Raw genomic sequence first — 144,179 nt, 5'->3', positions numbered from 1 at the left:
GGGCAACAGGATAAAATGGATCCTAAAATTTGTTGGACAATTTCTCCTGAGTACACCGATACCTCACATGTGGGGGTAAACCACTGTTTGGGCGCATGGTAAGGCTCGGAAGGGAAGGAGCGCCATTTGACTTTTTGAATGAAAAATTATCTCCATCGCTAGCGGACACCATGTCACGTTTGGCGAGCCCCTGTGTACCTAAACATTGGAGCTCCCCCACAAGTGACCCCATTTTGGAAACTAGACCCCGCAAGGAACTTATCTAGAAGCATAGTCAGCACTTTAAACCCTCAGGTGCTTCACAAATTGATCCGTAAAAATGAAAAAGTACTTTTTTTTCACACAAAATTTCTTTTAGCCTTATTTTTTTCATTTTCACATGGGCAACAGGATAAAATGGATCCTAAAATTTGTTAAGCAATTTCTCCTGAGTACGCCGATACCTCATATGTGGGGGTAAACCACTGTTTGGGTGCACGGCAAGGCTCGGAAGGGAAGGCACGCCATTTGACTTTTTGAATGGAAAATTAGCTCCAATCGTTAGCGGACACCATGTCGCGTTTGGAGAGCCCCTGTGTGCCTAAACATTGGAGCTTCCCTACAAGTGACCCCATTTTGGAAACTAGACCCCCCAAGGAACTTATATAAATGCATAGTGAGCACTTAAAACCCCCAGGTGCTTCACAGAAGTTAATAACGCAGAGCCGTGAAAATAAAAAATTATTTTTCTTTCCTCAAAAAAGATTTTTAGCCTGGAATTTTTTATTTTCCCAAGGGTAATAGGAGAAATTGGACCCCAAATGTTGTTGTCCAGTTTGTCCTGAGTACGATGATACCCCATATGTGGGGGTAAACCACTGTTTGGGTGCACGGCAGGGCTCGGAAGGGAAGGCATGCCATTTGGCTTTTTGAATGGAAAATTAGCTCCAATCATTAGCGGACACCATGTCGCGTTTGGAGAGCCCCTGTGTGCCTAAACATTGGAGCTCCCCAAAAAGTGACCCCATTTTGGAAACTAGACCTCCCAAGGTCTCTCTAGATGTGTGTTGAGCACTTTGAACCCCCAAGTGCTTCACAGAAGTTTATAACGCAGAGCCATGAAAATAAAAAATTATTTTTCTTTTCTCAAAAATGATTTTTTAGCCCACAATTTTTTAGTTTGCCAAGGATAACAGGAGAAATTGGACCCCAAAAGTTGTTGTCTAGTTCCTCCTGAGTACGCTGATACCACATATGTGGGGGTAAACCACTGTTTTGGCACACGTCGGGGTTCGGAAGGGAAGTAGTGATGTTTTGAAATGCGGACTTTGATGGAATGCTCTGCGGGTGTCACGTTGCGTTTGCAGAGCCCCTGATGTGCCTAAACAGTAGGAACTCCCCACAAGTGACCCCATTTTGGAAACTATACCCCCAAGGGAACTTATCTAGATGTGTGTTGAGCACTTTGAACCCCCAAGTGCTTCACAGAAGTTTATAACGCAGAGCCGTGAAAATAATAAATGTGTTTTCTTTCCTCAAAAATATTTTTTTAGCCCAGAATTTTTTAATTTTCCCAAGGGTAACAGGAGAAATTTGACCCCAAAAGTTGTTGTCCAGTTTCTCCTGAGTACGATGGTACCCCATATGTGGGTGTAAACCACTGTTTGGGCACATGCCGGGGCTCGAAAGGGAAGTAGTGACGTTTTGGAATGCAGACTTTGATGGAATGGTCTGCGGGCATCATGTTACGTTTGCAGAGCCCCTGATGTGCCTAAACAGTAGAAACCCCCCAAAAGTGACCCCATTTTGGAAACTAGAACCCCCAAGGAACTTATCTAGATGTGTGGTGAGCACGTTCAACCCCCAAGTGCTTCACAGAAGTTTATAACGCAGAGCCGTGAAAATAAAAAATCATTTTTCTTTCCTCAAAAAAGATGTTTTAGCAAGCAATTTTTTATTTTCACAAGGGTAACAGGAGAAATTGGGCCCCAATATTTGTTGCCCAGTTTGTTGTGAGTACGCTGATACCCCATATGTGGGGGTAAACCACTGTTTGGGCGCACGTCAGGGCTCGGAAGGGAAGTAGTGACATTTGAAATGCAGACTTTGATGGAATGGTCTGAGGGCGTCACGTTGCATTTGCAGAGCCCCTGATGTGCCTAATCAGTAGAAACACCCCACAAGTGACCCCATTTTGGAAACTAGACCCCCCCAAGGAACTTATCTAGATGTGTGGTGAGCACTTTCAACCCCCAAGTGCTTCACAGAAGTTTATAACGCAGAGCCGTGAAAATAAAAAATAATTGTTCTTTCCTCAAAAATTATGTTTTAGCAAGTAATTTTTTATTTTTGCAAGGGTAACAGGAGAAATTGGACCCCAATAGTTGTTGCCCAGTTTGTCCTGAGTACGCTTGTACCCCATACGTGGGGGTAAACCACTGTTTGTGCGCACGTCGGGGCTTGGAAGGGAGGGAGCACCATTTGACTTTTTGAAAGGCAAGATTGGCTGGAATCAATGATGGCGCCATGTTGCGTTTGGAGACCCCTGATGTGCCTAAACAGTGGAAACCCCTCAATTCTAACTTCAACACTAACCCCAACACACCCCTAACCCTAATCCCAACTGTAGCCATAACCCTAATCACAACCCTAACCCCAACACACTCCTAACCACAACCCTAACCCCAACACACCCATAACCCTAGTCCCAACCCTAACCCTAATCCCAACCCTAACCCTAATCCCAACCCTAACCACAACTGTAACCCCAACACACCCCTAACCCTATCCGTAACCCTAACCACAAGCCTAATCTTAACCCTATTTCCAACCCTAGCCCTAATTCCAACCCTAACTCTAATTCCAACCCTAACCCTAAGGCTATGTGCCCACGTTGCGGATTCGTGTGAGATTTTTCCGTACAATTTTTGAAAAATCCGTAGGTAAAAGGCACTGTGTTTTACCTGCGGATTTACAGCGGATTTCCAGTGTTTTTTTGTGTGGATTTCACCTGCGGATTCCTATTGAGGAACAGGTGTAAAACGCTGCGGAATCCGCACAAAATTGACATGCTGCGGAAAATACAACGCAGCGTTTCCGCACGGTATTTTCCGCACCATGGGCACAACGGATTTGCTTTTCCATAGGTGTACATGATACTGTAAACCTGATGGAAAACTGCTACGAATTCGCAGTGGCCAATCCGCTGCGGATCCGCGGCCAATCTGCTGCGGATCCGCGGCCAATCCGCTGCGGATCCGCGGCCAATCCGCTGCGGATCCGCGGCCAATCCGCTGCGGATCCACAGCCAAATCCGCACTGTGTGCACATGCTCTAACCTAACCCTACCCCTAACCCTAACCCTACCCCTAACCCTAGTTCTAACCCTAGTTCTAACCCTAACCCTAGTGGAAAAAGAAAAAAAAATATTTTCTTTTTTTTATGATTGTCCCTACCTATGGGGGTGATAAAGGGGGGGGGGTCATTTACTATTTTTTTTATTTTGATCACTGTGATAGGTTATATCTCAGTGATTAAAATATACCTGGAACGAATCTGCTGGCTGGCAGATTCGGCGGGCGCTCTGCGCATGCGCCCGCCATTTTGGAAGATGGTGGCGCCCATGGAGAAGACGGACGGACACCGGGAGGCCCGGTAAGTATGAGGGGGGGGGATCTGAGCATGGGGGGAATCGGAGGACGGGGGGTGGCATCGGAGCATGGGGGAGCGGGCAGGAGGACGGGGGAGCGGACAGGACGACGGAGGGGAGCGGAGCACCGGACGGAGGAACGGGGAGGAGATCGGTGGTGGTGGGGTACATAAGTGTTTCCAGCCATGGCCGATGATATTGCAGCATCGGCCATGGCTGGATTGTAATATTTCACCAGTTTTTTAGGTGAAATATTACAAATCGCTCTGATTGGCATTTTCACTTTCAACAGCCAATCAGAGTGATCATAGCCATGGGGGTGAAGCCACCCCCCCTGGGCTGAAGTACCACTCCCCCTGTCCCTGCAGATCGGGTGAAATTGGAGTTAACCCTTTCACCCGATCTGCAGGGACGCGATCATTCCATGACGCCACATAGGCGTCATGGGTCGGATTGGCACAGGTTTTCATGACGCCTATGTGGCATCATGGGTCGGGAAGGGGTTAAAGTGAGTGCCTAAAGGTACCTTCACACTAAGCGACGCTGCAGCGATACAGACAACGATGCCGATCGCTGCAGCGTTGCTGTTTAGTCGCTGTGTGGTCGCTGGAGAGCTGTCACACAGACGGCTCTCCCGCGACCAACGATGCCGAAGTCCCCTGGTAACCAGGGTAAACATCGGGTTACTAAGCGCAGGGCCACGCTTAGTAACCCGATGTTTACCCTGGTTACCAGCGTAAATGTAAAAAAACAAACAGTACATACTCACCTTCTGATGTCCGTCAGGTCCCTGGCCGTCTCCTTCCTGCACTGACTGTGAGCGCCGGCCGTAAAGTGAAAGCAGAGCACAGCGGTGACGTCACCGCTGTGCTCTGTACGGCCGGCGCTCACAGTCAGTGCGGGAAGCAGACGGCCAGGGACCTGACGGACATCAGAAGGTGAGTATGTACTGTTTGTTTTTTTACATTTACAATGGAAACCAGGGTAAACATCGGGTTACTAAGCACGGCCCTGCGCTTAGTAACCCGATGTTTACCCTGGTTACCTCTGTAAAACATCGCTGGCATCGTTGCTTTGGCTGTCAAACACGACGATACACGCTGATCTGACGACCAAATAAGGTTCTGAACTTTCAGCAACGACCAGCGATATCACAGCAGGATCCTGATCGCTGCTGCGTGTCAAACACAACCATATCGCTATCCAGGACGCTGCAACGTCACGGATCGCTATCGTTATCGCTGCAAAATCAGTTAGTGTGAAGGTACCTTTACACCAGGAACGCATTTCATGTTTCGTTATGGACAATCTGCCTGCGGGACTGGTATTGGGGCTTCCCTGGTTGCAATTACATAATCCTGTTATTAATGGGAATCTCGGGACATTGTTAAATGGGGTCCCAATTGTTCTAAGAGATTTCTTGCTTCTGTATCTGTGTCATCCGTCAGTCTGGAGGGTATTCCGGAGTACCTGAAGGACTTTGAGGATGTGTTCTCCGAAAAAGAGGCTGAGGTTCTGCCACCACACCGCTCATTTGATTGTTCGGTTGATCTGGTTCCCGGTGCCAAATTGCCCAAAGCCCGTTTGTACAATCTTTCCGCCCCTGAGCGGGCTGCCATGAAGGAGTATATCTCCGAGAGTCTCCGCAAAGGGCACATTCGGCCATCTGTCTCTCCTGTGGCTGCGGGGTTCTTTTTCGTGAAGAAAAAGGATGGTGGTTTACGCCCATGCCTCGATTTTCGAGAACTTAATAAAATCACCATAAGAAATACTTATCCTCTCCCACTGATACCTGATTTGTATAATCAATTGTCGGGGGCCAGGTGGTTCTCTAAGTTGGACCTCAGAGGGGCATACAACCTCATCCGTATGCGGGAAGGGGATGAATGGAAAACTGCATTTCTCACCTCTGAAGGTTTGTTTGAAAATTTGGTTATGCCCTTTGGTCTGACTAAGGCACCAGCTGTATTTCAGAATTTCATGAATCAAGTTTTCTCAGATTTTATTGGGCGCTTCATGGTAATTTATTTGGATGACATCTTCATATATTCTGCCGACAAACAGAGTCACATGGACCACCTCCGTGCAGTTCTTCTGAGGCTTAGGGAGAACTCACTAATTGCTAAACCAGAGAAGTGTTCATTTTTTGCTCAGGAATTGTCCTTTCTGGGGGTCATTTTGTCTGCTAAGGGGTTTCGTATGGACCCTAGGAAGGTACAGGCTATTGTGGATTGGGTGCAACCCAGAGATCTCAAGGGTCTTCAGCGTTTTCTGGCTTTCGCCAATTATTATAGGAAATTTATTAAGGGGTTTTCTCAGGTGGTCAAACCCCTCACAGATTTAGCTCGTAAGGGGGCAGATCTCAAAAACTGGTCAGCTCCAGCTTTGGTGGCGTTTTCTTCTTTGAAGAATTGTTTCATGACTGCTCCTGTGCTGGTTCAACCTGATTTGTCTAAACCATTTATCGTATAGGTGGACGCCTCAGAGGTGGGAGTGGGGGCTGTGTTATCCCAAGGACCCACCACGTTGACTAATTTAAGACCTTGTGCCTTCTTTTCGAGAAAATTTTCCTCTGCTGAGAGGAATTATGATATGGGTAATCGGGAGCTGTTGGCCATTAAATTAGTGTTCGAAGAATGGAGGCATTTTTTGGAGGGGGCTGCCCATCATATTACTGTCATTACGGATCACAAGAATCTGTCTTACATTGAATCTGCCAAACGGTTGACCCCGAGACAAGCTAGGTGGTCACTTTTCTTTTCCCGATTTCAGTTTTCCATTACTTTCAGACCAGGGTCCAAGAATGTGAAGGCTGATGCTTTATCTCATAGCCTGGACCCAGTTTCACCACCTGAACCTCCTTCCTCCATTCTTCAGCGCGGAGTGGTGGTGGCTGCGGTGCCCTCAGCATTGGAGCGAGAGATTCGTGAGGCCCAATCTCTTGCTCCTTCGTCTGTACCCGATGACAAGCTCTTTGTACCTATCCAGTATCGGTTAAGGGTGCTTCGGGAGTACCATGATTCGGCTCTTAGTGGGCATCCTGGAATCTCAGCCACGCGTAAAGCCATCATTAGGCTGTTTTGGTGGCCTTCGTTGGCTTCTGACGTAATTGGATTTGTGTCTTCCTGTGAAACTTGTGCTCGCGCTAAATCCTCCCGTAGCCGGCCGGCCGGGGAATTGGTACCACTGCCAATTCCAGATAGACCGTGGACTCATCTGTCCATGGATTTTATCACTGATCTTCCCCACTCTAATGGCAAAACTGTGATCTGGGTTGTTGTTGATAGGTTCAGTAAGCAAGCGCATTTTGTACCTTTAGCGGGTCTCCCTAATGCTGAGACTCTATCAAAACTATTCATGGAGCATGTGGTCCGATTGCATGGTGTGCCTGTCAGTGTGGTGTCTGATAGAGGAGTGCAATTTGTGGCAAAATTCTGGAGGGCTTTTTGTAAAAGGCTGGGTATCACTCTGTCCTTTTCATCAGCCTACCATCCCGAGACCAATGGTCAGACTGAAAGGACCAATCAGTCCTTGGAGCAGATATTGCGATGTCTTGCTACGTCCAGACAGGATGATTGGTGTTCTGCGGTACCCATGGCGGAATTTGCTTTTAATAATCGTGTCAATCAGTCCACTGGTACATCCCCGTTTTTCTGCAACTATGGGTTTCACCCTCACTTTGGTGAGTTTTCCAGGCTGGATTCGGGGTGTCCAGGGGCTGATTCAGCCTTTCTGCGGTTAGGAGAGATCTGGAGGGAGGTTCAGAGAAACATGGGGGAGGCTCAGGGCAAGTATACATTTTTTGCCGATAAATGACGTTCTGTGGGGCCGACTTACCAGCTGGGGGATAAGGTATGGTTATCCACTAAGAATATTAGATTGAGGATTCCCTCTGCTAAGTTGGGTCCCAAGTTTATTGGCCCTTATGAAATATTGGAGGTGCTTAATCCCGTGTCCTTCTGTCTGTGCTTGCCTCCATCATTGCGGATCCCCAATGTATTCCGCGCTTCTGAAGCCGTCTGTGTCTTCCTCAGATGAGTCTCCCGTGCACCCTCCGCCTGTTGTGGTTGATGGCCAGACTGAGTATGAGGTGGAACGGGTGGTGGATTCTCGTATGCTCCGCCGTTCACTACAGTACTTGGTCCATTGGAGGGGTTACGGTCCTGAGGACCGGTCGTGGGTGCCGGCGCGTTCGGTCCATGCAGATCGGCTGGTCCGGGCCTTTCATGCTCGTTATCCAGGGAAGCCTGGGGGTCCAGTGGCCCCCCATTGAGAGGGGGGTACTGTCATGATCCAGTTCTGTGTTTATGTTCAGCTGTCTTGTCTCTGGACTGGTCATGTGGGAATTAATTCCCTCTGCCTCACTTTAAAGCTGGCTGAGCTATTTAAGTCCTCTGCAGCCTGTGGCCCAGTGTCTGCTATAGTTCATGCTGCACGGCTTGAGCACCTGACCTGTTCACTTGTACCAGTGTTCCTTTTTGCCTCTGACTGCCTGTACCCGTTTATGACTTGTTCTGGCCCTTGGCTTGTATCCCGACTTCGTTTTACGTCTCACATTTTGTTACCACGTTCCCGGTAGGCTCTGACTTCTTGTTTGTCCCCGACCATTCTTCTGACTTCCCCTGTGTACTGCGCTTACCTCTATGTGTATGACCTTTGGCTTGTCTGACTTCTCTTGCATTACCTGTGACACCTGTGTTGTTCAGTATTGCTGTGCTGTGTGTACAACCTCTTTTCCTGAACCAGCTCCCCCTGGTGGAGGTTGCACTATACTACACTGCAGCAGCACATTACATTTACTGAACCTGTTTACTACTACCCAGACCACCATTTTGCATTAGAAGTGGGAAGATCAGTGATAAAATCCATGGACAGATGAGTCCAAGGTCTATCTGGATTGGCAATGGCATCAATTCCCTGGCCGGATGGTTACAAGAGGTTTTAGCACAAGCACATGTTTCACAGGAGAACACAAATACAGCAACATGAGAAGCCAAGGAGGACCACCAAAACAGCCTAGCAATAGCTTTACGCGTGGCTGAGATTCCAGGATTCCCACTAAGAGCCGAGTCATGGAACTCCCGGAGCACCATTAACCGATATTAAACCAGCAAAAAACTTTTTATCCAGCACAGACGGAGGGGCAAGAGATTGGGCCTCCCGAATCTACCGTCCCAATGCAGAGGAAACCCAAGCCACAACCACCCCATGCTTAAGAATGGAGGAAGGAGGTTAGGGAGGTGACATTGGATCCAAGCTGCGAGATAACGCATCGCCTTCACATCCTTGGAACCAGAAAACAGATTGAAAACTGGAACCGTGAAGAAAAAAAAGCGACCACCTCGCCTGTTTCGGTGTCAAACGTTTAGCAGACTCAATGTTAGACAGGTTCTTGTGGTCTGTAATAATTGTGATTCGATGGACAGCCCCCTCCAAAAAATGCCTCCATTCTTCAAAAGCCAATTTAATGGCAAGAAACTCCTGATTACCCACATAATAATTCCACTCGGCAGAGGAAAACTTTTTAGAAATAAAGGCACAGGGTCTTAAATTGGTTATTGGTAATAGGTAGGTCCCTGGGACAACAACGCGCCCACTCCCACCTCCGAGGTGTCCACCACAGCAATAAATGGTTCAGACAGATCAGGTTGAATCAGTACAGGGGCAGACATGAAACATTTTTTTACAGAAGAAAATGCCGCTAAGGCTGGAGCTGACCCATCCTTTGAGATTAAACCCCTTAGAGTTAAATCAGTGAAAATCAGTGAGGGCTTTGAGCACCTGAGAAAACCCCTGGTTTGCACCCAATCCACAATAGCCTGTACCTTTCTATGGTCCATGCAAAACCCCTCCGCCAACAAGATGAACCCCAGAAAGGACAATTCTTGAACAAAAAAATGAACACTTCTCCAGTTTGGCAAAGAGGAAGCTCTCTTTAAGCCTCTGGAGAGCAGCATAGAGATGACCCATGTGGTCCTGTTTATCAGCAGAATATATAAGGATATCATCCAGATAAACTACCATGTAGCGCCCAATTAAATCAGAAAAAACATTGTTAATAAAATTCTGAAATACCGCTGGCGCGTTAGTAAGACCAAATGGCATAACCAAGTTTTCAAACAAACCCTCAGAGATGAGAAATTCCGTTTTCCATTCATCCCCCTCCCGCATACAGATGAGATTGTATGCTCCCCTGAGGTCAAACTTAGAAAGCCACTTGGCCCCAGACAATTGATTGTATAAATCAGGAATAAGTGGGAGAGGGTAAGTATTCCTCACGGGGATTTTATTTAATTCTCAAAAATCGAGGCATGGGCGTAAACCATCATATTTTTTCTTAACAAAAAGAACCCTGCTGCCACAGGAGAAACAGAGGGGCGAATGTGCCCTTTACAAAGGCTTTTTGAGATATACTCCTTCATAGCTGCCTGCTCCGGGCAGGAGAGATTGTACAACAGGGCCTTGGCAACTAGGCACCTGGAACAAGGTTATCAGCACAATCGAATGGGCAGTGTGGTAGGACCTCAGCCTCCTTTTCAGAGAATACATCCTCAAAGTCCTTCAGATACTCCGGAATACCCTCCAGACTGATGGATGACACAGATACATTAACAATTGGAACAATTAGAATCCAAATTAACAATGTCCCGAGATTCCCAGTCAATGCTCGGGTTGTGTAATTATAACCAGGGAAACCCCCAACACCAGTCCTGCAGGAAGATTGTCCAAAAGAAAACATGCAATACGTTCTTGATGACAGGACCCAACCTTGAGGATATGTTGAGGGAGGATCTGAAGTGACCCTTCAAGGTTGATTCAGTGATTTTCAAATTGATCCACAGGGTGTTGCCGGCAACGGAAAATGACCAGACGGAGACGTATGTCTCTGTTTGGGTGGATCGAGCAGATCTCTAAGCCCCGTTTATTGTGTCACACTTTTCATAATCTTAACAAGTTACACTTCAACCAATCAACATAAGAACACGCTCACCGTTCTTAAACTAGAAGAATGCAGGAACAGCCTGTACGTCAAGGTCCCGTAGAACAATACACCCTCAGTGTCATATCTTGATCAGGCTGGAATAATCAAGGTCTCATAACAACTATGAACTTTTACCTAGTAACAAAAATGTATCTAAAAAAAAACAGCAAGATGGAGTCGAAAGACACAAAATGAAGCCTGCTTTAATTTTTCTTAGTTTAACCCTTCACAGATAAACTCCTCCAAGATTAATTTAATCACATTTTTAGTGAGAGGTGTTTTGTCAATGGCAATGATATTAATGGGAGTTCCCAACCTGGCTGCCCCTAACTTACATTTGGCCACCAAATCAGTCAATCAAGTTCAAAGATTACCCACAATCCACAAAAGCTGAAGTGGAAGTACAGCAGTTCTTGACACAAAGTTCCACTTCCAACTGTAACTTAAGAAATAAGGAATAAAGTACCTGAGAGTCTGGGCAACCTCCTCGATAGTTACCCAGACTTAGGCATTTCCCAGCACCTTGGGAATTGGAGGACAGGAGGGGCAGTCTTTTTTCCAATGACAACTACAGTAGATGCAAAGTTTCCCTTCTCGTCATCGTCTCCTCTCTCTTTCCTTGATGGTGGTGGCCCCCATCTCCATGGGCTCAGAATGAGGCATAGTGTCAGGATTACCTGGAAGTAATGTAACCTCCCGCTGCATAACACCCCTCTCCCATAATCTCCAATCCATCCAGATGGCCGGAGTCATAGCCTCCCCCAAGGAACTGGGTGGGGGATGGAGGGCTAGAGCATCTTTCAGATGATCAGATAGACCCCTCTGGACCTGGCACCTGAGCGCAGAGTTATTTCTGGACACCTCCGGGGACCATCATTTAAACTCCGAGCAGTACCACTTGGCTGATAGCTTTCCCTGAACGAGACCCATGATAGTATCCTCGGCCAAGCTCATATGGTTTTGGGACTGCTCAAATGTGGGATCTTACCCTAAAAGGGTGTTGGAAAATGTAACCGTGATAAATGGGGTTGCCTAAGAGCCGGGGGCAGACACCAGGTTTCCACATTTTGCATTAAATGGAGAGCTTCTGTATCGAGTCACTAAGCTGAGAGAGGAAGTAGTAGAGCAGTTGTTAGTACCGTGTCCCTATAGGCATAGGGTCTTAAACCTGGCCCATTCCCATATCTTGGGTGGACATCTGGGAGTAGACCAAACACAAGAATGCTTCCTTAGGAGGTTCTATTGGCCTGGGTGTCACCGGGAGATTGTTAACTATTGCTGGTCCTGCCCTACTTGTCAGCTTACAACCCCCGTGTCCCATTTCGGAAGTTCCCTAGTGCCACTGCCACTGCCCATTATAGAGGTCCCATTTGACAGGATTTCTATGGACCTTGTGGTGCATGGACTAAGATCTGATACGATCGAAACGCGTCGCATATTTTATTGTACCTAAGCATTTGCATAATAGCAAGGAATTATGGAATTGAAGGAATTTTAAAGAAAGAATAAAGAAACATTGTTTTATGGAGCTGGAACGCTTTCCTTTTGTTGCTGGACCTTGTGGTGACCCTGGTTAGTTAAGCCCACCAGAGGGAACCAATACTTTCTAGTGGTGATGGACTATGCAACACGGTACCCGGAGGCGGTACACCCTAGAAACTCCTTTGCCAGGAGCATAGCCCAAAAGTTAGTCTATATTTTTTCTCGGATGGGCCTGCCAAAAGAGATCCTGATGGACCAAGGCACACAGTTTATGTCCAAAGTGATGAGGGAGTTATGTAAGGCTTTCCAGGTTACACAACTGCAGACTTCAGTCTACCATCCGCAGACAGACGGCCTGGTGGACAGATTCAACAAGATGTTGAAATCCATGCTTAAGAAGGTCATGGAGAGGGATGGCAGAGACTGGGATTGCCTACTGCCGTATCTGTTGTTCTCTATCAGGGAAGTTCCTCAGACCTTTACCGGATTCCCACCGTTCAAACTGTTGTATGGATGACACCCCCGGGAACTTCTAGACGTTGCAAAGGAGACCTGAAAGGAAGAATTTACACCCCACGTGGCCCAAATGCAGGACCGGATCACAAGGGTGATGCCGATTGTGAAGGAGAGCCTCCTTCAAGCACAAGAAGCCCAGGTGAGGGTCTACAATGAAGCCGCGAGGCTGAGTCAGTTTAGCTCTGGAGACCGGGTGTTGGTGTTGATTCCCACCTTGAAAAGTAAATTCCTGACCAAGTGGCAAAGGCCATAAGAGGTGGTCGAGAAGTTTTATGACATCAACTACAAGGTCCACCAACCAGTGAGATGGAAGCCTTACCAAGTCTACCACATTTACCTGCTGAAACCATGGTGAGAGGGGGATCCAGTAGAAACACCATACCTAGATGCCAATCCTGAAGCCAAGGTCGAGGATGTCACAGTGGCAGAGACACTGTCACCAGCCCAGAAGCAACAGTGCCGTGAGCTGCTTCAGCAGAACCATGACCTGTTTACGGAGCTACCAGTTTGTATGCAGGTTGTGGAGCACGATATCCTGACTGAACCACATGTGACGGTGAATCAGAAGCTGTATCGGATTCCCGAGGCCCGCAGCAAGGTGATCTCCAAGAAGGAGAGGAGAATGATGAGCCTGGGCATTATTGAGGAGTCAAGGAGTGGTTAGTCCAGCCCTATTGTATTTGTGCCGAAGCCTGATGGAGAGTGGCGCTTCTGTAACGATAACAGGAAGCTGAATGAGGTGACACGTATCCAATGTCCCGGGTGGATAAGCTCATTGAGAGGCTAGGGTTGGCCAGATACGTCACCACCCTGGTCCTAATGAAGGGGAGCTGGCAGATTTCCCTGTCCCCAAGTGCCAAGGAGAAGACGGCCTTCTCTATACCTGATAGATGCTTCCATTATACCAGAATGCTGTTTGGTCTACAAGGAGCCCCAGCTACCTACCAGAGGGCTATGAACTAGTGCTGAAGCATCCCCAGATCAACACCTGGTCGTCTAATGTTTAGACGGAGACCTGTAGAGGAAAACAAGCCACAGTGTCTTACACCCACTGTGAAACTTGGTGGAGGATCGGTGATGATCTGGGGATGCTTCAGCAAGGCTGGAATTGAGCAGGTTAATCTTTGCGAAGGACGTATGACTCAAGCCTCATACAAGGCTCCTGGAAAAACAGTTGATTCCTTCTGCTCAGGCAATGTTCCCCAACTCTGAGAACGGTGCGCCATCCCACACAGCTAGGTCAATCAAGGTGTGGATGAAGGACCACCACACCAAATTCCTGTCATGGGTAGCCCAATCTCCAGACCTGAACCCCTGGAATGTAATCGAGAGGAAGATGGATAGTCACAAGCCATCAAACAAAGAAGAACTGCTTACATTTTTGTACCAGGAGTGGCATAAGGTAACCCAAAAGCAGTGTGAAAGACTGGTGGCAATCATGCCAAGATGCATGAAAGCTGTGATTAAAAATCATGGTTATTACACAAAATATTGATTTCTGAACTCTTCCTCAGTTTAAACATTAGTATTGTTGCTTCTAAATGATTATGAACTTGTTTTTTTTGCATTATTTGAGGTCTGCAAGCAATGCATTTTTTTGGTATTTTGACCATTTCTCATTTTCAGAAAATAAATACAAATGTAACAATGTCGGCCTTACGTTCACTTGTTATCACAAATAAAGGGGACCCCACATCTTTTTGTCTAATACTTGACATGGCTGTGATAGAGCTGGAAGTGCCCACACAGGAAAAGCTTGTTAATTAGCTGTGCTGCAGCCTTTCAACAAGGTTTGTTTGGGCAGCCGATGCTAAACAGTAACACAGAGTTCCGGGAGAAAATCGTGTTTGGGCTCCATGCACTGACCCTAGGTCAAGCCAAATGTCAAGAAAGGGTTACGAGTTATGTCCCAATTAGTGTTGAGCGATACCGTCCGATACTTGAAAGTATCGGTATCGGAAAGTATCGGCCGATACCGGCAAAGTATCGGATCCAATCCGATACCGATACCCGATACCAATACAAGTCAATGGGACTCAAGTATCGGACGGTATTCCTGATGGTTCCCAGGGTCTGAAGGAGAGGAAACTCTCCTTCAGGCCCTGGGAACCATATTAATGTGTAAAAGAAAGAATTAAAATAAAAAATATTGCTATACTCACCTCTCCGAGGGAACCGGCAGCGTTGTTTGCTTAAAATTCGCGCTTTTCTTTCCTTACGTGAAGTCCCGGCTTTGTGATTGGTTGCGTCGCAGTCACATGGGCGACGCAACCAATCACAGCAAGCTGTGACGTAATTTCAGGTCCTTAAGGATTTTAAAATTACGTCCCGGCTTTGTGATTGGTTGCGTCGCAGTCACATGGGCGACGCAACCAATCACAGCAAGCCGTGACGTAATTTCAGGCCCTTAAGGATTTTAAAATTACGTCCCGGCTTTGTGATTGGTTGCGTCGCAGTCACATGGGCGACGCAACCAATCACAAGCCGTGACGTCACGGGAGGCTGGACACGCGCGCATTTTAAAATGCGCGCTTGTCCAGCCTCCCGTGACGTCCCGGCTTGTGATTGGTTGCATCGCGGTCAACCAATCACAAGCCGGGAGGCTGGACACGCGCGCATTTTAAAATGCGCGCTTGTCCAGCCTCCCGTGACGTCCCGGCTTGTGATTGGTTGCGTCGCGGTCAACCAATCACAAGCCGGGAGGCTGGACACGCGCGCATTTTAAAATGCGCGCTTGTCCAGCCTCCCGTGACGTCCCGGCTTGTGATTGATTGCGTCGCGGTCAACCAATCACAAGCCGGGAGGCTGGACACGCGCGCATTTTAAAATTTTAAAATTTTAAAAGAACGCTGCCGCTTCCCTCGGTAAGGTGCAGGCTGCGTCGGAGAGGTGAGTATAGCAATATTTTTTATTTTAATTCTCTCTTTTACACATTTTTACATTAATGTTGTTTCGATACCGATACCCGATACCACAAAAGTATCGGATCTCGGTATCGGAATTCCGATACCCGCAAGTATCGGCCGATACCCGATACTTGCGGTATCGGAATGCTCAACACTAGTCCCAATACTTTTGTCCACATTGAGTATGTTAAGGGTAGTGTTGAGCGATACCTTCTGATATCGGAAAGTATCGGTATCGGATTGGATCGGCCGATACCGGCAAAATATCGGATCTCGCCGATACCGATACCCGATACCAATGCAAGTCAATGGGACGAAAATATCGGAATTAAAATAAACCCTTTCTTTACTTGTAGGTTCATTCTATATCAAGGAAAACAAATAAGAATAATGTAGGATGTATTGGGGGAGGTGGCGGAGACATTAAAGGCATAGAGGTTTAGCCCAATCAAATAGAATAGCAGGAATTTTAATTTTTTTTTAAGACGTTCGGAGTTACAAAGATATTGACTATGTTAAGATTTTTTTTATTTTGTCAGATATTGATGTTTCACTACTTCCACGCCCTTCACCCTCTTTTTTACTTCTCCCACACTTTCTTCTTCATCATCCTCAGCAGCAGCATCTTTGACATCAACTTCTCCTTCACCTTATTCATCTTCTACCTATTATTTTTTTTTGTTACATTGTTCATATTCTTTTTATTTAACTATTATTCTTCTTCATATTCAACTTCTTCATCATATTCTTATTTGTGACAGGCATTCCCGTAGTTGTTATCTATAAAAGTTCGAAGATTACACCTTCCATTCTGCCTGTCACAAAAGAGTTACATTTGTCCGCGTTCAGTTTGGCCTGAAGCATCAGGCTTTATCCAGGGGCACCACGAGGAGGAACGGACTCACCCCCATACACTGCTTAGTCTTCTTCTGCTTATAATTTAGATAATATCTTTTGCTCTAATATTTAGTGTTATGCTTAATGTGCTTCTGCTCTTTGTTCTGCAGCCTCTTGTTCTTCTGCTTCTCGGTCTTCCATGTCGTCGTCATCTCCAGGGTCGTCGTCGTCATCGTCATCGGGGTGGTCTTCAGGGTCATCGTCTCCAGGGTCGTCGTCATCTCAGTGGTTGTCGTCTCTGGTGTCGTCGTCATCTTAGGGGTGGTCTTCCGGGTCATCGTCTTTAGGGTCTTGAACTTGGAAATGTAGCAGAAGGTACAAGAAGGCTGAGAAAATGCCGAGAACCAGCTGATGGAACTACCCGAAGGTCCAAGAGCCAATGGAACTACCGAGGACCAGCCGACGTTACTGGAATCCGGTTACTAAGCAGGAGGTACCCGTGCCTGAAAGCACTACCAAGGACCACCTGACGTTGGTGGAACTCGGATACCCCGAAGGAGGCACCTAAGCCAAAGGCTCTGCCCGGAACCAGCTGACGGTACTGGAACCAGGATGGGGAGCAGAAGGTACAAGAGCAAAAGATACTGCCGAGAACCAGCTGACGGTACTGGAACCCGGATGGGTAGCCGAAGGTCCAAGAGCCAATGGAACTACCGAGGACCAGCTGACGTTACTGGAACCCGGTTATTAAGCAGGAGGTACCCGTGCCTGAAAGCACTACCAAGGACCACCGGACGTTGGTGGAACTCGGATACCCCGAAGGAGGCACCTAAGCCAAAGGCTCTACCTGGAACCAGCTGATGGTACTGGAACCAGGATGGGAACCTATTCAAGATTGTCTTCCTAGAGCCCCAACCAGCGATGCTGGAGCAAAGGGTCAGCAGGGGGAGCAGAGTGTAGGCCGAAGCCTGCACTGGCGGCAGCTTTGTGTCTGCATGGCGATTGCAGGACACGATGCCGGCTACACAGCAGGGGAACAGCTGGCGTTGCTGAACCCCACTGACACATTGGTGGGTGTTTTTCTCTGTGCAGCCAGCACTTCCGGGCACCAACTGGCGGTGTTAGAGCCAGGGTCTGCAGGAGGAGCAGAGTGTAGGCCGAAGCCTAATTGAACCAATTTTAAAGGTAACCTTTAACCCCCCCTCAGGTGTTACAAACTAGAAGAGCCACACCTTGTGCAGCAGTAGTGCTAAATGAAACACGTATAAAATTTAGCCTTTTATACAGTCAAACTGTCTTGGAGACGTGACTTTCCTTCTTAATGAGACGCAGCACAGCTGTCAAAAATCCCACCTCCTGATCGTCGCATTTTGCTGTACAGGAGTGTGCGCTGTCGTGTTATCCCTTGGCCCTGCGCTGTTAGCGCTGCCCGTCTTCTGACATCATGTCATGTCGGCCGGTGCGGTTCGCGATGCCCATGAATCCCAGCCCAGCAGTGTCTTTTCATTAATTCGCACTGCGGGGCTGGGATTCATGGCCTTGCGCAGTCAATATGTTCGCCTCTCACTCGTGTCCTTACACCTGCTTCAGACTGTGCGACGTCAGCTGATCCCTTATCGCATGCCACGGCCATGAAGCCGTACAGTCCGAAGAAGGCGGAAGGAGATGAGTGACAGGCGAAGATATGCACTGCTCATGCCCATCAATCACACCCTCGCAGTCAAAATAAATAAGACACCGAGGGGCGTTGTGTTGGGCAGGGCGGCCACAGAGGCGCAGCCAGCCAACCAATGATGTCAGAAGACAGCAGCGCTACCAAAGGGGTTGCTGTGCATCATTACAAAGGAAAGTCACACCTCAGGAACAGTTTAATGGTCTCAAGGGACACATTTTATACGTGTTGAGTTCGACGTGTGCAAGGACAATAACTGAATGAGCCACCTTGTACAAATGCAGCATTACTGCTGTACAAGGTGGCTGATATACATACAAATGCCTGGGGGGGACAGGTTCCCTTCAATTTCAGTTGTTGTGTCTGCGTGGCGTTTGCAGGACACGATGCTGGCTACACAGCAGGGGAACAGCTGGCGTTGCTCAACCCCACTGACACATTGGCGGGTGGTTTTCTCTGTGCAGCCAGCACTTCCGGGCACCAACTGGCGTTGTTAGAGCCCAGGGTCAGCAGGAGGAGCAGAGGGAGCAGAGTGTAGGCCGAAGCCTGCACTGGCGGCAGCTTTGTGTCTGCGTGGCGTTTGCAGGACACGTTGCCGGCTACACAGCAGGGGAACAGCTGGCGTTGCTGAACCCCACTGACACATTGGCGGGTGTTTTTCTCTGTGCAGCCAGCACTTCCGGACACCAACTGGCGGTGTTAGAGCCCGGGGTCTGCAGGAGGAGCAGAGTGTAGGCCGAAGCCTAATTGAACTAATTTTAAAGGTAACCTTTAACCCCCCCTCAGGTGTTACAAACTAGAAGAGCCACACCTTGTGCAGCAGTAGTGCTGCACAAGTCAAAGGTTGCTCTTTTAATTTTGTTCCTTGCACACGCTGAATGAAACACGTATAACATTTAGCCCCTTATACAGTCAAACTGTTTTGGAGGCGGGAGTTCCCTTCGTAATGAGACGCAGCACAGCTGTCAAAAATACCACCTTGGTGCTGGGCGCAGCCTCTTGAGCGTCGTTATTTGCTGTACAGGAGTCTGCGCTGTTGTGTTATCCCTTGGCCATGCGCTGTTAGCGCTGCCTGTCTTCTGACATCATTTCATGTCGGCCGGTGCGGTTAGCGATGCCCATGAATCCCAGCCCCGCAGTGTCTTTTCATTAATTCACACTGCGGGGCTGGGATTCATGGCCTTGTGCAGTCAATATGTTCGCCTCTCACTCATGTCCTTACACCTGCTGCAGACTGTGCGGCGTCAGCTGATCCCTTATCGCATGCCATGGCCATGAAGCCGCACAGTCTGAAGAAGGCGGAAGGAGATGAGTGACAGGCGAAGATATGCACTGCTCATGCCCGTCAATCACACCCTCGCAGTCAAAAAATTAAGACACCGAGGGGCGTTGTGTTAGGCAGGGCGGCCGCACAGGCGCAGCCAGCCAACCAATGATGTCAGAAGATGGGCAACGCTACCAAGGGGGTTGCTGCGTGTCATTACAAAGGAAAGTCACACCTCAGGGACGGTTTAATGGTGTCAGGGGACACATTTCATACGTGTGTTCGACGTGTGCAAGGAGAATAACTTCATGAGCCACCTTGTACAAATGCAGCATTACTGCTGTACAAGGTGGCTGTTATACATGCCAATGCCTGGGGGGTGACAGGTTCCCTTCAATTTCAGTTCTTGTGTCTGCGTGGCGTTTGCAGTACACGATGCCGGCTACACAGCAGGGGAACAGCTGGCGTTACTGAACCCCACTGACACATTGGCTGGTGTTTTTCTCTGTGCAGCCAGCACTTCCGGGCACCAACTGGCAGTGTTAGAGCCCAGGGACAGCAGGAGGAGAGGGAACAGAGTGTAGGCCAAAGCCTGCACTGGCGGCAGCTTTGTGTCTGCGTGGCGTTTGCAGGACACGTTGCCGGCTACACAGCAGGGGCACAGCTGCCGTTGCTGAACCCCACTGACACATTGGCTGGTGCCAGCCTGACACCAAATGATGTCAGAAGACAGGCAACGCTAAGTGCGCCTGGCCAAGGGACAACATAACAGCGCAGGCTCTGGGACAGAATCAAACAATGCTGAGGAGGCGGCGCACAGCGCCAAAGGGGTAGGAATGACGGCTGTGCAGCGTCACATTACAAAGGAAAGTCCCACCTCCAGTACGGTTAAATGGTGTGAGGAGACACATTTCATAAGTGTTAGGTTCAGCATGTGCAAGGAGCACAACGAAAATAGGCACCTTTTCCTTGTGCAGCATTACTGCTGCACAAGGTGGCTCTTTCAGTAACAAACGCCTGGGGGGGGGAAGGTTCCCTTAAATTTTAGTTGTGCCAGCGTGGCGGTCGCATGGGGGGAAGGTTCCCTTAAATTTTAGTTGTGCCAGCGTGGCGGTCGCATGACATGTTGCCGGACACACAGCAGGGGAACAGCAGGCGTTACTGAACCCCACTAACACATTGGCGAGGTGTTTGGCCCTGTGCAAACAGCACTTCCGGGCAGCAACCAGCAGTGTTGGAGCCCAGGGACAGCAGGAGGAGCAGAGTGTAGGCCGAAGCCTGCACTGGAGGCATGTAAATGTCTGTTAGTATGCCAGCGTGGCGGTCGCATGACATGTTGCCGAATACACAGCAGGGGAGCAGCTGACGTTACTGAACCCCAATAACATGGCAGCAAGTGTTAACTGTGCATCCAGCACTTCTAGGCACCAACTAGCGGTGTTAGAGCCCAGGGACAGCAGGAGGAGCAGATTGGAGGTATTGCCGCACACACAGCTGGGGAACAGCTGACGTTACTGAACCCCAATAACAGAGGAGCGACTGTTGACTGTGCGGATAGCACTTCCAGGCACCAACTGGCGGTGTTAGAGCCCAGGGACAGCAGGAGGAGCAGATTGGAGGTATTGCCGCACACACAGCTGGGGAACAGCTGACGTTACTGAACCCCAATAACAGAGGAGCGACTGTTGACTGTGCGGACAGCACTTCCAGGCACCAACTGGCAGTGTTAGAGCCCAGGGACAGCAGGAGGAGCAGATTGGAGGTATTACCGCACACACAGCTGGGGAATAGCTGATGTTACTGAACACCAATAACAGAGGAGCGACTGTTGACTGTGTGGACAGCACTTCCAGGCACCAACTGGCGGTGTTAGAGCCCAGGGACAGCAGGAGGAGCAGATTGGAGGTATTGCCGCACACACAGCTGGGGAACAGCTGACGTTACTGAACCCCAATAACAGAGGAGCGACTGTTGACTGTGCGGAAAGCACTTCCAGGCACCAACTGGCGGTGTTAAAGCCCAGGGACAGCAGGAGGAGCAGATTGGAGGTATTGCCGCACACACAGCTGGGGAACAGCTGACGTTACTGAACCCCAATAACAGAGGAGCGACTGTTGACTGTGCGGATAGCACTTCCAGGCACCAACTGGTGGTGTTAGAGTCCAGGGACAGCAGGAGGAGCAGATTGGAGGTATTGCCACACACACAGCTGGGGAACAGCTGAAGTTACTGAACCCCAATAACAGAGGAGCGACTGTTGACTGTGCGGACAGCACTTCCAGGCACCAACTGGCGGTGTTAGAGCCCAGAGACAGCAGGAGGAGCAGATTGGAGGTATTACCGCACACACAGCTGGGGAATAGCTGACGTTACTGAACACCAATAACAGAGGAGCGACTGTTGACTGTGCGGACAGCACTTCCAGGCACCAACTGGCGGTGTTAGAGTCCAGGGACAGCAGGAGGAGCAGATTTGAGGTATTACCGCACACACAGCTGGGGAATAGCTGACGTTACTGAACACCAATAACAGAGGAGCGACTGTTGACTGTGCGGACAGCACTTCCAGGCACCAACTGGCGGTGTTAGAGCCCAGGGACAGCAGGAGGAGCAGATTGGAGGTATTGCCGCACACACAGCTGGGGAACGGCTGACGTTACTGAACCCCAATAACAGAGGAGCGACTGTTGACTGTGCGGACAGCACTTCCAGGCACCAACTGGCGGTGTTAGAGCCCAGAGACAGCAGGAGGAGCAGATTGGAGGTATTGCCGCACACACAGCTGGGGAACAGCTGACGTTACTGAACCCCAATAACAGAGGAGCGACTGTTGACTGTGCGGACAGCACTTCCAGGCACCAACTGGTGGTGTTAGAGCCCAGAGACAGCAGGAGGAGCAGATTGGAGGTATTGCCGCACACACAGCTGGGGAACAGCTGACGTTACTGAACCCCAATAACAGAGGAGCGACTGTTGACTGTGCGGACAGCACTTCCAGGCACCAACTGGCGGTGTTAGAGCCCAGGGACAGCAGGAGGAGCAGATTGGAGGTATTGCCACACACACAGCTGGGGAACAGCTGACGTTACTGAACCCCAATAACAGAGGAGCGACTGTTGATTGTGCGGACAGCACTTCTAGGCACCAACTGGCGGTGTTAGAGCCCAGGGACAGCAGGAGGAGCAGATTGGAGGTATTGCCGCACACACAGCTGGGGAACAGCTGACGTTACTAAACCCCAATAACAGAGTAGCCACTGTTGACTGTGCAGACAGCACTTCCAGGCACCAACTGGCGGTGTTAGAGCCCAGGGACAGCAGGAGGAGCAGATTGGAGGTATTGCCACACACACAGCTGGGGAACAGCTGACGTTACTGAACCCCAATAACAGAGGAGCGACTGTTGACTGTGCGGACAGCACTTCCAGGCACCAACTGGCGGTGTTAGAGCCCAGGGACAGCAGGAGGAGCAGATTGGAGGTATTGCCGCACACACAGCTGGGGAACAGCTGACGTTACTGAACCCCAATAACAGAGGAGCGACTGTTGACTGTGCGGACAGCACTTCCAGGCACCAACTAGCGGTGTTAGAGCCCAGGGACAGCAGGAGGAGCAGAGGAACACCGTTTAAGCCGAAGCCTGATTGGAGCAAGTCGAAAGGGAACCTTTAACCCCCCCCCAAGGCATTTGTAGCTGAAAGAGCCAGCTTGTGCAGCACAAAGGATGCAAAAGGAAAAGGTGGCTCTTTTCATTATGCTCCTTGCAAACACAGAACTAAAAACTTATAAAATGTGTCCCCTGAAACCGTGAGACCGTCCCAGAGGTGGGACTTTCCTTTGTAATGGGACGCAACACAGCCGTCATTCCTACCCCCTTGGTGCCGTGCGCCGCATCCTCAGCGTTGTTTGATTCTGTCCCGGAGCCTGCGCTGTTATGTTATCCCTTGGCCAGGCGCACTTAGCGCTGCCCATCTTCTGACATCATTTGGTGTCAGGCTGGCTGCGCCTGTGCGGCCGCGCTGGCCGAGATCCCGCCTCGCAGTGTCATCTAATGTAATCCCACTGCGGGCCTGGGATCCGTGGCCATGCGCAGTGCATATCCTCGCCTCTCACTCCCCTCCCTCCGGCTTCTTCAGATTGTGCGGCGTCACGGCCGTGGCATGCTATTAGGGATCAGCTGACGGCGCACAGTCTGAAGAAGGAGGAGGGAGATGAGTGACAGCCTAAGGTGAAGATATGCACTGCGCATGCCCATGGATCCCAGGCCCGCAGTGTGATTAAATCAGAAGATGCTGCGAGGCGGGATCTCGGCCAGCGCGGCCGCACAGGCGCAGTCAGCCTGACACCAAATGATGTCAGAACACGGGCAGCGCTAAGTATGCCTGGCCAAGGGATAACATAACAGCGCAGGCTCCGGGACAGAATCAAACAACGCTGAGGAGGCGGCGCACGGCACCAATGGGGTAGGAATGACGGCTGTGCTGCGTCACATTACGAAGGAAAGTCCCACCTCCAGGACGGTTTTACGGTATCAGTGGACACATTTTATAAGTGTTAAGTTCTGCGTGTGCAAGGAGCTAAACAAAAATAGCTACCTTTTCCTTGAGCAGCATTACTGCTGCAAAAGGTGGCTCTTTCAGTAACAAATGCCTGGGGGGGGGACAGGTTCCCTTAAATTTCAGTTGTTGTGTCAGCGTGGCGGTCGCAGGACACATTGCCGGCTACACAGCTGGGGATCAGCTGACATTACTGACACCCAATAACACTGGGTCGTATGTTTTGACTGTGCAGACTGCACTTCTGAGCCTCAACTGGCGGTGTTGGAGCCCAGGAATTACAGTTCAGGTGGTAGAAAGATGAACACGACAGGAGACCTGGATACTGTAGACAGTCACCCAATTATTTAATCAGGAAGAGGAGTGGCAAATTCCTGCGAGATCCAGGCCTGGTTCATTTTCAGGAAAGTAAGCCGGTCAACGTTATCGGAGGATAGTCGCATGCGACGGTCTGTTAGTACACCACCTGCAGCACTAAAGACGCGTTCCGATAATACACTAGCCGCAGGGCAAGCCAGCACCTCCAATGCATACTGGCTTAGCTCTGGCCATGTATCCAGCTTAGAGACCCAAACTTGAAAGGGGAAGAGCCGTCTGGGAGTACAGTAAGAGGGCAAGACATGTAGTCTGTCACCATCTGACGGAACCGTTGCCTCCTGCTGACTGGAGCCGCCTGTGATGGTGTAGACATTTGTGGCGGGCACACAAAACTGTGCGACAGTTGGGCCATACTGGTCTTGCCTTGGGCAGAGGCACTGCTTCTGCTCCCTCTTTGTGCAGAGCCTCCTCCACTGCCTGGACGCACTGAGCTGCTTTGTAAAGCACTAGCAGCACTTCTCTCAGTTGGACAGGAGAAGATGATGGAATTCACCAGTGTGTCTTGGTACTCCCGCATTTTACGCTCCCGGTTCAACGGTGTGATGAGGCTTTGTACGTTGTCCCGGTAGCGAGGATCGAGGAGGGTGTACACCCAATAATCAGCCATGTTGAGAATGTGGGCGATGCGCCGGTCGTTTCTCAGGCACTGCAGCATGTAATCAACCATGTGCTGCAGACTGCCAACTGGCCAAGAAACGCTGTCCCATGCTTGAGGCGTGAGCTCTGCCCGCTCTTCATCACCCCACCCTCGCTGTACACACTGACTACTGGACAATTGTGTAATTCCCTCCTCTGGACGGATGTCTTCCTCCTCCATTGACTCCTCCTCATCCTCCTCACAAAGAGTCCCCTGCCTACGCGTTTGTGAGGAACCACGTGGCGCTGACTGTCCAGAAGCTGATGGAAATGGTGAGTCGTCATCCTCCACCTCTTCCACAACATCATCCCTTAGCGCTTGCAGTGTTTGTTGAAGCACGCTGATAAGGGGGACAGTCATGCTGACTAGTGCATCATCTGCACTCGCCATCCGCGTGGAATAATCGAAGGGACGCGAAACCTGGCAGACGTCCTTCATAGTGGCCCCCTCTGTGATTGTAAAGTCTGAACGGTGCGGAGTGCGACTTCTTTGTGCCTGATGCAGCTGGTACTCCATTACTGCTTGCTGCTGCTCACACAACCGCTCCAACATATGTAACGTGGAATTCCACCTGGTAGGTAGGTCACATATGATGCGATGTCCCGGAAGGTGGAATCGGCGCTGCAGAGCTGCAATGCGCGATCTTGCCTTGCTGGAACGCCGCAAGTGAGCACACTCTAGGCGGACCTTGTGCAGCAGTGCATCAAGATCCGGATAGTCCCTCAAAAAACTCTGCACGACCAAGTTGAGCACATGTGCCAGACATGGGATGTGAGTGAGGTTGCCGAGGCCCAGAGCTGCCACCAGATTTCGGCCATTGTCACACACTACCATGCCTGGCTGGAGATTCGCTGGCACAAACCACACATGGCTCTCCTGCTTGATGGCATTCCAGAGCTCCTGCGCTGTGTGGCTTTGATTCCCCAAAGAAATTAATTTCAAGACGGCCTGTTGACGTTTGGCCACGGCTGTGCTCATGTCGGTCGTAACAGGTAAACGTTCACGGGTCCATGTGGAGGTGGACTGTGACGGCTCCTGCAGCGATGTTTCTGAGGAACTTGTGTATGAAGAGGAGTCAATGCGTACAGACTGGATTCCTGCAATCCTTGGAGTGGGAAGGACACGTCCTGCGCCACTCGCACGATCTGTACCCGGCTCAACAACATTAACCCAATGGGCAGTGAGGGAAAGGTATCGCCCCTGTCCATGTTGACTGGTCCACGCATCGGTGGTGAGGTGGACCTTGCTACTGACGGCGTTCAGTAGCGCGTGTTTTATGTGTCCCTCCACATGCTTGTGCAGGGCAGGGACGGCTTGCCTGCTGAAATAAAAGTGGCTGGGCACATTGTACTGTGGGACTGCCAATGCCATCAAGTCACGGAAGCTGTCAGTCTCCACCAGCCTGAATGACAGCATTTCCAGTGACAGAAGTTTGGCAATGCCTGCATTCAGAGCCTGTGCTCGTGGGTGGTTTGCCGAGAATGGCCGCCTTTTCTCCCATGCCTGTACTACCGATGGCTTGAGACTGAGCTGGGAGTGTGAGGATGACTGAGAACGTGGTGCTGTGGGTGGTATTACAGTGGGTCTCTGGACAACAGTGCCAGAGGTTCTTCCATAGCAATCCTGGGAGGAAGCCGAACCAGCTGTGTGTGAGCTGGAGGAAGAGGCAACACGAGCTGAAGAGGTGGTAGCTGCCGCTGTTGGTTGGCCTAGCTCTTCAGTGTGTTTTTGTAACTCCGCCGCGTGCCTGGTCTGCACATGTTTCAACATATTTGAGGTATTGAGGCTGCTAACATTTCTCCCTCTTTTGATTTTCTGATGACACACCTTGCATTTGACAAAGCAAATGTCATCTGCAACTGTGTCAAAAAAGGCCCAGGCACTGCCTGCAAGTCTTGGGAGCGCCCTTTTTGGCTGTTGGAAGAGGCATGCTCCTAACGGGTGCCAAAGTGGAGGCTACAGGCTCCGCAGTCTTCCCCCTCCCTCTCCCTCTTTGGCCCGTTCGGGGAATCTCTTCCTCAGAGTTGCTCCCACCACCTTCCTGTCCCTCACGCCACGATGGCTCAAGGACCTCATCATCAACACTACCCTCTGCCACCAACTGCTCCTCCTGGGTAGTCTCAGCAGCACAGCATGCACCAGAAAGTGGCACCTGAGTGTCATCAGCGGATGCGTACTGTGGTGTGGTGACCGGAGGCACTGGCCCACCCGCCTCTTCAGACTCAGAGAGAAAAAGCTGTTGGGCATCACTGCACACTGCCTCTTCTTCCATTTCTGCAATGCTGCTTGGCTGGCCCCCTGTTTCCAAGCCAAGAGATTCAGAGAACAGAAGTAGAGACGGCTCCTGTCCTGGGCTCTCTGACTGCCTGGGCAATTTGGCAGTTGGTGAAGAGACAGATGGGTGCTCTCCAGTGCTGTGCCTGAGAGGATGTGGCACTAATTGAAGTTGATGCGTTAGCTGCCATCCATCCAACAACGGCTTCAATTTGGTCTTCACGCAGCAGCGGTGTACGGCGCTCTCCGACAAAGCTGCGCATGAAGGACTGTTCCCTGCTGAAACTGGGTGATGATGAGTCACCGGTGCCCGCAGCAGGCACAGAATCTCCACGTCCTCTCCCTGCTCCATGCCCACGCCCACGTGCCTTACTCCCTGCCTTCTTCATCTTGGTTGACTGATAAAGATAAGCAGAAAAGTACTAACGGCTTAGTGTGCTTATTCCTGAACAGCTCCTAACAGGTGTAAGAAACACTAATTTTCTAAAGTGTGGACTAGACTTTAATATGAGCTAATGTGGCCTACACAACTGTAAAGTGGTGTGTTTGGTGAACTTTATTATTTATTTATTTTTTTGGGGCTGAACTGACTACAGGGCGAGCTGCACTCACACGGAGACCATGCAGACAGCCGTAAATGGCGCTGCAAGGCCCAAAAAACCTCCTCTTCGTTATCCTGTGTAGTGTTTTTCCACAATTTAGCTGGATACGGGTGGAAAGCCAATAATAGGAATTATCTGAAAAAATGTGCAGCGGGCTGCACTATTTGCAAAAAAGGATAATGTAGTTTACGGTATGAGGCAGTGACACACCCTGAGCTGGATACAACCGGCTGTGGCTGCACACAGACTACAGGGCGAGCTGCACTCACACGGAGACCGTGCAGACAGCCATAAACGGCGCTGCAAGGTCCAAAAAACCTCCTCTACGTTATCCTATGTAGTGTTTTTCCACAATTTAGCTGGATACGGGTGGAAAGCCACTAATAGGAATTATTTGAAAAAATGTGCAGCGGGCTGCACTACTTGCAAAAAAGGACAATGTAGTTAACGGTATGAGGCAGTGACGCACCCTGAGCTGGATACAACCGGCTGTGGCTGCACACAGACTACAGGGCGAGCTGCACTCACACGGAGACCGTGCAGACAGCCGTAAATGGCGCTGCAAGACCCAAAAAACCTCCTCTACGTTATCCTATGTAGTGTTTTTCCACAATTTAGCTGGATACGGGTGGAAAGCCAATAATAGGAATTATTTGAAAAAATGTGCAGCGGACTGCACTATTTGCAAAAAAGGACAATGTATTTTACGGTATGAGGCAGTGACGCACCCTGAGCTGGATACAACCGGCTGTGGCTGCACACAGACTACAGGGCGAGCTGCACTTACACGGAGACCGTGCAGACAGCCTTAAACGGCGCTGCAAGGCCCAAAAAACCTCCTCTACGTTATCCTATGTAGTGTTTTTCCACAATTTAGCTGGATACGGGTGGAAAGCCACTAATAGGAATTATTTGAAAAAATGTGCAGCGGGCTGCACTATTTGCAAAAAAGGACAATGTAGTTTACGGTATGAGGCAGTGACACACCCTGAGCTGGATACAACCGGCTGTGGCTGCACACAGACTACAGGGCGAGCTGCACTCACATGGTGTTATGGACCTGGTGGTTAGGTGCACCTGGAATGACCTGATGGTTAAACTAGAAAACAGGACGAGCTCTGGGAAGTGGGAACTCTGCTGACCGCAAATCCTAATCCTATAACACACACACTAGAAATAGCTGTGGAGCGTACCTAACTCTCACTAGACGCCTCTTCACAGCCTAAGAGCTAACTACCCCTAAAGATAGGAAAATAAGCCTTACCTTGCCTCAGAGAAATTCCCCCAAAGGTAAAGGCAGCCCCCCACATATATTAACTGTGAGTTAAGAGGAAAGTCACAAACACAGGGATGAAACAGGTTTCAGCAAAGGAGGCCAGACTTACTAGATAGACTGAGGATAGGAAAGGGATCTATGCGGTCAGCACAAAAAACTACAAAAAGCCACGCAGAGTGTGCAAAAAGATCCCCGCACCGACTCACGGTGCGGACAGTGGCGTAGGAAGGGGGGGGCGGGGGGGGCGGTCCGCCCCGGGCGGCACAATGCGGGGGGCGTATTGTAGTCCAAAGCTGTGACGCTCCGACTCCATCACTAGTGCTTGTTTCTGCATCACTGAGACGCTGCAGATGAAAAGGAGCAGAGTGTGGTGTCTCTAAAGAGTGGAGAGACTTGTGGGGGTGGCGTGCATGCTTAACACAGTGCGTGCACACATCTCCATAGCCCAGGACACTGTAACACCCCCCCCCTTCGGTCAGGATGGACTGAGCCAAAGGACCTTTCCTGACCCCGACGTCGTAGATACCTGTGATCAGTCACGTGTGTGGGAGGACTCGTCACACTGTAGGCTGACGGCTGTGCTGTGTACTAACTGCTGTACGAGGGTTATGTAGTGCGCAGTATGTACGATGTATGAGTGTACATGAGAATGTTCAGGTAAGAAGATCGGCTAGGTGTTTGTTATAGGGGAACCTCGCTCTGTGCCGTCAGTCGTATACACGGGGGCCGGCTCTGCACCTTCTTCCGTATATACTGGGCTCTGCACCTTCTTCCGTATATACTGGGCTCTGCACCTTCTTCCGTATATACTGGGCTCTGCACCTTCTTCCGTATATACTGGGCTCTGCACCTTCCGTATATACTGGGCTCTGCACCTTCCGTATATACTGGGCTCTGCACCTTCCGTATATACTGGGCTCTGCACCTTCTTCCGTATATACTGGGCTCTGCACCTTCTTCCGTATATACTGGGCTCTGCACCTTCTTCCGTATATACTGGGCTCTGCACCTTCTTCCGTATATACTGGGCTCTGCACCTTCTTCCGTATATACTGGGCTCTGCACCTTCTTCCGTATATACTGGGCTCTGCACCTTCTTCCGTATATACTGGGCTCTGCACCTTCCGTATATACTGGGCTCTGCACCTTCCGTATATACTGGGCTCTGCACCTTCTTCCGTATATACTGGGCTCTGCACCTTCTTCCGTATATACTGGGCTCTGCGCCTTCTTCCGTATATACTGGGCTCTGCACCTTCTTCCGTATATACTGGGCTCTGCACCTTCTTCCGTATATACTGGGCTCTGCGCCTTCTTCCGTATATACTGGGCTCTGCGCCTTCTTCCGTATATACTGGGCTCTGCACCTTCTTCCGTATATACTGGGCTCTGCACCTTCTTCCGTATATACTGGGCTCTGCACCTTCTTCCGTATATACTGGGCTCTGCACCTTCTGCCATATATACTGGGCTCTGCACCTTCTTCCGTATATACTGGGCTCTGCACCTTCTTCCGTATATACTGGGCTCTGCACCTTCTTCCGTATATACTGGGCTCTGCACCTTCTTCCGTATATACTGGGCTCTGCGCCTTCTGCCGTATACACGGGGCTCTGTGCCTTCTGCCGTATACGCGGGGCTCTGTGCCTTCTGCCGTATACGCGGGGCTCTGCGCCTTCTGCCGTATACACTGGGCTCTGTGCCTTCTGCCGTATACGCGGGGCTCTGTGCCTTCTGCCGTATACGCGGGGCTCTGCGCCTTCTGCTGTATTCGCGGGGCTCTGCGCCTTCTGCTGTATACGCGGGGCTCTGCGCCTTCTGCTGTATACGCGGGGCTCTGTGCCTTCTGCCGTATACGCGGGGCTCTGCGCCTTCTGCTGTATTCGCGGGGCTCTGCGCCTTCTGCTGTATACGCGGGGCTCTGCGCCTTCTGCTGTATACGCGGGGCTGTGTGCCGTCTGCCATATACGTGGGGCTCTGCGCCTTCTGCCGTATACGCGGGGCTCTGCGCCTTCTGCTGTATACGCGGGGCTCTGCGCCTTCTGCTGTATTCGCGGGGCTCTGCGCCTTCTGCTGTATACGCGGGGCTCTGCGCCTTCTGCTGTATACGCGGGGCTGTGTGCCGTCTGCCATATACGCGGGGCTCTGCGCCTTCTGCCGTATACGCGGGGCTCTGCGCCTTCTGCTGTATACGCGGGGCTCTGCGCCTTCTGCTGTATACGCGGGGCTGTGTGCCGTCTGCCATATACGTGGGGCTCTGCGCCTTCTGCCGTATACGCGGGGCTCTGCGCCTTCTGCCGTATACGCGGGGCTCTGCGCCTTCTGCTGTATACGCGGGGCTCTGCGCCTTCTGCTGTATACGCGGGGCTCTGCGCCTTCTGCTGTATACGCGGGGCTCTGCGCCTTCTGCTGTATATGCGGGGCTCTGCGCCTTCTGCTGTATACGCGGGGCTCTGCGCCTTCTGCTGTATACGTGGGGCTCTGCGCCTTCTGTCGTATACTATTTTTGGTAACCTTTGTGTGGTATGGGGCCGGGGGGGGGGGCGCCAAACTCGGGAACAGCCCCGGGCGGCGAAAGCTCTAGCTACGCCACTGGGTGCGGAGGTGCCACTCTGCAACCCAGAGCTTCCAGCTAGCAAGGCAATATCATGTTAGCGAGCTGGACTAGAACTTAGCAAGTACTAAGAAATATATTCAGTACACAATGAACAACAAATGAACTAGCAGGGACTTAGCTTCTGCTGGAGTAGACAGGTCATCAGAAAGATCCGAGAGAGATCTGAACCAGTGCTAATACATTGACAGCTGGCATGGAGTAACGATCTGAGTGGAGTTAAATAGAGAAGCCAGCCTAGCCGCAAACGAGGGTAGCTGAGGAAGCAACCTCAGAACCAGCAGTTCCCCTCACAGCCACCAGAGGGAGTCCACGGACAGAACTCGCCGAAGTATCATTCATGACCACAGGAGGGAGTTCAAGAACGGAATTCACAACACACGGAGACCGTGCAGACAGCCGTAAACGGCGCTGCAAGGCCCAAAAAACCTCCTCTACGTTATCCTATGTAGTGTTTTTCCACAATTTAGTTGGATACGGGTGGAAAGCCACTAATAGGAATTATTTGAAAAAATGTGCAGCGGGCTGCACTATTTGCAAAAAAGGACAATGGAATGGATAGAACAGTATGAGACAGTGAACCACCCTGAGCTGAATACAACCGGCTATGGCTGCACAGACTACAGAGTGGGCTGCAGTCACACACACACACACACACACAGAGACCTTGCAGATCGCTGTGAAAACAGCGCTGCAAAGCAAAAGCAAGGTGAACACACAGCGGTTGCTAAATTAGCCTGGGAAAAGCACAAAGAAGCAAATCGCTATCTCAACTGTCCCTCAGTCAGAACACAGAGTCCTATGCCTAACTGAATTCACAGCAGAGTGAGCCAGAAATGGCGGCAGCGTTTTTTATAGTGCATCATGACATCATTTCAGCAGCCAATCACAGCCTTGCCAGTAGTTACATGCCCACCATGCTGAACAGGATGTGCCCACACTTGTAATCATTCCTCATTGGCTGAATTCGTGCTGTTTGAATTCTGGGAACTTCCGATTCCGGTATCCGATATGCGGTAAATATCGGATCTCGGTATCGGGATTCCGATACCGCAAATATCGGCCGATACCCGATACTTGCGGTATCGGAATGCTCAACACTAGTTAAGAGTATACACCCAGAGAGATTCATGTCATGTGTGGAAGTGAATATTCCATCCTATGAATCTTGCTCCTGTGCAGCTGAAGCACTGACTTCACTTCTGGCTTAATAGGTGCTGCTTTGTAGGTATTTGCCCTTGGAAGGGGAAAGAATAGGGCGCCTGTGAAGTTCTGTGCTTCTTTTCCACAGACACAAGATTCACAGTGATCTGTGGATGACGTATGTCATCCACATCAATCAAGCCAGAAGGATGGCAGTTGCAGAAATTAACAAGGCACATAGAAAAGAAAAAAGATGCCCATCGGTCTGGACCGCTCTGTATGCCAGAATTATGAAAGGTATTTTGGGGCATATACAAGAGGAGTTGAGGGCTTAGATTTAGGTCAAAGGACTGTGGTAATAGAGCAGTAAAGAGTGATGGTTTTAGTTTAAATTGGGAAAACCTGGTGACAAGTTCCCTTTAATGTCAACTTATATCTGAACAATTTAATTAAAAAACAAAAATTAAATCTTTGAAGGTGGAAAAAGAAAAATAACTAAAATAATGAAGTTGCATACATTTACACATGTTTAAGCTAATACTTTGTTGAAGTACCCTTTGAATTTATGACAGCATTCAGTCATTTTGGGTAAAAGTCTATCAGCATCGCACATCTAGAATTGGCAAACTTGGCCCGCTCTTCCTTACAGTAGTGCTTCAAACCTGTCAGATTGTGAGGGCATCTATTTTGTACAGTGCTCTCTCAAGGTCATCCGATACATTTTCAATTGCATTTAGGTCTGGGTTCTTGCTGGCGCATTCCAAAATTTCCAAAGCTGGGATAACACATATGCTGTCCACTGCAAAAAGAAGAAATGTCAAGCTGGATACTTAAAAGCAAGTTTTTTATTGGATAAGCACAAACCGATTTTTGGCTCCAGACAGGAACGTTTGTCTTGTAAGTAAACAAAATAGGCACCAGGGTTTATCCGAATGCACCTGAAATCCATTTATTCAAACATTATCAGTTTGCTGACCAGGAGGGGGGGCAATGCAGCAGTCCACTGATAAGGTAAGTACCATTACCACCAGTATCCATTCCACAGAGTGCCACTTTAAGGGTATGTGTCCACGTTCAGGATTGCATCAGGATTTGGTCAGGATTTTCCATCAGTATTTGTAAGCCAAAACCAGGAGTGGAACAATTAGAGGAAAAGTATAATAGAAACATAAACACCACTTCTGTATTTATCACCCACTCCTGGTTTTGGCTTACAAATACTGATGAAAAATCTTGACCAAATCCTGATGCAATCCTGAACGTGGACACATACCCTAACTGCTTTGTTTGTCATTCCAAAAGTGTGATCCTATTTTGGCAAAGCCATTCTTTTTTTTTATTTGTAAGTATGCTGACTGAAAGGATAAATTCCTTTACATATTAAGCTTTTTAGCAGAGGCCTGAAGGTTGGTGCAAAATGATGAACTAATATTTGTAACTGTTCATAATTCTTTCCATCTTGACTTAAGCCCATTTCAGCTTCCAAAAATGGCTTTAATACATCATGCTGCCTCCACCATGCTTTACTGAGGTCATTGTATTCTTTTGGAGATGTGCAGTGTTGGATTTTCCAAATATACCTTTTTGGAATTATGGCCAAAAAGTTCAACCTTGGTCTCATCAGACCATAACACATTTTCCTACATGCTTTTGGCAGTCTTGATGTAGGTTTTGTAAAAACATAGCTGAACTTTGATGTTTCATTTAGTAAAAATAGGCTTGTCATCTTGTCACCCTAAACCACAGGCCAGACATATGAAAAATATGGGAGATTGTTGTCACATGACAAACAACTGTACAGTTGTAAACAACTGTAATTGCCAGAAATTCCTGCAGCTCCTGTAATGTTGCTCTAGACTTCTTTGTAGCATTGCAGACCAATTTTCTACTTTTTAGGAATTTTTGAGGGACATTCAATTCTAGGTAATGTCCCTTTGATGCCACTTCTTGATGACCATCTTCACAGTGTTCCATTGTATATTTAATGCCTTGGAACATTTTTGTATCCTTCTCTTGATTGATAACTTTTAACAAAGAGATCCCTTTACTGTGTTGTAAGCTGATACGGACTATGGCTTTTGGTGTGAAATACAACTAAGCAGCTAAGAAAATGTCAGGAAAATCCTATGTGATTTTTGATAAGCTGCCCAGAAAAAAATAAAAAGTCAAGTTGGCAACCCTATAACCAGACCAGGTAATAAAGGCAAGGGGAAGAAACTAACAGTGTTCAGTAAAAATCTGCCAAATGCCTACATACAATTATTTTTAATTCATATGCTCTGAAAAGGAAATGCTGGCGGGATGGCAGGACTAAGAAATGTTACAAAACGATTACAAAATACAACTGTAAACTGTGCATGTTATTACCAAACTAGAAGTTGCTGGTGTCCTATATTTCTTTTGTATATGTCAACAATAAGGAATATCCTATCACAGCAAATAGAGATAATGAAAAGGTTAATACCATCTCAGCAGGAAACATTTACCAACATTTCAGCAGTAGTTATTAACCTGAAAGTTACTCACCAACTAAAATGACATTCTTTTATCTCCAAGGACTTGAAACTGTGGTCTGTAGTCCATATTCATTAATTATTAGGATGTCAAAGATGTTGAGATGAGTTGAGCATTTTTGCACTGAGTTGCCCAGATACAAAAACAAACATTCTCCTCTCAAATATCAGGAATCTTAGTCAGTATTGAAGGAACATTAGTTTTGTTCACTCCTATAGATGTTCATAGGCCATAGATTTCCTGTACGAGATGAGTGACATTAACTACTAATGGGTAGCTGCAATGTCATATGTGATGTATGATAAAATGACGTCACGTTTACCTAAAGTCCAAAAAAAGGGCAAAGCAGACCTAATTCTCTGTACCATGAGGAGAAACAAGTAACCAACTAAAATGCAAGGAACTCATTGGCCATCTTCTATTGACATCAGATTATTTCTCTGTTCATACCCACCAAACTTAAACCTGCAAATTAAAAGCTGTGTACCATAGATCAGGGGCGGACATATCATTGCTATCTGTGCGGTCTCATAGGGGCCCAAGAGATAAGGAAGTCCACTTCCTACTCCAAAGCATGTGGCATTGGGAATTATGATGATCTATTGGGCTGCAAAGGTTCCTTATAATGATCTTGCAGAGGGGCCTACTTCTGTATGTGCATTATACCACAATGATTTTGTTAATATGAGAGAACTAATGTCTTTTTCTTCTAACAGACACAGATTAGACCACAGGCAGCCATATTGTCTGTGAAGCTGATTCTATGGCCCATACGATCTAAGGGTATGCTGCATTGTAAAGATAATCATGACAGTTTGTGCCACCATATGTGCCACCATGTGCTAGGAAAGGCCTGCTCGATCTGTCACCATCGTCGCACACAACTACACAATTGGAGAAGGGGACCCAATCTAGACTTTAATTCTCTCATATTAACAAAATCATTGTGGTATAATGTATCCTGTGGGTCTGCTCTGCATGAATATCCCTTTCCTCTTTTGTTGGGGATGGCGTACTGTATCACGTTTTTAACAGAAAAAATTGTTTTTTTTTAATCTGTATGAACAGCACCCAGCAGCAACCTCTCTGCACTGTTATAGTGACAAAATGGCGCTAAAATAAGATAAGGTACATGTGATTTCAGCAGCCAATGACACAAGCTGTTTTGTCAGGACATTGTGGATGTCTCCTGCGCCCTGATTGGCTAGCCACAATGTGCACACAGTTAGAAAAAAGTAATTACAAGCACGCCGCTCCTATGAGCTCTCCCCTCATCAAACACGTGCCCCCCGCTTATCATACACCACCACTATCCTAGCCAAAGTGCTCAAAATACTTTAGTGGCAATGGAAATATTTTCCTGTACTGTTTAACGAATGTTACCAATCTTATAAAAATTTGCTCATGTTTCCAAGCACGAATCCGAATTTGCCATATTTGAGCAGAATTTATGTTTGGCAATCGTTTTTCAATCAAATTCGCTCACCCCCATTTGGCACTTTTAGTCTGTTATACAGTTAAGTCCATATATATTTGAGTCATCTGACCTGTTGGCGCACTTTTTTTTGTAACCTAGCAAAACTATTTATACCTGTGATGCCTGTATATTCTGTGCGATATTTCCTGATGAAGGGGGCATGAGACCCCTGAAACACGCTGAATAAAACCACTGTGAATCAACTATACTCCCCTGAAATTCATCTTAGCGGTAGCGCATAATTTTAACTACAAATCTCCCTTTGAAGACATTATTTTCTCTGGTCGGTGAAGACCTGTGGATCTGCACCAGCCACTATCTATAGGCTCTAATCTCATCCTAACCAGGTGAGCAAATTTGGTGTATGTTCTCCTCTGTGTAATGTGGATAAGACCCTATTGCGCTCTTTGTCTACCCATTGTTTTGCAATACTCACCCTCATTTGGCACTTTTAGTCTGTTATTCAGTTAAGTCCATACAGGTCCTTCTCAAAAAATTAGCATATAGTGTTAAATTTCATTATTTACCATAATGTAATGATTACAATTAAACTTTCATATATTATAGATTCATTATCCACCAACTGAAATTTGTCAGGTCTTTTATTGTTTTAATACTGATGATTTTGGCATACAACTCCTGATAACCCAAAAAACCTGTCTCAATAAATTAGCATATCAAGAAAAGGTTCTCTAAATGACCTATTACCCTAATCTTCTGAATCAACTAATTAACTCTAAACACATGCAAAAGATACCTGAGGCTTTTAAAAACTCCCTGCCTGGTTCATTACTCAAAACCCCCATCATGGGTAAGACTAGCGACCTGACAGATGTCAAGAAGGCCATCATTGACACCCTCAAGCAAGAGGGTAAGACCCAGAAAGAAATTTCTCAACAAATAGGCTGTTCCCAGAGTGCTGTATCAAGGCACCTCAATGGTAAGTCTGTTGGAAGGAAACAATGTGGCAGAAAACGCTGTACAACGAGAAGAGGTGACCGGACCTTGAGGAAGATTGTGGAGAAGGACCAATTCCAGACCTTGGGGAACCTGAGGAAGCAGTGGACTGAGTCTGGTGTGGAAACATCCAGAGCCACCGTGCACAGGCGTGTGCAGGAAATGGGCTACAGGTGCCGCATTCCCCAGGTAAAGCCACTTTTGAACCATAAACAGCGGCAGAAGCTGTTTTCTGTTTTCTGTTTTCTGATGAAAGCAAATTTTGCATGTCATTCGGAAATCAAGGTGCCAGAGTCTGGAGGAAGACTGGGGAGAAGGAAATGCCAAAATGCCTGAAGTCCAGTGTCAAGTACCCACAGTCAGTGATGGTGTGGGGTGCCATGTCAGCTGCTGGTGTTGGTCCACTGTGTTTCATCAAGGGCAGGGTCAATGCAGCTAGCTATCAGGAGATTTTGGAGCACTTCATGCTTCCCTCGGCTGAAATGCTTTATGGAGATGAAGATTTCATTTTTCAGCACGACCTGGCACCTGCTCACAGTGCCAAAACCACTGGTAAATGGTTTGCTGACCATGGTATTACTGTGCTCAATTGGCCTGCCAACTCTCCTGACCTGAACCCCATAGAGAATCTGTGGGATATTGTGAAGAGAAAGTTGAGAGACGCAAGACCCAACACTCTGGATGAGCTTAAGGCCGCTATTGAAGCATCCTGGGCCTCCATAACATCTCAGCAGTGTCACAGGCTGATTGCCTCCATGCCTTGCCGCATTGAAGCAGTCATTTCTGCCAAAGGATTCCCGACCAAGTATTGAGTGCATAACTGAACATTATTATTTGATGGTTTTTTTGTTTGGTATTAAAAAACACTTTTATTTGATTGGTCGGGTGAAATATGCTAATTTATTGAGACAGGTTTTTTGGGTTATCAGGAGTTGTATTCCAAAATCATCAGTATTAAAACAATAAAAGACCTGACAAATTTCAGTTGGTGGATAATGAATCTATAATATATGAAAGTTTAATTGTAATCATTACATTATGGTAAATAATGAAATTTAACACTATATGCTAATTTTTTGAGAAGGACCTGTATATATTTGGACAGAGACAACATTTTTCTAATTTTGGTTATAGACATTACCACAATGAATTTTAAACAAAACAATTCAGATGCAGTTGAAGTTCAGACTTTCAGCTTTCATTTGAGGGTATCCACATTATAATTGGATGAAGGGTTTAGGAGTTTCAGCTCCTTAACATGTGCCACCCTGTTTTTAAAGGGACCAAAAGTAATTGGACAATTGACTCCAAGGCTATTTCATGGACAGGTGTGGGCAATCCCTTTGTTATGTCATTCTCAATTAAGCAGATAAAAGGCCTTGAGTTGATTTGAGGTGTGGTGCTTGCATTTGGAAGGTTTTGCTGTGAAGTAAACATGTGGTCAAAGGAGCTCTCCATGCAGGTGAAACAAGCCATCCTTAAGCTGCGAAAACAGAAAAAACCCATCTGAGAAATTGCTACAATAATAGGAGTGGCAAAATCTACAGTTTGGTACATCCTGAGAGAGAAAGAAAGCGCTGGTGAACTCATCAATGCAAAAAGACCTGGGCGCCCACGGAAGACAACAGTGGTGGATGATCGCAGAATAATCTCCATGGTGAAGAGAAACCCCTTCACAACAGCCAACCAAGTGACCAACACTCTCCCGGAGGTCGGCGTATCAATATCCAAATCTACCATAAAGAGAAGACTGCATGAAAGTAAATACAGAGGGTTCACTGCACGATGCAAGCCACTCATAAGCATCAAAAATAAAAAGGCTAGACTGGACTTTGCTAAAAAACATCTAAAATAGCCAGCACAGTTCTTGAAGAACATTCTTTGGACAGATGAAACCAAGATCAACCTCTACCAGAATGATGGAAAGAGAAAAGTATGGCAAAGGCGTGGTACAGCTCATGATCCAAAGCATACCACATCATCTGTAAAACCCGGCGGAGGCATTGTGATGGCTTGGGCATGCATGGCTGCCAGTGGCACTGGGTCACTAGTGTTTATTGGTGATGTGACACATGACAGAAGCAGCCGAATGAATTCTGAGGTATTCAGAGCCATACTGTGTGCTCAAATCCAGCCAAACTGATTGGTCGTCGTTTCATACTACAGATGGACAATGACCCAAAACATAAAGCCAAAGCAACCCAGGAGTTTATTAAAGCAAAGAAGTGGAATATTCTTGAATGGCTAAGTCAGTCACCTGATCTCAACCCAATTGAGCATGCATTTCACTTGTTAAAGACTAAACTTCAGACTGAAAGGCCCACAAACGAACAGCAACTATAAACCACCGCAGTGAAGGCCAGGCAGAGCATCAAAAAGGAGGAAACACAGCGTCTGGTGATGTCCATGAGTTCAAGACTTCAGGCAGTCATTGCCAACAAAGGGTTTTCAACCAAGTACTAGAAATGAACATTTTATTTAAAATTATTTAATCTGTCCAATTACTTTTGGTCCCTTTAAAAACAGGGTGGCACATGTTAAGGAGCTGAAACTCCTAAACCCTTCATCCAATTTTAATGTGGATACCCTCAAATGAAAGCTGAAAGTCTGAACTTCAACTGCATCTGAATTGTTTTCTTTAAAATTCATTGTGGTAATGTCTATAGCCAAAATTAGAAAAATGTTGTCTTTGTCCAAATATATATGGACTTAACTGTAGCTAACCGGGTGGTGCTGGGAAAATCAATGCTATTTCTTGCAAGGTAGACATATTACCTTGTCAGGTGTGACCTGGGGAAAAGTTTTTAGAACAGTACTGTGTGTTAAATGACTCCTTATTATGGAATACAAGATGCAAAAAAACTAAAACTGGGCACATGGGAAAAGTGCACAAAATAAACACAGGTTTAGAATTAAAATGAAATGAAAAACAGGTGTAAAGTCCCAAAATTCCTTTTTGTGGAGCCGATAACACTTTGGTGTAGAAAACCCATAAACGACGTTCCTTAGTAGTACAAAAGGGTTTTTTCTTAATTTGTTTCTAGCTTTTTTTTTCTATTAACATTTTTATTTTTCAAAAATGTATTTTCAAAACATTTTTTTTTCTCAATTATTAGGCATCTTTCACTCTAATTTGCTTCACTGTACTTTGACAAATATATACTGTAAGAAAATGCATTTAAATTGATATGTTTGTATATACTGTACATAGAAGATAATGGGAAACTAATTTGTCAAACTGGTGCCTCCTTGAAAAGTTTTTGCATATATTTGTTTCAATCCCGTTTTTACAGGATACAAAAAGTGCTATTGTGCTTTTTTGTCCATATAAATACAGATGTAAAACAGATCTATATTTTAGAACATAACAGCTTATGAAAGCCGGATGCAAATGTGCTTGCATATGTTTTTATCTGCTTTCGCTCATCCTTTTTTGAAAATGTTTTTTTTCTAGAAAAAAAGTCACATGTTAATTAAAAAATGAATGTTTAAAAAAAAAGCAAAAAAACAGATGCATATGTTAAAAAGATGGATATCCTTGCTTTAAAATGCATCTGTTTGAATCAGGTTGCTTTTTTACTTACACTATAAAGATAAGAGGCTATTAAAAATTACAAAACTGTGTTGTGATTATGATGAAAAACTGAAAAGATACCGAGTGCAACAGCGTCTTATACGGGTTAAAAAAGGAAAATGAAGGCAAACAATATGCTCCCCTTCAAAAGTTGTGAAAGGCACAATCCCTCTGAAATCATATGACCACGTTGCAACATTAAAATTAAGAAAAATGTGTGTAAGTAAATGAGTGCAATGATTGCAAAATCACTTTTTTATTTTAGTGACGTAACTTAGTCATATGATTTCAGAGGGCCTTTGTTGCACACTCTTCCTAAAATAAGCTGTTTATTTCTACTCACATCCTGTGAGCTGCACATTTACTTCTGTTGTATATCCTGATGAACAAGCAGGTGGGCGTCAAAACTCGTTGATAAAAACAGCATTTATACTTTCACAGTTTTTCTTTTAAATCATAAATAATAACTACCGGTATGTGTATAGTTGCATAGGTATGGTTGGCAATTTTGATTTGCTATTGCTCTAGTAAACACTATTTATTTTTGGATCATACATTTATGATTTAATAGAATCTCTGTTTATGTCAGATGATCCCTTGACTATTCAGTACTATGGATATGTGTGCAGGGAACTAAGTTGGCACACAAAAGCATCAGATATTTTCAAGAACGGTGCCTCAGATGCTTTTAACGGTACTACGGTCTCTAACAAGGAATTAATAAGGCAATTTAAAAAACACAGTTTAAAAAAAACCCAAAAACTTTGGTGGACTAAATTGTCTCTAGACCACCAAATTATTCCCAGAGGTCTGAGAATTCACTCTTCCCTTCCTTTGACCTTAATAACAAGGGTCTCATAAAAAGATGGATTGAGGCAGCTACGATATGCTCGTTGACTTTTATACAAATTATTATAGAAAATAATACCCTCTCCCTTAAAGATTTGGATGAGTAAATTGCCAAACTTCATCAAACCCTGAAAAAAGAGATTCAGGCGGATATTCTGGATAGCTACTTGACGGAAATAGAAAAGGAGTTAGAAAATTGGGAACATTCCATTAGTGAAGGTAAAATGAAAACAATTTCTAGAGACCACAAGACTATGATTCTAACAAAATATTCAGATGGCAACAAAGGAGCAACATAAAAAAATCCTCTCCATCTTTTAGTAACTCCTTGAGCTCCGTAGCCTCTTCTACTGATACCCAGAATTCCAACTAAGGATCTGACAGACCTCTCTTCACTGGGCCTATAACAAGATATGCTGGAAGAAACAAACCTTATTGTCCCTCAAAAAACTACAACAGTAACAGAAATTTTGAAAATGACTAAAATAAGGTAATAAATCTATCATCTCATGTTCTTACAACTCCACAAATTACTTTATTGGAAAGAGGTCTAACTTTTTCTCCCTCACGCTCTCTAGACTCATTTTTAGCCACCAAGGATCTTCACCTTTCTGCTTGTTAGGTCATTTTGAAAAAAATGCACTAAAAATCTGATAATGGTGATACATCCCTTACCACTGAGGATCAGGAGACACTTAATATCTTGGAGGGTCTGCTACTTGAAAACGATACCTAGACTCAGGTAAGTAAATTTCCAACAAATTTTTTTAGGAAATTTTCAGCTCTCAATATTTGCCCGGTGGTAGACATCTTTACTAAACTAGTCACTGAAGATCTAGATCATCACATTCTAAAAAAAAATCATGCAATCTTAGTAGAGGAGAACAAACAGCTATTAGGGATCTCCAAGGCTGGAATGATGTGGTTTTTAAGTCAGCTGGTAAAGGGGGCAACATAGTTATCTGGCCTAACCTACTATATGAGAAACAAGCCTACAAACTGCTCCTTGATACTAATTGCTATAAGAAATTTCTTTCTAACCCCATCACTACTTTCCAGGCTGAATTACTCTCTATTCTGGAGAAAGCAGTCCAAGAAATGATTATCCCCAAACGTATCATTGAACCCTCAGCTTCCCACATTCTATCTGCTCCTAAAGATCCACAAAGATCCGGTGGCCCCCTGGGAGACGTATAGTGGCAGGTAATGGCGGTCTTTGTGAAATTGTTTGTGACACTATTGATTTCTTTTTGAAACCTCTGGTTGCCACCCTACCATTATATATCAAAGATACTATGGCTGCACTTCACCAACTAGACAACCTGTGTTTATCTGAGAGTATGACTATGGTTATGGCAGGTGTTGAGTCGTTATACACTTCAATTAATCATTCAAATGGACTATCTGTTACAGCACTTTTTCTTAAATTGATTAATATTGAACCCCGCCTAATCAAACTTTTACAGTATTTATACTACTAGAATTTGTGATCATGCATAATTGTTTTATTTTTAATAAACAAGTATTTTTACAGCTACAAGGCACCATCATGGGTGCCTCATGTGCACCCTCATACGCCATCCTCTTTCTAGGAGTGTGGGAGAGGGAGATTTTCTGCAGTGATTTCTACCAATGTTTACCGTAAACCTATGGCTACAAATGTCTTGTTACATGACTCGTCTTCTCATCCAGCCTCTACCATCCGTGGAATACCCATAAGTCAATTTTTGAGAATGAAACGTATGTGCTCGGACCCCAAGCAATTATGTCTTCTATGAGATTTCAAATTCATCATTTATTTTCTTCTTCCCTCTTTGCTTATCATCTCTCTCTCCACCCTGTTTCTTTCCACTTTGTGCTTATGTCTGTACTTATCACTTGAAAATCCAATCACTATCACTGTGCTATATCTGTACGTAGGTGGTTCCGTCTCATACACTTGTAGGTATTTCACTTTGGCTGACGGCAGTCGTGCATGTGTTGTCTCATGTATCGCCCTCTGACCAGCTTTACTCCCGGCACATAGACCCTGCTGATACACATGGCAATCTTACCTTGACTGCGACGCTAGCTTGCGGGTCACCGACAGAAAGCCACGGGTCACATGATGGGGATGTGCACCGGCCCATCTCGCCAGATCATACTGACCTGAGAGTCCACCCCAACTATACCCAGCTCCACATGATGATCCAGGTTATGTTCCGATTGGTCCATTTTTCTTAATAACGTCCGGCATCCCCTTCCCTGACACGTCCCCTGAGGAAGTGCTATCGAAATCATCGAGCTGGGGAACGTCTAACCCTTGCCTTGTGCTTCTGACTGTAGACTTTAGGTAATGTAAAATTCTATTCATACCTACCACCCATGTGCTCCATTTCCCTTGCATGCAATGTCACTTTATTACCCTGTGCCGGTGACTGTATGCTAATTAGGGATCTGTATTGCTGACAGCAACATATACTTCTTATAGAACACCGCTTCTCTCCAATTGCATTCTACCTACTTTTTTGCTGTGAGCCTGTACTGGGAATATTGATTTTTATATTTATTGTTACAGTTGCCATGCCATATATTTTGTCTACATTATCATGCTGGCCTCTATGGCTACTTTTTGTCAGGCTGTCCCCTACATTATGAGGCACCATATATGCTTAATAAAAATTAAATTTTTATCTAAAGTGTTTCATCTGCTCATCTTCCTTCACTAGTGTGAATAGGCATGGTTGGCAATTCTGATTTGCTATTTCAAAGTTTTTCTGCTTGTTTTACTACTGGCAGCGCGATTTCATCTCCACTTGCACAAAAAGTTGTGTTGTGAATCAGGTCTAAAAAAGGTTGCACCCTTGATTGAGAATCAAGTCTGCAGTCACACTATATGGACTGCAGACTTGTGAATCCTCAGAGCACAGGATTCTCTGGTGCTGGGAGCAGGCAGGTATGTGATTGCAAGTAAGTGATTTGCATACATGCAGTCACATGTCGACTAGACGTGCACTGCCTTGATCAATGCAACTGAATTGAGGGAGTCCGGACATGTCTAGTCGGAATGTGGCCAGAAGTATGCAAATCACAAATTTCCAATTACATTACTGCCACTCCCGACACCAGCACTGAAGAATCCTTACAGCGCAGTCTGTGTGTGCTGGGAGAATTCACAAGTAGAGATGAGTTTACTTCGTCGGCTCCCTCCTTATTCGGCAAGCTATAGCGCTTACCGAAGCTGCATCAGGAACTTGGCTACCTGGAGCGCTCCCGATGATCAACTCTTCAGGGCCACAGCTGCAAGTGTCACAGCTGTTACAGTCACAACACACAGGCGCTTCATGCATGTGCTGTGACACATAGTCATGACGCTTGCAGCTGCGGCCTCGAACAGCTGATCATCGGAGGGTCTCCAGGTTCCCGATGCAGCTTCTTAGGTAAGGCCCCTTTCACACATGTTTTTTGCCTTCAGTCACAATCCGTTGGCTCGACGGATCGGTCGCAGATTGTGAAAAACTGATGCGACGGATCCGTTTTTGGATGGATCCAATTAGCGGATCTGGCTAATTGGATCAGAGCATGCTCAGTTAAAAAAAACTGAATCTGTTGCCAGATTCCATCATTTGATGGATCCGACGCCATAGGCTTCCATTCTAGCAAACGACGGATGGCAACGGATCCATGGCTGTCCATTTTCTCGACGTGCACAAAAAACATTACTATGTCTGTTGTCTCTGGCCAACGGACAATTTTCAACGGTCCCAGCAAACAACGGTTGAAACTTGAGGCCATCCGTCGCTAATACAAGTCAATGAGAAAAAACGGATCCGGCAGCATCAGTCACCGGATGTTTTTTTTTTCAAAATTCGAGGGATTGCGACTGATGGCAAAAAACTGATGTGTGAAAGGTGCCTAAGTGCTATAGCTTGTCGAATAAGGAGGGACCCGACGATGTTCGCTCATCTCTACACACAAGTCTACAGTCAATTAGAGTGACGGCAGACTTGAAGCCTGGACAACACCTTTTAGGTGTTACACCCAATTAAGGGTTATCTACATCAAGAAATTAATGGACAATTCATAAAAATAAGGTCTTTATTCTGGATCTGTGAAAAAAGATTCTTAGGTAACTTTGAGGCTGAAAGTACTTGAGCAGGTCATTATTGTAATTAGAACCGTTGAAAAAGAGAGAGAGTGGGCACTCACCATCTGCTAATATTCAGTCTTTATTATGACCACATGTCAATAGCAGGAACAGCAGGGAGAAACGTGATGTTACAAGATGACGGCCGTTTCGCGCTGCCGCGCTTCCACGGGTCATCAAGACCACATACACAGTTGTATGGCGGTATTCACTAGCAGTTGGTGCGGCAATCTGATTTCTTTTTTGTTGGATTATTGTAATTAGCATCATTTCACATCTCACAGTGAATGCTGGTAATCAGGTTGTGACGTGTCTTTTTTTATGGTAACTATAATATACTTAGTCCATAGAAATGTTGTTTGTCTTTTCTGGATATTTTATCCATGAAAAAAAAATAAGAAAAATACAGGCTATCAATCCTGCCCACATTTTCAGTATGGCTCCTGTTGTGAATTCCGTTCTGGAGGTCCCTCCTGTGGTTGCTAATGGTATTTTTGTGAGTTCTGCCCTTGGGCTCCCTCTGGTGGTTTCGAGTGGAACTGCTGCTCCGTTAGGTAGCTGTAGCAGCTGCCATCACTGATCGCCTTGCCTGGGTTTGTTATTTAAACCTGCTCTGGGCTTTAGTTCATGCCAGCTGTCAATGTCTTAGGTTGGATTTTGTTCTCTCCTTGGATTTCCAATATGGCCTGTCCTTGTCAGCAAAAGATAAGTTCTGCTAGTTCTTGTTCGTCCATTTGCTTTGGACATTATTGCTTTGCAAATATGTCTCTTTTTGTCCAGCTTGTCACTATGTCATATTCAGGCTAGCTGGAAGCTCTGGGAAGCAGATTTGCCCCTCCACACCGTGAGTCGGTGTGGAGTTCATTTTTTGTAAACTCTGCGTGGATTTTTGTAGTTTTTAATACTGACCGCACAGTATCCTTTTCTCTCTATCAAGTTTAGTATTGGCCTCCTTTGCTGAAAACTGATTTCATTTCTGTGTATGTCATTTCCCTCTTCACTAACAGTCAATATTTGTGGGGGGCTATCTTTCCTTTTGGGGTTTTCTCTGAGGCAAGATAGCTTTCTATTTCCTTCTTTAGGGGTAGTTAATTCTTAGGCTGTGAAGAGGTGTCTAGGGAGAGTCAGGAACATCCCACGGCTATTACTAGTGTTGTTGTTAGGATTAGGGATTGCGGTCAGTAGAGATACCACCTTCTCAGAGCTCGTCCCATGTTGCGTTTTAGCCACCAGGTCATATCGGTGTGGCCTCTTAACCACCAGGTCATAACAGTACAGCTGGCCCACAATGTGTTAAATGCATCTCAAAAGAGGGAAAAGAAAGTTCTGAGTCATTTTTTTTCCCTTTGTAGCTTGTTTTGTCTTTTTTTTCCCCTTAATCTCTGGGTGGTTCAGGATTTTGGTGCTGATATGGAGGTTCAGGGTCTGTCCTTGCGCGTGGATCAACTCGCTGCAAGGGTACAGAGTATCCAAGATTATGTTGTCCAGACTCCGTTATTAGAGCCTAGAATTCCTATTCCTGATTTATTTTCTGGGGATAGATCTAAATTTTTGAATTTTAAAAATAATTGCAGATTGTTTTTTGCTCTGAGACCCCGTTCCTCTGGTGACCCCATTCAGCAGGTGAAGATTGTTATTTCTTTGCTGCGTGGCGACCCGCAGGACTGGGCATTCTCCCTTGAGCCAGGAAATCCTGCATTGCTCAATATTGACGCATTTTTTCAAGCGCTCGGATTGCTGTATGACGAGCCTAATTCTGTGGATCAGGCAGAAAAAACTTTGCTGGCTCTGTGTCAGGGTCAGGAAGCAGCAGAAGTATACTGCCAGAAATTTAGAAAGTGGTCTGTGCTCACAAAATGGAATGAGTATGCCCTGGCAGCGATTTTCAGAAAGGGTCTTTCTGAAGCCCTTAAAGATGTTATGGTGGGGTTTCCCACGCCTGCTTGTCTGAATGAGTCAATGTCTTTGGCCTTTCAGATTGATCGGCGCCTGCGCGAGCGCAAGGTTGTGCACCATATGGCAGTGTCCTCTGAGCAGAGTCCTGAGCCTATGCAATGTGATTTTGACTAGAAAGGCGCTGATGTGATGAATTGGTCCTCTGCGGCTGTTGAGGCCTTTCAGGAGCTTAAACGCCGTTTTACTTCTGCCCCTGTGTTGCGTCAGCCAGATGTTTCTCTCCCTTTTCAGGTTGAGGTTGATGCTTCTGAGATTGGGGCAGGGGCCGTTTTGTCTCAGAGAAATTCTGATGGCTCTTTGATGAAACCATGTGCTTTCTTCTCCAGAAAGTTTTCGCCTGCTGAGCGTAATTATGATGTCGGCAATCGGGAGTTGTTGGCTATGAAGTGGGCATTTGAGGAGTGGCGACATTGGCTTGAGGGAGCCAAGCATCGCGTGGTGGTCTTGACTGATCATAAAAATTTGATTTACCTCGAGTCTGCTAAGCGGTTGAATCCTAGACAAGCTCGGTGGTCTGTTTTTCTCCCGTTTTGATTTTGTGGTCTCGTATATTCCGGGATCTAAGAATGTGAAGGCTGATGCCCTTTCTAGGAGTTTTTTGCCTGATTCTCCAAGAGTTCTTGAGCCGGCTGGGATTCTCAAGGAGGGGGTGATTCTTTCTGCCATCTCCCCTGATTTGCGGCGGGTACTTCAGGAGTTTCAGGCTGATAAACCTGACCGCTGTCCAGTGGGGAAACTGTTTGTTCCTGATAGATGGACTAGCAGGGTAATTTCTGAGGTTCATTGTTCGGTGTTGGCTGGTCACCCTGGGATTATCGGTACCAGAGATTTGGTGGCTAGGTCCTTTTGGTGGCCTTCCTTGTCGCGGGATGTGCGTTCGTTTGTGCAGTCCTGTGGGACCTGTGCTCGGGCTAAGCCTTGCTGTTCCCGTGCCAGTGGGTTGCTTTTGCCTTTGCCTATTCCTGAGAGGCCCTGGACGCATATTTCCATGGATTTTATTTCTGATCTTCCTGTTTCTCAGAAGATGTCTGTCATCTGGGTGGTTTGTGACCGGTTTTCTAAGATGGTCCATTTGGTACCGTTGCCTAAGTTGCCTTCCTCCTCTGATTTGGTTCCATTATTTTTTCAGCATGTGGTCCGTTTGCATGGTATTCCGGAGAATATTGTGTCTGACAGAGGTTCCCAGTTCGTTTCTAGGTTTTGGCGGTCTTTTTGTGCTAGAATGGGCATTGATTTGTCTTTTTCTTCAGCATTCCATCCTCAGACAAATGGCCAAACGGAGCGAACCAATCAGACCTTGGAAACCTATTTGAGATGCTTCGTGTCTGCTGATCAGGATGATTGGGTGACCTTTTTGCCGTTGGCCGAGTTTGCCCTTAATAATCGGGCTAGTTCTGCTACCTTGGTTTCGCCTTTTTTTTGTAACTTTGGTTTTCATCCTCGTTTTTCTTCAGGGCAGCTTGAGCCTTCTGACTGTCCTGGTGTGGATTCTGTGGTGGACAGGTTGCAGCAAATTTGGACTCATGTGGTGGACAATTTGACGTTGTCTCAGGAAAAGGCTCAACGTTTTGCTAACCGTCGTCGGTGTGTTGGTCCCCGGCTTCGTGTGGGGGATTTGGTCTGGTTGTCTTCTCGTCATGTTCCTATGAAGGTTTCTTCCCCTAAGTTCAAGCCTCGCTTTATTGGGCCTTATAAGATTTCTGAAATTATCAATCCGGTGTCTTTTCGTTTGGCCCTTCCAGCTTCTTTTTCCATTCATAATGTGTTCCATAGATCCTTGTTGCGGAGATATGTGGTACCTATGGTTCCCTCTGTTGATCCTCGTGCTCCGGTGTTGGTTGAGGGGGAATTGGAATATGTGGTGAAGATTTTGGATTCTCGTTTTTCGAGACGGAAGCTTCAGTATCTGGTCAAGTGGAAGGGTTATGGCCAGGAGGATAATTCTTGGGTTGTTGCCTCCGATGTTCATGCTGCCGATTTGGTTCGTGCTTTCCATTTGGCTCGTCCTGATCGGCCTGGGAGCTCTGGTGAGGGTTCGGTGACCCCTCCTCAAGGGGGGGGGGGGTACTGTTGTGAATTCCGTTCTGGAGCTCCCTCCTGTGGTTGCTAATGGTATTTTTGTGAGTTCTGCCCTTGGGCTCCCTCTGGTGGTTTCGAGTGGAACTGCTGCTCCGTTAGGTAGCTGTAGCAGCTGCCATCACTGATCGCCTTGCCTGGGTTTGTTATTTAAACCTGCTCTGGGCTTTAGTTCATGCCAGCTGTCAATGTCTTAGGTTGGATTTTGTTCTCTCCTTGGATTTCTCATATGGCCTGTCCTTGTCAGCAAAAGGTAAGTTCTGCTAGTTCTTGTTCGTCCATTTGCTTTGGACATTATTGCTTTGTCCAGCTTGTCACTATGTCATATTCAGGCTAGCTGGAAGCTCTGGGAAGCAGATTTGCCCCTCCACACGTGAGTCGGTGTGGAGTTCATTTTTTGTAAACTCTGCGTGGATTTTTGTAGTTTTTAATACTGACCGCACAGTATCCTTTTCTCTCTGTCTATCAAGTTTAGTATTGGCCTCCTTTGCTGAAAACTGATTTCATTTCTGTGTATGTCATTTCCCTCTTCACTCACAGTCAATATTTGTGGGGGGCTATCTTTCCTTTTGGGGTTTTCTCTGAGGCAAGATAGCTTTCTATTTCCTTCTTTAGGGGTAGTTAATTCTTAGGCTGTGAAGAGGTGTCTAGGGAGAGTCAGGAACATCCCACGGCTATTACTAGTGTTGTTGTTAGGATTAGGGATTGCGGTCAGTAGAGATACCACCTTCTCAGAGCTCATCCCATGTTGCGTTTTAGCCACCAGGTCATATCGGTGTGGCCTCTTAACCACCAGGTCATAACAGGCTCCCTAGTAGCTATCTAATTCTGCTGGAAATTTCTGGCACAAATCTCAGTACAAAGTCAATGAGATTTTCTTATGTCATCTATTGAATTTATTTTCAGGCTGAAATTGAACCGTTATGTGGACTTTTCAACTTGCAGCAAGTCATTTTCTTGTATTTTTAGTGCAGCTATTCCCTATAGAAATGAATGGGGTGGCTTAAAGGGGTACTCAAGTTTGAAAGATATCACTCATCCCTGAAAAAGGGGTTAACCTCCCGATTGCTAGAGGTCTGACCATTGGGACCCCCACCAATTGTGAGAAACAAGATTGGAGCATTGTTCGACCATGTGCATTGTCACTCTCTATTATTATGGGAGTGCAGAAGAGAAGTTGCATGCAGTGCTCTGCTCTCTCCGGCGTTCCCATTAAGAATGAATAGAACGACGGTGCACATGACTGATCACTAGTGATGAGCGAGTGTACTCGTTGCTCGGGTTTTCCCCAGCACGCTCGGGTGGACTTCCGAGTATTTGCTATTGCTCGGAGATTTGCCGCAGCTGCATGATTTACGGCTGCTAGACAGGTTGAATACATGTGAGGAATGCCTGTTTGTTAGGGAATCCCCACATGTATTCAGGCTGTCCAGCAGCTGTAAATCATGCAGCTGAGGCAATGAAAACAAAATCTCCGAGCAGTCATAAATACTGGAGATCACCCGAGCGTGCTCTGGAAAACCCGAGCAATGAGTATACTCGCTCATCACCACCAGTGATCACTGTTCTTCTCACAAGGGGTTCTTTAGATGTCTGTTTAGAATGGATAGGGTATCATTTTCAAACGTGAGACTACCCATTTAAATTTTAAAAGTATGTTGTAGGTCTGCTGCGGTCCCTGAGCAAAATGTACAAGCAAGGCATTGTAAAAATCAAAAAGCACGGCTAGTACTGGAGAAATCACCAGCAGATATATCTTATTTTTTCCCTCCTACGGACAGTCCTCAGAAGCTGCAGCAAGATCCGCATGATTTTGTGTCAATTTGTAGCTGTTATTTCCCTGTTGAATACATAATATGGGATTGCTTCTGCAACAGATATGCAGCTTATGAATATGATCATTTACTGGGAGTGAATTCTACAGTCGGTGTGAAGTGTTTACAGGACTGAGAAGTTTGGCGGGGTCACACAGAAAGCCTGCCAGTATCTTGTTTTTGTACATACCTTGGCATAGTGAGCTGGTGTGTCCTTCCAGCATCTTTTTACTGTAATTTCCTGCGTGGTTTGACCAGAGCGGGGTTTCACAATGCAGTTCTTCCTGAACATTTCTTCATCCCCTGATTTCAACTTTTTTTTTAACTCTCTTCTTTTCTCCATTTTATCTGAAACTTACCTTAAAACTTAGGGCAGGTTCCTGAGAAGGGGTTGTTGAGCTCTGCCTTGTTTAAACATAGCATTCATACCATTTCTGTCTGCAATGTGCCATCTTCCCTTCTTATTGTGTGACGTGTTGCTTGTCTTACCTATGGGCACAAGCTTTGTGGTGTGGCACAGGATATGCCATCAGTCACATAGCAGTGACATGACGACACGCTATGTAGAACCAGGAGGTGGCCCACTGTCCTATCCTAGCTAAACTCTCTCTTCCTGGCACACTGAAGCATGTGCACTTACCCACTGATCCCCTTTTAGCAGGCGATATGCATATTGTTGAAAGCTGTAGTGAGTACATGCAGGAATATAGCCAAACTATGGCAACTAGATCAGACACACATAGCGGTTTTTAGATTACTTTATTTTCACTTCATTTATATAATCATTGTATTTGCATCCAAAAATATGATATGTTTTAAAATAATTTTATTGATACAAAATGGTTACATGACAGTTTCTAAATCACATTACAAGTTAAATGTAGAAATAAGAACACCTATTTTACAGACAGTTTGCATTGTTGTGCTCATACACATTTCAAGTAAGAAAGTCTGAAGAACAATTAGAATAAATATGGCTGATACTGAGTAATCGTTAAAGCTTTCTCTTCACAACACGGCTCAGATCAGGCGGTTACGTGTTCGCCATCAGCTTCCAACATTTCATATTCAGTATAAGGCAAATAAGGATAAACTGCCAAAAATACCCCAAATCTGAAACATTTTACTGGACAAACACTGCACAATGACCAGAACGGCATGTTCATTATTCACGATTTGGGTAAGCATGGCAGCTTTCCATGGCTAGTATGTTATAGCTCCAGATCAAACAAGCACTGGACTAAAGCCATCTTATTCTTTTCTGTAGAGCACAAGATCTGTCGTGCTTAAATTTGCTGCACAGTTTAATATTCCGTCAGTTGCTATAAACGGTTTCCTTAGCAACAGACTACACACTGTATTATGCCAAATGAAGCAGGCAGTCTGTTACTATGGAGCCAGGAGAACATAGAGTGGGAAATTATCATGAAATTGAAATTAGTCTTCTGAATTATTTACATTTTTAGTCAATTTTAGTGCATTTTTCACCTACAACATGTCAGGATTTTGCATTCAGTTGACGTATCCATGAAAAAAATAATAGAAAGCAAACAAACAAAAAAAACACACACACACCAAGATCTTCATTTATGTTGACACCAGCATTGTAGCCTCAATGTAGAACGGAAACTACTAAATTCGGACATCCAATACCACCGTGCCCAATGGACATTATTAAGGTATCCATAGTTTTGACATGGCGAATTCTGGTGCATCCCAGTTAGCTTTCCTCTCAAGTGGACAGAAGCAACCAACAAAAATCAAAAATGTGAAAAGTGCCTGAAAAGTACATCACAATAATGTGACAGTCAGCCGTCGTTTGTTAAGAAGCTAATTAAAAAGTGGAAACCAATCTAGCTGCTGATACTGCTGACAATTTAGCATTCAGCGCTTGTCATCAGAGACTGACAATTTCCTATATCTCAGTAACTGAAAAACAAAATAAGTAGCAAATGGAACATCTGCTTTATCAAAATGCTTTATACTCATAACTTCATACCATGTACAGTGCAAAAGATGCAAAAAGAAGAGATGAAAGGGAATCTCTCAGCTGGTTTTGCTACATACCGTAGTCTTCCAACAGCAGGAGATAGGGGCTGAAACACAGATTTCAACCATGTGTCCCTTATTAGGTTGTGTACAGTTGTCTACTTACAATGAAGGTTTTACCATCAGGACATTATCACTGTCTGGACTACATGGCACAAAAGCACTGGTCAGACCACACCCCCTCCTCTGATAAGCAGCTCAATGTCAATAGACCATATACTGTACATAGAGAACCTTGTGGGGGCGAGGGCAGGGGCAGAATATAAAGCTCTAGCTAGGAACACGGTATATTTGCAATCTCCAGTGCATCATTTTTCCATACCAGAAGATGACCATACAAAGCAGATGTAAGACTGATGGAAAAGATTCATGTTAAAGCAGTCTATTCTAGTATGTAACTATTTAGCATGGTTAAGGACTGCAAGTCCTGGCCTAATCGCGCTTCATCGTAGAGATTTACCTAGAACATGTGGCCGTGGTACAGCCATCAGAACAAAGCCTTCATGTGTCCATTCAGATTTCTGAACTATACAGATAACAGTCTATTTGTAGCATCATTGAAAGCAGCATGAAATGAAAGGGACAAACCTCAGGAGGGGTTCACATTTACCAAGCTGCGAGCGTTACACGACTACATGTAAACTGATTGGCGGTTGTTTAAAAGCTTGTTTAGACAGGCTGACCACACTTTCATGGACATGGAACGATTGTGCGGTGCGAGTAGATTGTAATTGTTCTCGCCAGCAGAAGTCCTGTTTAATAGGGAAATGTGCTGCCAAGAACAATGATTTTTAAGCTGGTTTCAAAGCTTCACCCTAGGAACAATGTATTGCTCTTTAGTTTGGTAATTGGCAGCCTGTTTAAAGGGAACCTGTCACCCCCCCAGGCGTTTGTAACTAAAAGAGCCACCTTGTGCAGCACTAAGGCTGCATTCTGTCACGGTGGCTCTTCTTTTTGTGCTCCCTTCCAACGCAGCAATATTAAAGGGAACCTGTCACCCCCCCCAGGCGTTTTTAACTAAAAGAGCCACCTTATGCAGCAGTAATGCTGCATTCTGACAAGGTGGCTCTTTTAGTTCTGGGTGCTGTAACTGCCGAAATAAACAGTTTAGTAATTTGTCCTAAATACCTTTCTTCAGTCCGGGAGGCACGCATTTCCCCCCTGCTGCAGACGCCACACAGCAGTCACTGAAATCTTCTTGGCGCCGGGCGCCCCTCCTCATCGCTGTTTTGAAATGAGCCGGCGCCTGCGCTCTTTTCTCCTGCCTTGGGCAGGCGCAGTGAGCGCTGCCCGTCTGTGCTCATATGCAGTCTAGCTGACTGCGCCTGTGCGGACGCCCTGCCTGTGAATCCCAGCCCCGCAGTGTCTTCTGATTTATTCACATTGTGGGGCTGGGATTCACAGGCAGGGCGGCCGCACAGGCGCAGTCAGCTAGACTGCATATGAGGACAGAGGACGGGCAGCGCTCACTGCGCCTGCCCAAGGCATGACAAAAGATCGCAGGCGCCGGCTGATTTCAAAACAGCGGAGAGGAGGAGGTGGCGCCCGGCGCCAAGAAGATATCAGTGATGGCTGTGTGGCGTCTGCAGCAGGGGGGGAAAGGCCTGCCTCCAGGACTGAAGAAAGGTATTTGGGACAAATTACAAAACGGATTATTTCTGCAGTTACAGCACCAATAACTAAAAGAGCCACCTTGTCAGAATGCAGCATTACTGCTGCACAAGGTGGCTCTTTTAGTTTGAAACGCCTGGGGGGGTGGGGGGGACAGGTTCCCTTTAATTTTTATAATTTTGGAGCCACACCTTTAGTCTGTCCGGGGACATGTCTTTTCCCCCGGGACACAACCGCCTCCCAGCCATCAGTCAGCCCCTCCGTGCGCCTGGCCCCGCCTCCTCTATCTTCAGTAACATACACGGCGCCTGCGCTGTGCCTTTCTTTTTCGGGCATGCGCTGTTTGCGCTGCCCTTCAACTCACATCATCTGATGGAATTCATCACACCCGAGGCCAGAGATCCCACCCCACAGTATGAATAAATCAGAACACACTGCGGGGCTGGATTTCGGGGTACACGCATGCACGAGATCACCATGTGATATTTCAGTTTTCCTTTAAAATGAATTTGCTAAAATTTCTGGGGCATTTTTTCAGTCAAGATGGGGTGCAGAGTGTACATTAATGAGAAAAATATGAACTTTTTTGAATTTACCAAATGGCTGCAATGAAACAAAGAGTGAAAAATTTAAAGGGGTCTGAATACTTTCTGTACCCACTGTATATTTGTCTGACAAATGTCACACAGTAGAAGGTCTCTGGGCACCGACAGATAATCTACCGATGAAAATTACAAGCAAACGGATAAAGCTCTGTTGGTACATGGTTAGGGGTCCTACGTTTCCATCAAGCCGCCTGCTATTTTTGACTGTGGAAATAGGACAATACCGCTGGAACGGCACCGGCATGGGGAAAACATTCAGAGAGAGAAGAGGCTGTCCTAGTGGTGGACAACACTTTTAGGCTACTTTCACACTTGCGTTTTTAGCAATCCGTTGTTTTGGGCAAAAAAATGTGCTTGCAGGATGCATTTTTTGCCCATAGACTTGTATTAGCGACGGATCGCGACTGATGGCCACATGTCGCGTCCGTCGTGCCACGGATCCGTCGTGTTTTTGCGGACTGTCGGCACAAAAAAAGTTCAATGTAACTTTTCTTTGTCCGTCGCGTCCGCCATTTTCTACCGCGCATGCGCGGCCGAAACTCCGTCCCCTCCTCCCCGGACTACAGAATGGGCAGTGAATGCGTTGAAAAACTGCATCCGCTGCCCACGTCGTGCACAAATTTCACAACGTGCGTCGGTACATCGGCCCGACGCATAGTGACTGACCCGTACTGACGCAAGTGTGAAAGTAGCCTTACATGTGCATGGAGGTCCTCACTCATTCAAGGGATGAATCAAGTGAACTTGGTTAGATAGAGCTACACCTTGTCACCACTCATGTTCTAATAGTAGGATTTGTATAGCTGCAGAATCCGCACAAAGAATTGACATGTTGCGGAAAATAAACTGCAGCGTTTCCGCGCGGTATTTTCCGTAGCATGTGCCCTGCGGATTTTGTTTTCCATAGGTTTACATGGTACTGTATCCGCAGGCAAATCCGCAACGTGTGCACATACCCTTACTGTAGCAGCGGCCATGGCTCTGGTAATATGGCCAGGGAAGTCCCTAGAGCACGCGTATGTAAGGCCGCCATTTGGTGTAATAGTAGTCATTTAGTGTGGCTCCGTAATCAGAGTCATTGCTTACACTTTATTACAAGCTTGTTCACAGGTGAAACAAGACGGAAACTGACAGCAGACAAGGATCAGCCGTGCAGCAGACGGAAGTGACAACTCCACTCCACAATGGACATCCAAGGGAACCCGTCAGGCAAATCAAACTGTACAACTATAGGCAACATGAAATCACTGGATTTAGAGACACTTTAAATGGGTGGTACAATTGTTCAGTAAAGAAAATCCATCTAACATATGATATAAAACTATCAGTTAAAGGGGTATTCCCCTTTCCAGGATCCTATCCCAATATGTATTAGGTGTAATAATAAAATTAGCAAATACCTCCAATTAGAAATGCAGTATAGTTCTTCTGATTCGCTATGTCGCTTACCCCATATGCAGTACCAAGAAGATACACCGCACTCACGGATGGAATATATTGCAAATCTTATCAAAATTTATTCCTGTACATACATATCAAACGGTTCAAATATATACAGAAAAGAAGCGTATACACATGACGTTTCGAACCCAACCGGGTTCTTACTCATATACCGCTTAAAATGATATGTAGTAACCTTAATTGAGAGTATCTCAGCCGAGATAGAATGTAGCATTCAGCAGTTATGCTATATGGGATGCTGGATGGATCCAGATGTAGGCTGGCAGTGGCCAGATAATGGAGCCTGGAGGCAGAGTAGTGAAGAGCGGCGCTCCCGCGCCCTGCTGTGCTGCCAGCCTACATCTGGATCCATCCAGCATCCCATATAGCATAACTGCTGAATGCTACATTCTATCTCGGCTGAGATACTCTCAATTAAGGTTACTACATATCATTTTAAGCGGTATATGAGTAAGAACCCGGTTGGGTTCGAAACGTCATGTGTATACGCTTCTTTTCTGTATATATTTGAACCATTTGATATGTATGTACAGGAATAAATTTTGATAAGATTTGCAATATATTCCGTCCGTGAGTGCGGTGTATCTTCTTGGTACGGTTATTGAGGACTCTTTGTCCGTTACACCAGCACCCCCTTCCTTTATATATAGCAGAGTGCAGACTAATTTCTTATATACCCCATATGCAGGGCAGTGCAGTAGCTTATATATCCATGGTTACAACCAGTCATATAGTGACAGTTCGTTATCTGTCAGTGGTCGTAACCATGGATACCTAAGCTACGGCAAAGCCCTTTGCATGGGGTGTACGACATAGCGAATCAGAAGTACTATATTACATTTCTAATTGGAGGTATTTGCTATTAATAATAATAAACCTACTACATATTGGGATAGGAACTTGGAGATGGGAATACACCTTTAATGGAGGGCATCACTATTCAGGGTCTTCATCTGTTCAGAGTGGAGAAAAGTGTCTAAGAGCATCTCTCGATCTGGATGACCTGTCTGGGCCTGCACTGACTTGAATGAACTGTGTAATTCTTCATGTCCCCTGTGGTGGCGCTGCAGTGACACTGAACACTAGGTTTCCCCACAGATTACAGGTGACTGCTGGGGATTCCAATGAGGGAAGCTTTGTGGTCAGGAAACCTTCTAACTAGTAGAGACAATCCCTTTACAAATGCTACTGTCCTGCACGGAATTACATCATGCTGCACACATGGAAATAATGGGGTGACATCTCAAAACAAAATTTCTAGATGTCAGATCTGCCAGTGTAGAAGAGCCCCAGAGCGCTGGAGCTTACATTATATAGGGAGAAAGCCATCACCACCCATATTACCAGGTGGCACCATTACTGTAAGCGGTAATGAATCTAAACTGGAGATAGAGTGGGAAACCTTTGAAATCCCCATAGCTGGTGATCTGAATGCCTACTACATATACGTTACCATGAAGTTAGTCTATCAGCTGCCATCTGCTTGAGGTGGCACAGAGGTCATTCTCTGCAGCCCCAAATAAAACCATACTTAGTGCACAGATGCTAATAAAATAAGGTGCAGTTTGAGGGAAGAAATCTGGAATAGTAAGAAGTTCCGTCTAAAAATGACCAGGATATGGTAGATGAATGCCTCATTTACACCACATAAAGGTTAAGGGTACGCTTGCACTAGCGTACAGCATCCGATGCCGGATGATATATGCAGATGACCCTCGTCTCATACTCTGCTGTGAGCGAGATCCGAGTGGCATTTGACTGTGATACGATTGTCTCACATACAAGAATCGGATCACAGTGCGGAGAAGACATGTTTTTTGTCAATCTTCTCCATTGTGTGAGTCAGATGAAATCCGAATGTAGTCCAATGTTTTGGATGCACACATAGACTTGTATGGGTGCGTGCGCCGTCTGACATACGCTGCCAATAAGAGCATGGAGTGCTTTTTTTCCTCATACCGACTAGACAAAAAACCCGCTAGTCAGCACTGCTCCATAGCATAACACTGCAGCAAGTGTTATCTGATGAAACACATCGTCCAAGTTATACACTGGCTTAAAGGGAACCTGTCACCTGAATTTGGCGGGACCAGTTTTGGGTCATATGGGCGGGGTTTTCGGGTGTTTGATAGGCAATATTGCCTTGCGCTGGCGTGTACTCTGGAGGACAGAGAATGAACTTCAATCCAATATTGCGGCCAGCATGCAGCCAGCGGGTAAGGAAAGGGTGAATCAAACACCCGAAAACCCCGCCCATATGACCCAAAACTGGTCCCGCCAAATTCAGGTGACTGGTTCCCTTTAAGGCTCAGTAACATTCTTCTTTAGGACTTTTTTGAAGTATTTTTTTTTGGAGACCAAAGTTTAATATTGTGACAATTTCCAAGTATTACCATTCGCAAGTGTATCCTCAGAGGGTAGTGGAATGCAGATAAATGTATATATCGGTACATGCACACTGACATAGAAAGGTGCCTGTAGTGTCCTTGGCAAATATACATAGAAAATAAATAAAGCACACCATCATATATACAGAAACACCATAGAAAACTGCTGCTCATAAATGTATTACCAGTGGCGGGACTTTAATATCTTCCATATGCCCTATTGTTACGTCCTCTTCAGTGAGTAGACAAAATATTATCCAGCTCCTCTCCGATACACAGGGGCGCTGATTGTGCAATCCATTCAGTGGACGACCGGAGACATCGGTGACTGGCCTCAGCATTGCTTTGTCACGGACGTCCTCCATACTGAGTAGTCTGGGAAAGGAAGGGGATTTCGTCTATAGTTCTGGGATGAAACAAAGGAGTCTCAGAGCCCTATAATGCCGTATTCGAAAGAACCTTCAGTTTCCCATTGCTCGGCTTCTGAAATTTCACACCTTTTTTAATTCCCTTCTTATATTTGAATCTGGAAAGAGAAAAATTGGAATAATATGTGTGACACCACTGGACATAATAGCTGAAGTTCCCACAGATTTAGTATTTTTCTTTTCCGAATGTAGTTATTGGTTTTCCGTAATGACTGATGAGGTCAAAACTATTGAATTCTGTCCGAAATAGCGCTATTGTTTGAAGCAATACTTTCAGATGTTCTATATAAAAAATAAAGATTATTATTATTATGAAATGTGCCAATGTCTGCTGCTCCTTCATGGCAGATATAAGTAATAGGAAGGGAACAGAGGAATATTGAGGGAAGAGGAAAGAATGGCAGAGTGTGGAGGAAAGGGGATCTGGGGAAATCGGAGAGGGATGTGCAAAGTTACAGGGCTCCAAATGTACATAGAAAACAGAGGACGAGCATATTAATTAGTGCGAGAAACCGGATATTCCAGAAATCATCACTATTGCGGTTTGTGGGTTTTTGTTGGGGGCTGTCTGGAAATATGTGAAAGTATCCCAGTCACTGTCTGTAAGGAGTCCATGAGTTTCTTACTGTACACACATGGTATGGTTTGTAGGACGCCAGGATCTTACACATTTATTCTGGCCCATACATCTGGTCTTCATTTAGCCCACTTACTTAATGGAGACTATGTGATGAGGGAAGCTTCATTACAACATCAGCAGAAAACATGTGGGTCCTTATTGCTGGTACTGTTTGAGCTTTACAAGTTAGGAACGTTTTTCGGCAGACTGCATAGGACTAGGACCACAGATTGACCATTTTGTGGATGTTTAAGAGGTGCAGAGGAACACTACCTGCCATTCATCCTCACAATACGCTCCCCTAAAAAGAGGTATGCATGAGCTGGGCATCAACATTAATTTTAACACCTTCACAACTGGTCAATTTCCGTATTTTCGTTCCACCCCTTCCCATTCCAAGAGCCATAACTTTTTTATTTAGCTGTACGAGGGCTTATTTTTTGCAGGACGAATTGTACTTTTTTTTTTAAATTCGTTTATTTTCAAACATAAATAAAGTATAGCATACATATTTGTCCTTGTCATTAGTCTGCATGGTTACATTTACAAAGGATAATAAGGACAGCACATACATATGCCAATTATTTCACAGAGGAAAAACTTATGTGTACAATTATAAAACAATCAAACACAAAGTCATAAACATAAAACTCTTAAACTACAACCAAACCAAGCCTCTGAAACTATTAAGCCACCATTTAACGATAGTAAACAATAGTAAACAATATTTCCCTCCCTCCGCTGCGCAGTGCTTGTAGAACAAGAGTCAAACAAACCATGTCCTTGTCTATTAGTCATGTCATAAGGTGAGATGAGAGGTGTTCCATCTATCCCAGATTTTATTGAACTTACCGGGCAACCCCTGTTTTGATAAAGAGTGCGCTCATATGTGACAACTGTATTTACCAATTCGATCCAGGATCTAATGGAGGGGGGTGAACTCCCCATCCACCGCAGAGCCAACAATTTCCGTGCCAAAAACAAAGTTTCACGTAGAAAGATCCCCGCATAATGGTCCCAAGCCTCCTCGTCCCATACTCCAAACAGGCAGACCAAAGGCTCCATAGGAACCAGGATTGACAGTACAGAGGTTAACAGTGACGTCACCTCCCCCCAATATCGAAGAACAATGGGACACTGCCATATCAGATGTATAAAGTCAGCGCCTGGTGAGTGGCAACGCAAACAGTCTGATGTCGAGTATCGACCCATCCGAAAGAGTCTCAGTGGGGTCAGATACGACTGATGGATTATATACAGCTGGGTCATCCTGTTATTAACTGACGGAGAGACTTTGAGGGGGGAGTCCAAAATATCCTCCCATTCCTCGTTCTGCATATTAGTGATGAGCCCTCCCCATTTGCTCCTCACCGAGTCCATAACAGAATTCGCTCCCACCGATAGCAAATATGTGTACAAAGAGGAAACAAGGCCCTGAGGTCCCTGTGACTTAAGAATACCTATCAGGGGCAAAGATGAAATGTTACGGTTTGTTCCCACATTCCTGACAAATGACTGGATGGCGGATCTGAGTTGTAGGTATCGGAAAAATTGAGATCTTGGAAGATCATATTTAACCTGTAGCTGTTCAAAGGATCTAAAGACCCCCTGATCATATAAATCACCTATCGACAGGACCCCGTGGGAAACCCAAAAGCCCGCAGACGGGTGACCCACCAACACAGGGAAATAATCATTATCCCATAGAGGCATCTCAGCCACAATGTCCCCAAATCCAATGACCTTTTTGATTTTCTTCCAAGTGGATCGCGCCAATCGTATCATGGGCAACAATCGGGTGGCATTTACTTTTCCTGATTCTAGAAGGCCCAGTGGACATTTAGTGCCAGCAGAACTAACCAGGTGACTTTCAGAATTAGGGAGATAATTATGAGGCATCCATTTACAAAGTGCTTTGGTCTGCCCCGCCAAGTAGTACAAAAAAAAATCTGGTAATGCCACTCCTCCCCCTTGCTTAGGTCTTTGCAAAGTCGTCAATTTAAGTTTGGGTCTACTTTTCCCCCACACGAATGAAGTAACATAAGAATTTAAGTTAGTGAAAAAGAATTTTGGCACGGTTACTGCGCTATGCTGAAGACAATAGTTGAATTTAGGGAGCAAGATCATTTTTATGAGATTGATACGGCCTGTTACAGACAGTGGAAGTTTACCCCAGGACGTGAATTTCGATTTGGCATATTCTAGCAGGGGGAGGACATTGAGTTGCAGATCTAATTCACTACACCGGGACATATAAATACCCAAATATTTAAATTCAGACACTACAGGTAACGGAGAAAGAGCATCAAGATTAGGTATTGGGGATTGGGACAGAGGCAGTAGAGTAGACTTATCCCAATTAATATATAGGCCTGAGAACCCACTTTGTCTATGGTATCTATTACCTTTGGCAACGTTTTTTCTACCTCATCCATGAATACTATCATGTCATCAGCATATAGACCGATGATATCGGTACGGTCCGCTATTTTAATACCATCAATATTGGGGGCAGAACGTAGACGAATAGCTAATGCCTCTATCGCTAGAGCAAACAAGGCTGGGGATAGGGGACACCCCTGACGGGTTCCCCTATGCAGTGAAATTGACTCAGACATGGAGCCATTTACGATTATGCGGGCCTTAGGCTTCACGTATAATACACTAACCCAATGTAGAAATTTTTCCCCAAAGCCATACCTCTGCAGACAAGCAGACAAGAAGGGCCACTCGAGAGAGTCGAACGCCTTAGCCGCGTCCAGCGACGCCAGCGCCCAACTGTTATCTGGTAACAAAGAGCTATACTGGATCACTGATTGAACCCGTCTAATGTTTATAGATGTACTCTTACCAGGCATGAAGCCTGTTTGGTCTGGATGTATAATGTCTAATATGATGGAGTTCAGCCTGGTCGCCAGTATCTTAGTAAAGATCTTATAATCCACATTTACCAGCGATATGGGACGATAGGAACCGCACTCCAAAGGATCTTTCCCCTCCTTCTTGAGTACAATGATATGTGCCTCATAAAAAGTATCAGGTAGACATCCACCCTCCCATATCTCTTTAAATACCTTCAGTAAAAGCGGAGCCAGTATTTCCCGGTATCTCCTATATAGCTCTACCGGGAAGCCATCCGGTCCAGGGGCCTTCCCAGAAGCGGACGAATTGTACTTTGAATGACATCATTCATTTTATCACGTGATGAACTAGAAAGCGGGAAAAAAAAATCCAAGTGCACATGCTGTCAGGATTCACCGGTATTGGTGGTGAGAGTGGAAAGTCACGTGACAGAAACTATGCGATTTACATACATGCGGTCACGTGCCGACTAGACATGCTCAGCTTCTGTCAATTCACTGCTACTGAGAGAAGCCAGGCAAGTCTAGTTGGAATGTGGCCAGAAGCATCTTTGTGATCAAGTGACTGTCCTCTCCGATCCGGTGACAGCTTGTGGTGTCATTAGTCAGTAGTCTGAAGCCACACATATTGTGACACACTGGACAACCCTTTTATATCTAGCCTGTGCTTTTTTCCAGTTAACAAATCCCTTCATGACTGAGAAATTTTCAGCTATTGATTTTTCATTTTTTTACTCCTCCTCCATGACTCATAACTTTTTTTTATTTTTTCATTGACATAAGTATATGAGGGTTATTTTTTATGGCATGAGTTGTAGTTTTGAATGGCACCATTCGTCACCATGTAATGTACTAAAAAAAAGAATTCCAAGTGTGGCACTAATGATGAAAAAACACACAATTCCACTATAGGCTTTTTTGCTTTTACAGAATTCGTTAGTTGTTAAAAATTATTTGGCAGTATTATTCTTCAGGTCAGTATGAGTGATGTCAAACTTATAAAAGGTTTTTTTTATATTTTTGTGGTCAAAACAAAATTCTGGGCTTTGTAAAGAAAAACAAATATGAAATTTAATTTAATTTGCCATTTTCTGAGACATGAAACTTTAAATTCTTCTGTTAATGGAGCTATATTGGGGCCTGCTGTCTGCACACTGAGCTTACATTTTTTTTAATACTATTTTAAAAGACATACAACATTTTGATCTGATTTTATTGCATTCTCTGTGGGGGTGTCCAAAAAATACGCCGTTCTTGCATAATGACTTCTTTTCTTTTAGATATATAATATATTGTGAAAATAATTTTATATCTTGATAGATCAGACTTTTATGGAAGTGGTAATACCAAATATATTTGTTTCTTTATTTTCTAAATGGAAAAGGGGAGCGATTTATCCATATACATACACACATATTATGCATACACACAGGAGAAGCATGTCTGGTAGAAATTATTAATTTAGGGTCCTACCAGAGAAAAAACGCATTGTTCTCGCTGGTGAGCACACATGAATTGGCAAGTTTGTGAAAACCTTTATTTTATAAGTATATTCTATAAATCTATAGTGAAGCTTAAATTTGACATACTCAATGGATATATCCTAGCATATACAGAGTGCTGCTGTACTCTTCGGTTTATACAGTATACAGTGCCTTGCGAAAGTATTCGGCTCCCTGGAACTTTTCAACCTTTTCCCACATATCATGCTTCAAAGATAAAGATACCAAATGTAAATTTTTGGTGAAGAATCAACAAGTGGAACACAATTGTGAAGTTGAACAAAATGTATTGGTTATTTTACATTTTTGTGGAAATTGAAAAACTGAAAAGTGGGGCGTGCAATATTATTCGGCCCCTTTAACTTAATACTTTGTTGCGCCACCTTTTTCTGCTGCAATTACAGCTGCCAGTCGCTTGGGGTATGTCTCTATCAGTTTTGTACATCGAGAGACTGAAATTCTTGCCCATTCTTCCTTGGCAAACAGCTCGAGCTCAGTGAGGTTTGATGGAGATCGTTTGTGAACAGCAGTTTTCAGTAGGGTTGAGCGAAACAGATCGGCCAATTTCAAAAGTCACCGACTTTTGGGAAAGTCGGGTTTCGTGAAACCCGACCCGATCTCACTGTGGGATCGGGTCGGCCGTCGGCGATCTTCGCTCCAAAGTCGGGTTTCGTTATATATATATCATTGAGACACATTATATATATATTTACTTCAGCGCGATATATGTGAAAAGCCGGTAATTCAATTGCCGGCTTTTAATTTCTCCTGCCTAAACCCGACATGATATGAGACATGGTTTACATACAGCAAACCATGTCATATCCCCCTTTTTTTTGCATATTCCACACTACTAATGTTAGTAGTGTGTATGTGCAAAATTTCGGCGCTGTAGCTATTAAATTTAAGGGTTAAATCGTGGAAAAAATTGGCGTGGGCTCCCGCGCAATTTTCTCCGCCAGAGTGGTAAAGCCAGTGACTGAGGGCAGATATTAATAGCCTAGAGAGGGTCCATGGTTATTGGCCCCCCCTGGCTACAAACATCTGCCCCCAGCCACCCCAGAAAAGGCACATCTGGAAGATGCGCCTATTCTGGCACTTGGCCACTCTCTTCCCACTCCCGTGTAGCGGTGGGATATGGGGTAATGAAGGGTTAATGCCACCTTGCTATTGTAAGGTGACATTAAGCCAGATTAATAATGGAGAGGCGTCAATTATGACACCTATCCATTATTAATCCAATTGTATGAAATGGTTAAAAAAAACACACACACAATATTGCAAAGTATTTTAATGAAATAAACACACAGGTTGTTGTAATATTTTATTGTTCTCTCAATCCACCTGAAGACCCTCGCTCTGTAACAAAGGAAACATAATAAACCAACAATATACATACCATCCGTAGATCTGTAACGTCCCACGATGTAAATCCATCTGAAAGGGTTAAAATATTTTACAGGCAGGAGCTCTGCTAATGCAGCTGTGCTCGTGCCTGTAAACCCCGGGAATGAAGGAAATGTCGCGGTGATGCGCCCTCTGCTGGATGTCCTCATGAACTGCAGCCTGGGAACTTTTTCCCACGCTCGAGGTCATATGAGGACATCCAGCAGAGGGCGCATCACCGCCAGCGACTGAAGGTAACTATAGGTCATTGACCTACATTTCCTTCATTCCCCGGGGTTTACAGGCACGAGCACAGCTGCATTAGCAGAGCTCCTGCCTGTAAAATATTTTAACCCTTTCAGATGGATTTACATCGTGGGACGTTACAGATCTACAGATGGTATGTATATTGTTGGTTTATTATGTTTCCTTTGTTACAGAGCGAGGGTCTTCAGGTGGATTGAGAGAACAATAAAATATTACAACAACCTGTGTGTTTATTTCATTAAAATACTTTGCAATATTGTGTGTGTGTTTTTTTTAACCATTTCATACAATTGGATTAATAATGGATAGGTGTCATAATTGACGCCTCTCCATTATTAATCTGGCTTAATGTCACCTTACAATAGCAAGGTGGCATTAACCCTTCATTACCCCATATCCCACCGCTACACGGGAGTGGGAGAAGAGTGGCCAAGTGCCAGAATAGGCGCATCTTCCAGCTGTGCCTTTTCTGGGGTGGCTGTGGGCAGATGTTTGTAGCCAGGGGGGGCCAATAACCATGGACCCTCTCTAGGCTATTAATATCTGCCCTCAGTCACTGGCTTTACCACTCTGGCGGAGAAAATTGCGCGGGAGCCCACGCCAATTTTTTCCGCGATTTAACCCTTAAATTTAATAGCTACAGCGCTGAAATTTTGCACATACACACTACTAACATTAGTAGTGTGGAATATGCAAAAAAAAGGGGGATATGACATGGTTTACTGTATGTAAACCATGTCTCATATCATGTCGGGTTTAGGCAGGAGAAATTAAAAGTCGGCAATTGAATTACCGGCTTTTCACATATATCGCGCTGAAGTAAATATAAAAATATATAGACTTTCCATTACCTTGCATTGGGTTTCGTGTTTCGGCCGATCCCCGACCCCAACTTTTCAAGAAGATCGGCCGATTTCACTCGACTCGACTTTTGAGAAAGTCGGGTTTCGTGAAACCCGACTCGACCTCAAAAAAGGAAAAGTCGCTCAACCCTAGTTTTCAGCTCTTTCCACAGATTCTCGATTGGATTGAGGTCTGGACTTTGACTTGGCCATTCTAACACCTGGATACGTTTATTTGTGAACCATTCCATTGTAGATTTTGCTTTATGCTTGAGATCATTGTCTTGTTGGAAGAAAAATCTCTGTCCCAGTCTCAGGTCTTTTGCAGACTCCAACAGGTTTTCTTCAAGAATGGTCCTGTATTTGGCTTCATCCATCTTCCCATCAATTTTAACCATCTTCCCTGTCCCCGCTGAAGAAAAGCAGGCCCAAACCATGATGCTGCCACCACCGTGTTTGACAGTGGGGATGGTGTGTTCAGGGTGATGAGCTGTGTTGCATTTACGCCAAACATATCGCTTGGCATTGTTGCCAAAAAGTTCAATTTTGGTTTAATCTAACCAGAGCTCCTTCTTCCACATGTTTGGTGTGTCTCCCAGGTGGCTTGTTGCAAACTTTAAACAACACACTTTATGGATATCTTTGAGAAATGGCTTTCTTCTTGCCACTCTTCCATAAAGGCCAGATTTGTGCAGTGTACGACTGATTGTTGTCCTATGGACAGACTGTCCCACCTCAGCTGTAGATCTCTGTAGTTCATCCAGAGTGATCATGGGCCTCTTGGCTGCATCTCTGATCAGTCTTCTCCTTGTTTGAGATGAAATTTTAGAGGGGTTCTTGGAAGATTTGCAGTGGTATGATCAGGGCCGTATTTAGAGTTTCTGCTGCCCTAAGCACTTTTAGTGCTGCCTCCCCCTTTGGTGAGTATGACACTATCGGCAGTGACTTTGGCAAGAATCGCTGATGTGAAAGTAGCCTTTTGCAGCAGATCCGGCAGTTTTTCTGCATCTGCCGCGTAACGGATCACTTACGGCAACACTGCGTTCGGCCTCATTCATTCCCTATGGGATTTGCGGTACTTGCCGTGATCTGGAAAATGCGGTACCATACCTCCCAACCTTTGAAGAAGGGAAAGAGGTATAAAGTTTGCGGTGGGTGTAGTGCGCCACGGCAAATTTTAGGCCACGCCTCTGACCACACCCATTTCACAACTAGTGACACCCATATCCACGTCCCAACCACACCTTGTTAGGGTTCGAGTTCCCGTCTCTGCACAGGGGGAATCTCGGGCCATCTCCGCAGCAGTCTCCCATTCTTCTCCTGCCGCAGTGGAGTCTGCTCAGCGGAGACGTCGGTCCCAGCGTCTCGCTCAGTCTGACTCTGTACAGAGAGTTACTGCTGCTTTTCCTGCTTCTGCCATTGAAGTCAGTGCTGGGCAGCGGCGAGCAGACGCTTCTGGGACTAAGTCCTGCTTTTCTCGTTCTGAGCATGCCCAGAGTAAGATCTCTCAGTGGAGATCGAGGGTCACATGATCAGACACTGCAGCTAAGGTCCTGTAGGTGCTCACGCTCTGTGGCAGCCTCTCATTGGTCCTTTCTGGAAGGTCCTGTACGTGCTGCATCTATTTAAGGCTCGCATGGCCGCATGCCCATGTGCTAGCATTGCTCTTTATTTTTGTACTTTGCACCAGTGTGGTCTTGTATGAGTGTGTTCAGGGACCCGGCTGAAATAAGCCCCTAGAATGCTGGCACCTCCGGCGAGGAGTTTCGTGTGCATGCATGACCACTGACTGCTCTCGTTTGGGTAGTTACCCTGTGCCTCTGTGGAGTCTAACAGGGCACAGTGGTTTGAGTTCACGGCTGCTCTGTGAAGTAACAGAGTTAGCTAACACCGCCATCTAGTTCCGCTATTTGCTAGCAGCAGGTTCTCCTTGATGCTCCATACTGTATAATGGCCACACATGATGCTCCATACTGTATAATGGCCACACATGATGCTCCATACTGTATATTTGCCACACATGATGCTCCATACTGTATAACGGCCACACATGATGCTCCATACTGTATATTGGCCACACATGATGCTCCATACTGTATAATGGCCACACACAGTTCTCCATACTGTATAATGATCCCACATGATGCTCAATACTGTATAATGGCCACATATGATGCTCCATAGTGTATAATGGCCACACATGATGCTCAATACTGTATAATGGCCATTGGCCACACATGATGCTCCATACTGTATAATGGCCACACATGATGCTCCATACTGTATAATGGCCACACACAGTTCTCCACACTGTATAATGATCCCACATGATGCTCAATACTGTATAATGGTCACACATGATGCTCCATACTGTATAATGGCCACACATGATGCTCCATACTGTATAATGGCCACACATGATGCTCCATACTGTATAATGGCCACACATGATGCTCCATACTGTATAATGGCCACATATGATGCTCCATACTGTATAATGATCCCACATGATGCTCAATACTGTATAATGGTCACACATGATGCTCCATACTGTATAATGGCCACACATGATGCTCCATACTGTATAATGGCCACACATGATGCTCCATACTGTATAATGGCCACACATGATGCTCCATACTGTATAATGGCCACAGATGATGCTCCATACTGTATAATGATCCCACATGATGCTCAATACTGTATAATGGCCATATATGATGCTCCATAGTGTATAATGGCCACACATGATGCTCAATACTGTATAATGACCATTGGCCATACATGATGCTCCATACTGTATAATGACCATACATGATGCTCCATACTGTATAATGGCCACATATGATGCTCCATACTGTATAATGATCCCACATGATGCTCAATACTGTATAATGGCCATATATGATGCTCCATAGTGTATAATGGCCACACATGATGCTCAATACTGTATAATGACCATTGGCCACACATGATGCTCCATACTGTATAATGACCATACATGATGCTCCATACTGTATAATGGCCACACATGATGCTCCATACTGTATAATGGCCACACATGATGCTCCATACTGTATAATGGCCACATATGATGCTCCATACTGTATAATGATCCCACATGATGCTCAATACTGTATAATGGCCATATATGATGCTCCATAGTGTATAATGGCCACACATGATGCTCAATACTGTATAATGACCATTGGCCACACATGATGCTCCATACTGTATAATGACCATACATGATGCTCCATATTGTATAATGGCCACACATGATGCTCCATACTGTATAATGGCCACACATGATGCTCCATACTGTATAATGGCCACATATGATGCTCCATACTGAATAATGGCCACACACAGTTCTCCATACTGTACAATGATCCCACATGATGCTCAATACTGTATAATGGCCACATATGATGCTCCATAGTGTATAATGGCCACACATGAAGCTCAATACTGTATAATAGCCATTGGCCACACATGATGCTCCATACTGTATAATGGCCACACATAATGCTCCATACTGTATAATGGCCACACATGATGCTCAATACTGTATAAGGCCCCCTTCCCATCTTTTATGCATGGCTCATCTCCCCTACATCCTGTATGCATGGCTCAAATCCCTCCCCCCTTCTGCATGCATGGCTCATCTCCCTCCCATCCCATATGCATGGCTCATATTCCCCCCTCCTGTATGCATGGCTCATATTCCCCCCTCCTGTATGCATGGCTCATATCCCCCCGTATGCATGGCTCATATCCCCCCTCCTGTATGCATGGCTCATCTCCCTCCCATCCCATATGCATGGCTCATATTCCCCCCCACCTGTATACATGGCTCATATTCCCCCCCTCCTGTATGCATGGCTCATATTCCCCCCCACCCTCCTGTATGCATGGCTCATATTCCCCCCTGTATGCATGGCACATATTCCCCCCCTCCTCCTGTATGCATGGCTCATATTCCCTCCCTCCTCCTGTATGCATGGCTCATATTCCCCCCCTCCTCCTGTATGCATGGCTCATATTCCCCCCCTCCTCCTGTATGCATGGCTCATATTCCCCCCCCTCCTCCTGTATGCGTGGCTCATATTGGCCCCCTTGTATGCATGGCTCATCTCTCAACCCCCCCCCCCGCTCCCGCTCGGCTGCTCCCATCTTGCATGGCTCTGCTCCCCATCCTCCTTCATCCCCCCGTCCCTCATACTCACCTCTCCTACACCGCGCGGCCGCGCCGAACATCTAGCTCTGTCCCGACTCCCAGTGCACTGCACCTTCTTCCTGAGTGAGCGGTCATGTGGTACCGCTCATTATGGTCATGAATATGCCCATATTCATGACCTTAATGAGCGGTACCACGTGACCGCTCACTCAGGACGCGCTGCAGACGCTGAGACCAGGCATCGCTGGAGCAGGGCGAGTATGACATCTTCAAGGAGGGTGGGAGGCAGGCAGGGGGGCGTGCGGCCGGGGGGGGGGGGGGGGTAAGGCGGTCGGTCGGGAGGTGACCCAGGACTTTAATTAAAAAAAAACAAAAACCTTGCTCCGGTGCCGCCCCCTGCATCGTCCCCGCCCTAGGCATGTGCCCTCAAGTGCCTAGTGGCAAATACGGCCCTGGGTATGATACTCCTTCCATTTCAATATGATCGCTTACACAGTGCTCCTTGAGATGTTTAAAGTTGTGGAAATCATTTTGTATCCAAATCCGGCTTTAAACTTCTCCACAACAGTATCACGGACCTGCCTGTTGTGTTCCTTGGTCTTCATGATGCTCTCTGCGTTTCAAACAGAACCCTGAGACTATCACAGAGCAGGTGCATTTATACGGAGACTTGATTACACACAGGTGGATTATATTTATCATCATTAGGCATTTAGGACAACATTGGATCATTCAGAGATCCACAATGAACTTCTGGAGTGAGTTTGCTGCACTGAAAGTAAAGGGGCCGAATAATATCACACGCCCCACTTTTCAGATTTTGAATTTCCACAAAAATGTAAAATAACCAATACATTTCGATCAACTTTACAATTGTGTTCCACTTGTTGTTGATTCTTCACCAAAAATTTACATTTGGTATCTTTATGTTTGAAGCATGATATGTGGGAAAAGGTTGAAAAGTTCCAATGAGCCGAATACTTTCGCAAGGCCCTGTAGATAACATTTTAATAAGTATTTTCAATACAAAACCTGAATTAAAAGCAAAAAAAAATTGACTGTGTATTACAGCATGCAGTATTTAACCCCTTACCGACAACCGCCGTATATGTACTGTGCAAGTCAATAGTGGGTGTATGGAGCGGAGTCACCGGGTGAGCTCGCCTCATAACTGGCAGGTAATGACTGTATGCCAGGACATGCCATCGACTGTGCCACCCGCGATTGTCAACCTGTTAAATGCCGCTGTCAATTTCTCAGTGGGCCCGTGAGGTGATCGCAGGGCGCTGATGGCTTGCTATGACAGCCAAGTGCCCTTGAAACCCAGCCTGTGTCTGGGCTTAAATGAAGACTGTGATTTTCACTATATGCAGCAATACTTGGGTATTGTTGGGTATAGTACAAGCGTCTGGACGATCACAGGTTCAAGTCCCCTAATAAAGACAGTGAAAAGTTTAAAAAAAAAAAAACCCATAAAAGTTAAAATCGCTCTACTTTTCCCTATTAAAAAAAAAACCACATGTGTGCTATTAACACGTCCAGAAAGATCAAATCTCTCAAAATATAAAACTAATCAACCCGATGGGTAAACACCGTAAACAAATGCACAAAACACTATGGTTTTTTTCTTTGGTTGCTGCAAATGAACAAGAAAAATGCTATAAGAAGTGATCAAAAAGTCATATGTATCCATAAAAATGTTGACTCACCTGGCAAAAAATAAGCCTTCATACAGCTTCATTGACCGAAAAGTAAAAACATTACATGACTTGACATGATCCCCACCCCCAATTTTTTTTCCCAAAACTTTTTTTTTCCATCACTAAAATAAAAAAGCTGGCCATATTTGGCATCGCCTTAATCATACAGATTAGCATATTCACTTTGCACTGCTGCTGGAAAAGTAGTTGTTCCATGCTTTGCTAGTATTGAATAGTAAGTTTATTATGGGTTTCAAGTTCGTACTGAATTCTTTAAAAAAAAAAAAACTAAAAAAAAAACAACAGACTTTGTTATGTACTGTAGTCTAATGTTTTAAAAGGAGTTAAGTAAAAACTTGAAAAGCGCAATAAAGCTACTATTAAGTACTACCACAGTTATCCAGCAGCAGCACGATCAACCAGAAACCTCCATCTTTTACTCAATATATTGGCAGGTAAGGATTTCCTTCTATCCATGGGAGTGACTGCAGCAGCTGTATACTCTGTGGGCATACACGGGGGTTGTGACATGCACGATCTGGTCAGGTGAGCACCCAGTCACCTCCCCCTAATTTTCTCTACCCTATATCACTCCATGTGCGCTTGTCTCTTTTCTCTCTTGTGCAAATTGTCTCTTCAGGGAGGAAGAGAACTAGAACTCTAGTGCCACCTATAGGAAGTAAGTCATGTGACAAGGCTCGTTAAAGTGTCGATGCTGACTTTTAGGATTGCTACTTCCTATACGTGGCACTAGAGTTCTAGTCCTCTTCCTCTCTGAAGAGAATTTGCATAGAGGAGCATTGCGGCATGAAAGTCTCCTCATCTCCGCATTATGATGCTAGTCACTTCTCACGTCAAGCCGTGAGTCAGAGCGGTCAAGGAGTCCACGGTCAGAAGCCAGGAGGGTACGTCATAAACAGAAGGCACAGAGAGCACAGCCCAAACCTCACAAAATGAATGTATGTCTGGCAATGTTCTGGGAAACTCAGCTCAGTTAACAAGCATGGCCATTAAGTGGAATAATGAACACATGAGACAGCCGACGCCTCACAGTCTCAGATAGGAAAGTCGAGCTGTCAATCAACACACTGACAGCTCAGCATGCCCCTGTAACAGATTGGACGGCCGAGCTGTCAGTAACTGTATTCCAGACACCCTGAGGGGTGGAACCGTGACAGGCATGCTTGACATATCACTCTCCGCAAGGAGATACCCCTTTTTTTCTTGAAAAATGAAAGGTGTAATTCAAAAGTCCAATTTCTCCTGCAAAAGAAGCCCTCATACATCTATGCGAGCAGAAAAAAAAACAACTTTGGGCTCTTGGAGGAAGGAGAGGTAAAAACAAAAGCGCAAAAATGGAAATTGTCTGCGTCGATAAGAGGTCAAAAGGGAACCTGTCAGCAGGGTTGTGCATAGTAAACTACACACAGTGTCAGGTCGGCGCCTTCATACTGAATAAAATGATACCTTAGTTGATGAAATCCGTCTTGTTGTCTCTTAATCTTTATTTTCAGTTTTGTGTTAATGATATGCTCGAGTCCTAAGGCGGTGTTGGTGTATGTGGTGCTCTAATTATATATTCATAATGCAGACTGCTGACAGGTCACTGTTCCCTCACTGACCTGCCACCTAGTTTGCATAATTAACATACTAATGTATGTATTTGAAAAAAAAGCATGTCGCTTAATCAAAATGGTGGTGCCTGGGACGCCTGGACACGTTCTCTTACTGGTTAGTGCCTATTATCTTCCTGTGTTTCAAAGAAGAATCACTATCAATATAGCGCCGTTGGGTGCGCCTGAGCATTAGCATCTATCGCGTTCCAATAGATGCTACTGCACAAGCGCCGCTGCCGGCTTCTTGTTGCTGCAGTCAAAAAAAAAATTTACACTACAACAAAATGGCGCCAGAGGCGACGCATACGCAGTAGATCTATCGGTAAGAGTTTGAATTTACTGGATTGAAAAACAAACACAAAAAACTATATAAAGTACTGATAAACTTTCCCCAGATGAAGCTGTGCTGCTGTTGTGTATCTAAAACAAGAAAATTGAAAAATAAATCACCACCTACCCTTTTACTCTAAGCATCTCTTCGATTGTGTCAGGCAAAGGCATACCATGGGTTTCTGGCAGGAACAAGGTAAAAATACCCACCAGAACTGTGAGGCTGCCCATCAGGACAAAAGGCAAATGTTTGTCATAGGCACCTGGAGAAGGAACAAATGTAAAGATGAACATGTGGGAAGTTCCAGAAATGATCTACAATTATAGAGGTAGAATATTAGTGTGGCAGGTGGGCTCACCGAAATTGAAGTCATGGAATTTAAAAGTGACTGCAATGCAACATATACCTATGTATCTTAGTGTCCGCTAAGTCCGGCTGCTTTCTGCGCTGGTATACTTATATTTGTTAATACGCACAAAGGATATTACTAAATAACCGGTAACAAATTACTTATCCAAAATACAAGCTCAGTATCATAACTTCTAGCAGGTATAATTTTATTGAAACATTTATAATATACCAGGACTTACCAAGGTAAACAAAATAAGGTGATAAAATGCTGCCTAATCTGGAAGCCATAGAACTGGCTCCGACCCCCATGTTCCTTACGACTGTGGGGTACAGCTCAGCAGTGTATACATAAACCATGGAGAATGCAGATGTGATGCCAAACTTCCCAAGCATGACCAGCAGGAGAGACAGGATACTCAGATCTGCAATAAAAACAGATACAGCATGTTCCTACTGGGGCACCAAGATCAAGAACACATGGCATCTAGATCAAATTACTTCTACTAAATATTGAGGTCTTTGAGGAACCAAACTGTCTGGGGCCTGGGGACTCAAAACACAGCTCCCACCTCACCCAAATCACATCAACAAAAACAGAAGGAATTAAACATTTGTGTTGGCTTTGATGTGTAAGTACATTTTAAAACAGCAGAACAAAGGAATATTCTGTTTTAGGAAAATAATACATGGAATGAAGCAAAGTGAAATGTTAAAGCTAGTCATTCACTGGATTTTCCAATGGTGAGATATCCAGAAAAAAAGGAGAGGTTCCAACACTAAATTGTTAAAATCCAAAACTTTTATTTCATCCTTTTACAATTGTGCCTCATATCAGGATATGAGTCAAAGCCACTGTCATTGAAAAGCATGAGCCGTTTTTCAGGGGTGCTTAATCTGCAGCCTTGGTTGAGATGGAGATGTGGTCATGTATTGTGCGGCAAGTTTTATTGTAGTTTTCTGTGAGTAGTGAAACATGCATCCATTTCAGCAACTCACATAACCTACAATAGAGAGAAAAACATTCATGCATGGTCACCTTTCTGGAGTGCGAACAGGGAGTGGAGTAGAAGACCTCCACTCTCCTGACGAGTTGGGAGTCCTAAAAGTGGACCTGCCACCCATCATACATTTATGCCATATATTGTCTATGGCATAAATGTCTCAAACATGACAGTGTGCGCCCCTTGGAACAGAAAAGTTGTGCACGCCTACTGTATACGGTGCCAACATGATTTGGATAGTCAGTTGCTGGATCTCCTAACTAATGGTGGATATTTCTTTGGCTTGTCATTCTACAATCATCTGTACACCCTCAGCATAGGCTTAAGCTGTATCATAGTGTGTTTTTGGTTCAATGGTTGTGTAGTCTGCCTAAAATGTATGGTGGTATTCAAACAGCAGATATCAGGGAAGAAAAATGCTTGGGATATTGGATTTCAACGTCCCCGATCCTTCGTTCTTCTCAGAGATGGGTCACCACCAGAATCATCTGGCAGTGGCTTCCCTTGTGGTCCCAATTGACATAAATATTCACACATCTTAATGTACATATTAATATTTGCAATAGCTGATATGTAGACAGCATACATAGTTAATCCCGAATGATACGCAGTGATAAAATTAGTACAGTGAAATCTTTCTTGGTGTAGGATATTTACTTTGCATTTCCATTGTAAAAACTCACAAAATAAAAATGTCACGATAAAAAGGTAACAAGCATCTTACGTTGAGGCACTAGCTGTATGAAAAGAAGAACAACTCCACCAAGGAACAATGTGCTGGATGTAGAGTATCTTCTGGGAAAGTTTCGGAGCAGCAGCCAAGCTATGATATAAGCAGGGACCTCAATGATAGCAGATAGGAAGCAGTTCACATATGGGTCACCGTGTAAATTGGGGGTGTTTAGTGACAAGCCAAAGTAGCCTACAGATATTATCATCCTGCAGAAATAAAACACATGTAGTTCCAGGCTTAGGCATGGGGAATAATGCAAGAAAAGAAAAGCCAAATGGGCCATGCAATGATTTTACATGGATTTAATACATGTAAGACCTGAGCCCACTAGAGTGAGAAAGGCTGTTTGTTAGCAGCATTCTGCTCAACAGAGGGATTCAAACAGGATGCCAATGTATCCCAACAGGCACAATGAGTCCTTAAAGGGACTCTGTCACCTGAATTTGGAGGGAACAATTTTCAGCCATAGGGGCGGGGTTTTCGGGTGTTTGATTCACCCTTTCCTTACCCGCTGGCTGCATGCTGGCTGCAATATTGGATTGAAGTTCATTCTCTGTCCTCCATAGTACACGCCTGCGTAAGGCAAGATTGCCTTGTGCAGGCATGTACTACGGAGGACAGAGAATGAACTTCAATCCAATATTGCAGCCAGCATGCAGCCAGCGGGTAAGGAAAGGGTGAATCAAACACCCGAAAACCCCGCCCCTATGGCTGAAAATTGTTCCCTCCAAATTCAGGTGACAGAGTCCCTTTAAAGAGAATCTGTCAAGTTTTTGCTTCCTCATCTGAGAGCAGCCTGATGTAGGCAAAGAGAAGCTGAATCCAACAATGTATGACTTAGTTTACTGGGTGCAGCAGTTCTGACACAAACAAAGCTTTTAGATTTAGAATGAAGCAGAGCTGAGGAAGCTAACCCTGCCCACACCAGGCTCTCCATATACAATGTCCATACACAGTGAAGTGCCCATCACAGGAGGAGGCGTGTCGGACTAGCAAGCACTGATCTCAGCAATGATAAAACAATCACTGTAAAGGTACCTTCACACTAAGCGACGCTGCAGCGATATTGACAACGATGCCGATCGCTGCAGCGTCGCTGTTTGGTCGCTGGAGAGCTGTCACACAGACAGCTCTCCAGCGACCAACGATGCCGAAGGCTTAGTAACCCGATGTTTACCCTAGTTACCAGTGTAAATGTAAAAAAACAAACAGTACATACTTACATTCGCGTCCCCCGGCGTCCGCTTCCCTGCACTGTGTAAGCGCCGGCAGTAGCAGGGCACAGCGGTGACGTCACCGCTGTGCTTTGCCTTCCGGCCGGCACTGACGCACTCAGTGCAGGAAGCTCTGAGCAGCATCGCTGACGTCGGGGGACGTGACAGACATCAGAGGGTGAGTATGTACTGTGTTTTTTTTACTTTTACAATGGTAACCAGGGTAAATATCAGGTTACTAAGCGCGGCCCTGTGCTTAGTAACCCGATATTTACCCTGGTTACCATTGTAAAACATTGCTGGCATCGTTGCTTTTGCTGTCAAACACGACGATACACGCCGATCTGACGACCAAATAAAGTTCTGAACTTTCAGCAACGACCAGCGATATCACAGCAGGATCCAGATCGCTGCTGCGTGTCAAACACAACGATATCGCTATCCAGGACGCTGCAACGTCACGGATCGCTATCGTTATCTTTGTAAAGTCGGTACCTTTAGCAAACAAACCTCTGAGCTTGATAAGAGAGGCATCACTGAAATCTGTATTTTAACCCCGACCTCATGCTGTCTTCAGATTACATAGCAAAAACCTGCTTCCAGATTCCCTTTTAATTATCCATTTTCCATGAAACAATATTTTAAACCAGTGAGTAACTGATGTACCACCAATGGTTTTCAGCAGGTCTGGCTCCCAGGACCTCCCCTTTCTGCCTGATGCTTGACACAGGACAACAATTTCTGCGTTGGACACTTTATCAGTGTGAAGTATAAAGGGGTCTGGCTGCTATTTCAATGACTAAGCCACAGCCCTTCTCTGTCTGTTCATTGGCCGTGACAGAGAATGAGGCTGGCTTAGCTTCTGAAATAAGCCAGTCAGCTAGCCCCTTCATAAAACGGTACCAGTCACATGGATACAGGAAACGCTCTCCTGTGTCAGGCACAGGGTCAGTGGAGACACTGAGAAAGCATATAGCTGATGACATCTTGTATTTATAAGAGGGGTATCTATTTTAGGAAGCAAAATATTTTTTGGGAAGTACACAACCTCTTTAATAGGACCTCCGTGTCTATTGCACTACTGCAAAACTATTAATTTTACAAACAAATGGAAATCCAGAAATCTCTGATGCAATTCCTAAAGTTTTAGGTAAAGTATGTGGCTGCTTAGTTTAAGAACATAATATATCAACACAAATTAAACACTTTTCTAAATATCTGTTTCTGCTTTAAAGAGACAGTTAGGTAACATTCCTGGTAACTGTTGCTATAAACAGTCTGACTGCAAAGGCGGTGCTAAAGCACTATGGGAAGCCGATGCTTGTGTGCAACTCTTGAAAGTTGGGGTCCTTCAGACGCCGCTTAGGGAGAGTTTGTTTTATTTTATTTATCTAGAAAATTAGAGATAACACTTAGAAATGTGTTTAGTGTGTGGCTGTCTATTCTGTACAAATAGGCAGCCACATATAATGATAAAGAATCTGGCCCACACCTTAGGGTACTGTCACACAGTGCAATTTTGATCGCTACGACGGCACGATCCGTGACGTCGCAGCGTCGTATGATTATCGCTCCAGCGTCGTAGACTGCGGTCACACGTTGCAATCACGGCGCTGGAGCGATGCCGAAGTCCCCGGGTAACCAGGGTAAACATCGGGTAACTAAGCGCAGGACCGCGCTTAGTAACCCGATGTTTACCCTGGTTACCAGCGTAAACGTAAAAAAAACAAACAGTACATACTTACATTCCGGTGTCTGTCCCCCGGCGTTCTGCTTCTCTCCACTGTGTAAGCACCATAGCCGGAAAGCAGAGCGGTGACGTCACCGCGTCACCGCTGTGCTCGCTTTCCGGCCGGCAGGCGCTCACAGTGCAGAGAAGCTGAGACGCCGGAGGACAGACACCGGAATGTAAGTATGTACTGTTTGTTTTTTTTACGTTTACGCTGGTAACCAGGGTAAACATCGGGTTACTAAGCGCGGCCCTGCGCTTAGTTACCCGATGTTTACCCTGGTTACAAGCGAACACATCGCTGGATCGGTGTCACACACAACGATCCAGCGATGTCAGCGGGTGATCAAGCGACGAAAGAAAGTTTCAAACGATCTGCTACGACGTACGATTCTCAGCAGGGTCCCTGATCGCTGCTGCGTGTCAGACACTGCGATATCGTAACGATATCGCTAGAACGTCACGAATCGTACCGTCGTAGCGATCAAAATTGCACTGTGTGACAGTACCCTTAGGCTAGGTATGTGTCCAACCGTGACCACAGCCAAGATGGATTATGATTAGTGATGAGCTAGTATACTCCTTGCTCGGGTTTTCCCCAGCACACTCGGATGACCTCCGAGTATTTATTACTGCTCGGAGATTTAGTTTTCACCACGGCAGTTGGATGATTTACAGCTACTAGCCTGCTTGATTACATGTGAGGATTCCCTAGCAACCAGGCAACTCCCACATGTACTCAGCCTGGCTAGTAGCTGTAAATCATTCAGCTGCCACGATGAAAACTAAATCTCCGAACAGTCATAAATACTCGGAGACCACCCGAGCAACGAGTACACTCGCTCATCACTAATTATGATGTATGCATCCATCATAGGGACCTAACATAAAGGAATATATACCGACCACACAGAATACGCTTCATTCCAGTGGCCATGTGTAAAGGAAAATGCAGTCTGATGCACCTTCTTATATAGTTATATACGGACACATACATGCCAGATGGCAACCAAAAAAACACACTTTTAGTCTCTAGTGAATGGGGTCCTATGAGCACATCACTGTATATCTCAGGAAAAGTGCCCAACATATATTGTAGACTAAGTGCAGAGCCGTCGTGTGAATTTAGCCTTAGACCGTTCTGAGACAAACGTTTCCAGTGAATATGGCTGCCCCATACACATCAGATGGCTGAGTGGCCATCCTTAAAGAGAACCTTACAGCCAATACATGCTACTCAATCCGTGTGGAGCACTGCCTGCACGCTCTCCTCCATTCTATGTTTATTATTCCAGGGACTGAGCCGCGTGGCAGACTAGTCAGACAGGCGGATCCCCGATGGCTTCTCCCCACTCACTGCCTTGGATTGGCAGATGCCTGCTTACATGCGCATATAGGTAGAGGCTGGTCAGTCACGGTCAGCAGGTGGGGAGAAGACACTGGGGATTCGCCGATGCATCTATGCTGAGTGCGATTCGGTCCCTAGTGGCTATAAGAGTATGGTTATTCTCTGAAACGCTGCAGCATTTCAGAAAAGAACAGATGGCTGTGATGGTACAGCCAGAGCCTGATACATGCTTCCCATGGCTTGGGCATCATGTATCAGCTGTATGGCTCCCTTTAAGCTTTCAGACAATATTCACCTAATTAAACATACATTTTCACTTACCAGAGCAAAATTGAAAGAAATGTGACAATACGGATATTTCTTGTTTTCAGCAGGTCTAAAAATGTATATGCCTTGCGAGACTGGTCCTTCAGGTCTTGAAGCTATGACACCAATGAAGAAAACAGTGAACAATATACACTGACTTGTGATAAACTAATACACCCATAGGCAACAGGAAATAATAATGCCTTGAGCAAAAAAACCCCAAAACATAGCATGTATCATACAAATCTTCATAACCGTGAAGATCACTACTGATGTGAGAGTCCTCAATGGTTGTTATCTTTTAATGGCTACCTGAAAAGATGGTAACACATTGCAAGCTTTCGATATTATTCAGGTCTCTTCATCAGGCAAAGACTAACAGAAATTCTGTAGAGTCACATACAGCTCTGGCAAAAATTAAGAGACGGCCACATCAAAACCATGTCATGGTAGCCCAATCTCCAGACCTGAACCCCATTGAAAACCTCTGGTATGCAGTCAAGAGGATGATGGATAGTCACAAGCCATCAAACAAAGAAGAACTGATTACATTTGCGCCCCAGAAGCAGTGTGAGACTGGTGGAAAGCATGCCAAGACGCATGAAAGCTATGATTAAAAATCATGGTTATTCCACAAAATATTGATTTCTGAACTCTTCCAGAGTTAAAACATTAGTATTGTTGTTTCTAAATGATTATGAACTTGTTTTCTTTGCATTATTTGAGGTCTGAAAGCACTGGGTTTTGTGTTTTTTTTTTACCATTTTTCTTTGTCAGAAAAAAAAAAAATACAAAATTTATTGCTTGGAAATTCAGAGACATGTTGTCAGAAGTTTATAGAATAAATGAACAATTTACATTTTACTCAAAAATATACCTATAAAGAGAAAAAATCGGACAAACTGAACATTTTGCAGTGGTCTCTTAATTTTTGCCGCAGCTGTATGTATGCACAAAGCGACACAGAAATAATGCAATAGATAAGACAAGTGAGTGAAGCAAAGCTATCATTATGGGAGAGAGATAAACAGTTGTGGCTGTAAATATTGGAACAGTTCATAGATAAGGAGTGTGAAAGTTTTATTGTCCCCTGACTGGGGTCTGGTCCATGGTTGTGATGCCCCCACAAGGTCTGAGGAGCAAATTCCTTAAGGTACCTTCACATTAAGCGACGCTGCAGCGATAGCGACAACGATGCCGATCGCTGCAGCGTCGCTGTTTGATCGCTGGAGAGCTGTCACACAGACCGCTCTCCAGCGACCAACGATGCCGAGGTCCCCGGGTAACCAGGGTAAACATCGGGTTACTAAGCGCAGGGCCGCGCTTAGTAACCCGATGTTTACCCTGGTTACCAGCGTAAAATGTAAAAAAAACAAACAGTACATACTTACATTCGCGTCCCCCGGCGTCCGCTTCCTGCCACTGACTGAGCGCTGGCCCTAACAGCAGAGCGGTGACGTCACCGCTGTGCTGTACTTTCACTTTCACTTTACGGCGCTCAGTCAGTGTGGGAAGCGGACGCCGGGGGACGCGAAGGTGAGTATGTACGGTTTGTTTTTTTTACATTTTACACTGGTAACCAGGGTAAACATCGGGTTACTAAGCGCGGCCCTGCGCTTAGTAACCCGATGTTTACCCTGGTTACCAGTGTAAAACATCGCTGGTATCGTTGCTTTTGGTGTCAAACACGACGATACACGCCGGTCTGACGACCAAATAAAGTTCTGAACTTTGTTCAACGACCAGCGATATCACAGCAGGATCCTGATCGCTAAAAAAATGCGTGCACGTGGACTCAAGCATGGGTAAGGACTTTTGATGGGAACATTGTTTCTTGATGGGGTATTGATGTGCTCACCTTATAATGAGGTAGCTTCAATTTTTTTGGCACTTTATGCACTAAGCACTTTAGAATATTACTGATTTATTATGAGTCTTCTGATACCCTCCATCCAAGGACCCATGCTGCTTCCATGGTGCAGCACATTTTAGTGGGTGCACCCATTTCTCCTCATTATATGTACTCTGGTTTTGTTAAAATTATTGTTAGTCAAGAAATGACTTGGCACTGTTCTTTGTGTACTTTTTAATGAATATTAATAAAGGTATATAATTTTTATCATTACCTTGTGTGGTTATATGCTTCAAAGCTGTGTCTGGATAGGATCCTGATCGCTGCTGCATGTCAAACACAACGATATCGCTAGCCAGGACGCTGCAACGTCACGGATCGCTAGCGATATCGTTTAGTGTGAAGGTACCTTTAGTTGATGTAGAAAGACATAAATCCACATAGAAACACATTCATTCCTGCACTGAGAGTGTCAAAGGTTGTCATAAGTTTATACTCCCAGGCTCTTCTGTCTCTCTGAGATTTGAAATTACCTTTTAATAATAGTAATTTTATGTCCATGGTGCTGTGATCAGGGATACAAAAATGTTTGGCCACAGGTAGATCTATTCTTTTTTCTTTTTATTGTATGGCGATGAGGAAACGTTCAATAATAAGATCAAGTGGCCAACCCCTTTAAATATTTTAGACTCATAAAAGGGAATGTCATTAGGATCAACCTTCCTAAGCCATCCATATGGTTACGCTGTTAATATCAAGCTGAATAAAATGATATCTTAATATCTGCAATCCGAAGTCCTATCCACGTTTCTATTCAATGTAAATGAGCTGTTCAGGACACTGAGCTGTATGAGAATTTGCCTCCAGAGATTATTTTATAGGAAAGGGGGAGTTACCAATGTGAGACATGTAAGGGTACTGTCACACAGTCACACTTTGGACGCTACGACGGCACGATCCGTGACGTCGCAGCGTCGTATGAGTATCGCTCCAGCGTCGTAGACTGCGGTCACACGTTGCAATCACGGCGCTGGAGCGATGCCGAAGTCCCCGGGTAACCAGGGTAAACATCGGGTTACTAAGCGCAGGGCCGCGCTTAGTAACCCGATGTTTACCCTGGTTACCAGCGTAAACGTAAAAAAAACAAACCGTACATACTCACATTCCGGTGTCTGTCCCCCGGCGTTCTGCTTCTCTCCACTGTGTAAGCAGCAGAGCCGGAAAGCACAGCGGTGACGTCACCGCGTCACCGCTGTGCTCGCTTTCCGGCTGGCCGGCGCTCACAGTGCAGAGAAGCTGAGACGCCGGAGGACAGACACCGGAATGTGAGTATGTACTGTTTGTTTTTTTTTACTTTTACGCTGGTAACCACGGTAAACATCGGGTTACTAAGCGCGGCCCTGCGCTTAGTAACCCGATGTTTACCCTGGTTACAAGCGAACACATCGCTGGATCGCTGTCACACACAACGATCCAGCGATGTCAGCGGGTGATCAAGCGACGAAAGAAAGTTCCAAACGATCTGCTACGACGTACGATTCTCAGCAGGATCCCTGATCGCTGCTGCGTGTCAGACACCGCGATATCGTATGGATATCGCTGGAACGTCACGGATCGTACCGTCGTAGCGATCAAAGTGCCACTGTGTGACAGTACCCTAACTAACACAGAACAGTGCAACTGAACATTGTCTCATAACAAACATGTTAGCAGCTGCAGCTCTCTGAGCTCTGCTGTATTGCAAAAATATTGCAGCCCTGTCTGCCTGTGAGATGGAAGCTGGAACTGAGAAGAACCTGCAGATGTGTCAGGTAAAATCCCACACAGCTCTGTAGTGAGATCAGGAGAGCGGCCATTACACATCACACTGGTAACTCCCGCTTTAGATGTTATAATCTCTGGAGGAAGATTTTCATGCAGATCTGTGTGTGGCCCAAAGTCATGAACAGGTCATTTACAAATAAGAAAAATATGGATTTCTCTGGAGTAATGCATGAGATTGCACATATCAATGTATTCAGCTTCCTATGACCTACACACCCATATAGATGGCTAAAGAGGATTGATCTTACTGACAGATTCCCTTTAAAAAAATCTATATATACACTGTATATATAGATTATATATATCTGTCTAAAGGATACATGCTGTTTTTTTCTAAAGTGTAGTCTTGCGGTATAGTATAGAACCAAAAAGGACGCTCTTTTGGCTTCTGTCTAGTGATAGAGCCCTATGGACACATTTTGTTTCTTTGTGGGGTTTGGCTTCTGTCTAGTGATAGAGCCCTATAGACACATTTTGTTTCTTTGTGGGGTTTGGCTTCTGTCTAGTGATAGAGCCCTATAGACACATTTTGTTTCTTCGTGGGGTGCTGTCCGATTGCAAGAGCTAAATGTGGTGCAAAATGTGTGGTGCGAGTAGGCCCATAACTTATAGTATGGAGACTAACCCAAACTCATACCCATTATAAAACCAAAGCTAGCTCTCATTAACATGTCCTAAATGCTCCTTCTAGTTATGGCTGTCAGATGTGCAATTTCTGACTGTACAGGGAGGGTAACAGAAATGATCCAATCCTGAATGTGCAATTTATTCAATGACACAAGTGGAGTGAGAGCCCTGCTCGCAAGAGCTTACTATGGGATCGCACACACAAGCGTATAACTCGGGTGAGTGTTATCTGAGCTTTCATCACATAGCACTGAGACCAGTGTTATCTATGGGGCAGCTCATGAGAGAGTCAGAGCACAGTGCACGGACCCTCAGAACAAACTCTGACAGTCTCATCCGAGAGGGTTTGCACAAGTGGCCCGATTCTCTCACATGAGAGAATTGGCGGTAATGTGAGCGAGTCCTAGGAGAAAGTATGGGTGACACAAAACGTAGAGGGGGCGAGAATCATGCTTCTATAACCCGTACGTGGTAATCGATTTATGTTAATTTCTCCCAAACGATGCATTTCACACCAATGGAGAACAGCTTACCTCTGAGGGACTAAAGATTATATCGGGTGGTGTTAAGCCATTTTTCTTGGCAGCTCTCCTGATGATATCTTCAGCTTCACTGATCCTGCCCTGTGACAGCAGCCATCTAGGAGACTCGGGAATGACCCTGTAATAAAGCAGTTACTAGAATATTACCACTTTACTGTAACATACTATTAGTAGTATGGCCATCTTCTCCTAGTGTGTGATTGCACAGGGTAATAACAGACTTACCTCTAAGGAACATGCACAGGTCTTGAGGCTGACTATACAATTGGGCCTACTGAAACCCAACATCAGTAATTAGGGAAGAAACAAAGCCCTCATGCATATTAGTTCCACTGAAGTCACGGGTCTACTGATCAGATGTGTAAGATATGCGAGGTATGAGGTGAATTCAGTTGCTGAATTTATTCATTCAAGTTGCTTATAAAATGCCAACATATTGCACTGTGCTATACAGACATTGTCATCACTCATGTCTGTCCCCATTGTGGCTCCAAATCTAAAACCTCTCACACACTAGTGCCAATTTTCCTAAGGAGTCACTTAACCTACTGATATATTTCTGGAGCATATGAGCAAAGTCTCTTCAAGAGGTTTCACCCTTATGCATCCCATAAAATATATCTCTTGGCTGAGTCAATTCCCTGATTAATTTAGATAAAGGAGGCGAGAAGGTGTGAGGAGATGAAAGTCACCTCTGCTGCCCCTCTACAGCCATTTATGGCCCATGTTCTGACGCTATCAAGTCCAAGCTGCTGACTTTCTGTCCACAGTTAGAATCTAACCAAAGCAATATCTGTAAGATGCTTGCAGGGTTTTACAATGTCCTCTTTACCTGCAGGATCCCTCATATAGTCTGCAAGAATCCAGGGAGGATTACTAACTGTGATCAAAATGCAAGGAAGTGTCTCCACTGTGGTCATAAGCTTCTCCTAGAAGTCCTTCTCTACTAAACCACTGCTTTCCAAATCCATTCCATCTCTCCCGAGTTCTAGTCTTCTTGAAGCTAGTATATCATGTATAAAACCCCTATATAAAAGGAAACACAGCCACTGACATTACAGTACTGCCCCCTTGTGGGAAGGAAATGCATTTCCTTTTTTAAGCATGCACAAATTTTTATTTTGTTTTACAAAACTAGCCAATTTAGCACTGTTCTCTACAGAGATGAGCACACAGTAAAATGCTCATGGTTACAATTCATTACTGTTTAACCCATTTACATCAAGGTCTGTTTCAGCATTTTGAAAATCATTGAAAGCTACTCCGGAGTGGAGTAGTCAGTTACGAGTAAGTGATTATTTATGCTGAGCAAACAGATAAGCTACACACCACAAATCACAGGACACAGCTTTTATACTAAAGGGTATTGGACATGGACAAAACTGGGGTTGTAACATTCGAGTAACACTTATATTCCCATCATAAATACTTGTTCAACAGAAAGCTCTCTCTCCTGAACCCCCATAAACATGCAAGCTGGGTTTGGCCAAGCATGCATGTTTATTTCAATATCTGGAGGGAGATAATTCTCTGCCAGACGACCTTAGCGTGGTGGTGTCCTAACAGTTCAGGTTGTCAGTCCATCCATCCACCCAATGGACTATGACACAATGGGGAATTGTAGCCTTGTATTAATACCCCAGGAATCATAGGCGTGACAAGTAGACTTTTTTACTTCTGCGGCACCATTAAACATTACCATGCTACCTTGTGTGCTGTGTACAGTTAGCATTACTGTTATATCAAGTCTCTCTGTTTCTGATCATTTGCCGACTTGCTTTGCATCAACACAGGTGTTTTGCTGATATATTAGCATTCCCCTTCTGTAGGCCTTTGTCATTAAATGATTCTAGTGACATTGCCTCAGCCATCCGACCAGGATTGCTCTACATGGTATTATGGATGCAGCATTACTTATAAATAGGTAAGGAGCAGAAAATTAAGTATTGAACACGTCACCAATTTTCGAAGTAAATATATTTTTAAAGGTGATGTTGACATGAGATTCTCACCAGATGTTGTAATAGGGATGAGCGAATAGCTTCGTATAACTCATTATCCAAACAGGTTCTCCATGTATGTGTCGTATCTGCCACACAGCCGTGACACATTCAGCTGCAGCGCGATCAGCTGATTATTGGGAGCGCTCCAGTTATCCGGGTTCCCGATGCAGCTATTCGGTAAGCGCTATAGCTATTTGGATAAAGAGTAATCCGAAGCTATTCGCTCATCCCTAGTCGGTAACAACTCATCCAATCCACACAGGCAAACAAAGCAAATCATAGATGTCCATAAATTAAGTTATGTGTAATAATGAGAAAAAACACAGGGAAAAACTATTGAACACATGAAGAAAAAGAGGTGCAAAAAGAAAGTCATGACACCAGCTGAAATCTATCAGTAATTAGACAGCAATTCTGCTACTTAGTGAAAAATAACATCAGCTGTTTTAACTAATGGCCTATAAAAAGGTATCTCATTACCAAGGTGCCACACAAGAAACTTTTCATAATGGTAAAACAAGTGAGCTGGCTCAAAACCTTTGCAACCTTATTGTTGCAAAACATACTGATGCATTGGTTACAGAAGAATTTCTACGCTGCTGAAGGTTCTAGTGAGTACTGTTGGAGCCATAATCTGGAAGTGGAAAGAATATCATTTCATCATAAACAGGCCAGGGCAGGTGGTCCCAGCAAGATTTCTGACAGAGGAATGAAAATAATTATCAGAAGAGTTGTCTAGAAGCCAAGGACCACCTGTGGAGAGCTATAGAAAGACCTGCAATCAGCAGGTATAATTGTTTCAAAGAAAACAATAAGTAATAAACTCAACCTCCATGGCCTGTATGCACACTCACCATGCAAGACTCCATTGCCGAACAAAAAGCATGTTCAAGCCCGTTTAAAGTTTGCTCAAAACATCAACATTTAAACAAGCCTTTGAAATACTAGGAGAATATAGTCTGGTCAGATGAGTTCAAAATTGAACTCTTTGGATGCCATAATACACATCATGTTTGGAGGAAAAAGGCACTGCACAATCACCCCAAAAACACTATACAAACAGAAGTTTGGAGGTGGGAATATCATGGTGTGGGGCTGTTTTTCATCTTATGGCAATGGCAAACTTCTTAGGATTGAAGAAAGGATGAATGGACAAACGTACTGAGACATTATTGATAAAAATCTGCTGCCATCTACCAGGATGATGAATATGAATTGAGAGTGGATATTTCAGCAAGACAAAGATCCCAAACACACAGCCAAGGAAACTCATTGTGTTTAAGAGACAGAAAATAAAGCTTCTAGAATGGCCCACCAATCACCTGACCTGAATCCAACAGAAAATTTATGGAAAGAAGTAAAGCTCAGAGTTCACAGAAGGACAAACGGAACTTTCCGGATTTGAAGAGTGTTTTTGTGAAATAATGGGCCAAAATCACACCTGAGCAATGCATGCAACTAGTTTCTCCATACAAGAGGCATTTTGAAACTGTCATGACCAACAGTTTTGTATGAAGTATTACATTTCAGTAACCGTGTTCAATACTTTTTCCCAGTGTCATTTCTCATTATTACACGTAGCTTAATTTATGGACATCTATAGTTTCATTTTTTTGTCTGTGTGGTTTGCATGGGCTGTTACTGACATCTGGAGGGAATTTCATGTCAATAACATATTTAGAAATATATTTACTTTACTTTCAATACTTATTTCACCTGCTGTATAATAATGTGTCAATGAATGTTTACTTAACCTCTTAAGACATATACTGTGTGTATTATTCCCATAGTCCTATTTAGAAAAGGCTATAGTCACTTCAAAAATACAGCAATTACCGGTACATATTCAATTATGGAATACCACAAAAGAAAAGAAGTGAAGAAGTAGTATTAAAAATAGTGAATTTATTGATAAATATTTTAAAATATGAAATGGATAATACAAAGAGACACCAAACAAGGAGGGGGAGGGGGTTTGAAACCAACAGACTAAGAAAGGGGATAGCACTGCAAAAATCCACCAGGTTAATAAGGTAAAATTAACCAGATTATATCATAAAAAGATGAAAATTATGATGATACAAGATCAAAGAATCAGGCAAAGTACACCGTAATCATATACATGCACCTACAGGCCCCAACAGAAGAAGCTTTTGCGAAACGGCGCTCGTCGGGCGCGGGTGAATAGCATTAGCACTCCACCAACAGCGCAAGGCACCACCAGCTTTACATTTGCACAACAGGTAATCAGCCCATGATACGGGATTTTTTTTCCTCCTCTTGATACTTCTCTTTTGGTGTACATAGTGCTTTTTCTCTCCAGTTTATTAACAACTAGATGTTGTACAGCTGGATATACACTACCTCTTTTTACTGGGGAGACCTAATGAATGGAATATCTTGATTCTGATTTATTTCCTGTAGGTGCATGTATATGATTACGGTATATTTTGCCTGATTCTTTGATCTTATATCATCATAATTTTCATCTTTTTATGATATAATCTGGTTAATTTTACCTTATTAACCTGGTGTATTTTTGCAGTGCTATCCCCTTTCTTAGTCTGGTGGTTTCAAACCCCCTCCCCCTCCTTGTTTGGTGTCTCTTTGTATTATCCATTTCATATTTTAAAATATATACTGTGTGTATGTAAGGCATGTGGGGGTGAGCTTTAAACCATGCCGATGTAAATGTATACCATGGGTTTAAAGCTCCTGGCTGTGCAATAAAACATGATAAAAAAATAAAAAAAAACCCACAGTGCCCACATCAACCTAACCGCTCTGGGACCGTATGAATTATATATTAAAAAGTGTAAAACAATGAAATTGTTAAAAATGTGCTAAATGATTTTACTAGCAAAATAAGTTGGGGCCAATAAATCGTCAAATGGCCAATTGGAAACAATACTTCTCAACTTCATGAATTGTTCCCTTAATGGCAGTGATTACGTGACTGTACTCTAGACTGATGGGCAGAATTATTTGCCTTTACGTTCCAATGGCCCTGAGAAAAATAAAGCAGTAATCTGATTGCTATACATAACTCCCATCATTTTTTCAGTTGCCTTCATTTTTATAAGTCTCCTCTATTAACCAGAAGGAAACTTACCACCACAGAGGAATACAGAACAGGCCAGGAACAGTGAGCGCCATCAGCAGCCAGCGCCAGTCTCTGATGAAAAATGCAATTAGCGGCAACAACATGTATCCAATAGCATAGAAAATACACACACCCAGCGTAGAGAATATGATGCGCACTGACTTGCCAAGTATCTCTGCCCCTATTAATAAAAAGACAATAAAAGGCGACATTTAGTGGATGGGTGATGCCGCTTTATATAAAAACTAGTGAAATATTGAAAATACAAAATTCACCACGCATAGCCAAAATGAATCCAAGAGTAACAATTTGTTGACTAGAGCAAGAAGGAAAACGAAATTAAAGCACAATATCAACATTTTGAATAATCTGCCTTTGTCTAAGGTGGGCTGGATTTGCTCAAGCCAGATGGGCACAACGATGCCTAGCCTGAGGCCGGGGTCCCTGGGAGCTTCTCCCCACCTTGCTCACCTGGACTGACAAGTCTATCCCTACACACACGAAGACACCTGTCAGTTAACAGGATTGAGACTGTGAGAGCTGGGGACTGGCCTCATGAATGAGCTGGGGACAGGCCTCGTGAATGAGCTGGGGACAGGCCTCGTGAATGAGCTGGGGACAGGCCTCGTGAATGAGCTGGGGACCGGCCTCGTGAATGAGCTGGGGACCGGCCTCGTGAATGAGCTGGGGACCGGCCTCGTGAATGAGCTGGGGACCGGCCTCGTGAATGAGCTGGGGACAGGCCTCGTGAATGAGCTGGGGACAGGCCTCGTGAATGAGCTGGGGACAGGCCTCGTGAATGAGCTGGGGACAGGCCTCCTGATTGAGCTGGGGACAGGCCTCGTGAATGAGCTGGGGACCGGCCTCGTGAATGAGCTGGGGACCGGCCTCGTGAATGAGCTGGGGACCGGCCTCGTGAATGAGCTGGGGACAGGCCTCGTGAATGAGCTGGGGACAGGCCTCGTGAATGAGCTGGGGACCGGCCTCGTGAATGAGCTGGGGACAGGCCTCCTGAATGAGCTGGGGACCGGCCTCATGAATGAGCTGGGGACAGGCCTCATGAATGAGCTGGGGACCGGCCTCGTGAATGAGCTGGGGACAGGCCTCGTGAATGAGCTGGGGACCGGCCTCGTGAATGAGCTGGGGACCGGCCTCGTGAATGAGCTGGGGACCGGCCTCGTGAATGAGCTGGGGACAGGCCTCGTGAATGAGCTGGGGACAGGCCTCGTGAATGAGCTGGGGACCGGCCTCATGAATGAGCTGACACGTTAAACAATCTCCTTTCTGAACTCATATGGCAGCCTGTCTATCCCCAACTTAGGAGGATAATTTACCTCCCAGGTTAGACAATTGGTTTTGCCCGGAAAAAATTAGATATTAGGGGGATATTACTAATTTGCACGTAAGAATTTTTTTTAAGTTATTGAATTTGGTGCATTGAGCTCCTTAAAATATAAGTACTGCTTTCTTTATATATTGTTTAATGAGACATCGAAAAGTCAAAAGGGAATTTTTGATATCACAGATTTTTTTATCATTTTATCCACTATGAGAAAACACTTCCCTGCCGCAATTCCAGGAAAAGATTTTTGCAAATATTGATAGAAATGTGGATTACTGTATGGCCCAGATTCATCAAGACTGGCAATTTTCTAACTGGTGTTTGTGAGGGGGCATGTTGGAGCCAGATGCTCCCGATTCCTTAAAGGGGCACTTGAACTACATCACTATTTCTCCCATCAAAAACAACGGCATCTGCAAAAGAGGCTCAATGGACAGATATAATTGTAGCCTAAATATAAATATTCTGGGTGTATGTTGGGGGGATGAAATCAGTGCATACATTATACAGTACAGGAAAAGAAGACCCGTAGTCATGTCTTACCAAGAATAAAAGCTGCCACATAATTGGAGATCTGTCCCATCCCAACAATGAGGAACAGCACACTAAACATTTCCCAGCTGACAGAGAACACTTGCACTATGCTGAATCCAGTCTGCACGGCCATGGTAATAAACAGGACCTTCTTCCTTCCAAACCTGTGAACGAGTTAGTAAAATGTCACTTTAAGCAAGTCTACAGTTACTCAATATGTCAAACATTTCAGCCAATAAAAATCAAGAGTGACATACAACCTACATTTAACATATGAACATGACTGAGTGGAAAGTCCACCATACACATCAGGTTCAAATCATCCAAACTCATCAATATCCAAGGGATAGGCAGGCCATGTAATGTGTATGGGGGTCTCCCTACTCACCCCCTACAGATGATGATGGAAGAGAAAAATAGGTAGGTTGAAATTCATATGCTTGATCCTTGTGTCCTGTGGAGCATAAGCCAATGCCAGATCTGTCTGGCAGAAGTTTACTCCAGCTTTCACTGAAACCACATGAACCCTCTATTGAGCTTTGCTATGTATGGTGCAGTCATAGTTACACAGGTTGAAAAAAGACCCAGGTCCATCAAGTTTAGGGCTCATTCTCACTTGCGATGAAATTGGACGAACAAAATCCGATAAAAAAAAAATGAATTCAATTCTGACCAATGTTATTCTGTGATTGTTTGTTCATCTGCGTTTTTTTTTTCCAGCTCGGATCGGATCACGATGGGACTGGAAAAAAGTTGCAGCATGCTGCGATTGTAAGTGGAAATTGGATCGCATCCCGCAATAGAAGTCAATGGGTGCGAGAAAGAAAAAAAAAAAATTACACAGCACTTGGACCATAAAAGTGCTGTCCGATTTTTTTTTTTTTTACACACCAATTGCATTTGAAAAGCCGGAAATTCATATGCCGTGTACGGTAAGATCACAAGGACAAGTGAGAATAGAACACACGGTGCCGTCTGACAAGTCCTGCGAGTTCATGGCCAATGAACTCACGTCACCTATTTGACGTTGGCGCGAGTGCCTTGGGAAATTTTCCCACGACGCACGTGCTGGTGTCAGAAAGGTGAAGCAAGTTGATTGGCCGTGAACTCACAGGACCTTTCAGACGGCACCGTGAGCAGGAGAACTTTCTCATGCTCGTAGTGCCCTCAGACAGAGAATAGCAGTTCACAAGCAGACACTGAGCACACGGTGCTCAGTGTCTGCTGGATGACAGGCTGTATGGATGCATCATGCATTCATGCAGTCTGTCATCTAAATGTAACAGAGCTAGACATGTCGTGGGACAAATGGATTAAAAGCATCTCTGCGGAAAGGTGAGGAATATTGTTATTGGTTTTGTTTTTTTAACTCTTTTGCAGATGATGAGGGCATCGGGGGAATGGGCGAGGTTGTAAGTATGGTTTAATTAAGAATATTAAAGATGTCTGTGTCATTCTATCAATTAAGGGACTTTTTTTCTGGGTGTCTGTGTTTTCTTACAGTGTGACTATGGGGTTAGTAATGGGGGCGTCTTATTGACACCTCTCCATTACTAACCTTGGGGCTTGATGTCACCTGACAATACAAAGGTGACATCAACCTCCCCCACCTATCACCCCACTTGCCACCGCTACAGGGCAGGTGGGAAGAGCGAGGCCAAGTGCCAGAATTGGAGCATCTTAGAGATGCACCTTTTCTGGGGTGGCTGAGAGCTGATGTTTTTAGCCGGGGGCAGTATCCATGGCCCCTTCCTAGGCTATTCATATCAGCCCACAGCTGACCCAACGTCTTTTTTTGTGGAGGTCCCCCATTTTAATAGCCAGTAAAGGCTAAGTATACAGTTGTGAGCTGATATTCATAGCCTGGGAAGCTCCATGGGTATTACCCCCTTCCCAGGCTATAAACATCTACCCCCAGCCGTCGGCTTTCCCTCTGCTGGTATCAAAAATTGTGCGGGAGCCCATGCCACTTTTTCCAAAAAAATTATCTTTTATTAATTAAATACACGTACAGTAAGCTGCACACACACTGTACTAATTGTATTTGTCACATACATCTATATATCTATTCTATTTGCATTTAATGTATGTAATCCATCTCTTCTATCCTGTCGGCTCCTGCTGTGATTTTACAGTACATGGCACATGAATTGCCAGCTTTTCTTGTATCTATCTATGCAATTTAAATACATATATGTGTGTGTGTATTACTGACCTCTATATATCTATGTATTCTATGTGTATATATCTATTCTATCTTTTCTATTCTAACCTGTCACTCTCTGATTTTACTGTACGCGGCACATGAATTGCTGGCTTTTATTCTATTATATATGTTTTGAAGAACATTTCCTTTGAAAAGATGTGTAAATCACAGAGAATTTCTCTATGTAAAAGCTCATGTTAAAATTGCATTGCAGTCAGATAGCAATCACACTACATTTGGATGTAAATCTGATGCTGGTGTGAAAAATCGGATCGTACTCGCATAAAAAAAAGTGCATGACACTTGCATTACACTCGTCAGACTCTCCTGCATCAAAATTGGACTGATTTTAAAATCGCTAGTGTGACTCCAGCCTTCACCGTTCTCCACCCTGAGAGCGATGCTCTCTGGATTGACTTATACAGGTGTATGGGCACCTACTCTGAGCAATGGTAAAGATGGATGGCAACATGGGATGCACACAGTGATGCCACCAAAGGAGCTAGTGGCACAAATGTGAACGTGTAGCCAAAACACCGGGACCACTATTATTGTGGACCTGCCATGAATCCACGTAAGTCTATTGCAGATATTCTAGTAATCGTCTCTAGTCTTACACTTGGCCTTTGTCATAAACTGGCCAATATTATTCCCAGGCACCCTGCCAGGATTGCACAAGGTTATTATGGGTGTAGTATTGACAACAAATGGATATATAATAAAGTCTATTTATTGAGTCTGTATTGGCCACCAAAGATAGGTTGAAAGATGGTAGGATTCATGTTTCCTGTGGATAGAAGATATTAGTGCACGGGTGATGATGTTCATGTACACCCACTAAGCATTATACTAGATCTAAGCAAGATGAGGATCTAACCAGATATTTATTGCAATATTCATTGGCAGTTAGTAGTGATAAGTGAATATACTTGTTACTCGAGATTTCTCGAGCATGCTCGGGGGTCCTCCGAGTATTTTTTAGTGCTCGGAGATTTAGTTTTTCTTGCCGCAGCTGAATGATTTACATCTGTTAGCCAGCATAAGCACATGTGGGGGTTGCCTGGTTGCTAGGGAATCCCCACATGTAATTAAGCTGGCTAACAGATGTAAATCATTCAGCTGCGGCAAGAAAAACTAAATCTCCGAGCACTAAAAAATACTGAGGACCCCCGAGCATGCTCGAGAAATCTCGAGTAACAAGTATATTCGCTCATCACTAGCAGTTAGGAATGACACTAGATTAATAGAAAAGCAACTTACCTGTCTGACATCTGTCCTGACAAAAATGAGCCCAGCAGCACCCCCAAAAAGAACACTGATGACGTTAACGGCACCTTCCAGTCATTATCGCAGATGAGGTTCCACTGGAGGAACAAACCAAAAAAGCTTTAGTCAAGAGGAACAACAGGAAGGTTAAAATCAAACTTCATTTAAAGGGTTATTTTGATCTTCGTAAACAGCTACTGTTGGATAGTGCCTATAAATACAAAAAAATTTGCCATTTACTGCCTTTTAAATTTTTTAGTTATTTGAGATATTAACACCTTCCTTTTATTTATTGTTTGTCGTCTTGGAAACCGACCATCACTGCTAGACGGCAGAACATGCACAGTGATTATAGGATCTTTTCTATTGAGCTTGCAAGCACTGTTTTGAATATGGCCAAGATCGGTAGAGGGCGCTATAACCTCCTAAACCCGCCCAGTTCAGCGCATTGCTACAAAGCTAGACAGCAGCAGTGGTCAGTCTCTTAAGCAACAAGCAGTTTAAAAAAAGTGGTAGTATCTCAAGAATGACTGTAAATTTTAAAAAGTAATAAAATTGAAAAAGTGCTTCATTCTACAAGTTGAATCCATCTATGGAGATGGGAATAACCCTATAACAGCCATATTACATATTTTACCTTTCATTCTTGGGAGCAAAAGGGGAAAATGTCTACAGCTGGAAGCATGCAGGAGCATCCACATGGGAATCACACAGCATATCATAGTTGTGAGCGACACATAGGTGCGACCATGAAGGCGTTTTTTATTTTATATTGTAATATAGTGGGAACAGCTACACATAAAGGAAAAAAACTGTCTGATAATTCATGTGGAGCAACTTTGTCAACATTCAACATCTTGGGAAATGTTCTCATCCTTCACAAGCATTGGTGTACTGGGCAAGGGCAGGCACGAGAAATGGAGACCTGTGCACATCTCCCCAGGTTTGGGAAGTAGAGGCCACCAGAACAATGCCAGGAAACACTGACATACCTTGTATGTAGACACTTTCCTGTATCCCACTGGGATTAATGCATCACCTGCATGGGAGCAGGGTTGTAAACATTACTAATCCATTAGCTGGAAGCACAGCAATAACTGTGCACTTTAGCCCCTGGAAAAGCCGATTAGATTACTCTGAAAACGTGAAAGTAGGTGAGAGTGCACCCGGCTTATTGTCAGCACTGAAGATAAGCAGCACAATGAGCTTGACGTTCTTGTCACCAACATGATTCTGCAATTATTGTACAATGCAAAAGCCACAACTAAGATGCAGCCACATGATAACCGATGGCCCATATAGCGGGGAGACATAGTCGTGTTCTGGCCTGCCATTATTCTGCGCGATGGATTCCCTTTAACTAGTTTACTTTCTAAGGCTATGTTCACATTCAGCGTTAACAGCTGCTTTTTATAGTGCCAGCAAAAGATAAGAAATTTCACAAATCTCATGGACGTGTTTGTTTTTTGGTTTTCCTCTTGACTGAATGTGAGAGCTCCTGGGTCTTTTTCAACCTGAAGCATATCCATTCATTCAGAATTTGGCAGGGATCACACATACGAGAAACACGGCCGAGTCTCGCATGTTAATACCCGGCATTGCCGCCGTCACTCAAGAGCGGAGCGTGCAGCTCCATGTATTGCTGTGCGACCGCACGCTCTGCTCCGGAGTGCCGGCGGCAGGGCCGGATATAAACATGCGAGACTCGCCCGTGTTTCTTGTATGTGTGATCCCAGCCTTTGAATGTTTGTTTTCACTCACAGAAAGCAAAAAGAGAAAATGAAAATTTTCAGAAAACGTTTTTTAAAGCATTTTTTTGTGAATAAAAATTAATATCATTAAATACGTACTGTAAACAAACAGAATCCGCATCCAAAAAATGCTGCAAAAAAAAAAAAAAGCATCAAGAGTGCAGGTTTTGATCTCAGCGCTTTTTTCTGACAAAAGAGATTTTGGCTGCAGAAAAAACCCATAGCAAAAACGTTATGTGTGAACATAGCCTAACCCTTGTCTTTGAGCCCATTCTTAGTTTTAGGATGTCCAGCCTTATTTCCTGCTCCTAAGGGTAAAAGACCCAATAGGATGATAAGTTGTGGGCCAACAATGAAGGTGCCGGCAAATGAAGAGGCTCTGTGTCTATATGCAGAATAACTAGAAGGTCTTTTTTTACCATTTACTAGAACTCCTTAGTAATGCAGACATTTCTAGTATTGCTGCAGGGCTAACCAAACTTAAGAGGAAATGACCATATGACTAAGTGGGACTTGTCACGATTTATAGTTCTTTCAGAAATCACGAGACATTGACTTGTTAGCTCAACACAAGGTTCAAGGAAATATTAGCTTATCTTAATATTCTCATCCTTCTCATAATAATATGTCTAAAATCCAAATTATTAGCTACAAAGAATACATGGTGGCCTACACCACAGCACAGCGAAAGCCGAAAACCCTGGAATGGGGAAAGCTGACAGCCGTAACTGGCTTTTTGCACGATTTTTGAGACATTCTACTAAACGTACGACTTTTTGCACTGAAGGGTCATGAAAAGATTAAAGATAATTAATGACTGCGAAAATTCATATAGAGAACCTCTGTCACTCCAGCCCTTTTCCCCACCCAGCACCACCTCCTCCTGAGGGCTTCTTTGCCTAAAGACACACAGCACAGGGGACATCAGTTAAACAGGAGGCAGCAGCACTGGGTGGGGAATAGAGCTGGGGTGACGCAGGCTTCAGATACACCATATCACTGTTCTTCAGCATATCAATTAAAACACTGATTTCTCAGGAATGGAGGAATAGATTGGTCATGTAAATGTATTGCTGGACACGTCTTTGAAAAAGCTACATGTGCATAGAAATAGTTTGGGAAAATAAATCCTTTTGATTTAAATAAGCACTCCATTCCCCCCCATGCCGCTTCATGTTACACATTCAGATTCTACATTACTGTGGGTACTTTTCGCTTTCTTAAATTTACATGCGAGTTAGAATTTCAGCTGAGGCGGGAGATTTTCCTTTATTCCTATGTTGTGATTGTTCCAAATCTAGTGATATATTGCTGATTGCTGAGAATCCCAATGCCAAGACCTTCATTGATCTTGGGAATAGGGATCAGAGGGGCCATTCATTGTCTATGGGACTGCTGTAGATTGTCCTGTGGACCGTGAATGGAGCTCTAGTTGCATGCTTGTACGCTTCTCCATTCTAACATAGTACTTCAGAGCCTTCTTGGGATTGTTGGGTGACCCCCAGTGATCCCATGGATAGGTGCTAAATTGGGACAACCCCTTTTAAAGTTTGAACTTCATTTGTTGATGCATACCAGAATGCAGAAGTGTAATTTGGTACAAAGTAAATTAGATGTTTAAAAACATGGTACCAATGTTAGAGTGGTACATCCGATAACTGGTTACCTTTAGAGGAGCACTGTGCCTGTATCAAGTATAGCATTCCAAATGTCTTCATTCCCATGACATTAAGCCAGCCAAATCCACCAATTTCAACAGCCATCCAATGTATTTGAATGACTGGAAGCGGCTTACTATGCCCTCCCCATTGTTAATGTTATCATTGTTCCAGAAAGGTAAAGCCACTACATAGAGGAGGCTGAGTTGCCCTACCTGCACAATGGGCTGCAGGACCCCCCACTGAATTAATATACTCTTCTTGGTGAGTAGGGCCCTTTAAGTAATTACTTGTCCGGATGAATGCTTTTGTACTTGAGAGTCCCTTTGCAAAAACGTTCCTGTCCTCCAGCGATTCTAGCTGCCCTCAGCGGAGACATTTGTTTCTGTCATTCTACCCTACGTTCCATATCATGAATTCCTTCTCTGAGATTCCTAATTAGATAACGGTCTACGACATCCAGTAACTTACAGTTGCTACAAATACACTTTCCCCACTATATGGCATGATTAACACATATCGCGGGATGAGTGTGCATTAGCATTAGGCATCTCCAACATGAAACCAAGAACCTCTGCTAACAATAAAATAATGAATTCTGTCTAAAGTTCTGCTCTTAACCCCAAGTCAGCGTGTACACGAGTCCTATTCTACAAATTAGCTTTCTATCTGGAACTTTAACAGTGGTCCATGCCAAAATGTGGAAAACTTACCTCAGCTTATCCTTAAATGTGTCTCCTCAACACAAGAGAACATGTCCAAATGTGAAGGTATTGCTGCGAAACCAGAAAATGGTGCAGCCGAAAGTCTTCTGCAGCATAGTCTCTCCTACCAAAACTGCTTCTCTAGCTGCCCCTCACCAACAATTGGGGGTGTCAGGAGGACGTTATGGAAAACCCTTCTTTATTGTATATATCCTGGTCATGATGATGGGCCATTCCTAATCTAGTCAAGTCACAAGAGTGGCCAATTGTGGCTCTTCTGCTCCTCATGGATTTCTAAAACACATGGTGTCCAAACCCCTGCCATTCCCCAGACTACCTTCAGCTTCAGAACATACTCATTTGGAGTACAGATGATAGCAGTGAAAGGAACAACTCAGCACTTACGTCTCACTGACTCCGGGCATAAGCTGCTAATGCCCATGTGCCACTGCCATTTTACTGGAGTTAATTATTATTTTTTTTTTTTTAAAGACCACAATATTAACTGCGCAAGCACAGTATTTAAAATAGGAGGCAGGTCATTGAGGGATCAGTCACCTAGCATTTTTGCCCAGAAGGATGACAATGAGGCCAGAGCACCACATGAAGACCTTCACAGGCCGCCCTGAAGCACCAGAATCTCATTCACTGAAAATAAAGATGAAACAACAACCACAAGATGGATTTCTTCAACTCAGGTATCATTTTAATCAGTCTAACGACGACAACCTGACAGTGTCTGTAGGTTACTGAGCACAATCCTGATGACAGATTTGCTTTACAGGGGAAGTCCTGCAATATTTTGTTTAAACCATAATGAATGTTCTAAAAAATAAAATAATGGTATTCATGATACCAATCCTCCACCATTACGCTTGAAATGCAGCGTGCGTTTCCTGTCGATCTTTGCACTTTCTGTTCGCCTGGAAGGACATAGGAACGATGAGACCAATCACTGGTTGTAGTGGTGAGGCGTTGATCACAACTGCAGGTAATAACTGGTCACATGTCCATCTGGGGCAGACTAGAAGTATGGAGACACCCATCAGATAGCTGTTTGCCTAGCAATATCTGCCAGCTATCCTTTCTGACTCCCCTACCCATGGACTATGGGCTAGGCCAACACCTCCAGTGTGTGTGGGTCTATAAGCAATAGTGGAAGAGGAGCAGCGGGTGGTCAGTAAGGTGAGGATACTTCATTTTATTATTTTGAAGCATGGTGGACAACCTCTTCTCAGGGTTATTCCAGATTTTTCTGATTAGTGTTTGGAATAGGAAATCATGCACTCCTGTATCATACATGTATTTTATACGCATTGATAGGAGAACTGAGTAGGGCTAAACATGCATCAGCCATGCCATCCATATGTGGTCTGTTTTTCGTGGACTGAGTGATAGGAGAATTTTTAGAAACCTCAGAAAACTGATTAAATTGATGGTAATGATGAAAATCAGATAAAAAAAAAAATACTGACACAATTTGCGCACAAGATAAACCACTGATGTCTGAATGAGGCCACACAGTGCATTTTTGATAAGTTTGTGATCACTTTTACACATAGGGCCAGACAGGGATGAGCAACATTTTTTCCATCAAATAATTCAATCTTCATTTAAAGGGATTGTTTGGGACTTTAACATGGACGAACTATCCTTAGGCCAGGTTCACACAAATTCAGAAGTGGTGATGTATTTCTATGATACTTTCCTCTGATCGTTCCACTCCTGGTTTATACTGACCAAATACTGAACCTTGCGAACTTGGCCTAAAGATAGGCCATCAATGTTATTTTGCTATAAAAATAATCAGTGTCACTGAAGACTGCTATATACTCATCAGGCATAACATTAAAACCACCTATCAGCAAAACAGCTCTGGACCTATCAAGTCATGAACTGTGAAGACGTCCAGCGAGGACCATTCTTGGCAAGCTCTCCTGTGGGATTGGAACAGGTGGGCAAGTCTTCATGCACATCTATGTGCCTTGGACGCCCATTGCAGCCAGTTTACCAGCTGTTCTGCCTTACAATGTGCTAGCTAAAGCCTACACTGGGGACACCTGCTATTTTGGACATGATCTGATTTGCTCATCTAACCATCTCAATTTGGCTCGTCACTCAGATCCTAGCTCACTCATTTTTCCTGCCTAACGTACCCCACCCATTGACAGGTGGCATTGTCATGACATAATTAACATTATTCACTCCATGTCTTCATCTATCAGCGTTTTTATTGTTATGGCAGATCAATAGCTTGTCCTTTAAGCTGTATAGATGGATGTAGCTGTGAAAGCGAACACGTCCACCGATATGAGCTTCCTGAATCTTCTATTGGGAGCCGTGATCACCTGAGATCTGCAGAGAAGTGTCACAGAAGCATTCTCACTAATTATGGGCTTATGAAATCACACGCAGTAAAATTGTAAGTCTTGATAGGTGTGCACTTCTCCCATCTACGGTTCTTCTCTTTCTCTGTACCAGGGATTACATGTACGATATTGCACTGTGCGGTTGTGAAAGATTCATGTGAGATCTCTGGAAATGTTCTTACACAAGGGCATGCAAACTCTGGTCACAAGTAATCAAAGCGGTAGGCCCATGTTTCTGTGTATATGTGCTCCTAGAAGAATATTACCCAGCATAAGGGCTCAACCACTCATATTGCACTCCGACCAATGTTATTCAATGAGGCAGTGCAGGTCTGTGTGTATATAGATGGTGGCCCGATTCTAACGCATCAGGTATTCTAGAATATGCTTGTCCACATAGTATATTGCACAGCCCACGTAGTATATTGCCCAGCCACGTAGTATATTGCCCAACCACGTAGTATGTTGCCCAGCCACGTAGTATATTGCCCAGTGATGTAGTAAATTGCCCAGCCACACAGTATATTGCCCAGTGACGTAGTATATTGCCCAGCCACGTAGTATATTGCCCAGTGACGTAGTATATTGCCCAGTGATGTAGTATATTGCCCAGTCACGTAGTATATTGCCCAGCCACGTAGTATATTGCCCGGCCACGTAGTATATTGCCCAGCCACATAGTATATTGCCCAGCCACATAGTATATTGCCCAGCCACGTAGTATATTGCCCAGTGACGTAGTATATTGCCAAGCCACGTAGTATATTGCCCAGTGACGTAGTATATTGCCCAGCCACGTAGTATATTGCCCAGCCACGTAGTATATTGCACAGCGACGTAGTATACAGCACAGACCCACGTAGTATATTGCCCAGCCACGTAGTATATTGTCCTGTCGCCTGTGTCGGCAGCTTCCGGTCCCAGGGTTGGTATGAGCGCAGGACCTGTGATGACGTCGCGCTCACATGACGTGACGTCATGGCAGGTCCTTCTCGCGCAGGACCTGTGATTACGTCGCGGTCACATGACCGTGACGTCATGGCAGGTCCTTCTCGCATACCATCCTTGCCACCGGAACTTGCCGCTTGCATGGAGCGGTCACCGGAGCGTCGCAAGGAGCGGGAAAGGCGGCGGAAAGTGAGTATATAATGATTTTTTATTTTTTTTAACATTAGATCTTTTTACTATTGACGCTGCATAGGCAGCATCAATAGTAAAAACTTGGTGACACAGGGTTAATAGCGGCGGTAACAGAGTGAGTTACCCGGCATAACGCGGTCCGTTACCGCTGCCATTAACCCTGTGTGAGCGGTGACTGCGGGGAGTATGGAGTGGGCGCCGGGCACTGACTGCGGGGAGTATGGAGCGGGCGCCGGGCACTGACTGCAGGGGAGTAGGGAGGGACTAATTGGACTGTGCCCGTCGCTGATTGGTCGCGGCAGCCATGACAGGCAGCTGGCGAGACCAATCAGCGACGCGGCATTTCCGTGATGGAAGTTGCCGACAGAAAGACAGACAGTAAGACGGAAGTACCCATTAGACAATTGTATATATATATATAGATATACACACACAACACATTATATATATATATATATATATATACTTTGATGACTGTTGCACACTCTTGGCATTCTCTTGATGAGCATCGAGAGGTAGTCACCGGGAATGGTTTTCACTTCACAGGTGTGCCCTGTCAGGTTTAATAAATGGGATTGGGACCATCAGTTGTGTTGAGCAGAAGGTCTGGTGGATACACAGCTGATAGTCCTACTGAATAGACTGTTAAGAATTTGTATTATGGCAAGAAAAAAGCAGCTAAGAAAAACGAGTGGCCATCAATACTTTAAGAAATTAAGGTCAGTCAGTCCGAAAAATTGGGAAAACTTTGAAAGTGTCCCCAAGTGCAGTGGCAAAAACCATCAAGCGCTACAAAGAAACTGGCTCACATGAGGACCGCCCCAGGAAAGGAAGACCAAGAGTCACCTCTGCTTCTGAGGATAAGTTTTGAGTCACCAGCCTCAGAAAATCGCAGGTTAACAGCAGCTCGGATTAGAGACCAGGTCAATGCCACACAGAGTTCTAGCAGCAGACACATCTCTACAACAACTGGTAAGAGGAGAGTTTGTGCAGCAGGCCTTCATGGTAAAATAGCTGCTAGGAAACCACTGCTAAGGACAGGCAACAAGCAGAAGAGACTTGTTTGGGCTAAAGAACACAAGGAATGGAAATTAGACCAGTGGAAATCTGTGCTTTGGTCTGATGAGTCCAAATTTGAGATCTTTGGTTCCAACCACCGTGTCTTTGTGCGAATCAGAAAAGGGGAACGGATGGACTCCACATGCCTGGTTCCCACCGTGAAGCATAGAGGAGGAGGTGTGATGGTGTGGGGGTGCTTTGCTGGTGACACTGTTGGGGATTTATTCAAAATTTAAGGCATACTGAACCAGCATGGCTACCACAGCATCTTGCAGCGGCATACTATTCCATCTGGTTTGCTGTTATGGTTCTCAATGGCAAGAGAACATAGCCCAGCAAACATAAGAACTAGCTCTTGGAAGGATGGAAACTAAACTGACCATGAACTAAACCTGCCGCACAACTAACAGTAGCCGGGTAGCGTTTGCCTACGTTTTATCCCTAGACGCCCAGCGCCGGCCGGAGGACTAACTAATCCTGGCAGAGGAAAATATAGTCCTGGCTCACCTCTAGAGAAATTTCCCCGAAAGGCAGACAGAGGCCCCCACATATATTGGCGGTGATTTTAGATGAAATGACAAACGTAGTATGAAAATAGGTTTAGCAAAATTGAGGTCCGCTTACTAGATAGCAGGAAGACAGAAAGGGCACTTTCATGGTCAGCTGAAAACCCTATCAAAATACCATCCTGAAATTACTTTAAGACTCTAGTATTAACTCATAACATCAGAGTGGCAATTTCAGATCACAAGAGCTTTCCAGACACAGAAACGAAACTACAGCTGTGAACTGGAACAAAATGCAAAAACAAACGAGGACTAAAGTCCAACTTAGCTGGAAGTTGTCTAGCAGCAGGAACATGCACAGAAAGGCTTCTGATTACAATGTTGACCGGCATGGAAGTGACAGAGGAGCAAGGCTAAATAGCGACTCCCACATCCTGATGGGAACAGGTGAACAGAGGAGATGATGCACACCAGTTCAATTCCACCAGTGGCCACCGGGGGAGCCCAAAATCCAATTTCACAACAGTACCCCCCCCTCAAGGAGGGGGCACCGAACCCTCATCAGAACCACCAGGGCGATCAGGATGAGCCCTATGAAAGGCACGGACCAGATCGGAGGCATGAACATCAGAGGCAGTCACCCAAGAATTATCCTCCTGACCGTATCCCTTCCATTTGACCAGATACTGGAGTTTCCGTCTGGAAACACAGGAGTCCAAGATTTTTTCCACAACGTACTCCAACTCGCCCTCAACCAACACCGGAGCAGGAGGCTCAACGGAAGGCACAACCGGTACCTCATACCTGCGCAATAATGACCGATGAAAAACATTATGAATAGAAAAAGATGCAGGGAGATCCAAACGGAAGGACACAGGGTTAAGAATCTCCAATATCCTGTACGGGCCGATGAACCGAGGCTTAAACTTGGGAGAAGAAACCCTCATAGGGACAAAACGAGAAGACAACCACACCAAGTCCCCAACACAAAGCCGAGGACCAACCCGACGCCGGCGGTTGGCAAAAAGCTGAGTCTTCTCCTGGGACAACTTCAAATTGTCCACTACCTGCCCCCAAATCTGATGCAACCTCTCCACCACAGCATCCACTCCAGGACAATCCGAAGATTCCACCTGACCAGAAGAAAATCGAGGATGAAACCCCGAATTACAGAAAAAGGGAGACACCAAGGTGGCAGAGCTGGCCCGATTATTGAGGGCAAACTCCGCTAAAGGCAAAAAAGCAACCCAATCATCCTGATCTGCAGACACAAAACACCTCAAATATGTCTCCAAGGTCTGATTCGTCCGCTCGGTCTGGCCATTAGTCTGAGGATGGAAAGCAGACGAGAAAGACAAATCTATGCCCATCCTAGCACAGAATGCTCGCCAAAATCTAGACACGAATTGGGTACCTCTGTCAGAAACGATATTCTCTGGAATACCATGCAAACGGACCACATTTTGAAAAAACAGAGGAACCAACTCGGAAGAAGAAGGCAACTTAGGCAGGGGAACCAAATGGACCATCTTAGAGAAACGATCACACACCACCCAAATGACAGACATCTTCTGAGAAACAGGAAGATCCGAAATAAAATCCATCGAGATGTGCGTCCAGGGCCTCTTCGGAATAGGCAAGGGCAACAACAATCCACTAGCCCGAGAACAACAAGGCTTGGCCCGAGCACAAACGTCACAAGACTGCACGAAGCCTCGCACATCTCGAGACAGGGAAGGCCACCAGAAGGACCTTGCCACCAAATCCCTGGTACCAAAGATTCCAGGATGACCTGCCAACGCAGAAGAATGAACCTCAGAAATGACTTTACTGGTCCAATCATCAGGAACAAACAGTCTACCAGGTGGGCAACGATCAGGTCTATCCGCCTGAAACTCCTGCAAGGCCCGCCGCAGGTCTGGAGAAACGGCAGACAATATCACTCCATCCTTAAGGATACCTGTAGGTTCAGAATTACCAGGGGAGTCAGGCTCAAAACTCCTAGAAAGGGCATCCGCCTTAACATTCTTAGAACCCGGCAGGTAGGACACCACAAAATTAAACCGAGAGAAAAACAACGACCAGCGCGCCTGTCTAGGATTCAGGCGTCTGGCGGACTCAAGATAAATTAAATTTTTGTGGTCAGTCAATACCACCACCTGATGTCTAGCCCCCTCAAGCCAATGACGCCACTCCTCAAAAGCCCACTTCATGGCCAAAAGCTCCCGATTCCCAACATCATAATTCCGCTCGGCGGGCGAAAATTTACGCGAGAAAAAAGCACAAGGTCTCATCACGGAGCAATCGGAACTTCTCTGCGACAAAACCGCCCCAGCTCCGATTTCAGAAGCGTCGACCTCAACCTGAAAAGGAAGAGCAACATCAGGCTGACGCAACACAGGGGCGGAAGAAAAGCGGCGCTTAAGCTCCCGAAAGGCCTCCACAGCAGCAGGGGACCAATCAGCAACATCAGCACCCTTCTTAGTCAAATCAGTCAATGGTTTAACAACATCAGAAAAACCAGCAATAAATCGACGATAAAAGTTAGCAAAGCCCAAAAATTTCTGAAGACTCTTAAGAGAAGAGGGTTGCGTCCAATCACAAATAGCCTGAACCTTGACAGGATCCATCTCGATGGAAGAGGGGGAAAAAATATATCCCAAAAAGGAAATCTTTTGAACCCCAAAAACGCACTTAGAACCCTTCACACACAAGGAATTGGACCGCAAAACCTGAAAAACCCTCCTGACCTGCTGGACATGAGAGTCCCAGTCATCCGAAAAAATCAAAATATCATCCAGATACACAATCATAAATTTATCCAAATAATCACGGAAAATGTCATGCATAAAGGACTGAAAGACTGAAGGGGCATTTGAAAGACCAAAAGGCATCACCAAATACTCAAAGTGGCCCTCGGGCGTATTAAATGCGGTTTTCCACTCATCCCCCTGCTTACTTCGCACCAAATTATACGCCCCACGGAGATCTATCTTAGAGAACCACTTGGCCCCCTTTATGCGAGCAAACAAATCAGTCAGCAGTGGCAACGGATATTGATATTTAACCGTGATTTTATTCAAAAGCCGATAATCAATACACGGCCTCAAAGAGCCATCTTTCTTAGCCACAAAGAAAAAACCGGCTCCTAAGGGAGATGATGAAGGACGAATATGTCCCTTTTCCAAGGACTCCTTTATATATTCTCGCATAGCAGCATGTTCAGGCACAGACAGATTAAACAAACGACCCTTAGGGTATTTACTACCCGGAATCAAATCTATGGCACAATCGCACTCCCGGTGCGGAGGTAATGAACCAAGCTTAGGTTCTTCAAAAACGTCACGATATTCAGTCAAGAATTCAGGAATCTCAGAGGGAATAGATGATGAAATGGAAACCACAGGTACGTCCCCATGCGTCCCCTTACATCCCCAGCTTAACACAGACATAGCTTTCCAGTCAAGGACTGGGTTATGAGATTGCAGCCATGGCAATCCAAGCACCAACACATCATGTAGGTTATACAGCACAAGAAAGCGAATAATCTCCTGGTGATCCGGATTAATCCGCATAGTTACTTGTGTCCAGTATTGTGGTTTATTGCTAGCCAATGGGGTGGAGTCAATCCCCTTCAGGGGTATAGGAGTTTCAAGAGGCTCCAAATCATACCCACAGCGTTTGGCAAAGGACCAATCCATAAGACTCAAAGCGGCGCCAGAGTCGACATAGGCATCCGCGGTAATAGATGATAAAGAACAAATCAGGGTCACAGATAGAATAAACTTAGACTGTAAAGTGCCAATTGAAACAGACTTATCAAGCTTCTTAGTACGCTTAGAGCATGCTGATATAACGTGAGTTGAATCACCGCAATAGAAGCACAACCCATTTTTTCGTCTAAAATTCTGCCGTTCACTTCTGGACAGAATTCTATCACATTGCATATTCTCTGGCGTCTTCTCAGTAGACACCGCCAAATGGTGCACAGGTTTGCGCTCCCGCAGACGCCTATCGATCTGGATAGCCATTGTCATGGACTCATTCAGACCCGCAGGCACAGGGAACCCCACCATAACATCCTTAATGGCATCAGAGAGACCCTCTCTGAAATTCGCCGCCAGGGCGCACTCATTCCACTGAGTAAGCACAGCCCATTTACGAAATTTCTGGCAGTATATTTCAGCTTCGTCTTGCCCCTGAGATAGGGACATCAAGGCCTTTTCCGCCTGAAGTTCTGACTGGGGTTCCTCATAAAGCAACCCCAAGGCCAGAAAAAACGCATCCACATTGAGCAACGCAGGATCCCCTGGAGCCAATGCAAAAGCCCAATCCTGAGGGTCGCCCCGGAGCAAGGAAATCACAATCCTGACCTGCTGAGCAGGATCTCCAGCAGAGCGAGATTTCAGGGACAAAAACAACTTGCAATTATTTTTGAAATTTTGAAAGCAAGATCTATTCCCTGAGAAAAATTCAGGCAAAGGAATTCTAGGTTCAGATATAGGAACATGAATAACAAAATCTTGTAAATTTTGAACTTTCGTGGTGAGATTATTCAAACCTGCAGCTAAACTCTGAATATCCATTTTAAACAGGTGAACACAGAGCCATTCCAGGATTAGAAGGAGAGAGAGAGAGAAAGGCTGCAATATAGGCAGACTTGCAAGAGATTCAATTACAAGCACACTCAGAACTGAAGGGAAAAAAAAAAAAAAAATCTTCAGCAGACTTCTCTTTTCTCTCCTTTCTCTGTCAATTAATTTAACCCTTTTTTTGGGGCCGGTCAAACTGTTATGGTTCTCAATGGCAAGAGAACATAGCCCAGCAAACATAAGAACTAGCTCTTGGAAGGATGGAAACTAAACTGACCATGAACTAAACCTGCCGCACAACTAACAGTAGCCGGGTAGCGTTTGCCTACGTTTTATCCCTAGACGCCCAGCGCCGGCCGGAGGACTAACTAATCCTGGCAGAGGAAAATATAGTCCTGGCTCACCTCTAGAGAAATTTCCCCGAAAGGCAGACAGAGGCCCCCACATATATTGGCGGTGATTTTAGATGAAATGACAAACGTAGTATGAAAATAGGTTTAGCAAAATTGAGGTCCGCTTACTAGATAGCAGGAAGACAGAAAGGGCACTTTCATGGTCAGCTGAAAACCCTATCAAAATACCATCCTGAAATTACTTTAAGACTCTAGTATTAACTCATAACATCAGAGTGGCAATTTCAGATCACAAGAGCTTTCCAGACACAGAAACGAAACTACAGCTGTGAACTGGAACAAAATGCAAAAACAAACGAGGACTAAAGTCCAACTTAGCTGGAAGTTGTCTAGCAGCAGGAACATGCACAGAAAGGCTTCTGATTACAATGTTGACCGGCATGGAAGTGACAGAGGAGCAAGGCTAAATAGCGACTCCCACATCCTGATGGGAACAGGTGAACAGAGGGGATGATGCACACCAGTTCAATTCCACCAGTGGCCACCGGGGGAGCCCAAAATCCAATTTCACAACAGTTTGCGTTCAGTTGGACCATCATTTATTTTTCAACAGGACAATGACCCCAAACACACCTCCAGGCTGTGTAAGGGCTATTTGACCAAGAAGGAGAGTGATGGGGTGCTGCGCCAGATGACCTGGCCTCCACAGTCACCAGACCTGAACCCAATCAAGATGTTTTGGGGTGAGCTGGGCCGCAAAGTGAAAGCAAAAGGGCAAGATTGTTGGAAGACCTTTCCCGAGGACTACCTCTTGAAGCTCATCAAGAGAAAGCCAAGCGTGTGCAACGCAGTCATCAAAGCAAAAGGTGGCTACTTTGAAGAACCTAGAATATACATCGCATAACGCCAATGTCGAACGCATCGCTAGCGCACTCCCACAATGGGTGTGCGCTAGCGATATGCCGTCATTGAGTGACATACCCTGGGACGCAGGCTGTAGCGTTTCTGGGTCCGTCACTGCTAGTGCAGATAGAGCATCTGCTAGCTCTATTTTGTTAAGTATATAATTCCACATGTGTTAATTCATAGTTTTGATGCCTTCAGAGTGAATTTATAATTTTCATAGTCATGAAAATGCAGAAAAATCTTTAAATGAGGTGTGTCCAAACTTTTGGTCTGTACTGTATATATATATATATATATATATATATATATATATATATATATATATATATATATATATATATATATATATTCACTCCAAAAATCGGACAGTGCAAGAAAGGGAATATTACATGCCTCCAATATGTGTGTGTGTCCGGGACTGGCATCTGCACTGTCGCAGCTACAGCCACAAAATTTTGCACAGTCGCACGTCTTGACCCCGGGAGCGTCATAGGCTATGTTGTGAGGAGAATTTTTAACCCCGCACGTTCCAATTCACCAAACAATTTTGCCCCTATCTACATAATGGGGAAAAAGTGAAAGGGAAAGTGTTGGAGGCAAATTGACAGCTGCCAGATGTGAACAAGGGGGACTTAAAGAATGAGAGCGATGGCGCCAAAGAGTACCGTATATACCGTACAGTTGGTAAGGTGGGGCCCCGACATGGGATACTAACCACACACGGGGATATAAACACACAGACAAAATGCGCCACAGACTACCTTGTGCTTGAACACATACACCACCCTCAGCACACATTTCACCACACATACACCAACCTCGCCACATAAAAGTTGAAACACAAAAGTGCCACTCAAAACTCGCCACGCGCAAAATTCACCTCATTCAAAACTAGGCTCACGCAAAACCGCCTCATGGAAAACTCTCCACACGCAAAACTAAGAAAGTCGTTTATCAAAAGGCTCTCGAATAAGTAGAAGATTACTTCACATTACTTGGCCAATTTAGTTACCGTATATACTCGAGTATAAGCCGAGATTTTCAGCCCAAATTTTTGGGCTGAAAGTGCCCCCTCGGCTTATACTCGAGTCATGATCGGTGGTGGGGTCGGCGGGTGAGCACTGTCATATACTTACCTAGTCCCGGCGATCCTGGCGCTCCCCCTGCCTGTTACACGGTCTCCGGGTGCAGCAGCCTCTTCCCCTGAGCGGTCACGTGGGACCGCTCATTAGAGAAATGAATAGGCTGCTCCACCCCCCATAGGGGCGGAGCCGCATAATTCATTTCTCTAATCAGCGGTGCCGGTGACCGCTGACAGAGGAAGAGGCTGCGGCACCGAAGACAGGCAGGGGGAAGGAGCGGGACGCCGGGAGCAGGTAAGTATCGCATATTCACCTATCCTGGTTCCACACGCCGGGCGTCGCGCCATCTTCCCGGCGTCTCTCTCTCCGCTCTGACTGTTCAGGCAGAGGGCGCGATGACGCATATAGTGTGCGCGCCGCCCTCTGCCTGATCAGTCAGTGCAGGGAGACGCCGGGAAGATGGCGCCGAGGAGCTGCAAGACAGGTGAGTATGTGTTTTATTTTTTTTTATTGCAGCAGCAGCTATGGGGCAATAATGGACGGTGCAGAGCACTGTATGGTACAGCTATGGGGCAGAGCACTGTATGGTACAGCTATGGGGCAGAGCACTATATGGCACAGCTATGGGGCAGAGCACTATATGGCACAGCTATGGGGCAGAGCACTATATGGCACAGCTATGGGGCAGAGCACTGTATGGTACAGCTATGGGGCAGAGCACTATATGGCACAGCTATGGGGCAGAGCACTATATGGCACAGCTATGGGGCAGAGCACTATATGGCACAGCTATGGGGCAGAGCACTGTATGGTACAGCTATGGGGCAGAGCACTATATGGCACAGCTATGGGGCAGAGCACTATATGGCACAGCTATGGGGCAGAGCACTATATGGCACAGCTATGGGGCAGAGCACTATATGGCACAGCTATGGGGCAGAGCACTATATGGCACAGCTATGGGGCTGAGCACTATATGGCACAGCTATGGGGCAGAGCACTATATGGCACAGCTGTGGGGCAGAGCACTATATGGCACAGCTGTGGGGCAGAGCACTATATGGCACAGCTATGGGGCAGAGCACTATATGGCACAGCTGTGGGGCAGAGCACTATATGGCACAGCTATGGGGCAGAGCACTATATGGCACAGCTGTGGGGCAGAGCACTATATGGCACAGCTGTGGGGCAGAGCACTATATGGCACAGCTATGGGGCAGAGCACTATATGGCACAGCTATGGGGCAGAGCACTATATGGCACAGCTATGGGGCAGAGCACTATATGGCACAGCTATGGGGCAGAGCACTATATGGCACAGCTATGGGGCAGAGCACTATATGGCACAGCTATGGGGCAGAGCACTATATGGCACAGCTATGGGGCAGAGCACTATATGGCACAGCTATGGGGCAGAGCACTATATGGCACAGCAATGGGGCAGAGCACTATATGGCACAGCTATGGGGCAATGGTGCAGAGCATTATATATATGGCACAGCTATGGGGCAACGGTGCAGAGCACTATATGGCACAGCTATGGGGCAATGGTGCAGAGCATTATATATGTGGCACAGCTATGGGGCAACGGTGCAGAGCATTGTATATATGGCACAGCTTTATGTGGAGCATCTATGGGGCCATAATGAACGGTGCAGAGCATTATATGTGGCACAGCTTTATGTGGAGCATCTATGGGGCCATAATGAACGGTATGGAGCATCTATTTTTAATTTTGAAATTCACCGGTACCTGCTGCATTTTTCCCCCTAGGCTTATACTCGAGTCAATAAGTTTTCCCAGTTTTTTGTGGCAAAATTAGGGGGGTCGGCTTATACTCGGGTCGGCTTATACTCGAGTATATACGGTAAATCTGTGTGGAATATCTCTGGTGTTGAAATATATGTTGTGAAATGCTTCTATTAGCTTAGTTTTTGCCTTTTAATAATTACATTTCTATCTATTTGTTTTGTGGTTTTTGTGTGCAGAATAAATTTTTGTCAACACATTCTATTTTGCTAGCAGCAGTTATTAACCCGGGCGAAGCCGGGTAGTAGAGCTAGTGATTAACCCCTTCCTGACATCGGACGTACTGTCCCGTCGAGGTGGGGTGGGCCCCCATGACCACGGACGGGATAGTACGTCCAGCGCGATCGGCGGCGCTCACGGGGGAAGCGCGGCCGATCGCGGCCGGGTGTCAGCTGCCTATCGCAGCTGACATCCGGCACTATGTGCCAGGAGCGGTCACGGACCGCTCCCGGCACATTAACCCCCGGCACACCGCGATCAAACATGATCGCGATGTGCCGGCGGTGCAGGGAAGCATCGCGCAGGGAGAGGGCTCCCTGCGGGCTTCCCTGAGCCCCCCGCAGCAACGCGATGTGATCGCGTTGCTGCGAGGGTCTTACCTCCCTCCCTGCCTGCTCCAGACCCGGATCCAAGATGGCCGCGGATCCGGGTCCTGCAGGGAGGGAGGTGGCTTCACAGAAGCCTGCTCAGAGCAGGCACTGTGAAGCAGCCTGCACTTCTCTCAGATCGGTGATCTGTCAGAGTGCTATGCAAACTGGCAGATCACCGATCTGTATTGTCCCCCCCTGGGGCAAAGTAAAAAAGTAAAAAAAAAATTTTCCAAATGTGTAAAAAAAAAATAAAAAAAAAATTCCAAAATAATGAAAAAAAAATAAATATTATTCCCATAAATACATTTCTTTATCTAAATAAAATAAAAAAAACAATAAAAGTAAACGTATTTAGTATCGCCGCGTCCGTAACGACCCGACCTATAAAACTGGCCCACTAGTTAACCCCTTCAGTAAACACCGTAAGAAAAAAAAAAAAAAAACGAGGCAAAAAACAACGCTTTATTATCATACCGCCGAACAAAAAGTGGAATAACACGCGATCAAAAAGACAGATATAAATAACCATGGTACCGCTGAAAGCGTCATCTTGTCCCGCAAATAACGAGCCGCCATACAGCATGATCAGCAAAAAAATTAAAAAGTTATAGTCCTGAGAATAAAGCGATGCCAAAATAATTATTTTTTCATAAAATTGTTTTTATCATATAAAAGCGCCAAAACATAAAAAAATAATATAATTGAGGTATCACTGTAATCGTACTGACCCGAAGAATAAAACTGCTTATCAATTTTACCAAACGCGGAACGGTATAAACGCCTCCCCCCAAAAAAATTCATGAATAGCTGGTTTTTGGTCATTCTGCCTCACAAAAATCGGAATAAAAAGCGATCAAAAACTGTCACATGTCCGAAAATGTTACCAATAAAAACGTCAACTCGTCCCGCAAAAAACAAGACCTCACATGACTCTGTGGACCAAAATATGGAAAATTTATAGCTCTCAAAATGTGGTAACGCAAAAAATATTTTTTGCAATGAAAAGCGTCTTTCAGTGTGTGACGGCTGCCAATCATAAAAATCCGCTAAAAAACTCGCTATAAAAGTAAATCAAACCCCCCTTCATCACCCGCTTAGTTAGGGAAAAAAAAAAAAAATTATTTATTTCCATTTTCCCATTAGGGCTAGGGTTGGAGCTAGGGTTAAGGCTACAGTTAGGGTTGGGGCTAAAGTTAGGGTTAGGGTTGGGGCTAAAGTTACGGTTAGGGTTTAGATTACATTTACGGTTGGGAATAGGGTTGGGATTAGGGTTAGGGGTGTGTCAGGGTTAGAGGTGTGGTTAGGGTTACTGTTGGGATTAGGGTTAGGGGTGTGTTTGGATTAGGGTTTCAGTTATAATTGGGGGGTTTCCACTGTTTCGGCACATCAGGGGCTCTCCAAACGCGACATGGCGTCCGATCTCAATTCCAGCCAATTCTGCGTTGAAAAAGTAAAACGGTGCTCCTTCCCTTCCGAGCTTTCCCGTGTGCCCAAACAGGGGTTTACCCCAACATATGGGGTAGCAGCGTACTCGGGACAAATAGGACAACAACCTTTGGGGTCCAATTTCTCCTGTTACCCCTGGGAAAATACAAAACTGGGGGCTAAAAAATAATTTTTGTGGGAAAAAAAAAATATTTTTTATTTTCACGGCTCTGCGTTATAAACTGTAGTGAAACACTTGGGGGTTCAAAGTTCTTACAACACATCTAGATAAGTTCCTTGGGGGGTCTAGTTTCCAAAATGGGGTCACTTGTGCGGGGCTTCTACTGTTTAGGTACATTAGGGGCTCTGCAAACGCAATGTGACGCCTGCAGACCATTCCATCTAAGTCTGCATTCCAAATGGCGCTCCTTCCCTTCCGAGCCCTCCCATGCATCCAAACGGTGGTTCCCCCCACATATGGGGTATCAGCGCACTCAGGACAAATTGGACAACAACTTTTGGGGTCCAATTTCTCCTGTTACCCTCAGGAAAATACAAAACTGGGGGCTGAAAAATAATTTTTGTGGGAAAAAATTTTAGTTTTATTTTTACGGCTCTGCATTATAAACTTCTGTGAAGCCCTTGGTGGGTCAAAGCGCTCACCACACATCTAGATAAGTTCCTTAGGGGGTCTACTTTCCAACATGGTGTCACTTGTGGGGGGTTTCTACTGTTTAGGTACATTAGGGGCTCTGCAAATGCAATGTGACGCCTGCAGACCATTCCATCTAAGTCTGCATTCCAAATGGCGCTCCTTCCCTTCCGAGCCCTCCCATGCATCCAAACGGTGGTTCTCCCCACATATGGGGTATCAGCGCACTCAGGACAAATTGGACAACAACTTTTGGGGTCCAATTTCTCCTGTTACCCTCGGGAAAATACAAAACTGGGGGCTGAAAAATAATTTTTGTGGGAAAAAATTTTAGTTTTATTTTTACGGCTCTGCATTATAAACTTCTGTGAAGCCCTTGGTGGGTCAAAGCGCTCACCACACATCTAGATAAGTTCCTTAGGGGGTCTACTTTCCAACATGGTGTCACTTGTGGGGGGTTTCTACTGTTTAGGTACATTAGGGGCTCTGCAAACGCAATGTGACGCCTGCAGACCATTCCATCTAAGTCTGCATTCCAAATGGCGCTCCTTCACTTCCGAGCCCTTCCATGCGTCCAAACGGTGGTTCCCCCCCACATATGGGGTATCAGCGCACTCAGGACAAATTGGACAACAACTTTTGGGGTCCAATTTCTCCTGTTACCCTCGGGAAAATACAAAACTGGGGGCGAAAAATAATTTTCGTGAAAAAATGTGATTGTTTATTTTTACGGTTCTGCATTATAAACTTCTGTGAAGCACTTGGTGGGTCAAAGTGCTCACCACACCTCTAGATAAGTTCCTTAGGGGGTCTACTTTCCAAAATGGTGTCACTTGTGGGGGGTTTCAATGTTTAGGCACATCAGGGGCTCCCCAAACGCAACATGGCGTCCCATCTCAATTCCAGTCAATTTTGCATTTAAAAGTCAAATGGCGCTCCTTCGCTTCCGAGCTCGGTCATGCGCACAAACAGTGGTTTACCCCCACATATGGGGTATCGGCGTACTCAGGACAAATTGTACAACAACTTTTGGGGTCCATTTTCTCCTGTTACCCTTGGTAAAATAAAACAAATTGGAGCTGAAGTAAATTTTTTGTGAAAAAAAGTTAAATGTTCATTTTTATTTAAACATTCCAAAAATTCCTGTGAAGCACCAGAAGGGTTAATAAACTTCTTGAATATGGTTTTGAGCACCTTGAGGGGTGCAGTTTTTAGAATGGTGTCACACTTGGGTATTTTCTATCATATAGACCCCTCAAAATGACTTCAAATGAGATGTGGTCCCTAAAAAAAAATGGTGTTGTAAAAATGAGAAATTGCTGGTCAACTTTTAACCCTTATAACTCCCTAACAAAAAAAAATTTTGGTTCCAAAATTGTGCTGATGTAAAGTAGACATGTGGGAAATGTTACTTATTAAGTATTTTGTGTGACATATCTCTGTGATTTAAGGGCATAAAAATTAAACGTTGGAAAATTGCAAAATTTTCAAAATTTTCGCCAAATTTCCATTTTTTTTGCAAATAAACGCAGGTAATATCAAAGAAATTTTACCACTATCATGAAGTACAATATGTCACGAGAAAACAATGTCAGAATCGCCAAGATCCGTTGAAGCGTTCCAGAGTTATAACCTCATAAAGGGACAGTGGTCAGAATTGTAAAAATTGGCCCGGTCATTAACGTGCAAACCACCCTTGGGGGTGAAGGGGTTAATAAATGCCGAGTTAAAAAAAAAAAAGGGACTTTATACAGATGACAAGTGTGAACAAAAAAATGTTCCACTCTCCTGGATGAGAATTTGTCCAATTATTTATATGCCAGTGTGAGAGAGTCCTTACTGTGCTTTACACTGTGTTCCAAATTATTATGCATATAATATTTCCTCATATTTTTTCTAAATTACCTATCTGAATTGCAGTCATTGTTATTTTCCAGTCATCTACTATTCTAGTATAATTGCAATGTTTTGGAACAAACTGCCTATGAAAACAGTATCTTTTAAAAAAAAAATAAACACTCAAAATGCATGTTCCAAATTATTATGAACAGCAGAGTTTTCAAGCTTTTTTTTTTATTTTGAACAAAAAAAATGGTCAGTTGTGAAGTTATAAGCATTATCAGCTTATTACAAAATGAAATCAAACAGTTTTCAAGTGAAAACTTTATTCTAGGTGATGTTACATTTACACATAGGACCCCTTGTTCAAAAGAAGCTTCTGAACTCTCTCGTCCATTGAATTTGTCAGTTTTTGGATGGTTTCTGCTTCATTTATTTTGCATGTGGACAGAATACCCTCCCAGAGCTGTTGCTTAGATGTGAACTGCCTCCCGCCATCATAGACACTCCTTTTGATGATGCTCCACAGGTTCTCAATGGGGTTGAGGTCAGGGGAAGATGGTGGCCACACCATAAGTTTGTCCTCTTTTATGCCCATAGCAGCCAGAGATGCAGATGTGTTTTTTGCAGCATGAGACGGTGCATTATCATGCATGAAAATGATCTTGCTGCGGAAAGCACGGTTCTTCCTCTTGAACCATGGCAGGAAGTGTTGTTTTAGAAACTCCACATAGATTATGGAGTTCATCTTTACCCCTTCAGGGATCATAAAGGGGCCGACAATCTCTCTCCCCATGATTCCAGCCCAAAACATTACTCCACCTCCTCCTTGTTGGCGCTTTAGCCGTGTTTTCATGGGGTGTCCTTTAACCAGCCATCCTCCACTCCATCCATCTGGACCATTGAGCGTTGCACGGCACTCATCGGTGAACAAAACAGTTTGGAAGTCAGTCTTCATGTATCGTTTGGCCCACTGGAGCCGTTTCTGCTTGTGTGCAGTGGATAGAGTGGTCGACAGGATGGCTTACGCACAGCTGCAAACCTCTGAAGGACCCTGCATCTTGTTGTTCTGGGGACATTGGAGGCACCAGCAGCTTCAAAAACTTGCCTGCTGCTATGACAAGGCATTTTTGCAGCTGCTCTTTTAACCTTACGCAATTGCCTGTTGGAAAGAGTCCTCAATTTTTCCTTATCAGCACGCACACGTGTGTGCTGGGAATCAGCTACGTACTTCTTGATTGTGCGATGATCACGATGAAGTGTCTTGGCAATGTTGATTGTAGTCATGCCTTGACCTAAATACTCCACAATTTGTTGCTTCTCAGCAGCCGACACATCTTTTCTTTCCCATTTTGGCAAAAAATGTAGGCTGCTTAATAATGTGGAACAGCCTTCTTAAGTAGTCTTGCCTTTATTTGGACACACCTGACAAACTAATTTGCACAGGTATCTGCAATTGCTTTCAGTGATATAAAAAGCCCTGACACACATCACCATCAATGAGTTTAAAATGACAAACAAAAAAATTCTAACCTTATCACTCCTAAACTCTTTTTGCATAATAATTTGGAACACAGTGTATTTAAAGGGTGTTCTGAAGTTTACAGTTATCCTATTGCTGGGAGGCCGACCACTGTGGCCCCAACCAATCTCAAGTACTGGAGCTCTGAAGAACCCTGGGTGAATGGAGCGGAGATAAATCATGTGCAGTACAGCTCCAGAGATTACTGGTCTAATAGAATAGTAAGGTACTGCGCATTATCAATCTCTGATCCATTCAGCCAGAGCCAAGGTATTCTGACACAGTGATCAGAAAGTTGGCCCTTATACTATGGATAGGGGATAACTTTCAAACTTGAGAACACCCCTTTTATCTGTGATCACAGTGGAGCCATCTTTGTGAAGAGGGTTGTCTCAACTCTACAGGACAGATGCTAAAATGCTGATCAGTGAGGACACAGCCATGCATCCATAGAACAGAGCTCTGACGTGCCCTGATAGAATGCAGAGGAAGCTGTGCAGGCACCCCAGCCCACAAGCCCCAGCGGGCCCTCCAGCCCATAAGCCCCAGCGGGCCTTCCAGCCCACAAGCCCCAGCGGGCCCTCCAGCCCACAAACCCCCAGCGGCCACTCCAGCCCACAAATCCCCAGCGGCCACTCCAGCCCACAAATCCCCAGCGGCCACTCCAGCCCACAAATCCCCAGCGGCCACTCCAGCCCACAAATCCCCAGCGGCCACTCCAGCCCACAAACCCCCAGCGGCCACTCCAACCCACAACCCCCAGTGACCACTCTAGCCCACAACCCCCAGCAAATTATCACCTATTGCCAAATTGAGATACCCCCCTTAAAGTTTGTCAATAATTTTTTTTTTTTTTTTTTTTAAAGGGTCTCATTTTTCCAGGAACTAAAACCACTCATGTCAATAGTCTGTTTATGGCATTACAGCTAAATCATCTTACTCAGTATCACGTGGATGAGCTGCAATACCAACCAAGAGCCATGAACAAACGGGACACTACTTTCGGGAAAAAGCACACCCCTTGACTAATTGTTGTCATTAATAAAACCATGCATTTTTAGAAAACTGCATAACAAGTGACACCCGAATGTACAGTCTATGAGGGACTGCTCTGATAACGGAGCCGGGTACCAGACGGGACCCCCAGCGTTGCACATTGCAGGTTTTATACTGCCTAGACATATTCTGTCTATGGGGCAACAGGAAACCATCACAAGGTGACTTTGGCAGAGTGATTGTACAACCCGAAATCACATCATGGGGTTTTCTTACCAAAATATCACTTGACTGGAGTATAATGATAAAATGATAAGTTCCTCATTCTTCTGACATATTATGTAGTAATTCCTCAAACACTTTATGCAGGAATATTGGCTTCTAACGTCACACATTTTTACACAAGAGGTAGATGCACAAAATCTTTTCCCATTTTTACACCAACTTTCCTGAAAAGTAGGTGATGCTTAGCTGTGCATTCACTAGCGTGGGCCGACGGGGTCACCATCATTTACTCTAGTGGCCGCCCTTATAGCAGACATGTGCAGCTCATGACTGGAGCACACCTGACTTGGGCAGTCTGAAAGGTGCGACAAACTCATTAAAGGACTCTGTCCGCACAGAATGATCGGACAAAATGCCAGTCTTGGTAAATTATAATCCCCGGACGACTTTATCAAGTATGTTCTTGACTCAAAACACTGAAGCACCTCAGAATAAACCATAGGTACCTGGCTGCCATTGTGCACACATGGTCTGATTTATCCTGCCAGGAGTTCGGAATCTAATGACAAGTTCCCTAAAAAGTTGTGCTGGTTTAATTATTGCCTAATTTATCATTAAGGTGACAAATATGGAGTGGAAGAGTAGAAGAGAGTACACTAATGCATTGGCACAAACGAGACCCTTTTTTGTGTGTTTCTTAATTTTATTTACCACTTGTCACATCCCACTGGCTGGAGCAGGGATCTGTGGAGCGCAGTGGTTCCACCCATACATCGCTGCGGAGGTGTAGTGTCCACAGTGCCAAGGTTTGTTGTCGATACTGAGCATTGCCGATGTGTTTGCCATGAGGCTCCAGTTACGCAGGCAGGTAAGATGGCCATTCACAGGATTGTGTCTATTCTGTTCTTGGAAGATCTATGTCCATGAACTAGTGAATGATATGCAAAATATGTATATGGGCCGGAGGAGTTTTCTTGTATATGAAAGGCACCACCTCTCCATGATTCCACCAATCGCAGGCCACCGTTAGCGCTGGGACGCCCTCCTATCCCCAGAATGGGGCTCTGACATGCCCGCAGTGGGTACAGACCTCAGCTATCTCCACCAGTAAAATAGATAAATAGAGTGCGGGGCCGCGCATGCCCAGCCGCTCCATTCAGACGGTGTATGTGTATGTCTAAGGCTACGTTCACACGATCCGTTTTTTGCTGCGGATCCGTAGCGGAATTGCAGCTACGGATCCGCAGCCGTTTTCCATGCAGGGTACAGTACAATGTTACCCTATGGAAAACAAAACCCGCTGTGCCGACGATCCTTTTTTTCGCTGGAAAATCCGCGCGGATTTGCCAACGGAAAAAAGAAGTACCATGTCAATTCTTTCAGCGGATTCCGCTGCGGGTTTCCAACAGCACCAATAGGAAACTGCAGTTGGAAACCCGCAGTGGAATCCGCAGAAGAAAAAGGACACAAATCCGCCGAGAGAAGCACCGCCGTTTTCCACTGCGGATTTCCCCGAAAAAGGACCGGAAAAATCCGCAGTGAAAAACGGATCGTGTGAACGTAGCCTAAGGCTCGTTCTCTGGGTCAGTGGGGTCTCAGTGGTTAAACAGATCTGCACGGTTTACCTCCTATCCATAGGACAGGTCATCTTGAAATGTTGGAGATGAACCTGTAAGTGAATATCTGTGATTACAGTCAGTGATGCTTTAGAAGGGTCAAAAAAATTAGTCAAAGAAAGATATAAAATAACAAAAGCGAACATACCGCCGGTGCCCCCCTACTGTGCCAGTGGCACTGGTCCAGCGGTCTCTGCCAGGACTGAATGGCCAGGTTCCGTATTCACCTGACTGAATATTCTCCCTGACTTTGGCCATTTTTACTGGTGCACCCCCATGGCAGACCACAATGGGACCCCTATACACAGTACACCACCCGGGGAGGCGACAAGCAGGGACACCGCCGGATACAAAGGTTTACAAACAATAGAGGTAAACAAAAACTTTCTATTCACTATAAACAAAGAGAAATGTTGCGAATTCCAGGCTGCTCCATTCATATACCGCCCGCCCCCTACAGACAGCCCTAGGGCCGGTGACTGACCTCGGTGACCACCGTGCTGTGGTACAGGTCCCGGGCATACTGCCAGCCGTCCACACACTTCTCCCGCTGGATGGCGCTGACATTGACGTCCACCCCGGGGAGCAGCCCCAGCGCCGAGTAGTTGGTGAGGGCGTCCAGCCGGTACCGCCAGCACCTGCTCTCCACCTGCTGCCCGTCCCGCTCCTCCAGGGGGATGCTCACATTCCGCCACGCCTGGCTCAGGTTGGCACTGTCGGGCACCAGGCACCGGTGCTCAGGGATGGCGACCAGGAAGACAGCGGACAGACCGGTGAAGCCATTAGGGATGATGCTGGCGCTGAGCAGGAAGAAGATGGCCAGCTGGAAGGGTCCCCAGTCCCCCAGGAAAGAGGTGGCTTCATCATAGTCGCGCATGGCTGGCGCTCCCGGGTAGAGGCGGGCGCCGCGGCGGCGGAAGAGGAGGAGGATGAGCCCGGCAGCCGGTGCTGTGGTCGGTTGTGTCTGCACTGGTCACCGGCGCAGAAATACATACACCCGCCGGGCGGAGGAGGTGCGGGGCTGCCCGTGTGCGGTGACTCCCATTATTACAGGGTGACCCTGGCCAGTCCCAGAGCTGCCACAGAGTCCGCCCTCCACTCCCCACAGAGGACACACGGTTACCGGGCACCGGGCAGCGTGGAACGTGCTGCAGGCTGGGCTCCGGGACACTGCTGGGGGCCGCCATTCCCCCCGAGGAGCCGGCAGGTGGCGGCTAGGCATCCTATGTACAGAGCCTCCTGTCGGGCAGCCATACCCAGCCTCTGCCCCCCAAACACATGCCCAACCCAAATAGCTACCGTGTGAAACCAGACCAGGCCTGTGCCATGTTTACTGCTCTTATTGTAGTGGCAACAGGCTCCCAGGAGCAATGCACACATGGCGGTACTGAGTGTGCCAGCCCAGGTATCCCACAACACTGTGTGCCAACCCTGATATCTAATAGGTGTGCCAGCCCAGGTATCCCACAACACTGTGCCAGCCCAGGTATCACACAACACTGTGTGCCAGCCCAGGTATCCCACAACACTATGTACCAGCCCTGATTTCACACAACACTGTGTGCCAACCCTGATATCTAATAGGTGTGCCAGCCCAGATATCCCACAACACTGTGTGCCAGCCCAGATATCACACAACACTGTGTGCCAGCCCAGATATCACACAACACTGTGTGCCAGCCTTGATATCTAATAGGTGTTCCAGCCCAGATACCCCACAACACTGTGTGCCAACCCTGATATCACACAACACTGTGTACCAGCCCAGATATCCCACAACACTGTGTGCCAACCCTGATATCTAACAGGTGTGCCAGCCCAGATATCCCACAACACTATGTACCAGCCCAGATATCCCACAACACTGTGTGCCAACCCTGATATCTAATAGGTGTGCCAGCCCAGATATCCCACAACTCTGTGTGCCAGCCCTGATATCCCACTATACTGTGTGCCAGCCCAGATATCACACAACACTGTGTACCAGCCCTGATAATTAATAGGTGTGCCAGCCCAGATATCCCACAACACTGTGCCAGCCCAGGTATCCCACAACACTGTGCCAGCCCAGGTATCCCACAACACTGTGCCAGCCCAGGTATCCCACAACACTGTGCCAGCCCAGGTATGCCACAACACTGTGCCAGCCCAGGTATCCCACAACACTGTGCCAGCCCAGGTATCACACAACACTGTGTGCCAGCCCAGATATCCCACAACACTATGTACCAGCCCTGATTTCACACAACACTGTGTGCCAACCCTGATATCTAATAGGTGTGCCAGCCCAGGTATCCCACAACACTGTGTGCCAGCCCAGATATCACACAACACTGTGTGCCAGCCCAGATATCACACAACACTGTGTGCCAGCCTTGATATCTAATAGGTGTTCCAGCCCAGATACCCCACAACACTGTGTGCCAACCCTGATATCACACAACACTGTGTACCAGCCCAGATATCCCACAACACTGTGTGCCAACCCTGATATCTAACAGGTGTGCCAGCCCAGATATCCCACAACACTATGTACCAGCCCAGATATCCCACAACACTGTGTGCCAACCCTGATATCTAATAGGTGTGCCAGCCCAGATATCCCACAACTCTGTGTGCCAGCCCTGATATCCCACTATACTGTGTGCCAGCCCAGATATCACACAACACTGTGTACCAGCCCTGATAATTAATAGGTGTGCCAGCCCAGATATCCCACAACTCTGTGTGCCAGCCCTGATATCCCACTATACTGTGTGCCAGCCCAAATATCCCACAACACTGTGTACCAGCCCTGATAATTAATAGGTGTGCCAGCCCAGATATCCCACAACTCTGTGTGCCAGCCCTGATATCCCACTATACTGTGTGCCAGCCCAAATATCCCACAACACTGTGTACCAGCCCTGATAATTAATAGGTGTGCCAGCCCAGATATCCCACAACTCTGTGTGCCAGCCCTGATATCCCACTATACTGTGTGCCAGCCCAAATATCCCACAACACTGTGTACCAGCCCTGATAATAGGTGTGCCAGCCCAGATATCCCACAACACTGTGTGCCAGCCCTGATATCTAATAGGTGTGCCAGCCCAGATATCCCACAACACTGTGTACCAGCCGTGATAATAGGTGTGCCAGCTCAGATATCCCACAACACTGTGTGCCAGCCCTGATATCTAATAGGTGTGCCAGCCCAACTATCCCACAACACTGTACCAGCCCTGATAATTAATAGGTGTGCCAGCCAAGATATCCCACAACACTATGTACCGGCCCTGATATCTAATAGGTGTGCCAGCCCAGATATCCCACAACACTGTGCCAGCCCAGATATCCCTCAACAATGTGTGCCAGCCCAGATACCCCACAACACTATGTACCAGCCCAGATATGTAATAGGTGTGCCAGCCCAGATATCCCACAACACGGTGGGCCAGCCCAGATATCCCACAACACTATGTACCAGCCCAGAAATCCCACAACACTATGTACCAGCCCAGATATCCCACAACACTATGTACCAGCCCAGATACCTGATAGGTGTGCCAGCCCAGATATCCCACAACACTATGTGCCAGCCCAGATAACCCTCAACAATGTGTGCCAGCCCAGATACCCAATAGGTGTGCCAGCCCAGATGTCCCTTAACACTGTGTGCCAGCCCAGATATCTCACAACACTGTGCCAGCCCAGATATCCCACAACACTGTGTGCCAGCCCAGATATCCCACAACACTGTGTCTGCCCAGATATCCCACAACACTGTGTGCCAGCCCAGATATCCCTCAACAATGTGTGCCAGCCCAGATATCCCTCAAAAATGTGTGCCAGCCCAGATATCCCTCAGCAATGTGTGCCAGCCCAGATATCCCACAACACTATGTGCCAGCCCAGATATCCCACAATACTGTGTGTGAGCCCAGATACCTAATAGGTGTGCCTGCCCAGGTATCCCACAACACTCTGTGCCAGCCCAGATATCCCACAACACTATGTGCCAGCCCAGATATCCAATAGGTGTGCCAGCCCAGATTCCCAATAGGTGTGCCAGCCCAGATATCCCACAACACTATGTGCCAGCCCAGATATCACACAACACTGTGTGCCAGCCCAGATACCCAATAGGTGTGCCAGCCCAGATATCTAATAAGAGTGCCAGTCCAGATACCAATAAGTGTTCTAGACCAGATATTTCACAACAGTGTGTGCCAGCCCAGTTATCCCACAACAGTATGTGCCAGCCTTGATATCCAATGGGTATGCCACTCCAGATATCCCAAAACAGTGTGTGCCAGCTCAGATAGCCAAAAGGTTTGCCAGCCCACATATCCACATCAGTGTGTGCCAGCCCAGATACCCAATAAGTGTGCCAGCCTAGATATCACACAACAGTGAAAGCCAACCCAGATACCCAATAGGTGTGCCACCCCAGATATCCCACAACAGTGTGTACCAGCCCCAGATGTGCCTCATTTGTGTGTACCAACCCAAACACCCTATGAGTGTGCCAGCCCCAGATACCCCATTATAGTGTATGGCAGCCCCTGATATCCCACAATCGTGTGTGCCAGCTCCAGATATCCCACAATAGTGTGTGCCAGCCCCGGGTGTCCCTTATTAGTTTGTGCCAGCCCCAGATACCCCATAATAGTGTATGGCAGCCCCTGATTTCTCACAAAAGTTTGTGCCATCACCAGATACCCCATAACAATGTGTGCCAGCCCAAATACTAAATAAGAATGTGTGCCAGTCCAAGATACCCAACATCAGTGTGCCAGCCCCAAGATATCCTACAACAATGTGTGCCAGCCTGTTATCCCACATCAGTGCACGCTAGCCCCAGATATCTCACAATAGTGTGTGCCAGCACCAGATACCGCATTACAGTATTTGCTAGCCCAGATGCCAAATAAGAATGTGTGCCAGCCCTAGATCTCCCACAACGGTGTGTGTCAGGTCAGAAACCCAAAAAGTGTGCAAGCATTAGATGCATTACACTGTGTGTGCAAGTTGAAACGCCCAATAAGTGTGCTAGTCCCAAATACCCCACAACAGTATGTGCCAGCACCAGACCCCAAGTGAGAATGGGTGCCAACCTCAGATAACCTACAACAGTGTGTGCTACCTAAATCTACCATGAGTGTATGCCAGCCACAGATACACTTTAAGGCTGGTTTCACACGTCCCGATATTTCCAGTACCGGAAAAAAACGGTACCGGAGATGTCAGTGTCCGTGTGTGTAATACTTGCGGCACACGTGTGCCACCCGTGTGCCTTATCAGTACCACATGCACGGGCATCAGAGAAGCAGCGGTAAAGTAAGTTCTGTTCCCCGGCGCCGGGTGCTGAAGACGGCTCTCATCATTCTCCCCTGCTCTGCCAGTGATCAGCCCTAGCAGGTTAGAATGATGAGAGTTATATTCAAGTGATAACAATGACAGCAGGTGGCAGCTGATGAGACTATTACTCCAATCAACCTACACCTGCTGCCGCTAATAACAGGAGCAGCTGATGGGGGTATTCCTCACCCACAGCCAGTGCAGCGCCCCATAGTCCTGGTCATTGCAGTATTGTCGCTCTTCCACAAGGGGGAGTGATGGTACATCTGATGGCACTAAAGGAGTTCACCTGACCAGGTATCACAGTCACACACTACACTTCACACTCCGGCCACCAGTGGGAGCAAAAGGTTCTATGTATTAGGCCACTCCTCACACTCTGGTAAAACTGGGAGTCGGATAGGAAGTTAGGGAGAAGCTGACTGGGTTTTGCCCAGGTAACATCTAGTGAGAGAGAGTTGCTTGGGAAGACTCAGGGAGGACCCTGTCAGGGGTGGGATCCTGACAGTGGCCTAGCACGAGACAGATCGTTACGGAGCCGTGCCTGCACCTCATTGCGGCGGCATCGTAAGAAAGGACACGAAGCGAAGTATATTGTGGAGAAGTGAGAAACGAGATCACAGCACAAAGGAGATAGAACCAGGAGGAGTCGTGCCCCAAGATCGGCAACAACCTTCTGAGGCGCGTAGCCGGCGGCCGGAACGCTGAGGAATTAATAGGCTCTACGCATTACTTTGAACTACGGCAGGGCAGTTAACTCTAGGTTGGCTGTCTCACCTTTACACCTAATGAAGACAACGGAGGCAATTGTGGGAGAGGGGCGTCTATAGGGGCCCTATAAAATAACTCCAGGCCTACCTCGTCATACGGGTGCGTCCTATCCAAACCATCTGGGGGACGGAGAGAAAGAACAGAAACATACACGACAGTTGTGAGGACTATCCCGTGGTGTTCAGCATGGAAGTACTACAACACCCAGGCGCTAGTAGGTAGGCTACTGATTTCCACCTGCAAAGGGAACTCTGGATGTGCCTTCGGACCGGCCGGTCTCAGCCAGCCCTGTTAGCAGTGCTCTGAATTGTGGATGCTGAAGCCTTCAGTAAAGAGGTAAAGAGACTGCAACCCTGTGTCCTCGTTATTTACTGCGACCTACACCATTACCATCTACTCATCAAGGGAAGCCCTGGGGACATACTTCACCTGTGGGAAGTTACACCATCTAGCTGCCATTCCATCACCCCAGCGGACCCCTAGCAGCGTCGGTCACCCTGAACGAATACCACAGGTGGCGTCACGAACACTTGACAAACTCTCACCTACACCTTTATTTGGGCGACCCTTAGCAGGGCCACGGACCAGGTCGGGCCACCGTGACACCCCTAGAACCGAGTCCAAGGGACCCGGTACCGAGTACCCCGCTGCCCTGCGTTTGGGGGCCGCTCCACCTGCGCTATAAATAAATGAATAATCTGCCGTGGGTTCCCCTGTATTTTCTATAATCAGCCAAACAAAACTCACAGCTGGGGGCTGCAGCCCTCAGCTTCAGCAAGGCTGGTTATCAAGAATAGAGGGGTCCCCACAATGCTTTATTAAATTATTTAAATAAATTATTTAAAAAAACTGTAGGTTCCTCCCCCCATCTTTGACAACTAGCCTTGCTAAAGCTCACAGCTGGGGGCTGTTAAGGGTCCATTAATATTTGCCCCCCACAGCCTAAAAATAGCAGCCAACAGCTGCCCAGGAAAGGCACATTAGATGCGCCAATTTTGTCGCTTTGCCCGGCTCTTCCTACTTGCCCTGTAGCGGTGGCAAGTGGGGTTCATATTTGTGAGGTTGATGTCACCTTTGTATTGTCAGGTGACATCAAGCCCACAGCTTAGTGATGAAGAGGAGCCTATAAGACACCTATCCATTACTAATCCTATAGTCATATGGTAAATAAAGACCCAGCCAGAATAAAGTCTTTTATTAGAAATAAAACAAAACAGTTTTCCTTTTTTTAAAAAAAAAATAAACACAGTTATACTCACCTAACGCCTACTCCACCTAAGCCCTTGTCTCCTGTAATAAAACAAGAATAAAAAACAACAATTTCCCTTACCTGTCGGTCGTCCTGTCCCACGCCGTAATCCATGTCTGGGGAATTAATAGTTTTCAACATGGACGGTGCCAAGATGTGACATGTCCAGGCTGAGAACCAATGGTGAATGAGCTGCAGTATCATTGATCAGTGGTGACATCATCGAGGTTACTGCAGGTCAGTGAGTCTGCATTCTCAGCCGGGCTGATCTGTGGTGACCCTAGCACCTGTTATGACCTGGTGGTTAAGAGGCCACACCGATATGACCTGGTGGCTAAAACGCAACATGGGACGAGCTCTGAGGAGGTGGTATCTCTACTGACCGCAATCCCTAATCCTAACAACAACACTAGTAATAGCCGTGGGATGTTCCTGACTCTCCCTAGACACCTCTTCACAGCCTAAGAATTAACTACCCCTAAAGAAGGAAATAGAAAGCTATCTTGCCTCAGAGAAAACCCCAAAAGGAAAGATAGCCCCCCACGAATATTGACTGTGAGTGGAGAGGGAAATGACATACACAGAAATGAAATCAGTTTTCAGCAAAGGAGGCCAATACTAAACTTGATAGACAGAGAGAAAAGGATACTGTGCGGTCAGTATTAAAAACTACAAAAATCCACGCAGAGTTTACAAAAATGAACTCCACACCGACTCACGGTGTGGAGGGGCAAATCTGCTTCCCAGAGCTTCCAGCTAGCCTAAATATGACATAGTGACAAGCTGGACAAAAGGAGACATATTTACAAGCAATAATGTCCAAAGCAAATGGACAAACAAGAACTAGCAGAACTTATCTTTTGCTGACAAGGACAGGCCATATGAGAAATCCAAGAAGAGAACCAAATCCAACCTAAGACATTGACAGCTGGCATGAACTAAAGCCCAGAGCAGGTTTAAATAACAAACCCAGGCAAGGCAATCAGTGATGGCAGCTGCTACAGCTACCTAACGGAGCAGCAGTTCCACTCGAAACCACCAGAGGGAGCCCAAGGGCAGAACTCACAAAAATACCATTAGCAACCACAGGAGGGAGCTCCAGAACGGAATTCACAACAGTACCCCCCCTTGAGGAGGGGTCACCGAACCCTCACCAGAGCTCCCAGGCCGATCAGGACGAGCCAAATGGAAAGCACGAACCAAATCGGTAGCATGAACATCGGAGGCAACAACCCAAGAATTATCCTCCTGGCCATAACCCTTCCATTTGACCAGATACTGAAGCTTCCGTCTCGAAAAACGAGAATCCAAAATCTTCACCACATATTCCAATTCCCCCTCAACCAACACCGGAGCAGGAGGATCAACGGAGGGAACCATAGGTACCACATATCTCCGCAACAAGGATCTATGGAACACATTATGAATGGAAAAAGAAGCTGGAAGGGCCAAACGAAAAGACACCGGATTGATAATTTCAGAAATCTTATAAGGCCCAATAAAGCAAGGCTTGAACTTAGGGGAAGAAACCTTCATAGGAACATGACGAGAAGACAACCAGACCAAATCCCCCACACGAAGCCGGGGACCAACACACCGACGACGGTTAGCAAAACGTTGAGCCTTTTCCTGAGACAACGTCAAATTGTCCACCACATGAGTCCAAATTTGCTGCAACCTGTCCACCACAGAATCCACACCAGGACAGTCAGAAGGCTCAAGCTGCCCTGAAGAAAAACGAGGATGAAAACCAAAGTTACAAAAAAAAGGCGAAACCAAGGTAGCAGAACTAGCCCGATTATTAAGGGCAAACTCGGCCAACGGCAAAAAGGTCACCCAATCATCCTGATCAGCAGACACGAAGCATCTCAAATAGGTTTCCAAGGTCTGATTGGTTCGCTCCGTTTGGCCATTTGTCTGAGGATGGAATGCTGAAGAAAAAGACAAATCAATGCCCATTCTAGCACAAAAGAACCGCCAAAACCTAGAAACGAACTGGGAACCTCTATCAGACACAATATTCTCCGGAATACCATGCAAACGGACCACATGCTGAAAAAATAATGGAACCAAATCAGAGGAGGAAGGCAACTTAGGCAACGGTACCAAATGGACCATCTTAGAAAACCGGTCACAAACCACCCAGATGACAGACATCTTCTGAGAAACAGGAAGATCAGAAATAAAATCCATGGAAATATGCGTCCAGGGCCTCTCAGGAATAGGCAAAGGCAAAAGCAACCCACTGGCACGGGAACAGCAAGGCTTAGCCCGAGCACAGGTCCCACAGGACTGCACAAACGAACGCACATCCCGCGACAAGGAAGGCCACCAAAAGGACCTAGCCACCAAATCTCTGGTACCGAAAATCCCAGGGTGATCAGCCAACACTGAACAATGAACCTCAGAAATTACCCTGCTAGTCCATCTATCAGGAACAAACAGTTTCCCCACTGGACAGCGGTCAGGTTTATCAGCCTGAAACTCCTGAAGTACCCGCCGCAAATCAGGGGAGATGGCAGAAAGAATCACCCCCTCCTTGAGAATCCCAGCCGGCTCAAGAACTCCCGGACAATCAGGCAAAAAACTCCTAGAAAGGGCATCAGCCTTTCTGCTCTAGTCAAAATCCTATCACATTGTATAGGCTCAGGACTCTGCTCAGAGGACACTGCCATATGGTGCACAACCTTGCGCTCGCGCAGGCGCCGATCAATCTGAATGGCCAAAGACATTGACTCATTCAGACCAGCAGGCGTGGGAAACCCCACCATAACATCTTTAAGGGCTTCAGAAAGACCCTTTCGGAAAATCGCTGCCAGGGCATACTCATTCCATTTTGTGAGCACAGACCACTTTCTAAATTTCTGGCAGTATACTTCTGCCGCTTCCTGGCCCTGACACAGAGCCAGCAAAGTTTTTTCTGCCTGATCCACTGAATTACGCTCGTCATACAGCAATCCGAGCGCTTGAAAAAATGCGTCAATATTGAGCAATGCAGGATTTCCTGGCTCAAGGGAGAATGCCCAGTCCTGCGGGTCGCCACGCAGCAAAGAAATAACAATCTTCACCTGCTGAATGGGGTCACCAGAGGAACGGGGTCTCAGAGCAAAAAACAGTCTGCAATTATTTTTAAAGTTCAAAAATTTTGATCTATCCCCAGAAAATAAATCAGGAATAGGAATTCTAGGCTCTAATACCGGAGTCTGGACAACATAATCTTGGATACTCTGTACCCTTGCAGCGAGTTGATCCACGCGCAAGGACAGACCCTGATCCTCCATATCAGCACCAAAATCCTGAACCACCCAGAGATTAAGGGGAAAAAAAAAGACAAAACAAGCTACAAAGGAAAAAAAATGACTCAGAACTTTCTTTTCCCTCTTTTGAGATGCATTTAACACATTGTGGGCCAGCTGTACTGTTATGACCTGGTGGTTAAGAGGCCACACTGATATGACCTGGTGGCTAAAACGCAACATGGGACGAGCTCTGAGGAGGTGGTATCTCTACTGACCGCAATCCCTAATCCTAACAACAACACTAGTAATAGCCGTGGGATGTTCCTGACTCTCCCTAGACACCTCTTCACAGCCTAAGAATTAACTACCCCTAAAGAAGGAAATAGAAAGCTATCTTGCCTCAGAGAAAACCCCAAAAGGAAAGATAGCCCCCCACGAATATTGACTGTGAGTGGAGAGGGAAATGACATACACAGTAATGAAATCAGTTTTCAGCAAAGGAGGCCAATACTAAACTTGATAGACAGAGAGAAAAGGATACTGTGCGGTCAGTATTAAAAACTACAAAAATCCACGCAGAGTTTACAAAAATGAACTCCACACCGACTCACGGTGTGGAGGGGCAAATCTGCTTCCCAGAGCTTCCAGCTAGCCTGAATATGACATAGTGACAAGCTGGACAAAAGGAGACATATTTACAAGCAATAATGTCCAAAGCAAATGGACAAACAAGAACTAGCAGAACTTATCTTTTGCTGACAAGGACAGGCCATATGAGAAATCCAAGGAGAGAACCAAATCCAACCTAAGACATTGACAGCTGGCATGAACTAAAGCCCAGAGCAGGTTTAAATAACAAACCCAGGCAAGGCGATCAGTGATGGCAGCTGCTACAGCTACCTAACGGAGCAGCAGTTCCACTCGAAACCACCAGAGGGAGCCCAAGGGCAGAACTCACAAAAATACCATTAGCAACCACAGGAGGGAGCTCCAGAACGGAATTCACAACAAGCACCGTGGGAAAAAGTCAGTGATGAGGTCACCACAGTTAAGCTCAGTGACTTCACTGCAGATCACAGTGAGAAATTCTCATGTACAGATTCCCCACAACAGCAAGTGCCAGTCCCATATATCCCATAGAAATGGGGGCAAGCCCCAGATATCCCACAACAGTGTGTGCCAGCCACTTATAACCTACAACAGTGAATTCCAGTCCAAGATACCCTTGGGCATTGGATATCCTGAACCCATGTACAAAAATCGCTGGCTGGTGTGTAACTAGTGGCTGTAAGGGTTGCAGTCACACATTGAACGGAGAGCCCAGGGGGACCCAAAAGGTCCGTTTTGTCAATATGAGAAGACCAATACTATAAAAGACATTTGATAGTTGGGGGCAGGGCCGTATCGATTGCAGTCGCAGGGGGGCTATTTTTAGCTAGGTGTCCAATCGTTTATTTTTAGCTGGATGTGTTACCTGCTTCCCGCCCTGCAATACCTGTATATGTCACCGGCCTGTCAGAGGGCAGCATTGCAGGTGACATCAGGCCATCGCCAATGCTGTTACTGCTTTGCACCACGTCCCCCAGCTGATGGCGGAGGAATAAGGAGTTGCTTGTTGTGGGAGTGAGGACAGATGAGTGGCATGTTTCTTTTCTACTTTCTATGTGAAGAGGATCATGAAGCCATGATGGGGACATTATAAGTATAAGGGGGCCAGAATGGGGACATTATAAGTACAGTAGTTGCCAAAATTGTGGATACACTTCAAATTTTGTAATTTTTTTAAAGTTTTTAGCATGCAATCATACAAAGTGTTTATAACAATAACTAGATGGAGGCCCAATGCTATCTCATCGGGAGGCCGGTAATGTCACGATGGGGGCAAGCTTTGCAGCGTTGAGAATCTCTCCCCCCCATGTGCTCACCCACCTATCTACTCTCTCTTTCCCCATGTGCTGACTTCTCCTGTCTGTGCTCTATTCTTTGTCCTGTCTACCCCATGTGCTATCCCCCTTGTCTGCTGTCTCTCTCCTTCCTGTGCTGTGTCTCCTCTCAAAGACAATACTGACATTACAGCAGGAGATCGCAGAGGATACATTCTGTGAGGTAAAATATTGTTTAAAAACAGTCCGTGAAATATTTTACAAAATAAATCCTCTGTGATCCCCTGCTGTAATGTCGGTATTGTCTTTTGCTTTCTTCCCTGCCCAGGAGATGTGGTATGCTCCGTACACGGTCAGACTCAGACAATTTTTTTAATTAACTTTCGCTTGTGGGAAACCCCTTTAATGTGACCGGCTTTCTCTGCCTGTAGACACGTCGCGCATCTGCCGCCGGGATCAGCCGAATGATTCACTGCACCTGTGTGGAATTCGCGCAGGTGTAGTAATTCAGACCGCCGCCATCTTTGTGCAGACAGATAGCAGCAGTCACATTAAAACTGCGCATGCACTCCTCCTGTACAAAGATGGCGGCAGTCAGTGAATCACTCGGCTGATCCCAGCGGCGGCGTGTTCGCAACGGTGTTCCGCTGGTGGTACCGCGCAAGAGGCTGTATACGGTGTATACAGTGTGTGTGTGTTGCGTACGGCGTATACAGTGTGTGTGTGGTGCGCATGGCGTATACAGTGTGTGTGTGTGTGCTCCGCTGGTGGTATTGCGCAAGAGGCTGCGTACGGTGTATACAGTGTGTGTGTGTGGTGCGTACGGCATATACAGTGTGTGTGTGTGTGTGGTGCTATGGTTGTGCACTGCTTCCATTGTGATCCATGCATAAGTATAGCATTCCAATTCACATGTAGCTAGTGAAAAAATATTAAACAGCCTGCTGTATCGCACCTTGTAATTTAGTGCTGTGGTGAAATATAACTATCTGCAGACCTAAGGCACATTAAAAAAAAAAAGTTATAATTTTTTATGTTGCTAAGTATGAAACAGCCTGCTGTATCCCACGTAGTCATTTTGTGGCGGTCATAGTACCTGTCTGCAGACCTAAGGCACATTAAAAAAAATATAATTTTTCAGTTGCAAAAAGTTAGGAAACCCACTGTATCACACTTTGTCATTTGTTTGGGTTGAAATTAAGCTGTAGAGGCCTGATCCAGAGACCGCAAACAAATTCTTCTATTATTAACATCATACAGTAAGAGACCTGACTTGAAAAATAGTTTGTAGCATCTAGTGTGTTATAGAGGCCTGATACATAGAAATACATAGCCCCCCCCCCAAAAAAAAACCCCCAAATTTCTTCTGTTACTAATGTCATACAGTAAGGGACCTACCTTTAAAAAGAGTTTGTAGCATCTAGTGTGTTATAGAAGCCTGATCCATAGGCCACAAAAAAATTATTCTTTTATTAACGTCATACAGTAAGGGACCTGAGTTTAAAAAGAGTTTGTAGCATCTAGTGTGTTATAGAAGCCTGATCCATAGGCCACAAAAAAAAATATTCTTTTATTAACGTCATACAGTAAGGGACTTGAGTTTAAAAAGAGTTTGTAGCATCTAGTGTGTTATAGAATCCTGATCCATAGGCCACAAAAACAATTATTCTTTTATTAACGTCATACAGTAAGGGACCTGAGTTTAAAAAGAGTTTGTAGCATCTAGTGTGTTATAGAGGCCTGATACATAGGCCACAAATTTGCCATTATTTTTCTAACAAACCTGTGCCTGCACTACACCAGCATGTCGCAGATAACATCACCCATTCCTTCACAAAATCTCTGTTTGCCAGGGTGCATTTCACCACAGACACTTGGACGAGTAAGCATGGGCAAGGGCGTTACATCTTGCTGACTCTGGTGGCTGTGGGGACAGGTGCTGCTCCACAAGTCTTGGAATCCCCAAGGCATGCAGGCCAAACTTCTACATTTAACACTTCCTCCACTGCTTCTGCCTCCTCTATCTCCTCTAGGGCCTTCACCTGCGCCCTCAACTTCTGCCTGAACGAGACGCTTTCCGACAGTGCATAGCGAACCCCCACCACCTGCATACTACACAACCAGGGCTCACCGCAATCAGGCAGTCTTAAAATTGATATGCCTTGGAGATCGCAATCATACAGCTGAAGAGTTGTGGACAGCTCTCCAGGCTGAATTTGATCAATGGCTGTCTCCGCTGAACCTGCATCCAGGGAAGGCTGTGTTTGATAACGGTGCAAAGCTGGTGGCAGCCCTACAGGAAGGCAAGCTCACACATGTGCCTTGCATGGCTCACGTCCTCATCCTAGTGGTGCAGCATTTTCTCAGCCACTATCCTGGCCTGGGTGACCTGCTCCAGAAAGCACGTAAGCTGTGTGCTCATTTCCACTGTTCACACCCCTCTGCTCATCGACTTGCATTGATGCAGAGGTCTTTGTCCATGCCAGTTAACAGGTTGATATGCGATGTGAATTCCACTCTGCACATGTTGCAGCGCCTGTGGCAGCAGCCACTAGCCCTGACGCAGTGTGTCATGCCGCATAGCATGAGCCAACACAGTATGTAAGTGGCGCATATCATGTTTACAGAATGGGCACAGATTAAGGACCTTTGCACCCTTCTGCACAGTTTTGAAATGGCTACTAAGATGGTTAGCGCTGATGATGCCGTCATCAGCATCACTATTCCGGTTATTTATTTGCTGGAGCAGACTTTGAATAGCCTGCGGGAGGAGATGGTGGTCTCAAAAGAAGAGGAGGAAGCAGAGGAGACTGTGGAAGGGATAGCATTCTCTCGAATTTCAAGACCAAGGGAGGGTGGAGGGTGGATCGATGGGGGCTGGTGATGATAACAGACAAACTTATCGAAGGTGCAAGATGCGAGGAACAAATGGAGGAGGAAGAGGTGATGGTCGAGCAACTGTCAGATGAAGATAATAATCCTCATTCTGTTGTTCGGGGTTGGCGGAAGGGGATGGAGAAAACAAGCCACATTGTTACCCAGCCACCAACACAGCATGGGCTCGGACCTCATGGTAGAGCCCAACATATGTGCCTTCTTGCTGCACTATCTGCAACGTCATGCCCATAAAAAAATGATTAGGAACAATGATGAGTACTGGGTTGCCACTTTATTAGATCCACTTTATAAAACCAAATATTGCAAGATGATTCCCACCCTAGAAAGGGACTTGTGAATGCTGAAGTATCGATACATGCTCTTATACAACCTTAAGAGAGCCTTTCCTCAAGACAGCAAGACAGCATTCAGCTCGAGACTTCCAACCTTTGACCCAATAATTCGTCAACGCCAAAAGATTAGCAGCAGCAGTTGTGGAAGTGGAAAAAGCAATTTCAGTGAGTCATTTAATACTTTTTTATACCAATTCGTGCACCAGCACAACAGAGTCCAAGTCTTACACATGGTGAACGAATGGAGAGGATGGTGCAGGAGTATCTAGAACTAAATATCAATACCATCAGGGAGGACCCTTTCACATTTTGGTCTTCCAAAATGGAGGAGTGGCCTGAGCTTGCCTCTCATATCTTGGAGGTTTTATTGTGCCTGGCAGCCAGCGTTCTCTCAGGATGTGTCTTCAGCACTGCTGGTGGTGTCCTGATGGATAAGCGCATACAGTTGTCCCCTGAAAGTGTTGACTGCCTAACTTTCATTAAGATGAATAAGTCATGGATCTCAAAGGACTTTTGCACCCCAATCGCAGACTGTACAGACAAGGTGATATTGCATTGTTAGTGTGATGCATTAATATCACATAACTGCACTCTGTGATATCTTTAGTGTTGCTTCTGTGGTTGCTGCTGCTGATGTTAACACAAATTTGTGGAAATGTGACCAGTCGTGGTTGGTCTACATCTGCTGTGTTAGCTGAAGTGGAAGACGTGTCGGTCCCAATTATACTATTTCTATTCTCGTGAAAGTTATTATGGTGTCAAGCCCTCATTTTTTAAAGTGTGAACACTCCAAGCTGGGTGTCCATCTGCTGTATAGGATGCAGTGAAAGACCTGTTGGTCCCTATTCTACTATTTCTACTGTGTTGAAATTGATGCCACTTTGGTGGTGTATGCCAATAATTTTTGGAAACGTGAACACTCCTGGTTGGGTGTCCATCTGCTGGATTGGGTTGGAGTGTGAATATAAAATGGACAGGGAGTCTTTCCAGGATTACACTTAACTCCCGGGATTCTCTCCACGGACAGAGTCAGTATTCTACAGTCTCTGATATTCTTTCTGTACTGGTTGTCTCTCTGGTCCAGGATTCGCAGCATTAAGGTCTCCTTGTGTTGTGATGGGGGAATCCCTATATAGGGGTACACCTTGCCCGGTGCTCCACTACGTGGTACAGTGTCATGATCCAGAGGGTCCTCCCCTCAGGCACCTTTTCCCTTTTTGTTAAACTTCCTTTAATAAATATCTGGTTTTATGAAGCTCATTCTCCTGTCTCTTGAATATCGGGTATACAGCTACCACTGCACCATTAGTGGTCTAGTGAGTCCACTATACATCTTCACGCCCTGTGGGCTTAACAACAATGCTCATAGTGACACAATCTTGAGAACTTTTAATTAACCTCTGTCTGAGGTGGAGTTATCTAATCCATGTGGGCTTCTCATTGTTTGATGTTCGCCTGGTATCTCGGTTCCATCTTATCTTGGAAGCTGGCCACTGGAAGGGCATGGTGAAACTAGAGTAAAGGTACCGTCACACTAAACGATATCGCTAGCGATCCGTGACGTTGCAGCGTCCTGGATAGCGATATCGTTGTGTTTGACACGCAGCAGCGATCAGGATCCTGCTGTGATATCGCTGGTCGTTGATTAAAGTTCAGAACTTTATTTGGTCGTCAGATCGCCGTGTATCGTTGTCTTTGACAGCAAAAGCAACGATACCAGCGATGTTTTACAATGGTAACCAGGGTAAATATCGGGTTACTAAGTGCAGGGCCGCGCTTAGTAACCCGATGTTTACCCTGGTTACCAGTGTAAAATGTAAAAAAACAAACAGTACATACTCACCTTCGCGTCCCCCGCCGTCCGCTTCCTGCACTGACTGAGCGCTGGCCGTAAAGTGAAAGCACAGCACAGCGGTGACGTCACCGCTCTGCTGTTAGGGCCGGCACTCAGTCAGTGCAGGAAGCGGACGCCGGGGGACGCGAAGGTGAGTATGTAGTGTTTGTTTTTTTACATTTTACACTGGTAACCAGGGTAAACATCGGGTTACTAAGCGCGGCCCTGCGCTTAGCAACCCGATGTTTACCCTGGTTACCCAGGGACCTCGGCATCGTTGGTCGCTGGAGAGCGGTCCGTGTGACAGCTCTCCAGCGACCAAACAGCGACACTGCAGCGATCGGCATCGTTGTCTGTATCGCTGCAGCGTCGCTTAGTGTGACGGTACCTTTACACAGTGTAAATCACTATATAAGGCCAGAGAAACAAAACCAAGAGAAGCAAAAAGTTGGGTACCTGTATATGTGTACAGTGTTGTGATACTTGCATAAGTGGGAACGCCCGTGCAGTGTTGTGAACTTGCCAGGGGTTCTGTTGTGAATTCTGCTTTTGGGTTCCCTCCGGTGGTAGTAGGTGGTAATGCAGTTGTCCCTGGGTTGCAGTCCTGGTCAGGTGTGTCTGCTGATTGCAGTTCTGACTGGGGTATTTAGGTGTGCAGGATTCATTAGTCCTTGCCAGTTGTCAATTGTTGTTGGGAGGTGTTGGACCTCTGCCTGGTTCCTCCTGTCATTCTGCCAAATCAGCAAAGATAAGTGTCTGGGTTTTTTTTCCTGTGGCACACATGCTGTGTGCTTCACAATTCAGTGCTATTCTTTGTGTTTTCTTGTCCAGCTTAGATTGTGTCAGTATTTTCTCAGTCTTGCTGGATTCTCTGGAGTGGCAGATATACATTCCATGTCTTTAGTTAGATTGTGGAACTTTTTGTATTATCTGTTGTGGATATTTTTGGAAGGGTTTTAATACTGACCGCCTAGTAATCTGTCCTATCCTTTCCTATTTAGCTAGAGTGGCCTCTTTTGCTAAATCCTGTTTTCTACCTGCGTGTGTCTATTCTTCTCCTACTCACAGTCATTATTCGTGGGGTGCTGCCTATCCTTTGGGGGTCTGCTCTGAGGCAAGATAGCATTCCTATTTCCATCTATAGGGGTATTTAGTCCTCCGGCTGTGTCGAGGTGTCTAGGGTTTGTTAGGCACACCCCACGGCTACTTCTAGTTGCGGTGTTAGTTCAGGATTTGCGGTCAGTACAGGTTCCACCGACTCCAGAGAAAGTTTTCATGCGGCTCCAAGGTCACCGCATCATAACAGTACAACTGTCCAATAATGAGTTAAATGCATCTCAGAAGAAGGGAAGAAAGGTGTTGAGCCATTTTTTTTTTCTGCAGTCTGTTTTGTCTTCTCTTCCCTCTTTATTTATGGGTGGCTGAGGATTCTTGTGCCAGCATGGATGTTCAGGAATTAGCTTCTCGTGTAGACCAGCTTGCTGCTAGGGTACAGGATATTTCTGATTATATTGTTCAGACTCCTGCTTTAGAGCCGAAGATTCCAACTCCTGATTTGTTTTTTGGTGATAGGTCCAAATTTTGGGGTTTTAAAAACAATTGTAAACTGTTTTTTGCTCTGAGACCGCGATCCTCCGGTGATTCCATTCAGCAGGTTAAAATTGTCATCTCCCTGCTGCGTGGCGATCCACAGGATTGGGCATTTTCCCTGGAATCTGGGAATTCGGCCTTGCTTAATGTAGATTCCATTTTTCAGGCTTTAGGATTATTATATGATGAACCGAATTCTGTGGATCAAGCGGAGAAAACCTTGTTGGCCCTGTCTCAGGGTCAAGAGGTGGCAGAATTGTATTGTCAGAAATTTAGAAAATGGTCTGTGTTGACTAAATGGAATGATGATGCT

The 144,179-nt window shown here is 45.6% G+C and overlaps 1 protein-coding gene across 1 annotated transcript; it reads right to left on the bottom strand.

The window, feature by feature from the left end:
* Positions 1–60,371: 60,371 nt before the first annotated feature.
* Positions 60,372–125,952, bottom strand: LOC143776512 (organic cation/carnitine transporter 2-like). The gene is made up of 10 exons (XM_077265963.1): positions 125,212–125,952; positions 97,928–98,031; positions 94,471–94,625; positions 92,595–92,766; positions 87,471–87,597; positions 82,650–82,750; positions 78,029–78,243; positions 76,543–76,725; positions 76,079–76,214; positions 60,372–60,746 (listed from the first exon to the last, which is right to left on the bottom strand). The coding sequence occupies exons 1-10, from the start codon at positions 125,602–125,604 to the stop codon at positions 60,656–60,658; spliced, it is 1,677 nt and encodes a 558-aa protein (XP_077122078.1). The 5' UTR covers positions 125,605–125,952; the 3' UTR covers positions 60,372–60,655.
* Between the last annotated feature and the right edge of the window lie 18,227 nt (positions 125,953–144,179).

The sequence above is a fragment of the Ranitomeya variabilis genome, chromosome 5 (genome assembly GCF_051348905.1).
Source record: "Ranitomeya variabilis isolate aRanVar5 chromosome 5, aRanVar5.hap1, whole genome shotgun sequence".
NCBI classification, from domain to species: domain Eukaryota; kingdom Metazoa; phylum Chordata; class Amphibia; order Anura; family Dendrobatidae; genus Ranitomeya; species Ranitomeya variabilis.
The sequence above is the reverse complement of the archived record's forward strand: the minus strand, read 5'-3'. Positions and strand labels throughout refer to the sequence as shown.

Bases quoted from the DNA above. Each gene is read 5' to 3' on its own strand.
- LOC143776512 (XM_077265963.1), bottom strand. From the start codon at position 125,604: ATGCGCGACTATGATGAAGCCACCTCTTTCCTGGGGGACTGGGGACCC. The intron at 94,626-97,927 runs GTAAGTTGCTTT...ACTCGTTCACAG, and splicing joins TCAGGACAGATGTCAGACAG to GTTTGGAAGGAAGAAGGTCC. The intron at 87,598-92,594 runs GTAAGTTTCCTT...GCTTTATTACAG, and splicing joins TTCTGTATTCCTCTGTGGTG to GGTCATTCCCGAGTCTCCTA.